Source organism: Portunus trituberculatus, chromosome 41 (assembly GCF_017591435.1).
Source record: "Portunus trituberculatus isolate SZX2019 chromosome 41, ASM1759143v1, whole genome shotgun sequence".
Taxonomy (NCBI): Eukaryota; Metazoa; Arthropoda; class Malacostraca; order Decapoda; family Portunidae; genus Portunus; species Portunus trituberculatus.
Window position 1 is genome coordinate 21,346,285 of NC_059295.1, and position 139,079 is coordinate 21,485,363.

A 139,079-nucleotide genomic window follows, 5' to 3' on the forward strand; every position below is an offset into this window, starting at 1 on the left:
GTGGGGAATATAACACTCCACAGAGTCCCCACTACTATAAATCACAGCAGCCGTAACACTCAGGTTCTTTCAAGGTCGCCAACAGTGTATAACTTCCCCCACTGTAAGGGAATCTCCTTAGCAACTCCTTCTCCTCCTGTACCCAACCAAGTAGAATTTATAAATGGTAGATGTTATGTGTAACAGGGCGAGGCCTTAATACCCCCTAGAGAAACCGCCCACAAGGACAATTCCACCCACTTCTCTATGAAGTATTAATGCCTCTCCACACGCCTTGCCCACAGACTGGGACAACACGCGCAGTATATTACTATACTATCCTACTACAAGTGCTTCCTAACACCTGTCAGACTGACTCGCTCCCCTACCCTACGACTACTACAACATATGATGTGTACAGCACATCCGGTGGTGTACACACAAGCCCAGACACCACCTACGGGTGACAACCAGCCATACAAGGAGTCCAGATACTCGTCACAGACAAGTCTGACGGACGAGAACTACGCACTGGCCGATAGCACGAAGCTTCTCAGCTTTCACTAGCGTGCGTGGCTATAACCACTACAATACAGTATAATACTGGGGCTATACAAAAGATGATGGGGCACACAGCCGCCCACCAAACCCCACTGGTGACCATGGCCACCACAACGACAAACAGGACGAGACAATGCGTCCTCCGCGCGTTGCCGCCACAAGACAAGACGGACGCAAAACAAGTGCAGCCAAACCAACTACACTTCTAGAACAACAAGCCCGTTGCTCTAACAGTCACGGTCTACCCAGTAGCAAGCCCGCTACTCAAAGGAGGGCACAACTCCCAGACCGATGACTACTGAGTACCTCTTAACACACAGTCCAGCACACGCGTCTCTTCCTGTGCCCAGAGCGCACGTGTTACCTCAGCTGAAGACTGCCGAGGAGCCCGCGCTGGGTGGCGTCACACATACGCATATAATATAATTAAATAAAGGGGAAATAATGCGGTGCCCCTCACAATATATATATACACTTATCCCTCGGCTATCGCGCCCAATTGGGGCCGAAATAGCCGCGCTATAGCCGAAAACGCGATAGCCGAATTGAACAACTAATGGTGAAAATTGTTATTGGTACCGCAACCACAAATTTTACTCCTAATATCCCTCATTTTTACTTCTTTTTAAATTACTGTATAATCCATTGGTACCAATTAAAACATGTCAAGGTTATAACATAAAAAAAATTACATCAGCTCATTGTATTTACTAGAGATGTACCGATGCATCGGTATCGGTATCGGAATCGGCGGTATCGGCCCATTTTTTGGGTATCGGTATCGGCTTATTTTATGCCGATACTTACGATACCTAAAAGGAATTTACTACTTAGTGATATATTCGATATAAGATATTGATTACTGAGTAATTTACCTTTGCAAATGGCTTCAAAAAGCTTCTAGAATTGCTCCTATTTCACAAACGTTCTCAGAAGGACTTACAGCATCCCCCAAAACAAAGCCTCCCATCTGATAACGATCGCCGTCCACCAACTCATCCTGGTGTCCAGTGCAGTAATCACTATAAGTAGTAGTATCGGTATCGGTGGTATCGGTATCGATAGTAGTATCGGTATCTGCCCAATTAGGTGGTATCGGTATCGGAATCGGCCAAAATTCTGGTATCGGTTTTGGCCAATGAGCGCTCAGATACCCCATGACGTCATGGCTGGGCGCGCGATAGCAGGCATCTGAGGTCGCGATAATGAAATTTTAGCAGCTTTTCATGGGTGCGTGATAGCAATAAAACGCGATAGCTGAAGTCGCGATAGCCGAGGGTTGACTGTATATATATATATATATATATATATATATATATATATATATATATATATATATATATATATATATATATATAAATCTTCAATTTATCATATAACTAAAACATAAATATCAGATTTTACAGAGGTTTTATAATACATATAACTACACACACACACACACACACACACACACACACACACACACACACACACACACACACACACACACTAGGTAAAACTACAACTAGGTAAATACACACACACATAGTGTAGTGGTTAGCACACTCAATTCACATTCGAGAGGCCCACGTTCGAATCCCAGAAAGCGGCGAGGCAAATGGGAAAGCCTCTTAATGTGTGGCCCCTGTTCACCTAGCAGTATATAGGTACAGTATGTAACTCGAGGGGTTGTGGCCTCGCTTTCTGGGTGTGTGTTGTGTGTGATGTGGTCTCAGTCCTACCCGAAGATCGGTCTATGAGCTCTGAGCTCGCTCCATAATGGGGAAGACTGGCTGGGTGACCAGCAGGCAACCGAGGTGAATTACACACACACACACACACACACACACACACACACACACACACACACACACACACACACACACACACACGATGGAAGGACAAGAGAATATGAAAAGATCAGGATAAGGTAGTGTGTGAAGGATATTGGAAAATACAATTTTCCACACAGAATAGTGGAAAAATGGAATACATTGGATAATGGAATTGTTACAGCAGTGTGCATAACTTTAAAGAAATAATAGATAAATGGAGATATGGAGACAGGACACTATGAGGCCCGCTCAAACCCTGTACAATACAACTAGGTAAATACACACTGAAAGGGAATTTTCTTGTTTTAAAGAGGAAAAATCCAATATGGGAAAGACAATATCAGTGGAAAAAGAAATTAGGAGTCTGAGGGAGATGTTTCCTGGGATACTCGAGAAGCAAGATCAGCTGTTCATGGAAAATCAAGAACTGAAAGAGAGATGTGGGAAATTAGAGAATACTATAGAGATGAACAATGACAGGAAGAAAAAGAAATAAAAAAGGGAAAGAGTGTCATTAAGGACAAGTGTAAGGACTATGAAGTGGCACTGGAGGGGTTAAAGAAAAAAGGGAACACTAAAGTGGGGGCAAGAAAAGGAGCGATTAGTGAAACAAAGCTGGAAGAGTGGAGGAAGGCATGCAAAAAAGAACAGGAGGATGAAAAAGTGAACCTTGCAGATGTGTACAAGCAAAAAAATGAGAAAAAATCAAGGATACATTGATACTAATGATTAATGAAAAGAAAGAGTTAGTGAGGTACACAGTGGACAAAAAGAAATGTATGGTTATTATATGGATCACAAGAGAAGAAAACCCAGTGAAATTTGTGAGGGAATAGGAAAAGAAAGAAATTACTAAGAAAATTATTTCAGTGGTTCAGAATGAAGAATAGGGTATAGAAAAACAAAATGAAGAAATATATATAGTTGAAAAAACATAGTGAGGGAAATGAAACGCCATTAAAAGTTAAAATGAAATTTCAAGAAGTGGGTAGAAGAAAAATAAGGGAGGAGCAGAAAACTGGCAAGAAATGTAGAATATAATAGCAGCTGTGATATGGTCACCAAGCTCTAAAAAAGATACAAGAATATTAGAATGGATTCAGAAGATAGCTACAAAGATGGTGCCAGAACTAAAGGACCTAACATATGAAGAAAGGCTGAAGGAAATGGGACTGCCAACCTTACAAGATAGAGGACATGTAAATATTAGGATGAGGCAGTGTGTGAAGGATATTGGAAAATACAGTTTTCCACATACAGCAGAACGGTGGAAAAGTGGAATGCATTGAGTGATGAAGTTGTTACAGTATGTACTGTGCATAATTTTCAAGAAAATTGGATAAATGGAGACATGGAGACAAGACACTCTGAGCCCTGCTCGAGCCCTATACAATACAACTAGGTAAATACACATACGTACTTTACCAGAGGCAATACTCACACTGCTGCTGCTGCTGCTGCTGTCTATTACCTCCACTATCTTGCACCAACAGTGGGATGGAAGTCTGCTTCATCTTGGTGCTAGATGAAAAAAGTTTATAAGTGAATCTCTCTCTCTCTCTCTCTCTCTCTCTCTCTCTCTCCTGTGCAACAGCAAAGCTTTCACAGTTAAAAATTGCAGGCTTTCAATCATTATATAAACAATTAGTACTTAGAAATTGTGCTATAGATTATACCTACTGCACCCCATCTTATCACATCACATCACAATGTGCTTGCATATCACTGGTAGTGTTGATAACCTTTTAGGGAAATGGTTACGTAAACAAGTATACTTGAGGATGAAGGGTATGGAAGTGTGGACACTGACAATGAGTCACCAGCTAATTAATTAATGGTAGTCAGGTTCTGTGTGTGTGTGTGTGTGTGTGTGTGTGTGTGTGTGTGTGTGTGTGTGTGTGTGTGTGTGTAGTAACAACAACAACAACAACAACAACAACAACAACAACAACAACAACAATAATAATATAGTTAATTTACTAGAATTGCAGTAACACATACTGAAAAATACAATGGGGGAGGAGCGGGGTGCTTGAAACTAGACAACTATCCTATTAGTTAGTCGCTCACACCATGGTAGGAATCACACGGAGGCGGTATCGGTCCAAGTATGTGTGTTTACCTTGGTTGTATTTACCTAGTTGTGAGATACAAGAAAAAGAGTTCATGCTGTCCTGCCTCCTGATCCGTTTCTATCAAAATTTTGCTTAAATTTATGTATGGTCTTTGCACGCACCATTTCATCATGAATTTGTTCCACACTGCTATACTTATGTGAGGAAAACTATATTTCTTTATGTCTCTTCTGCAATCACTCACTTTCAGTTTTCTTCTATGTCCTCTAGTGCTCCTCATATCAAGATCCAATAGATCATCTTTGTCCAGCTTTTCTATCCTTTTCATTATCCTATATACTGCTATCATATTACCTCTTTCCTTCCTTTCCTTCAGTGTAGTTAGTTAGTTGGTGTGTGTGTGTGTGTGTGTGTGTGTGTGTAATTCACTGTTTGATCTGCTGCAGTCTCTGACGAGACAGCCAGACGTTACCCTACGGAACGAGCTCAGAGTTCATTATTTCCGATCTTGGGATAGGTCTGAGACCAGGCACACACCACACACCGGGACAACAAGTCACAACTCCTCGATTTACATCCCGTACCTACTCACTGCTAGGTGAACAGGGGCTACACGTGAAAGGAGACACACCCAAATATCTCCACCCGGCCGGGGAATCGAACCCCGGTCATCTGGCTTGTGAAGCCAGCACTCTAACCACTGAGCTACCGGGCCGTGTGTGTGTGTGTGTGTGTGTGTGTGTCACAAAGGAAATGTAAGTCACCTGTTGGTCTTCCCAAACTATGAGCAGGAAAACCTTCACCTCACTGATATGCCAGCCCTTCCATAATTATAATTAGCAACATAGCTGTGAACCCCTGGAAGCCCAAAGAGTGAGAAGCACAGCTCTACGGAGCGCAGCCCCTGGTCAGGTCTAGGGCGATACCCTGATGGGGTATGTAGAGGGGGCAAAGCCATTGGGGATTTTAAGTTTTCAGTCAGGTGAAGACTTACAAACTGAAGGAAAGAGAACGTTTTATTATCCGGAAAATTCGGTTTTACAATTTCCCTCAGAAAATATGTTAAATAGAATATCTGGGAAATATTTGTAAAAAATGCTTGCGTTTTTAGAGGCGATGGTTGTGAGATAAAAGTTAAGCTAAAATGAGTGAGTATCACGCTTCATGCGTCAGAGTTGATAAGTATGTAACTCTACAACAAGGGTGACAATTTTGGTATTTAAAAACGTTTCCAACGATGACTCGACACATCCTCTCAGGGATACTAATCTAACCTAGCATACCCCAAGATGATATTACCCTAACCTGCATCGTCTCAGATACTAATCTAACCTAACCTATCCCAAAGAGGATATTACCTTAGCCTGGACCCCTACAGAGACACTGGTTTAACCTAACCTTTAAATTAGCTTACACTATTAACGTGGTAGATACTGCCGCTTCATTGTGTCTAACTCGAGGGTTCTTGTTCACCGCCAAGCACCTTCTTCAAGAAAGCTGGACTCTAACGGACACAAGAGACACTTCACAGTACTTTGAAAAAACAAAAACAGCACACGGCAGTCAACCTTCACTTCCAGATAGAAAACCATTTGATTGGCTGATATCTTTTCTCTAACATTTCTTTGGCTGTGAAGAACTTACCGTGCATGCACACTTCCAGTCATGGTTCCACAATCACGCTCGAACGAAACATTTTCTCGAACACCCAAGATTCGAAACAATTCCGAACAACAATGGCGCCTAAGGATTTAGTAATTATTCGTAAAACACAGAAACACAAATATCTCCAAATATACTAACATGTGACGAAAGATCAGTGAGACAGTTTGTCAGAATCCTACAAGGTAAGCAAAAATAATTTCTAACGTTCTAGAGGCTATTAGTTTACGGTATTACTCTAGGATCAGGTCAAGGGAATTTAACGGAAAGTGCCACGTGTCTAAGGATATTTATCTTTAATATTATAAGGTTATAGTCATCAGTAAAACCTGGTACCGTATGCATGACTACACCAAAATGACCTTGTCAACCATTTTTATCCCTCGTTTTACTAGTTAATCAGCGCTTTTTTTCTCTCTGCCACCGGAAAACCCAGCATTCCATAAAATCCCCACACTTGCTGGGGAAGAGCCGAATTTATCTAAATAATAATTTTGCCTTTTCCACGAAAACTCATATATAACTTTTCTTGGAATTCAATAAGTGTGTAAAATTCATATTTTCAATGTTGCAGTGCATGATGGATTAATTGTAAAATAATACCTATGCTGAGAAAAAAATATATATAAGCATAAGTATCCATATTCTTTAATTATGTCACTTTCAACAAGTTTAATTCAGTCACATCCTCCACACCATACAGAAATACTGAGGCACTGGCTTAATAACTGTGAATCACCAGCTATAATAATGATAAAATGAATAAGTATAAACTTACGTGTTCTTAAAAGTAGTAGTGAAGGTGACCACTGAAAGGTTCAAGTTGCTCCTCGACCTCGCAACTAGCTGACAAATCACCAGCTAAGCATTGGTGTCAACAAACAAACACTACATACCGCTCGTGCGCGAGCAAACACCCACCTTCTCCTTGATAAGAAGTCAGACTGCAGAGGCAGGGACACCCTGGCTGGGAGGGGCAATCCCCAGGAAAAGAATGAAAAGCGGAACTGACTACCCTGCAGTACCAGTTGCCAACTACAAGGGAAGGCTGAGCAACGTGACTCCTCATTCCTGCTGTTACACGATTATGTATCTATATACATGTACATCAAATTCAATGTAACGCTTGATGTGCAAGGCAATTTGTGAGGATTATTATAGTTACTTAATGTTATTAATTGTGTCGTCCATTCTGAAAAAAGGTATTCAACAAAATTCTTCCGTAGCAGGAAAGGCAGAGCCGCGGCCTGCCAGACGCACGATGTTTGAAGGTATGATGATCTCGTGCATGTGTTGGTTGTTGCCGTTGTTCACTTCACAATTTGGTAGTTTATTGTGCAGTTTATTGAGTTTATAGTTCATTCTTATTGCAAAGCGGGCAACAGCAAAATAATTCAAAGTAATTATATTATTATGTAATTATAACCCACTTGAATATCAATGCAAATTATGAAATCGGTTTATTGTCAATTATTATTATTATTATTATTATTATCTCTCTCTCTCTCTCTCTCTCTCTCAGTTACAACTTTATTAAGAAAGAAAACAATGATCATAGTGTCTGGCTACGTAAGCTGGACAACATTTTCTAAGTTGTCTAAGTTCAAGCAACCATGATTACAATAATGAAAGGAATGGCAATCTGCTGGTTTGCAGTCGCAGATAGACGCAGGGTTGGGAACATAAAAGATAACTCTATATTCCTTGAATGGGAGGCTGTTCTTCATCCACTGCAGGCTCCAATGATCTCATGGACTCTGTTACAGTTTTAACCATGCACACTAGTTTTGTTGTCAGTGGGAGCATGAACATTAGTTCTACATAGAGTACAAGTAAATGGATATCAGGCACATGGACAATATTTTTTCTAACTAGGAATTCCAGTGTCTGATTAGCAAAGAGCAAAGTGGACAGGTATTGTGAGACAAAAGCTCAGTGGATAAGACTTACTTCTACATTTACTCAGTCTGTTAATTGCAGGTATATCACAGAAATTTTGACAGCCTTCTTAGTATTAACTGATCATCAGCACAAAGTTAATAACAGTTGTAGATAGAATCCAGAAGTTCTATTGAAGGTTTTCCTGAGTATACTATTGTTCTGAAGGTGAATGGAATTGGGAACCTTTGCCTCTTCATTTTTATTTTATGAAACCAGACTCTTTTAAGATGTCAGTCCAGGATATAGACTGACATATCCCAGATTGACGTAACTGACAATAAAAAAAAAAAAAAAAACACGAATCAATAATTGTGTTCTTGCCTTAGGAATTAAACTGCCATTTATCTTTTTTTTTTTTTTTACCTTCATACTAAAGCTGTTTTACTTAGATTCCATTGATCACAATTCTACATTTAATTTCCATACTTGTAAAGAAGATCCAGATGCTACAGTTCTGAGTTAGATTAGTGCCATCACCAACTAATTAAGTAACTTCAAAGTAAGAAATTTTTATCATTTCAAAGTGGTTATCCAGTACATAAAATGTGTAACTTTTTTTTTTTTTTTTTTTTTTTGCTACATCATACATGCATTCAGTGAGCTAGTACTGTCAGTCAACTCTAACTTGATTATATTTTGTAATGTATATGTTGTCATCTTTAATGTCATATTACAGAATCAGTAATCACCGGGAAATTCAACATGCCACAGACTAAGATATACTTTGTTATCATTAACAATTAGATTAACATTTTCAATAACATGCTAAGGATTAATACAATGAACAAAGTTTTATAATGATTATTCAAAATATAAAACAAATTGACAAATCTTTATAAGAGCAAATATGAAACATTTATATTCAGTCAGTGAATAATAATTCATAAATTTTTAATTTGGAATTCAATACTGTACTTACTTTTAAACAACATTTGAGGTTATGCTTGATAGAATCAAGGGAAGCATTATTATTTCTTTTTTCACTAATCACATCCAAAGTTCTTGAATATATAAAGATAACATTTTTGTTTTGTACATGACTTGTACTGTTGACATTTTGACTCCATAGAGGAATTTTTCTGTGCCTCAATTTCACACACACACACACACACACACACACACACATATATATATATATATATATATATATATATATATATATATATATATATATATATATATATATATATATATATATATATATATATATATATATATATATATATATTTATATATATATATTTTTTTTTTTTTTTTTTTTTTTACTGTTACCCAGTTTTGGTAATTATTCTCCAGATCTATTTTGAGTGTAATTTGTGTATGTGCATAATATAAGATTAATAAATCACAAAAAAAAGTTGCTATACATTTACTATGCTGGCAAGGAGGAAAACAAACACTGTAACTGCAAATGTTAAGTAATTAGCCTCACATAATCTTACATAATCCAAACTGCAGTACTTGGATGATTGGCAAAACACCTTATTAAAATGAAGACCAATGACTGGTAGAATAGAAGTAGATCCAGCAGACAGTATTTCTTCATTTTCTTAGGTTCAGCATTCCTGAATTTTTGGGGTTATAGGCAAAACATTGTCACAACTCAGTTATAGAACTTGTGTATTCTTTTTAACTGAAAAAAATTAAGAAAGTTCAGTCAAACCTATGAAGTGATGGGTTTCATATTAAAGTGTGGGTAATAAGAATGGTTAATAAATGTTTCCTACAGAGATGTTGCTTTCTATGGTTTTACACACACAACCTCAGTTGTTAGGTTGAAAGTCTGAATAATGTAAATAAAGATTTTGTGATCATCTTTCATTTGTCCTACTATTCTGTTATCTATTTAGTTACTCTTCTTTCCTTTGTCCTACTATCATGTTATCTATATAGTTACTCTTTTTTTTTTTTTTTTTTTTTTTTTTTTTTGAGGTAGGTTTTCATACAAAAGTCTTGATCCTAAAATCAGATAACAAAGAGTGGAAGTTTGTTTATAGCTTGGCATATCTGCCAGCATATAAGATGCACCTATTTACAAGTTTGCTCCTTAGCCCTTCTTGCAGGAATGTTGATGTACTTCACAGCCATTATTCTTCAATAAAGAAATAGGTACCAAAACAAAGCCACTTATATCAATGAGTTAACAGTTTTCAATACAGTATGTTTAAAATGACGGTTCATATCACAAATTTCATATCCTAAGGCATGAGGAACTATAAATTACAGTATAACAATTATTTACATCTCACTTCTTGAGTGCCACTGAAGATGATAGTTAATATATATATATATATATATATATATATATATATATATATATATATATATATATATATATATATATAATTTTGGTTTTGTTTCGGAAGCAATCTTATAATAGGGCCATGAGGACCCTATTTACAAGGCACATGTGACTATTAAGCCAGCCATCATAACTCCACCCCAAGAGAAAAGGATATCTGCTCCAGGTAATGGCTTTTCAGGGGCAGCCTATGTATCCTCTCTTCATTGATGGATGGACACTGTGGGTATAAGAAGGCACATGGAGTCAAAGTGTGTATTTACTGAACTGTTTTTTTTTTTTTTTTAAGATAAAGGTAACAGTTTTCTGGCTTAATACTTAATTTTCATATATTCTTTCAATTAATATATACTGCTTGCACACACCACTTCCTCTGGTAGTATATTCCACTACTTTATTTCTCAATTTGAAAAATACTATTTCTGTATATATTTCTTGATTCTTACATTAGTAAGCTTCTTGCTGTATTCTTTTAATGTTAGATATTCCTGCTAACAAGGCTTGTATGTTCATATTTTCTTTTTTTATTCTTACACATTGATGAATAACAGGTTTCACTCACGCTCATGAATTTATTTATAACTATAATTTGCTCTTTAGTCAGCTCTTTTGTTGATGCCATTGACACACATAAGAGGCAAAAATAATGTTCATTCATAGAAGAAAATGACAAGGTGCACACACAATTTTGAGAAACTAAAACTATATATATATATATATATATATATATATATATATATATATATATATATATATATATATATATATATATATATATATATATCACTGTGAAGTTCCAAATACAATAAGTAATACAAACATGATGAGTCACTCAAACGTAACCATCTCAGACCACAGCTGCCATGCCAATAAAATCAGTAGATTTTATATAAGTTTCTAGAGTGTTCTGTTTTGTGCCCAAAGTGATGGCATGGCATATTTGGTGTCATAATTTTGTGTGTTGATTGTAGGTTAGAAAATGTGATATGTTCAAGCTAAACTTTGACCCCATTCCTTGTGTCTGTGCATATGCAAACACTTCAAAGTGACATCATGGTGTTTCTTGGCAAAATATATTAGGTGCAGATAAGAGTTTTAGTATTCAAATAAATTTTGTTTGTTTTTAATTACTGTTTGGTTTATGTTGGATTTAGGTAATAATCTTAATATTTTAGTTAATACACACAGCCCGAAAACATTTGTAGATTCAACATCTTAGTCTCCTAAGTGAACAATGTGCAAGTTAACCCCCTTTCATCTTTTACATATCAGTAAAAATACTTACACCAGCCAAAGATAAATTGGTGTGAGGTGCAGGAGTGTTGTCCTGGAAGAGGCCATTCTCCCAGGTGTGTTGGCGTAACCAAGGTGCCAATGGTAACACATGGCCCTCTGTGGTGAACATATAGCGGCCAGAGTTCAGATTGATGGGGTTATCTGCATCAAACAACTGCAGGAGAACACAACTCTTGAGCACAGGTTTGTTCTGACCAATCAAATACAGACCTCACTTGATTTTTTCAATTTTCAGTACTTTGGCAATTTTCCAAAATTCATCCAGTTACACAAGTAAACAAATTCAATAAGAGCAAAATAAAACAATAAATTACAATACAAATCCATCAGGTGCCAGGGAAGGAACAATACATATGTGTATGTGTGTATGTGTGTGTGTGTGTGTGTGTGTGTGTGTGTGTGTGTGTGTGTGTGTGTGTGTGTGTGTGTGTGTGTGTGTGTGTGTGTGTGTGTGTGTGTGTAATTCGCTGTTTGATCTGCTGCAGTCTCTGACGAGACAGCCAGACGTTACCCTACGGAACGAGCTTAGAGCTCATTGTTTCCGATCTTCGGATAGGCCTGAGACCAGGCACACACCACACACCGGGACAACAAGGTCACAACTCCTCGATTTACATCCCGTACCTACTCACTGCTAGGTGAACAGGGGCTACACGTGAAAGGAGACACACCCAAATATCTCCACCCGGCCGGGGAATCGAACCCCGGTCATCTGTGTGTGTGTGTGTGTATTTACCTAATTGTAGTTTTACAGGGCCTGGGCTTTATGCTCGTGTGGCCCCGTCTCCATATCTACACTTATCCAATTTAAAAGTATGCACAGTCGTTGCAGACACTACTTCATTTAAACTCTTCCATGTTACCAGTCTGTAATTTAGAGTTTCTTCCTTCCTTCCGCTCTTATAAATGGGAACCACCTCAGCTCTTTTCCATTCTACTGGTACTGTTCCATTTTATATTTAGCATTTTATGATGTTGTATATAGGACTTGCTAGTTCTTCCCTACATTCTTTCAGTATTCTGCCTGAGACTTCATCCGGTCCCATTGCCTTTTCTTCATCCAGTTCTTTCATTAACTCTTTTATTTCAAGCTTGGTTACTTTAATCTCTTTCATATAATTATATTGTCCCTCTATTATCCTGTGGCCTTTCAAATTTGGATTCCTTAGTAAAGACCTCCTGGAACTTGTTATTTAACAGTTCTGCCATACTTTTTGGGTCTTCCACCATCCCATTTTCTCCTTTTAACCTTTCTATTGTTTCTTTTTGTCTTATTTTTCTGTTGGTGAATCTGTAGAACAATTTTGGTTGCTTCTTGCATTTTTCGACAATGTCCTTTTCATAGATCCTCACACACCAAAACCCAGGACAGTGAGGCCAGTCAAAAAACATTTCGATGTGCAGTATCTTAGAGTTTTTTGCTTGTTTTCTTCCAACGCACTAGAGCTGAACTCAAGGATCACAATCTTAATCTTGCTGTTATAAGTGACTAGGGATTTCTCCTGCATCAGCCACGTATCACAGTTGGCCATACAACAAACTCATCACCATAACAGTTACATCACATTAAGCAACACCATAGCCAACATCACAGGTAGTGACACCACAATGCACACCTCACCCTCAATAATATGACATAAAAGAGGCAAGGGGAGTTGCACAACTGATTATTGAAAGTAGACTCTTTTTTTTTTTTTTTTTTTTTTTTTGGGGGGGGGGGGGCAATATATCAAGACTCTCTTGCATGTGGGAGAGGCAAGTGAAGAAGGTAGTGTGATAGCACCTTTACAGATATCCATTTTCATCTCAAAATATATCAGATGGTGGTCTTATGGATACTAAAATTATTTCTCCCAATAAATGGATCAATAAATAAAATAAGTGAAAATGAAGACCTCTAGCACTGCGATGACAAGAACAGAATACTTCCAGCACCCAGCAAGTCAAATAAATATGTTTTACGTCTAATTTTGCAAATAACTAAATAAAACATATGAAGCAAATAAAAATATTTTGATGATTTACCAAATATAAGTACTTGCAGGTCTCTGAAAGGAAGAATGACTCCATACGATCCTCCAAAGTCATATCCAGGACAGAGTGGACTGTAGCATGGCCACAACGTGCTCGAGTTAAGTTGTTGAGGGAAGTGAGGATGTCCCGTCCAACATGCAAGTAAAATGGATTCTTGGTTGCCTGTTGACCACACCATTATTCAGTAATGTATATCTTGTTAATTGCAATATAATTACAATAATCCAATGTTGTAAATCACAGGAAAGAATTGTAATAGTTTAGATGCTCCATCACTTCTAATGTCTCACCTGATACAGTAGATATGTTGACTCCACAAATTCTGGTCTTAGTGGATAAAACATCACATCTGGAGAGATCCTTTGCCAATTGAATCTCTCTGGTAACACTCCATATTTTTTCCAGATAGTGTAATAAAGAGCATGTGTACAGATAGCCTCTTCCATGTCACCGGCTAAGACCTAAAAGTTCAACAATTATGAGAATTACTGAGGTTTGTGAACTTACTACACAAAAACATGCATTTTTACTTATATGTTTTCATGAATTGTTCTTATTTTATATTTTGTTTTAGATACAACAGTAGAGGAGAAAGGCGTCTAATACTTATATTGCTTCATCCATTTTACTAAGATGCTTATAGAGATGGATGGAGGAATAAGTGCAGGAATGCAGCTTTGGAATGACTGAAACATTAAAGGTGTGGAAAAGCATAAATATAACATTTTGATATACATGTAGGTCCCTTAGAGTGAAAGCAAAAATTAAGGATCTAGACAGGAGGAGGTTGCCCACATCTAGTTCATTACCTTTTTTCCAATATGTAAGAGGGGCACTGGCCAAGGACAACAAAATTACAAGATAAAAGGCCCACTGAGATACTACCAGTCCCAAAACTGAATAAGAAACCACTGTCAAAATTGTGGGATAAGTCGTCTCTCTTGAAAGAGTTCACGTCATATGAAAGGAATTACAGAAACAGGATATATATATATATATATATATATATATATATATATATATATATATATATATATATATATATATATATATCAAAGATGCACATTATTAATGTAAAAAAAATCATAAGGCAAAGTACACGACTTTTAAATGGATTTTAAGTGGAATATATTGTACGTTTCATCATAAATCTTTGTGAAATAATATGGAATGTGTATATCTACCAAATGTATTTTCTAAGCGTCATATTTTTCACATATTTTTGATCTCCCAACCAGATGTCCCCTTTAAGGTAATCTATAAAGTGGCTAAAGAGATACTGGTTAATGGTTTGTTGTTGGAATGAGGAGGTGTCAACACAACAGTCCTGTCCTTGTGTATCATCAAATTTGTTGGGTTCACGGTATCACCAAAAAGAATAGCCAACATGTTTAGAGAAATTTGTCCCATGTGATACTGCCTTAAGATGCTAAGATTTGACGAAATGCTTGTAGGTTGACTGCCAGTGTGTATACACTACTTACCTTAATTGCACCACTTAACAAAGATAGTGACCTGATATATACATATAAAGAGATTTATTCTCAACATTTAAATGATAATAATACACAAGATGCTAGTCAGGAAGGTAAAGATGGATCAAATCTTACTTGTATTCCAGCAAATGCAGCCTGAAGGGAGTCAATCCAAGTAGTGTGTGTACCGCCGTTTTTCATGTCCACATTAACATAGAGTGGATGGTCTCCAACACCAGAATTACAGTCAGGACGTCTGAAAACAAACACAGAGTCTTTTATAGAAGAAACATTTACAGTCAGTGAATACCAATCTTGCTTACTTGATACTTCATCCATGGCTGGAAGAAAGTGACCAACTCTGGCAAAGAGTGATGTCTGTATGCTAATGCGCTAGTGAGCTAGACTCAGTTGTCAGGTATCCAATCAGGGTATGCAATTCCCAGAGTGATACAAAGCTTATCAAATACTTCAGAACTGACATGGGGAAAGAAATATGTTGGAGCCTGGAGGTCAAAGAAATTGCACCAAAAGTTGTGTGACAAATTCATCAATTTAGAGTTTAGATTGTCAGTCACAGAACTCCACTGTACTGCAATCTAACACCACAAAAGCTGACTCAAAATAGTGTGTTATACTGAGTTCTTTCTAAATTCTAAAACAATCATCAAGAACTTACCCCCTTCTCATGTAATGCTTGATGAGGCTGTAGGTTTCATTGAACATATAATAGTCCTCTGGATGACCAAACAATACATAGGCCTTAAGAAGATATTCATAGAAGCTGTCCAGGCCAGCTCCAACACCACTCAGCTCCCCAACCCATTTGCCTGTGTCCACGTCCACCACATTCCCTGATATCAACAAAAAATCCATTTAATAATAAATTTAACAATGAATAGTTATTAACTCCACAGCAAAAAATCTAATATAAAGTTAGTAACGTCTTCAAAACAGAAGTACAATAATCAATGCCAGTGCAAAATACATGACATCTATAAGAAACCCATTGATCTTCTAAAACATTACAGAACATTCAAAATTTATGAAGTGATATGGAAGTATTTTCAAGTAAGGAGACCATTATCATAATACTACCTACCTAATAAACCTGTATTTTCATTCCGAAGTTTCCACAGTACTCTGTTGGCTCTTCTGGCAGACATCTCGTATACAGGGTCTCCAATCAAGCGACTCAGAACCCCAAACTCAACCAGCAGGGAGCCAGCTCCAGCTGTGCAAGTGTCTGTACGACTTCCCTCTGGCACCCCACTGCGCAAATTTACCTGAAATACCCACCACTGCCACTTAAAGATTGTAGCTAAAAGCCACATTTGTCCACATCAAAATATTTTGAATAAGTACATAAATACACAAAGATCAATACATATATATATATATATATTATATATATATATATATATATATATATATATATATATATATATATATATATATATATATATGTGTGTTTAGTTATTTATTTATGTATTTACATATTTATTTATTCATCCTAGGTAGTTTTCCTTATTTGAAGTTTTCATTAACTTCTACAATCTTGAATTGTGAGCCTCCTGACTTGGTAGTTTGGTATAAGAACTACACACACATCCTAGCCCTTCTAAATACATGTGCTTGTCTTAACTCCTTTCCCCTACACTTTCACCTGTAATTCCTACAGAATTTCGTAAACCAAGAAGAGAATATATTTCTGTAATGAATGAGGCCAACTTCAATAAGACTAACAGCAGTAATTTGGTGACCTATCTATGTAATCACTGCCTGCAGTGAAAATAAGTAATGATGACCAGCAGAATAAACTGAGTAACCATGTAAGTACTATGCATAATAAACACCACACAATACTAACAATGCAGTAATCAGGAGAGAATGATTGTAATGATTTGGTCATGTGGAGAGAGTTACATAAAAGAAGGTGCATTGCCAGTTGGTACACCAATAAAGACCTGAGGAAAAGTACAAAAGAAGGACCTGAGAAGTCAAATAACTAGGGCATGTTATGTTTGATTGTGTGGGAAGACAAGTTGCCATCAGGCGACAGGGGATGATTCATGAAAGCTAACCTGGCTGTGAAAACAATGATGACTAAAGGTAGTATGTATGTCCTACCCTTGGATATGGCAGGCCAGTCTTGGAGCTCTCAAATGCTGGCATGAAGCGAGAGGCTAAATCAGATGCCATTTCCAAAAGTTCTCCATTGTACCACTCTGGTTCTAGGTTCCCAAATGGTTGACTCTTGTCCTCTATGAGTAAATGAGCAGACAATAAAGCACCCAATAGTCTGTAAGTGAAAAAAAAATTGCCATCATTGACTTTAACCTGTTTCATTTTTTTTTTTCTTTTTCATATAGAAAATCACATACATTATAATAAATATCTACAGCTTGGTGTTGGACATCAATGGCAACTCTTGAAAACTAAGGTAAAAGTACCTAATATTAGCTTCAAACACCTGCACTGTAGAATTTTTGTCAAAGTTGACATTGTCTATGACAAGTTGCACAGCATGACGAAACTCTTCCACATCACCAAGGATGGCTAGGGTGTCCAGAGTATCAATGAGAGTAAGGGAATAGTCACCAAGGATGTCATTGATGTTGATGTTGGACCTGCACATAAAGAAAATACTGAAGTAATCAAATACCATCATGGAAGATAACTCACCACATGCTCAAATGTACAATGAAGAATGAAAGTGACTGCAAAGTAATGAAGTAAACAAGCACAGTATGTAAAATAAGAAAATAGTCATTGCAACACTGAGTTAAAAATGGAAAATGCAAATACTAGAAGCAAATGCTGAGTTTTGAGGCCTTCAAAAAGGTACTACTGGCTTAAAATACACATGGTATGGAGATGAAGATGGTGAAATTGGAACCATGGAAAGGAGATGCAGCTTCTTTATTTCATCCTAATGACACCACTGCCATCTCATCTAGCATTTCTCATGATGAATTCTTTGTTCTAACGTTAGCTGATGACTCCACCTTGGATGATTCTGAGCTTGTTTCTCCCTCTCCTCGACCCTCTGACTACTTCATGTCATCCATTAAGATCTTTCACATTAATATTTTCCTTAACCTTTGAAGGCTTGTGGATCTGATGGTGTCTCTCATACTGTTCTCTGAAACTATGCCTCTGAATGCACCTTGCCTGGCCAAACTCTTTAAATTCTGTCTATCGACTTTGACTGTTCCTTCTTGCTGGAAATTTACCTATGTTCTGCCTGTTCCTAAAAAAGGGTGATAAGTTTAATCCCTCAAACTACCATCCTATCATTTTAATTTCCTGTTTAGATAAAGTTTTAATCTATCCTTAATAGGAAGATTCTTTAACATCTGTCACTACATAACTTTCTATCTAATTGCCAGTAAGGTTTCCATCAAAGTCACTCACCTGGTGATCTGGCTTTCTTTACTGCCTTGGTCATTCTCTTTTAGAGATATTGGTGAAACTTTTTCTGTTGCCTCTTGATAGTCTTAAAATATGTAGGTATATATACATGTATGTATGTATGTATGTATGTGTGTGTGTGTGTGTGTGTGTGTGTGTGTGTGTGTGTGTGTATGTATATATATATATATATATATATATATATATATATATATATATATATATATATATATATATATATATATATATATATATATATATATATATATATATATATATATATATATATATATATTTTTGAGACCAAATTAGCATTTTTAATGGAAAAAGATGCTTCTAGGCCTGTGTATCAAGAATATGGGCTTAGGCCTAATCACGAATAGCATGCACAGGTCTATTAATGTAAAACTGACAACTATGATGACTAAGTGTTCCCCAGAAAGTGCTTCCCAGGTTGGATCACCCCTCCACCACCCCTTCCCATTGCTTGTGGGGGTCCAAACACACTCCCAGTTGGCAAGTTAGGTTAGGTTACTTTACCCTATGGAAGTTAACCAGACTGGGCTATGTTGATCTCTGGCCTCTCCCCTCCCCCACTTCTGGCCTAGAGACCCCAGGGATGCACTGGGGTAGCATAGGGAGGGCGTCTCCCGGCCAAGACTCACGGGTCATCACGATCTGGTCCTCGGCCGCGGCACAGGATAGGGTTGAGCTCGTCCTCAGGATAGGCATACTTCATGTAGTTATCATAGCCGAAGTAAAACATGTCCCTCGTGTCTTCTTTAAGCCTGAGGCGCTCACTTTCCGGAAGGCTTCCATATTTCCTTTCTATACTACCGAGAGGATATCTGAATATGTTAAAAGCACACTCTGAAGCATGCACCACCAATATAAATATTACGTGTCCCCATAGCCAGTGCCTAAGTTGCGCAACCATCCTCCCACCCTTCTAGCCTGCATCGTGTCACAGGCAACACTAACAGCTGTCAGCACCCGCCACTCAGCACTCAGCAGAGGCTGCTATCTCTCAGCCGACCCAACGGCACCATCACACCACGATGACACTTGTCGCCAAGGTGGCCAAGCACCACCAAGAGTAATAGTAGAGATTCATGGTGTACGTTCCTCGATCGCCATAGACATATTATTACCAACTAAATATATTACCATTATGAGAGGCAGTTTTTAGGGGAGAAAGAGGGGGCAGCGGGGGTGAGGGAAAATGTGATGTAAGCAGTAAGCACCTGACACGCACGCAGCCACGCACCAATCAGCCCATCCAGACACTGCAAACACAAGGACACGATAATACTATGTAAATAAATTACTGAAGGAGTGAGTCAGTGGTAAGACAACACAGCCCTGTGCCATGACGGTAGCGCGTTGTCGTCCCGTTGGTAACAAGAACTGCCACTTGTCAGCTATCAGAGCTAGGTAAAGTCTGCGACCAACAACAACAGTCAAGGAAAGTGGAATATATATATATATATATATATATATATATATATATATATATATATATATATATATATATATATATATATATATATATAATAACCGTGTCCTAGACATTGCAGTCAGTAAGTATAGTTTTGGTTGGAAGATGCAGAAGTGACTGATAAGGGATCAAGACCCTCATATTGGTAAGAAAGCAAACTCAGGATGGGACACAGCTGTTTCAATGCGAACATGCACAGACTAATTCTGACGGAAACCCCTCTCTCCGTGGTGCCACATAGCCAGACACTCCTGAACGCTGAACACCTGCTGGCTGATGTCACATTGCCCCCGCTACCACTCCCACCACACTGCTCTCCCTCCACCCGCTGCCATCAGTCCAAATCTGCAGGCCATCACAAGCAGACCCCTTTGGTGGCTTCCAAGACTGGTCTGGCCTTCAACACATTCAAGCACACCAGAGCCTTCCTCTAGTGGTCTTTACAGTCTTACCATATTCATTTTATTGATTCCAAAGGTTTTTTTGGTATAATTCTAGTTTCTGCCCATACTCCCCCTTCCACCTCCCAACAAGCTTGGGGACAGGTGGGAATGCAGGGTATTGGATGGGGTACATGAAATGCGTCGGAAATGCGTATTTTTAGCGTAAAATGGAAAAATTCCCATTAAAGGTCTACGGAATTTTCATTACAGGTTTAATGACGTTGATGACGCCAACAACAAGCCATGGAGCTCCATCACACTCGGAAATGAGCAGTACACTGACTTGCAATTGCTTATAGCTGGGGTTTGTGGGTAACTGCTGAATAGGATTCTTATTGTGTCTATAGTTCTTTTGTCCAATGACGTGCCACCACCTCTTAACACCACGAGCTGCGCCAATGGGAATTTGCTATGTGTATTTGTAGGCGGGGCACAGCTGGGCAAACAGCCGACAGGTGCACAAAGACATGTGTGCGCAGTTCAGAAATGGCTACCAGTGACAGTTGTAAAGGTTGCGAATTTGATAACTGGGAAATCATCGCTCCTGCGATGCAAGTTAGTGTACAATCAAGAAGAGGACCAGCCAGGACCTTCATCCTTTCGTTAAGCCAAGGTATTGTGAGGAGGGGTATTGGTAGAGGTAGGGCATATTGTGTTAAGGTATAAGAGAACCGGTGGGGGTGGAGGGAAGCTGCCTCAAAGCAGGGATACGTTAGGTTAGGTTAGTGTTGTAGGGGGGGTCCGGGGGGGGGCTGGTTAGGTTACGTTAAGTTAGGTTTGTTAGGGTTAGGTTAGTGTTGTACGGGGTGGGTCCGGGGAGGGGCAGGTTAGGTTAGGTTACGTGAGGTTAGGTTTATGTTAGGGTTAGGTTAGTGTTGTAGGGGGGGTCCAGGGGTCCGCAGCCCCCTGGATAGGTTAGGTTATGTTAGGGTTAAGTTAGTGTTGTAGGGGGGAGGGTTATGTAAAACTACCCAATATTTAGGGATATTTTCGAACATTTGGGAAAATTTCCTTAGATTTTTCAAACTCCATATATCACTCAAATATACCTTCCTCCCTAAAACCCCGAATCTCCACAGGACCCCAAGCTTGCTGGGACTGGGGAGGGATAATTTAATTGAAAATTATTCTTGAATTTTTTTTACCAAAAATTTCCTTGAAAACGGCGGTTTTTGTCCTTAGAGTTTTCCGTTCCCATATTTCGCCTATTTTGGCTTCCCCCTCCAAAAAAAAAAAAAAAACATTCCCCACAGACCCCCAAGGAGGGGTTAGAGGGTTGTGGGTAGAGAATAGGGGGATGGATGTATTGTAAATAATTACCGAAATTAGTAAAATTAGAAAACTTGTAATGAAAATTCCTTAGACTTTTTAATGGGAACTTTTCCATTTTACGCAAAAAATACGCATTTCCGACGCATTTCATGTACCCCACCCAAAACCCCACATTCCCACCTGTCCCGAAGCTTGTTGGGGGGTGGAAGGGGGAGTATGGGCAGAAACTAGAATTTTACCCTTTCTTGCTTATGTTGAATTTCGACCTGTTTTGAATAAATATTCACTTTTTTTTAATGCGTTTTTTTTTTTTTTTTTTTTTTTTTTTTTTTTTTTTTTTTTTTTTATTATTATTATTATTATTATTATCACCCCCATCTCCTGCCTCAGTCTGTTGTGGATATACGAGTTTCCGGTAAAGCGAAGCATTTTTTTTATCTGGTATATTTTTACTGATTTTCAGTGAATATGCACTAACCTAACCTAACCTAACTTAGACCTAAATTTACCTAAACCTTACCTTACCTAACCTTACCTAAACCAAACCTAAACCTAATCTAACCTAAACCTAACCTTACCTAACCTAACCTAACCCAACCTAACTGCAATGGATAAGATATGCATAGGAAGCCATTACCTTATTGGTGGTCCAGTCCTTCCTCGTCGCTGGAGATGTCACTGAGAGAAGGTGGCTGGGTAAATTTTTACAATAACATGAACAGCTCACTTGGGTGAATAGTAAGGAAATAATGCATGCTACACCCAACACATGGTGACATTTTCCCTAAGACTGATTCAAATATTGCAAATTGAACTGCTTCTCTTGCCACATGATGAAATACAACATTTTGATTGGCTGAATTAATTCAATTTTTTTTCTTATTGGCTACTGGTTTCATGTTGAAACAAAAGAACCAATCACCGTCATAATATATCGCGTTTGCACAGATAATGTAACATACCAAACACCAAAACAGTGTTCCTGTCCATGGCACGTGGTGGTGCGTTGCCTCTCGCCATTGACACAGCAGTGAGTTTAATCTTGAAATAGATTGATAAGTAACAATTTGCGACGGGAATGCATGGGTTCAAATTGATCAGAAGAACAAGGTCTTTAAGATGAAAAGGATAATGAAAGCCAACTTGCTGTTCATGCTAAAGTAAAATACTAATACCAAGTTTTCTTCATCTGTAAGGTTTACTCAGTATATAGGGGACCTCAAACTACTTGAGTCCTCTCAGAGGAAATGGATTCTTGCCTTGATGAGGGTCTTCTCCCTCACCTGTCACAGATTCATCTTCCAACCAAAATGTACAAAATGGACCAAGCAGATTTCTGGTCTGGAGGATCTCCCTTACTACCGTCATATTGAAATTTTTTACTTGTATTCAGTTAGAGGAAGACTTCTGCTATCTGACCTCATAAAATACTGGAAAATTTTTCATGACCAATCAGCCATTGAACCACCCAACCCTATGACTCGAGGCCATAGATTTAAAGTGCCATATGAACACACTACTACTGACTGTAGATTTCACTTCTTTAATGATGGGTGTGTCCCTCTTTGGAACTCATTACCAGATGCAGTGCTGGGACTGACTTCCCTTCACCAATTCAAATCCACCTTGGATTCCTGTATACATATGGAGTTATTCAGTTTTACAGATTGAACTGAAATTCACTGCATGTGGCATATTTTTCCACCTAATGTTACTTTTATACCTATTTTCATTGGACTGGCATGCCAGCAGTTGTTAGGCCCACCTAATCCTTTTGCCTAACTGTCATGTCATGTTACAAGCAGGTTGGGCCAACCAGATGAGTACTACCAGAATTACTTGCCTGCTATTAGCATCTTGGCATTAGAGGGTGTGGCATTACAGTCTGCAAGGCCTCAAAATCCCCAATAAAAACATGAAACACAATTATCCTTCCCCAACCAGAGATTAATTACACATGGTAATATCATAGTCCTGTCAGACTTTCACAACACTTCCTGGTTTGCTTTACAAATACAAAACACAAAGGTTCATGGCTGGTTGTGACCTTTCTCTCTTATTACTCACAGCAGACACTCCCGGTCCCCGACTTGACCAAATCTCTCTCAAGTAAAGTTGTAATGTGTAACAATGCAACTTTCATCTATAGCAAATGAGGGGATATGGCAGTAATGTGTGTGTGTCATTAAGGGTAGTTGTAATGTCCAATTCAAGCTATGACTTAATCTTAAAAATAAGAAGTGATTGTAAAGCTTTGCAAAAACTGACCAGCAATCTGTGTTTTTGATATCCTTAATCAGACTTAACTCCTTATTTATTTTTTTGTCATTCCTAACAGCCGTAAGAGAAAGTGTGGTTTTCAGATATGAAATGCAAAAATTAGTGAAATTGGCATTTGAGAAACCTAACTTAACCTAATATGGGTATCTCACACACACACACACACAAAAAAAAAAAAATAAATAGATAAAATAAATAAATAAATAAATAAAAATTTTGTCAGTCTGGACATTTGATTTATCAAAACCTTAATAAAATAAAAAAGCTTAAATGTTGTGCCAAAACAAATGGTAGCTATCACAGTATCACTAACATTAAAGAGCAAAAATTATTCTATCTTAAAGGTTGCAATGATGCAATTCATATAACCCAAAAGTGGCAAAATGTCAATTTTTCTCTCCTATCTTCTCTGCAGATTTGTGAAGTGAAGATATTCCTTAAATGGCCCCAAGTCTTTTGCTGACAAGGATGCCGATGACACCACTAAGAGTAATGGGGATGGTTGTGGGAGTGGCTGTGCTCTGCCTCGTCTTTTCGGCTTTTAGAGTACCTTCCAAGTCTTTGAAATTGGGTGCTTCATTGGATCAACCTCCTGCTGCTGCAGCTGCTGCTGCAGCTGCTGCTCTTCATACAAAGGTTGCTGACCGACTTCCCTCCTGATCATTCTCCGACTTTCATCATGTTTATACTATTGTTATGCTTGCTGTCTTTAGTTTAATATCCTTCTTTCACTTTGATATTCTCAATTTTTCATGTTAACTTGGAGAACCAAATGGGATTATCATACATAGCAGAACTGTTGTCAGCAAACTATAGAACACCATCATCATTAGGTATAGGTAAAAAAAATTTTTAATTATAGTTACTTCTCACACATATGCTCACAACAATATCAGGGGCTGTCACTCCTTGACCTAGAGTGCTTTACTCTGTGTTCATCAACATAAAATTATGATATCTTCAAATAGGATTGTCAAAGCACCTTAGAAGCTCATATTACTTGTATTTTTTTCTATTTTCTTAAAGAAAGGTGCTTTTAGGTTTTCTCTTATTTATTTGAAGACTTTTCCCACCAAATACTATCAGCACTTCCCTCTACATAAGGGATGGCCAAGTCTCAACTGCCTCCCCTGTGTAAGCCACAAGATGTTGTATGACAATAGTGTAGCCAAGGAGACCAAGATAGCACACCAGATGACCTTGGAACAGTATAAACATAATGGGAGAGGGAAGGTGGCAAGTGTTGGTCAAATAACATTTCACTGGTTGATAATAGGAAAAAAGTATGTTTAGAATGATCCTTAAAACTCACTCCCTTAAAGTTTTCTTATTATAATTAGGACAACTTTGTGTGTGTGTGTGTTTATATATATATATATATATATATATATATATATATATATATATATATATATATATATATATATATATATATATATATATATATATATATATATATATATATATATATATATATATATATATATATATATATATATAATAATAGGACAACTTTGTGTGTGTGTGTGTGTTTATATATATATATATATATATATATATATATATATATATATATATATATATATATATATATATATATTTATATATTTATATATATATATATATATATATATATATATATATATATATATATATATATATATATATATATATATATATATATATATATATATATATATATATATATATATATATATATATATATATATATATATATATATATATATATATATATATATATATAAACACACACACACACACACACACACACACACACATACATACCATACTTGAAAATTGCAAGTCATGTGTCTGATAACAGACACTGAGAGCACATCTTGATCAGTGTGAGGCACTGGGACCCTTGTCCACATAATACATAAGGTATTTCATAAAATAAAGATAAAGAAAATTTTGAAAAGAAATCATTGAAAAACTACTCAGATTAAGAGCATGTTATAATATAAGGAAAAGAACAAAGGCTGAAAAATATTTGCAGTATTGATGTATAGAAAAGGGCTCGTAAAAGAATAGTGAAAATTTAAATACAGTATTGTTGGAAAGGGGCATCATATGGAAATTCATTGGTGAGGACATTTGTATCTGCTTACCATCAGATATGACTCCTCTGAAGAAAACAGATGTAAAAGATTATGGACTTGATCTGATGAAGGAAAAAAAATGGTAGTTCAAGTGAGGTCATGTTAAGCCTTTGCCTCCCTTTGATTACCCCAAACAGCGTGATACCAGTGGAAGAACAATGGCAGACCCTAGTTTCTGGCACACATTTGATTTCCAGTCAGAGAGCATCCCTCCTACTGTAGTAGACGCAGCATCAAAAGTAACCGTCATCACCAACAGTATCAATATCATGGTGAGTAGCATATTTTATTTACATTGTACTGAATTGTAGTCTGGTTCTTTGTTGGTCCTCTATTGCTGGAGTCTTGGTTGTTCCTCCTCTGTAGTGATACCAACAAGTCTTCAGCCTATTGTTCAGCTCCCGTGTCCTGTGTTGTTTTCTCCAACAAAACATTTATCCACTCTTTTATGCTTACAACTAGAAATGTACAATAGAAATAAGAATTGTACTCCCTTTTTGCAAATTGCTTTCAGCATTCAATTATTACAGTTTTGTCATCCTCACATAAATCATTTGTAGGCCAGACAGCTTCTTACAGCTCACATTCTTATGTACTGTACTTAGTCCTACCTTTTCATCCCTCACAGGGTGCCAACACGTTCTATCGTGAAGCAAAGCCTCCTGCAGAGATGGACCCCAGTGGAGAGGTAGTGGTATTGCTCCATGGTGCTGCCTTTAAATCTGCCAACTGGGTGGAACTCAACACAATTAATCTTCTGGCAGGAATGGGTCATAGAGTGATTGCAGTTGACCTTCCTGGTGGGTAGCTTGAGTGAGGTGTGATGGTAACTGAGTATGATGTATAAGGAGAAGGGTGTTAAGTGGTTGGCAGCTAGTGATGCAGTGATGAGGTTTTATATGTGTGGAAACAAAGTGACAGTGGTGATAGGGATAAGGCTTTTACATACACTGTTTTGATTTTGGTGATTAAGTATGTGGTCTTTTTTCTCTCACCCCTATTCTATCTATATCTGTAATGCAAAAATTAACAAGTATTTTCAATCATTCATTTGGAACTCCCTGCTTGCTTTTGTATGTACTTTTTCCTGTAACTTGAACTCTTTCAAGAGGGAGGTTTCAAGACACTTACTTATCTTATAATTTCTGACTATAGTTTTTTATTCTGTTCAGGGACTGGCACCTCCATGGTCTATTTTTATTACATTTTTGTTGACCGTGACTAGTGTCCCTTCTAAACAAAACAGGGTTAAAAATCGGTATATCATAATGAGTATGATACAGGAAAAAAAGAGGTCATAGTACTTATTTTTTAGTTTTCCTATTTCTTTTCTGAACCGGAGGAGCTACCTTTATTTTAGTATACCTATCCTGCTATTATAGAAAACAGTTTGAATTTTCTTAAAGATAAGGAATGGAAGGACAAGCAAATAGAATTCCTGTAGCATTGTAGAATTTGTTACTGCTTGCTTTTTTTTTTAAGATGACAAATGGTGACATTTGATTATTTTCCCATTTATTTTTGTTGGTGTTGTTGTTGTTGTTATTATTGTTATTATCATTATTATTATTATTATTATTATTATTATTATTATTATTATTATTATTATTATTATTATTATTATTAGCATTTATTATCATTAATCAGTAAGTACATTTTATAGTTTTTAATGTTTTATCTTTACTTCTGCTTTGATTCACAAAATTGCCTCTACATTGCACTTTACTTAGATGTATGTACAGTTTGGTTTATTGTGGCATTATGTTGTAGAATAGTTAGTTAAAAAGTCACTTATTCATAACCATTGCACAGTAACATCTACAATATTTATATGCTAAAAAACATATACAGTATATATATATATATATATATATATATATATATATATATATATATATATATATATATATATATATATATATATATATATATATATATATATATTATTGTTTGTTTGTAAATCATAGATAGTCTTCAGTTTATCCATACAATTTGGTTTATTTATAGTAGATGTGTATGAGGCATCCTGCATTATAAGGGTCACTTGCATCCAAATAAAAAGTGAGAAAGATATGCTCAATGTTTGTTGAGCTGTGGACAGTTGTAAATTTTTAATTATATGTGTTTACTATAATGATGAACTTGGTCTCAAAATTACTAGTAGGCAATCAGAATTGTTGGAAATCATAATATTTGTTACCTTTTTTTTTTTTTTTTATGATTTCATAAAATTTGGTGATGGAGCACTGTAATGCATACGAACACAACAGAAAAACTGGGAATGTTCTTTCTTTGTCTCAACCAAGACTCTGGAACAAAAGAAACTAAATGGGGGATGAATGCAACAGGCCTCCCATTAGCTGAGTGTGTTGGACCACCAGAGGGGAGGGCTCTGATTGGCTGATGTCCTGCCCACACTAGAGTAAGCTGCCCATCTTGGAATCTGCCTTAGAAAATTTTCCAATTATAATGGCTTCTCATTCTGGATGGGCAGCCTTCTAACACAGAATATTGCTCAACAAGGTGTTACACTTGCATTGGTCATCGACTAGACATCAGAATTATTTTCCCCATGTATAGACTTTCAACCTTACTGATGGGACACTCATCCACTCTTGGAAAAAAATTAAGACCTCAAGAGAGTGCTATATAGTTATGTTGCTTTTATCCAGGATGCCATATGTAGCCCTTGTAATGTGTGATGCCTCATATATTGTCACATCACTAAATTTTATTTTGTTGCTGCTAAGTTCTTGTAAGATGCAGTTTGTTGCATTGCTGTCAGAATGGTTATTTTTAGTAGTACATGGACTAAAAGTACTACTTACATCAGAATTGTGTTCATAGCATTTTTTGATTACCTACCTGCTATGGATAGAAGCAAGTCAAGTATGATAAGCAAATAGCATCAAGCAGAATTTGCCTCTTTTCTTTCTGAGATTAGCATGTGCATCTTTTTTTGTATTTCTGTCTGGCATAAAGGGTATGGAGAGTCAAAACAAGCCACAGTGGAAGACAAGGCTGGGTACCTCCTCTCCTTGCTGACCCATCTGCAGGCCAACAAACCCATCCTGGTCTCCCCCTCCATGAGTGGAGGATTTTCCATCCCCTACATCATCCAGAATCCTGATAGGCTGAGTGGATATGTGCCAGTAGCTCCTGTAGGCACTAAGAAGGACAAAGCCAAGTATCATGAGTTGCAGGTAAGGCCACACCTGAGCATGTTGGAAGATTTATATATATATATATATATATATATATATATATATATATATATATATATATATATATATATATATATATATATATATATATATATTGTTAACACTTAAGGATAATCAAGACCAATCAAAAGGAAGTGGAGGCACATTCACACAAATTTAGAAACACATGATATTTTATCCACCTGTGATTTTTGTATTATCCATGTGAAATAAGTGTATATCGTAGTACTTCATGAAAGGAATTTATAGTAATTGATTTTAAACTTAAATAGTCTCAAATATTTTCATTTACATCACTTACCAAATCTCTTCTATTCATTCTTGTTACATCACATTCTATCATTCTCCCGCATATATAGAGATCTCTCTTTATAGTGTTATAGACCTTCTTTTGTGTATTTGTACACACACACACACACACACACACACACACACACACACACACACACACACACACACACACACACACACACACACACACACTGGTAGCTCAGTGGTTAGAGCGCTGGCTTCACAAGCCAGAGGACCGGGGTTCGATTCCCCGGCCGGGTGGAGATATTTGGGTGTGTCTCCTTTCACGTGTAGCCCCTGTTTACCTAGCAGTGAGTAGGTATGGGATGTAAATCGAGGAGTTGTGACCTTGTTGTCCTGGTGTGTGGTGTGTGCCTGGTCTCAGGCCTATCCGAAGATCGGAAATAATGAGCTCTGAGCTTGCTCCGTAGGGTAACGTCTGGCTGTCTCGTCAGAGACTGCAGCAGATCAAACAGTGAAACACACACACACATGAGAGATGCGGTCGAGGAAGGACGCACTGGCGCCGTTCCGACAATCAGCTGATCCTCACTACATACCAGTTGTACAGTTTTTACAGTGGCTTGGGCAGGTAGTGTGGACTCATTTTTTTTTCATGCAATCAATTATTAAGGAATGATGAGTGAAAAAGAGATTCCATCAAAATGCAGACGTGAGATTAGAGAAGGAATGAAAGCTGATGATGACTATGCTGGTGAGGATGAGCATGTATTCGAAGGCTTCGATACGACGACTACTTCGCTACTAAAGATAGTGTTAAATATTGAATATAAACTAGATAAATTGATAAAGGAGAATATGGAAATGAAAGTGAATGAAGAACAGGATAAAGAGTTTATAAAATTGAGAGAAAGGATAAGAAAAAAGTGGAAGAAAATGAAGCTAGGCTAAGAGCGGAAAATGAAGAAATTTCAGAAAAAAAAAATGTAGTCGTATTTGGAATAAAAAAAAAAAATAAAATATAGACCAAAAAGAGAAAAAGAAGAAATGAAATCAGTCAAAGACCTACTGAAGAATCTAAACGACGAAGATAGGCAGAACTTGGAAGAGGAAGTAGAAGAAATAAACAGAATGGGACCATATCAAGAAGGAAAAACGAGACCAATTAAAATACTACTAAAATCACAAGCAGCAACAGAAGAAATATTATATAGAACAACAAAACTTAGAGAAACAGAAGGCTGCAAGGATATCTATATAAAGAAAAATAGAAATGAGGAAGAAAGGAAGAGATACAATGAACTGGCAGCAGCAGTAAGGAAAAGAATAATGAAAGGTCAGAAGAGGAGAAGAAGGCATTTTTGGAGAATTCTAGGAGACAGGATAAGGAAATGGTATATAAACGAGAAGGAAGAGAAAAAAGTGGAACAAGTTTAACTAAAAATGATAAAGGCAAAAGACTAAAAATGATGTATACGAACATAGACAGGGTTTTATCAAGTAAATTAGAATTAAGAGATTACATAAAGAAAGAAAATCCAGATATTGTATGCCTGGCTGAAACAAAACTAAATGAGGCAATCAAAATAGACTTGGATAATAGGTATAATGTATGGAGAAAAGACAGAGTGGGTAAAGGAGGAGGAGGAGTCATGATATGTTAAGGAAGGAGATAGTGATAAACCAAGTGGAATGTGGGAAGGAAAAGCAGAAGTATTGTATATTAAGATGCATATTAATAAAAAGAGTTAACAATCATTGTAACATATGTGCCACCAAAACAAATTCATGGACCAATCAAGAATATAAAGACATGATAGATGACACAATAAGGAGTCTAATGAGAATCATTAAAGAAAGGAGAAAAGTGATATTAGTAGGAGATTTCAACTGTAAAGAAGTGGACTGGGAAAATTATGAAAGTGGTATGGGGAAGAAGCCTGGGAGAAAGATTCTTGAACCTAATGATAGACAATATGATGGACCAGAGAGTAAAGGAATGCACAAGATTCAGAGGAAACGACGAGCCGGCGAGATTGGACCTAGTTTTTACAAGGGGTATACAAATGAATGATGATATAAGATATAAGTGCCCATTGGGAAAGAGTGACCATGCAATATTAGAAATAGATATAGAAGAGGGAAAGGAAGATAGAGACGATACATACAAAAGAGACCGATTAAATTACAGAAAGGCTGATATTGAGAATCTCAAGAACTATTTTAAAAAAACTCAGAGACAATGCAAGACAAATATAACTTATTTATGGAAATATGCAAAACAGGAGTCAGGGAATATGTCCCGAAATATAGACCTAAAGAAGAAGGAAAGAAAAATTGGTTTAATGCAAGGTGTGCCAAGGCAAAGGAGAAAAGAGATGGAGCATGGAAAAGGTGGAGGAGAAATAGAAATCCAGCAAATAAGGAAAACTTCAAGACAGCGAGAAATGAATATGTTAAGGTGAGGAAGGAAGAGGAAAAGAACTTGGAAAAAGACATTGTCGAAAAATGTAAGAAGCAACCAAAATTGTTCTATAGATTCATAAATGGAAAAATTAGGCAAAAAGAAACAATAGAAAGGTTAAAAGGAGAGAACGGGATGGTGGAAGACCCAAAAGTATGGCAGAACTATTAAATAAAAATTCCAGGAGGTCTTTACTAAGGAATCCAAATTTGAGAGGCCACAGGGTAATAGAGAGACAATCTATATGAAAGAGATTAAAGTAACCAAGCTTGAAATAAAAGAGTTAATGAAGGAACTGGATGAAGAGAAGGCAATGGGACCGGATGAAGTCTCAGGCAGAATACTGAAAGAATGTAGGGAAGAACTAGCAAGTCCTATATACAACATCATAAAATGCTCAATAGAAAATGGAACAGTACCAGTAGAATGGAAAAGAGCTGAGGTGGTTCCCATATATAAGAGCGGAAGGAAGGAAGAACCTTTAAATTACAGACCGGTATCACTAACTAGTGTAATATGCAAGATGTGTGAAAGAATAATAAAGAAACAATGGATCGAGTTCCTTGAAGACAACAAATTAATATCAAATAGCCAATTTGGTTTTAGAAAAGACGGTCTTGTGTAACTAATTTATTGAGTTTCTATTCTAGAATAGTTGATAGAGTACAAGAGAGAGAGGATGGGTTGACTGTATTTATTTGGATTTAAAAAAGGCGTTTGACAAAGTGCCACATGCAAGATTACTGTGGAAGTTAGAGGAGAAGGGTGGCTTAAAAGGAAGCACATTGAGATGGATAGAAAATTATTTGAGGGGGAGAGAAATAAGGACGGTAGTTAAAGATATGAAGTCCAAGTGGAGAGCAGTAGAAAGCGGAGTGCCACAGGGGTCAGTATTGGCACCAATACTTTTCCTCATTTATATTAACGACATGCCAGAAGGAGTGAACAGCTACATAAATCTGTTTGCAGATGATACGAAACTGTGCAGAGTTATAAAGCAAAAGAGGATTGTGAAATACTGCAAGAAGACCTAAATAAGATCTGGGAATGGAGTAAGAAGTGGGAAATGGAATTCAATGTGAACAAAAGCCATGTCATGGAAATGGGAAAGAGTGAAAGACGACCTGTGGGAATCTATAAGATGGGAGATGGAGTAGAACTGGAGAAAGTCAAAAGGAAAAGGACTTAGGAGTGATGATGGAAGAAAACAATCAACCAGTAAGCCATATTGATAGAATTTTAGAGAAACATATAATTTGCTAAGGAATATTGGAGTAGCATTTCACTACATGGACAAAGAAATGATGAAGAAATTGATAAGTACTATAATAAGACCCAGATTGGAATATGCAGGAGTAGTGTGGACCCCTCATAAAAGAAACACATAAGAAATTGGAGAGGCTACAAAAATGGCTACAAGAATGGTTCCAGAATTTGAAGGGATGACATATGAGGAGAGACTAAAGGCTATGGATCTACCAACCCTGGAACAAAGAAGGAGAGAGGAGACCTGATACAAGTTTATAAATTGATCAACGGAATGGACCAAGTGGATAATGAGAAACTGATCCGGAGAGAAGAATATGACATCCGAAGCACAAGATCGCATAGTAAAAAGCTGAGAAAGGAAGATGTCTGAGAGATATTAAAAATATAGTTTCCAGAGATGTATTGAGACGTGGAACAGTTTAAATGAAGAAGTAGTGTCTGCAACGAGTATGCATACTTTTATAAAGTAAGATTGGATAAGTGTAGATATGGAGACGGGGCCACACGAGCATAAAGCCCAGGCCCTGTAAAACTACATCTAGGTAAATACAACTACACACACACACACACACACACACACACACACACACACACACACACACACACACACACACACACACACACATCTGAGCAGTGAGAGAATAACTATAAAAGGAGTTGGAGACTGGCCTAAATGTATGTATAGGGGGGAGGGGGCCATTGGTTCTCCTGTCTCCAAATTAAATAAGTGTTGGATCATATATACGGAAAGAATAACGAGAGAGTGATGGAACAGAGTAGTGCAGCCAGGTGTATGGCAGAATAAAAACATACACCATCGTGTGAAAACCAACAGTACATAGAAACTCCTGTTGGTCTAAGGAAACTAACAGATGAGAAGGCTAATCAACATAGAAAAGGAATTAAGGTATATGAAGGAGGTGATGTCGAGTCTAATGGACAAACAGGACCGACTGATAACGGAAAACGCAAATTGAGATTAGCAGAATGTGAGAAGGTCAGTGCAATAAATAAGGGATTGAAAGAGGAGATACAAGTAATAAAGAAACAAAATGACGTACTAAAAGCCACATACCAAGATTATGAAAGCTCCTTAAGGTGCTTACAGGTTAAAGTGCAGGACGGGATTGTAGACAGGGCAGAAGGTGGATTGGGTGATAACAAGCTGAAGGAACTACGAAATGAATGGAAACAGGAGCAAGAAGAGGAAAAAGTTTAATTTTCAGCGGTTGTAAAGAGACAAATTCAGGAGAATATGAAAGTTGCTGTAATTGAAGTTATTAAGGAGAAAAAAGACTGGTGCAGGATGCAGTAGACAAGAAAAAAAACTTCGTGATTTCTAGGATGAAGGAAAAGAAAACTCCAAATAAATTCACAAGAGAACATGAAGAGAGAGAATTGGCCAAAACTGTTATCAAACAAGTACAAGACAGCACACAAGAATTACACCAGGAGGTGGAGGAAGTGATCAGGCTAGAAAGATACAGTGAAGGGGGTAGGAGACCAATGAAGGTGAGAATGAGATCCCAAGGAAAGGGAAGCTGGCTGATGATGTTGAACACAAGGATATATGGATAAAAAGAGATATGAACTTTGAGGAAAGGGAAAAGGAGAAAGTGCTAAGAAGTAAAGCTAAGGAAAAAAAATGAGAAAAGGACAGAGATAGAGAAGAAGAATTTTTATTGTAGGGTTCTGGATATGAGACTTAAAGAAGTGGTATCTAAGGAAGAAAGAGGTCATGGAGGAGGCAAGAAATTAAGAGTGACTTATACTAATATAGATAGGTTGTTATCAAGCATATTGGAAGTTGGGGATTATTTGAAAGAGAAAAAGCTGTATGTAATGTGCATCGTTGAAATAAATCTGAGAGGAGAGATCCATGTCAACTTTAAAGAGGAGGGATATAATGCCTGGAGGAGAGACAGGAAGGATAAAGGGGGAGGAGCAGTGCTAATAATGGTTCGTGATAATATATGTGTGGATGATATGCAATATGGTTAGGACAAAGTGGAAGTAGTGGGAATAACAATCAAAACAGAAGATTTGAAGAAGAGAAAAATTATAGTTACATATGTTCCACCAAATGTTCCACCAAAGACTAATACATGGGGAACAGAAGAACATAAAGATATGTAAAGAGAGGTGATAAAGTGTCTAGATGACATCATAAGAAGAGATAGAAGAATATTTTTAGTTGGAGACAGACTTTAACTGTAAAAAAGTAAACTGGAGAGAGATGGAAGTTATGGACAATGCTGGGCAGTGGAGCAAGAAAGTGTTACAGTTGACTATGGTTAATGCAATGGACCAATGGGTGGAGGAGTCAACAAGTTACAGGGGTGAAGAAGAACCATCATTACTTGACCTAGTTTTCACAAAGAAACCAGAGCCCCCTCCAATCATACAATACTTTAATCCAATGGGGAGAAGTGATCACATGACATTAGAGATGCAAATTCAGGTGGAAGATGAGATAAGTTACAGAGAGGACTATAACGGAGAGAGATTGAATTATGCAAGAGTGGATTTTGAAAAATTAAGGATCTATTTTGCTGATACTGAGTGGAGTAATATTATGTACAGAAAGACAGTACAAAGGAAATATGACATATTCTTACAGAAATATAATGAAGGAGTAAAAAAGTTTGTACTTGTTTAGAGTTCAGAAAAAAAAATACATGCTTGGTACAATGCTAGATGCATACAAGCAAAAAAGGCAAAAGATAAAGTGTGGAAGAAACTCATAAAGCAAGGAAATGACTATAACAGACGGCAGTACAAAGATGCCAGAAATGAATATATTAAAGTAAGGAGAGAGGAAGAAAGAAACTTTGAGAAAGATGCAGTGAATAAAACCAAAGATGAACCCAAACTTTTCTACAAGTTTATAAACGGCAAAACAAAGAATAAGGAAAGGAACAATTGCAAAAATAATTAAAGAAGGGAAGACATACCAAACAGAGAAAGAAATGTGTAAAACAATGAATGAGAGCTTCAAAACTGTATTCACTGCAGATGATTTCATAGAACCTAATAGGATATGGGATTGCCAAGGATTACTGGAGATCACAGTGCACAAAGAGGATATTGGAAGATTATTGGATAAGTTGGAAGTCAGAAAAGCATTGGGGCCAGATGGTGTATCAGGCTGGGTGTTAAAAGAATGTAAAGAGCAACTACTGAATCCAATTTGGGAAATAATTACAAGTTCAATAAATGAAGGGAAAGATCCACTAGAATGGAAGAGAGCCAACATAACACCGATATTTAAAGGAAGAAAGGCAACTGAACCACTAAACTACAGACCAGTGTCACTTACAAGTGTGTTGGGGATAAATGAAGGGAAAGTTCCACTAGAATGGAAGAGAGCCAATATAATACCGATATTTAAAGGAAGAAAGGCAACTGAACCACCAAACTACAGACCAGTGTCACTTACAACTGTGTTGGGGAAGTTATGTGAAATAATTATCAAAGAAAAATGGGTTAAATTTCTAGAAGAGGAGCAAGTCATATCGAACAGACAATTTGGGTTCAGGACAGGGAGTTCATGTGTATCAAACTTATTAAGCTTCTACTCAAGAGTTATTGCAGGACTTGAAAACAGAGATGGATGGGTAGACACAGTATACCTGGATATTAAAAAGGCTTTTGATAAAGTCCCTCATGGAAGACTACTTTGGAAACTAGAGAACATAAGAGGACTGAGTAACTTTGCTCGAATGGACAAGAAATTACTTGAAGGATAGGGAAATGAGAACTGTGATCAGAGATACATACTGATCTTGGGGTACAGTAACTAATGGAGTGCCACAAGGGTCAGTGTTAGCCCCCATTATGTTTCAGATTTATGTAAATGACATTTACATTGGGATAAACAGTTATATAAATTTATTTGCTGATGATGCAAAGCTGCTAAGAGTTATCAAAACCAGAGAGGACTGTCTTCTGTTGCAGGAAGATATAAACAAGATCTATGAGTGCAGCAGGAAGTGGAAATTGGAGTTTAATGCCAAGAAATGTCACATAATGGAACTAGGAAAGAGTAAGGGAAGACCGGTATGGAACTATTTGATGGGAGAGGAACAAATAATGAAGACTAAAAAAGGAAAAAGATCTTAGAGTGATCATACAGGAAAATCTGAGCCCTGACAAACACATAAGCAAGATATGTGGACTATCATATAAAATGTTGATTAATATAAGAGTAGCATTTCATACTTGTGATGAAAAAAATCATCACAATTATGATATGCCCAAGGCTGGAATGTGCAGCAGTGATATGGTCTCCGAGCTCTGAAAAGGATATAAGAAAATTGGAAAGGATACAGAAGATTGCTACAAAGATGGTGTTGGAACTAAAGGACCTCACAGATGAAGAACGACTGAAGGAAATGGGACTGCCAACCTTACAAGATAAAAGAGAACATGAGGACCTGATAATAGTGTATAAGATAATAAATGATATTGAAAAGATAGACAAAGAAGACCTGGTGCTATTGACAGAAGATGGAAGTACAAGAGGATATGAAAAGATCAGGATGAGGCAGTGTGTGAAGGATATTGGAAAACACAGTTTTTCACACAGAACGGTGGATAAATGGAATGCATTGGATAATGGAGTTGTTACAGCACATAATGTGCATAACTTTAAGGAAAAATTAGATAAATGGAGATATGGAGACAGGACACTATGAGCCCTCGAATGTACAATACAACTAGGTAAATACACACACACACACACACACACACACACACACACACACACACATAGATAATAGGTATAACGTATGGAGGAAAGACAGAGGGGGTAAAGGAGGAGGAGGAGTCATGATAATGTTAAAGAAAGAGATGGTAGTAAACCAAGTGCAATATGGGGAAGGAAAAGCAGAAGTACTGTATATTAAGATGCATATTAATAAAAAAGAGTTAACAATCATTGGAACATATGTGCCACCAAAAACAAATTCATGGACCAATCAAGAATATAAAGACATGATAGATGACACAATAAGGAGTCTAACAAGAGTCATTAAAGAAAGGAGAAAAGTGATATTAGTAGGAGACTTCAACTGTAAAGAAGTGAACTGGGAAAATTATGAAAGTGGTATGGGGACTTCCCTGGGGAGAAAGATTCCTGAACCTAATGATAGATAATATGATGGATCAAAGAGTAAAGGAAAACACAAGATTCAGAGGAAACGACGAGCCGGCAAGATTGGACCTGGTTTTTACAAGGAGTATACAAATTAATGATGATATAAGATATAAGTGCCTATTGGGAAAGTGACCATGTAATATTATAATTGGATATAGAAGAGGGAAAAGATGATAGAGACGAATCATACAAAGGAGACAGATTAAATTACAGAAAGGCTGATATTGTGAATCTCAAGAACTATTTCAAAAACATATGTTAACTGGGAGAAGATGGAAAACTCAGAGAGGGTGCAAGAGAAATATAACTTATTTTTGGAAATATACAAAACAGGAGTCAGGGAATATGTCTCGAAATATAGACCTAAAGAAGAAGGAAAGAAAGATAAGTTTAACGCAAGGTGTGCCAGGGCAAAGGAGAAAAGAGATGGAGGATGGAAAAGGTGGAGGAGAAATAGAAATCCAGTAAATGAGGAAAACTTCAAGACAGCGAGAAATGAATATGTTAAAGTGAGGAAGGAAGAGGAGAGGAACTATGAAAAGGACATTGTCAAAAAGAAACAATAGAAAGGTTAAAAGGAGAGAATGGGATGGTGGAAGACCCAAAAAGTATGGCAGAACTGTTAAATAGTAAATTTCAGGAGGTCTTTACTAAGGAATCCAAATTTGAAAAGCCACAGGGTAATAGAGAGACCGTCTATATGAACGAGATTAAAGTAACCAAGCATGAAATAAAAGAATTGATGAAGGAATTGGATGAAGAGAAGGCAATGGGACCGGATGAAGTCTCAGGCAGAATACTGAAAGAATGTAGGGAAGAACTAGCAAGTCTTGTATACAACATCATAAAATGCTCAATAGAAAATGGAACAGTACCAGTAGAATGGAAAAGAACTGAGATGGTTCCTGTATATAAGAGCAGAAGGAAAGAAGAATCTTTAAATTTCAGACCGGTATCACTAACTAGTGTAATATGTAGGATGTGTGAAAGAGTAATAAAGAAACAATGGATCGAGTTCCTCGAAGACAATAAATTATTATCAAATAGCCAATTTGGTTTTAGAAAAGGGCGGTCGTGTGTAATAAATTTATTGAGTTTCTACTCTAGAATAGTTGATAGAATACAAGAGACAGAGGGATGGGTTGATTGTATTTATTTGGATTTAAAAAAGGCATTTCATAGTGTGCCACATGCAAGGTTACTGTGGAAGTTAAAGGAGAAGGGTGGCTTAAAAGGAAGCACATTGAGATGGACGGAAAATTATTTGAGGGGGAGAAAAATAAGGATGCTAGTTAAAGATATGAAGTCCAAATGGAGAGCAGTAGAAAGCGGAGTGCCGCAGGGGTCAGTATTGGTGCCAATACTTTTTCTTATATATATAAATGACATGCCAGAAGGAGTGAACAGCTACATAAATCTGTTTGCGGATGATGCGAAACTGTGCAGAGTTATAAAGCAAAAAGAGGATTGTGAAATACTGCAGGAAGACTTAAACAAGATCTGGAAATGGAGTAAAAAATGGGAGATGGAATTCAATGTGGACAAAAGCCATGTCATGGATATGGGAAAGAGTGAAAGACAACTAGTGGGAATCCATAAGATGGGAGATGGAGTAGAACTGGAGAAAGTAAAAAAGGAAAAGGATTTGGGAGTGACGATGGAAGAAAATAATCATTCGTAAGCCATATTGATAGAATTTTTTGAGAGACATAATTTGCTCAAGAATATTGGAATAGCATTTCACTGCATGGACAAAGAAATGATGAAGAAATTGATAAGTACTATAATATGACCCAGATTGGAATATACAGGAGTTATGTGGATCCCCCATAAAAAGAAATGCATAAGGAAGTTAGACTACAAAAAATGGCTACAAGAATGGTTCCAGAATTTGAAGGGATGACATATGAGGAGAGACTAAAGGCTATGGATCTACCAACCCTGGAACAGAGAAGGGAGAGAGGGGATCTGATACAAGTTTATAAATTGATTAACGGAATGGATCAAGTGGATAATGAAAAGCTGATCCTGAGAGAAGAATATGACATTAGAAGCTTAAGATCCCATAGTAAAAAACTGAGGAAGGGAAGATGTCTGAGAGATGTTTAAAAATGTAGTTTCCCGCAAAGATGTGTTGAGACTTGGAACAGTCTGAATGAGGAAGTGGTGTCAGCAAAGAGTGCATAGCTTTAAAGAAAAATTGGATAAGTGTAGATATGGAGACGGGGCCACACAAGCATAAAGCCCAGGCCCTGTAAAACTACAACTAGATAAATACACACACACACACACACACACACACACACACACACACACACACCGGTTGCTCAGTGGTTAGAGCGCTGGCTTCACAAGCCAGAGGACCGGGGTTCGATTCCCCGGCCGGGTGGAGATATTTGGGTGTGTCTCCTTTCACGTAGCCCTGTTCACCTAGCAGTGAGTAGGTATGGGATGTAAATCGAGGAGTTGTGACCTTGTTGTCCCGGTGTGTGGTGTGTGCCTGGTCTCAGGCCTATCCGAAGATCGGAAACAATGAGCTCTGAGCTCGTTCCGTAGGATAATGTCTGGCTGTCTCGTCAGAGACTGCAGCAGATCAAACAGTGAATTACACACACACACACACACACACACGCAGGACTTAAAAACAAAAAGAAACACATAAGGAAGCTGGAGAGACTACAAAAAATAGCTACAAGAATGCTCCCAGAACTTGAAGGGATGACATATGAGGAGAGACTAAAGGCTATGAATCTTCCAACATTGGAGCACAGAAGGGAGAGAGGGGATCTCATACAAGTTTATAAATTGATAAACGAAATGGACCAAGTGGACAATGAGTATCTGATCCTGAGAGAAGAATATGCCAGTCGAAGCACAAAATCGCATAGTAAGAAGCTGAGAAAGGGAAGATGTGTAAGAGATATTAAAAAGTATAGTTTCCCGCAAAGATGTATTGAGACGTGGAACAGTTTGAATGAAGAAGTAGTGTCTGCAATGAGTGTGCATACTTTTAAAGTAAGATTGGATAAGTGTAGATATGGAGACAGGGCCACACGAGCATAAAGCCCAGGCCCTGTAAAACTACAACTAGGTAAACTAGGTAAATACACACACGTTCTACCCGAAGATCGATCTATGAGCTATGAGCTCGCTCCGTAATGGGGAAGGTTGGCTGGGTGACCAGCAGACGATCGTGGTGAACACACACACACACACACACACACACACACACACACACACACACACACACACACACACACACACACACACACACTGGATGGCCTCTATAAGGTAGGTAAAAAGTACATTCTGCCAGGTAAGTACCATGAAATTCTGTCATTCAACTGTGTTACGAAAACTAAATTTTTTCTTAAGTGGTTTGTTGTTTTACATTTCCTGCATGACCATGATTTTGTTGTTGGTGTATTTTTTATTTATCCCGTGTTTTGTAGACTTGATTTGCTTGTCAACTTCTTTATATTCTACATATCCAGCTTGATGTAAAATTAATAGTAAAAGTAAATTCTTTGTTTGACATTCATTTTGATGTCTGTCAAAATTAAAGCAATTACTTTCATGTAGACTAATAATCGAACTTCAGAACTATATAAAACAACACACGATATTCAGTTACCCATGAGCAGGATAGGTTTATTTATTTATTTATTTATTTATTTATTTATTTATTTTTATTTATTTTATTTTTTTTTTTCCCTCAGAATTAGATTTATTTATTGCAACCTTTTTAATAGACAACGAAATGTTGTAATCATGAACAGATATTGAGTCAATAGTGTTTGATTTGGTAACCTCCATTGTTTTAGCAATTTATGAACATAATGATCAACTTGCTTTCATATTGGTGTTGTAGGTATTTAACTTAGGAATATCTTCAGAACTGAATCACCACCACCACCAATTAGGAAATTATTTCAGTGTTTTGTAAACTCTTAATTCTTAACAGGACCAATATGATATGGACATTTAAATATGTAGATAATTTTGTTCATCATTAAGGGAAATTGCCATGATGCTAGGAAATGGTTTGCTATAAAGAATAACTTGCAGTTTATGAATTTTACTGTTATTTTATTTTTTTTTATTTATTTATTTATTTGTTTATTTATTTATTTATTTATTTTTTTTTTTTTTTTTGTAGTTGCCATAAGATTCATGACAGTTCTTTAGTAATATTTTTATCCAATTTGATCCTGTTTCCTTAACATTAAATCCTTAATTCTGATGTTCATTCATGAATGTGTCATTTATTGATCACATTAATATTGATGTGGTGATGATCCTGAAGCATTTTCTCTGAATGTGAATAGTCAACAAGAAATTTCCAATAGGCCAAATTCATACATCCGGCAGCATTTACTAACTTTCATGCCTTTGTGTTTGATGCTATCAAGGATGACTTGCCTTAGTGATCACACTTCCAAATTTTTCTAAGTAGAATTTTTTTTTATTTATAAAGAAGAATGTAAATGAAATTAGAGGTTAAGCAGCATATATTCTCTAAAGTAGTAGATGAATTTGAATGGTGTTTGGTAAAAGCTGTCCCTATTTTGTAAATTATTTTTGTGGCTTTGAGGAGACGGTTCAGGCTGTCACCAAGAACATTGGTACCCTGAGTAACCAACCTAAATTGAAGATGGAAGCTGGTGATGTTCCAGAGCTGCTGGCATCTCATGGAGAGGAGGTATCTGATAAGGACCTCATTTAACTGAAGAGACAGACGATTGAAAAGCAGCAAGGTATACCAAACCCAGAACCCAAGAAATTCACAAGCAAAGGCTTGGCAAGTTTTGCCTTGATTGAGGGAGGGTTGACAAAGTTTGAAAATGAGTACCCCGATCTTGACGTGTATGCTAAGATCACTAGAGTCAAAGATACCATGCATTGTTACAGAGAAATTTGGAAAGGGAAAAGGGCATCCTTTCAAACTTGTCTTCAGCACCTGTCTCGCCAGACATTTCTGACACCGCTTGCTTAAAACTCATAAGTCAAAAGGATCAATAGGCCCTTTTTTTGCAGTCTGTATTTGCAATGAAAATTAGGATCAAGCCAGCATTTGTGCTGTTGCTTTATGGAAACTTTCTGTCCATGCTGAGCTCACTTTAGGACACCTGGGCTGGCATTTGACAGATATCATAGCTTGTACCATCTTAGTCAAACTTCCCATCTGATAATGTTTTCAGAGGAGATTGTGGCCTCTCTCCTCACCTGCAGGTTCTTCCTCTCAAGATTTATTTGTCCCAATATCTCTGGCATCTGCAGGTGCTGTCTCTTCAGCTTTGCCTTCCAAATATTAAACCTCTCTTGCCCTATGACAACCTTTCTAGTGTGCAAGCCAGTCATAGGGTACGCTCCCCTTCTTTCATATGAGGCCACTGCAGTGGCAGGCAATTTTTTATTGTTTTCATTTTCCATAGGTATGCCCTCCTTGTTTTTTTTATCAAGTACAGAAGTTATCTTTATATTCTAGATTATGACTTTACAGTACTATAGCATTAGTTTAGATGAGTGACATACTTTAGGTGCTTATTTCGGTTGGTTCTGACATGCACTGAAAATTGGTTTATGATGTTGCATAGGAATGGAACTGTCATAACACAAGAGCCCCCTGTATGTAATACATGATTATAAGCAAAATAAAAATATTTGGTGCTGTTACTAAATTTGAACAGCAATGAAACACACAGAGTTGGCAGTTGTTAGCAAATAGCACCCACAGGCTTTGGAAATAGTGGGCGTCAGGAACTTGGGGCCGAACTGAGGCGAACTTGGCTGCAGTCCTTCCTCATCGCACTGAACCTGCCACCCTGTGTAGTGGTCTCTCCTTCCTTCTCTGGAGTGTTCTCCCTCCCTATGCTGGTTCTGCAGCCACATGAGTTTGATGGCTTTGTACCCATCGCAGTGGATGCAACAGACGAGATACCTGTCCACCGTCTCCAGGCCATTCGGGTGAGGAGTAGCATGTTAGGGAAGGCAGTGTCAGGTGTTGGAAAGGAGTAGTGTCAGCTGTAGTTCAGTAATATGAGACAAAATAAGCAGAAAGGAACAGGAAGTCAATAGAATATCAACATTCTATCATATGAATTGTACTATATTGTCTAATAGTAAATACGTATTCTGATTTTGCGCCACAATGATAGTTTCCAGAGAGATTCAGACACTTGGTTTTGTCTACTTTTTACTTTGATGGTGTTTCAGTGTCTTCAAAAATTGCAGTTTTACTGACAAATGGCATTGCCCAGCTTTAATTTTGTTTAGTATTCCTTCACTGTCTTTAAAATGTGCAGTTTTATTGACAAAATGTATATATTTTTGTTATCCAATCAACTACACTTCTGAAATACTTAATTACACACTATCAGGTTACAGAAAATAAAATGCTGTTGCTTGATGTCAGAATGTTAAAACTTGTCCAGATATCCTTCTACAACTACATAAGCAGAGGCATCAGTAAGAATCAAGTGTTTTACAATATTTGTTAGATCTTATTTTATTTATGAATATATATATATATATATATATATATATATATATATATATATATATATATATATATATATATATATATATATATATATATATAATGATGTAGGCCATTTTGGGTTCCTTGCAATACATGTGTACACATTCAACATTTACATGGAGATGAGCAGGATTGCTAACCTTTCTCACCTCCCAGGTTCACAATGCCACTGTTTAAATTCTGTACTTAATCTTAATTACTACAGTAAATGGGTTGTGGTGCAAAAGTTAATCAACTGTAATTTATCTCTTCCTAGCATGAGATTTGAACTTAGGATCTCTTTGGTGTGAGCCATTTGCACTAACTGCTCACCCCTTCGGTTAAGGTGGCAATGTTAAATACTTTAGAAATATATTAACTTGCAATTGTAAGTTAAGTTCTTTTCATGTACAAATCAATGAAAGGAAAACTCCAAAATATGTTATAGCAGTCCCTTTTCTTCTAGGTCCCTACTCTCATCATCTATGGAGAGAAAGACACAGGACTTGGTCATCTCTCCAGAGATGACTTGTCCAACATTCCCACTTCCCAGGCTGTGGAATTACCTGGAGCAAGACACCCAGCCTACCTTGACCAGCCTGACATGTTTCATACTCTCCTCTACAACTTTATCAAGCAGGTTCATGCACACCGTGCTGTTGTGTAGTCCTTTGAAGACTATTTTTCCAATGGTAGATCTTATTCTTGTATGTATTTATTCCATTTGTGTAATTCATCACTAGATTTTAGCCTTTGATAAAAACTGTGGGTTCATTATATATATACTACCATGATTGATTTTAGGTTTGCACCAGCTCCAGTCAGATACAATTGTTCTCACATAATGCTCGAGTCTTGATGTTAATAGAAAGTTAATAGAAATGGCCCCTGCATTAAACATTTTTCTCTATGGGGTTTATACAAGTACATGAAAATAGAGATATTCCAGATATGTTTTGCATTAAAACAAAAACAAGAGCTTTTACTTCTTTCAAGAAGACCCACTCTGTCCTCAGCTGATACCAGAAATTAGTGTTCTATCCATATATATTTACTACAGTGGGCCCATGTCATGCATAAAAGTTAATGGATGCACCTGCATAGTATATGTATTATGCATGATCATTAAAGCAAATGTAACCATTAAAAGCAGATGATAGGTAGACTATTAATGTGAGTAGGCAAAAAATACATTTTACCATAGCCAGAGTTGTTAGCTACCACAAAGACAGTGATGCAAGTTAAAAGGAAGAAAATGTATGGGGTAGCATAGTACCTTTGTAGGTTTTACTTGTAACTAATTTATACTGATAAATATGCAAGTAAACAACATTAAATAAGAAATGTATCTGATCCTAAGAATTTGTGGTCTATAATATCTGAAGTCAGTTACCAAAAAACTTACCTCTAGAGGATGACCTTGACAAAGTTCTGTGTATGACCTTGACAAAGTTCTGTGTACTAGTAACTAACTATCTCACAAGAGAACTAATGGAGAAAAGAAATCTTGTGACATCTATGAACTCTGTAATTCCAAGCAGAGGCAATTTATGCCTTGATTACAATGGTAACACCTGAGGCTCAATGCCTGGTAGATAATATGCCACCTAAAGGTCCCAAAACCAGTACCAGGAATTTTCAGTCACCTCACCATGGTCACCCATATAACTTTATAACTCATTTAGTATTGCAGTCACTTTCTAACCTCATCAAATCACCTGTTGTTATTCTAAGTACAACAAATGAAGATACTATAATTGTGATGAATGAATAAAACAATTTTAATCCTTTAATAAAAAAAGTAACACCCTATTAAACTTAAGTTACTTCTTTCATGGTATTAAGAAAAAAATCAAACTGGCACCATGGTTCTGAAGGGATACAAATAATGATTATTTGTGGAACCACAAAGTTAACAAATATGGTAGTTTTAGTTGGAAAACATCATTTCATGGAGAAATTATTTTTTATACATAGTTCCTATATCTGCAGAAAATGGTTATGATGTAGTTGTAAGAGAAAATAAATGTTTTCATTTTTGTACATCAAGATTTTTCTCATCCTGGAAATAAAATGTAGGCAAAGTTTCAGGATGAGATTCTTGCAATCCCAAACAAGATGTTAACTAAGAAATTACATAACCAAACAGTTGCAATAAACTTTCTTCAATGACCACAAGGTTTGCATAAAAAATGTCATAATTTAGTAATTTGTTGCTTAAGAAAATCTTTGTCAGGGATTTGTAATTGGAGCTCAATAGTACCAATCAACAGGATGTAAAGCATGTAAAAGGTGAGTAAATTTAAACAAATTTAATATATATATATATATATATATATATATATATATATATATATATATATATATATATATATATATATATATATATATATATATATATATATATATATATATATATATATATATATATATATATATATATATATATATATATATATATATATATATATATATATATATATATATATATATATATATATATATATATATATATATATATATATATATATATATATATATATATATATATATATATATATATATATAATATTATATATATATATATATATATATATAATATATATATATATATATATATATATATATATATATATATATATATATATATATATATATATATATATATATATATATATATATATATATATATATATATATATATATATATATATATATATATATATATATATATATATATATATATATATATATATATATATATATATATATTTTTTTTTTTTTTTTTCAAAGGCAAGTTTGTGGAAAACTGGCCCATAGTTGCTTGATTGCAATCTCAAGTTTTGCCAGTGATGATGTGTCCATACCATGCAGCTGTCTCTTCATGTGCGCCCATAAGCTTTCTATAGGACTGATATTTGACCTGTTGCCATGCCAATCACCAATGAAGGGAACCTCACAGTCAGTTAGCCACAGCTTAATAGATTTAGCAACATGTGCAGGAGCAGAAGACATCAAGCAAAAGCTCTAAATAGTTGTGTTGGTTCACTTTAACATTACCAGGAAGAATAACTAAATTACCAACACCATAATATGTAAAGCAGCCCCAAACAATAAAGGATGCTGGGTGCTTCACAAACTTGGAGCTGTACTTAGGATGCAAAGGATCACTGCCTGGCTTGCAGTAGACTCATGATGACGGTGTCCCAATAACAGGCATTTCTTGTAAATTTTTACTCTTCTACTTTTGCAGTGCAATTAACAGGGGATTTCTTGCAAGCATGGTAGCATTTATAGCCCAAATGCTACCATGTCCTGCACACTCCTCACAGACATATGTTCCAGTATTCTATTTACTTTTTTTTCCATGCAGTCAGCTCTGGTTCTTTAACAACCTGCCTGGAGATACGTGCAAGGGTTTTTAAAAGTGGTCTTACGAGGCCTACCAAAATTGGGAAGTGGGGCAAATGCAACAGCTTCCCCCACTTCCCTGAAACGTTTTACCAAGCTGCTTGGAAATAATGGTAAATCATGATCAGCCTTGTATTAAATGAACACCTCCTTTCGTTTGTCCCTATTTGTAGTCAATTTGGGCAAGTTGAAAGGGTGGGAGGAAGTAAAATAATAGTGCAAACAGCCTACGCCTGGCACATCAGACGTGCAGTTCACCTTCTCTCTTAGGCAGCTGAACAGCTACCGAGGCGACTCAGACATTGGCAATTATGTCTCAGGAGGAATAGAAAGTCGCCAGTTAGTAGTGCAAAAGCATTAGAACATGTTGCAGTCCGGGGAAGGTAAGCCTCCTCCACTTACTGCGTAAAGAAATGACGTCAGCCCTGTGATGTCAGAACTCTCTGCGCATACTATACATACACATAATGCCCTCTGCAAAAATGAAACATTACTATAAATGAAGAAAGAAACTCTGAATGTATCCCAGTTTCTCATATGTGTATCTGTACCTGCCGACTTTCCATTCCACTTCTAGAAGACCTGCATCTTTGTGAGGCATTATTGTCATCCACATCAGCATCACCCAATCTGAGGCAAAGCTGGCAACACCATCATTAGAAACTTGATCCCTTAAAAACAAAAGGCAAATAATAAATTTTACATGAATCAGAATAAATTTCTTTAATCAATAATGGTCCTTCACTGTTTTTTTTTTTTTTTTTTTTTTACATGGACAAGTTCAAAGTTAATCTTTCTATATTATATTTTTGTATATAGATTTGTCTATCACTTATAAAGTAACACATCTATTATGTCCAGAGTGTGCTGGCAAATATTGTAACACTAATAGTAACCTCGGGTTGCCTACATTTCTTTAATTCAAAACACACATATTCTCTTATGGTAATTCTTTTCACACATAACTATTCTAAAATTACATTAAGTATACAAATACCTACACACACACACACACACACACACACACACACACACACACACACACAACACACACACACACATATATACACACACACACACACACACACACACACACACACACACACACACACACACACACACACACACACACATATATATATATATATATATATATATATATATATATATATACAGTGGAGACTAAATACTCAAACGTCTAAATACTCAAACTTTTCAATACTCAAATGCAAAAGTTCAATTTAATACTCAATAAAATATCTGATAGTCGAACATCCACATACGTGGTTGTAAACAAAGGCTCCCTGGCGTCCTCCTTACCCATCCACCAGTTGTGACTTGTGCTGCCACGGTCATGAGAATAACATTCTCCTGCATTCTATTTGTAGTTTTTCATTTATAAACTTACATTAACACCAAAAGCTTATTAGTGGTGAAAATATCTGGTAATCAAACGGCTGCACATTCGGTAGTATACAAAGCTCTGTCATCTCCCTTCTCACATCCGCCACTGTACCGTTCTGATACCGCATTACTGGTAATACCAGTATACCGTAATACCAATATACCAGATGCCGGTGCTCATCCCTAGTACTGCTATGTCTTTGGAAAAACAACATTCTCCTGCGTTCTGTCAGTAGTTTTTCATTTAGAAACTTATGATGCCACCAAAGAGGCTTATTAGTTATGAAAATAAGGAATTTAGTGAGAGTGCAAGTGTAAGTGAGCCACAGCCCTCCATTAGTGGATATATATATATATATATATATATATATATATATATATATATATATATATATATATATATATATATATATATAGGGTATAAATGGGCAGGAGATTTTCTCTCAAACATATTTCATTAAAAGTGATGGCAAGCTCTGCATTTATTATTTTCTTCAAGGTATTTTCTCTATACCTTAGCAAGGTTTTATATTCTTTTTCAAGACTGCTTATGGTTTGGCCATAGCTAACCATGGATGCTAAATCCCTGTGGGCAGAGCTGCTGATTGGCTGTTTTGTCTCGTTGCTTGGTGAGCTCACCAAGCAACGAGACAAAACATTCAATCAGCACCTCTGCCCACTGGGAGCAGCTCATTTTGATCCTGTATTGGCTGCTTATAAAGCGCACGGAGAGCAGAAAACCTCATTCTCGCCAACAACACCCGAGAGATAACTACCACAGACTTCCAGCTACTGAAGAAGGGTCAAGGAACCCAAAATCCGGATTTAGCATCCATGGTTAGCTACGGCCAAACCATAAGCAGTCTTGAAAAAGAATATAAAACCTTGCTAAGGTAGAGAAAGAAGAAAATAATAAATGCAGAGCTTGAACTTTTAATGAAATATGTTTGAGAGAAAATAATATGCAGATATATATCACTTTATAATATAAATATATATATTATATATATATATATATATATATATATATATATATATATATATATATATATATATATATATATATATATATATATATATATATATATATATATATATATATATATATATATATATATATATATATATATATATATATATATATATATATATATATATATATATATATATATATATATATATATATATATATATATATATATATATATATATATATATATATATATATATATATATATATATATATATATATATATATATATATATATATATATATATATATATATATATATATATATATATATATATATATATATATATATATATATATATATATATATATATATATATATATATATATATATATATATATATATATATATATATATATAGCTTCCAAAGCTAAGATATAGGAAATTTGCCCTTTGTCTCAATTTATGAATACATAATTCATATCTAAACAAAAAAATGTAAATATTCAAAATGAACAATATGAAAAGTATAGTACACACACACACAAACAGTTCATCACCATTTACTAGTTTGATTTCATATACATATATATATATATATATATATATATATATATATATATATATATATATATATATATATATATATATATTATATTTTTTTTTTTTTTTTTTTTTTTCCCAAGAAAATAACTAATTTGTAAATAATGACATCTGTCTACTATATGTGTGTGTGTGTGTGTGTGTGTGTGTGTGTGTGTGTGTGTGTGTGTGTGTGTGTGTGTGTGTGTGTACGTATTTAGTCATGGCCAACAAGATTCTTTATATAACGGTGCATCATACCATAGTCCATTGTCACTGATCTTTGACCAGATTGGTTTTGTTGATGATGGCTTTGGGACGGCAGAGACGATGTTATGTCATCTGATTCCTTAGCCTGATCCTTTTCTTTATTTTCAGTACTCTTCTTTGCCTCTTCTTTCTTCTCAGGCTAATAAAGATAAAAAGATTTATTCTGAATATGAATGCAATTTTTGAAAATCTTATTTCTAGATGAACTACCAGTTAAACTTTGTTGCATAGCTCATGCAAATGAAAAGCTTGAGTGCAATGATAAAGAAATGGCACAATGAGGGATGCAAGAATATGCCTCGCCACAAACACAGTGGTGGACTAGACTGGCCCAAAATGTTTAACACCTTATATGATATCATCATGAGACAGTTGAAAATATGTATATTCTCAACTCAACAAAACAATGAAAATGTATGCCATATTTCACAGCTTACAAAACACTGCATCTTGGAAGATGCACCCTAATATTGGAGAAATAAAAAAAAATAAATAAATAAAAATAAAAATCATATTTCACGGCATAAGAATAAGCAAACCTTATGCTTCGAGCATAGGAGACAACACATCAACACACCAGATCCAAATGCAGCTGATCCAAAGGCTTGTGGGTCTTTGGAAATAAGTCATTGTAACATCAAGATCAAGAATGGAATGGCTCCCACCACCATCAGCCACACAATATTCAACAGGGGTTTGGTTACATTTGGACTTGTGGCTTGGCTCCAGGAAGGTTTGTGGTATTGGAAATACTTGCAGTAAGTAAGTACTGAGGTTATATCATATAAAAGACTAAATTAAATAATTACTTAAGTTAACTTCACAATGTACTGACAACATACAAATCCACATCCCTATCAGTTGAGCCAACACAGTAATCGGTCAAGCTCACTTCAGCCTGCATGTTGCTGACACAATACAACATTCACCTTAAAAGACGCACAAGTATTTTTCATGGTATTTTTTAAGGAAAATGTGTGCCTTGTAAGCCGAAAAATATGGTATAAGTATTTTTGGGCATAGTTGTAGTGAAGCACATTCTCACATTCCTCAACATGTCATTTCTTCACCAACACACTCACACTACTCTAGCTGATCACACTGAGATGCTTCAATGGAATCACATCCAACAGTAACCAGTCTTGACAGGTTCCACTGTCAAGACAAGGCACACATGCTTAATCTTTCAGATTCATATTCATTGCTAGACCAGTGTAAGACCATCAATATGTGGCCCCTTCCTAGGAGATCACAGGGCCACATAATTCTTTATCCACTAACAACTGCTAACCATTCAATAATATAATAGTATGATATATTGAGATAATACTCCAGCTTTAAGGAAAAGGATATTACAATCTTGAGTCAATCTTATAAAAAGATACATAAAGAAATAAGTTTACACATAGACACTTACTTCACTAGGGAGAAAACGCTGAAGATTGGCGGGAATGGAGGATAGGGTATGTGATGGAACATTTTGAGCAAGAAGGCTGACCAGTTGCTTGAGATTTCCACGTTCCAACTCAAGCCACCTGACTCGTACCTCCAAATGATGCTGACTCTGTTGCAGACTCTTTAAAAAAAATAAGTGAATAAATAAATAAATAAAATTGTATATTTTGATAGGAGTACTGCATATAAATACTGCAGACATAAACACAGGGCGTAACATGATTTTCTGCGGATATTGCTGGAGGCAACAGTACAGGTTATTCTAAGTAGAAAATGTTTTCTACAAATATGCATTTTGAGGTCTTGTTTTGCCATGAGGTTATCAATTCCACTGAAATTTTCAGACACAAAAGGGATGTAAGATTAAAACTAATACCTGATTAGAGGCTTCCAATGCGTGTTGCTGAGAATTAGAATGATGAAGTTGTTCCAAAAGGTCCAAGTTTTGCCGCTTAAGGTTTTTATTGGCTTCTTTTAACTTGTTGAATTCTGCACTGTTTAATGGAGACAGTGCTGCTTCTTCTTGTAAAACATGGTACTCAACCTCATATGCCTGTAACTCTCTGCTCAATGAACAATCACAGGCCTGTAAAGGATATAAGCAGAAATCTAATTATTTCTTAATAGTGTACAGAAAATAATATAAGATGACTGTGAACTGTGCTTGTCATAGAAATTTAGAAGTGCAACAAATTTTGCAACAAAGATGCATGACATTCAACTTACCTGAGAGATGATGTTTCCTATTTGATTAGGATGGAGTGCAGACATTGAAGTCTTCATATACTCCATGATTTGTTCAAAGGAGTCACATGCCAAGAGAGCTTCCTCATGGGTCTTCAGCAGCACTAAGGCCACACAAAACACTGCTTCCATTCCATCCATAAACAAAAGGTCTACAAGACACAAAAATGCACAAAACATATTTGACCATCATACAAATCTCTGGTGCCAGAAAAATACCTCAATTAATAAATCAATAGTCTATGACAAAAATCAAAGACTAATACTATATATATATATATATATATATATATATATATATATATAGAGAGAGAGAGAGAGAGAGAGAGAGAGAGAGAGAGAGAGAGAGAGAGAGAGAGAGAGAGAGAATTGAGATTTTTTTTTCTAATACCTTTTTATATCTATTATCTAAAAAATAAGATTAAGTACAAAAAAGTTACATGAGGTCAATTAGCAAAACTGCTTACTGAGTATACCACATACTGCATCAGACTCACCAAATACTCTGCTCACAAAGGTCAATGAGAACTGTGATGCAAACAGTGTTAAGAACCAAGGAGCTGCAAACAGTTGTGGTGTAACTTCATTATCTTCAAAATGATCATGTAATCTCTTCAGTTTATCTCGTAGCAGCCGAGACAACTGATACATTTGTACCTGGACATTAGGAAATATATAATTACATATGAATATTAAATACTATTATAATTCATTTCATAAATTTCAACATCATAGAATATTATAATGTCATGTCATAATGTCAAATTCATGCTGTCTTGTCGAAAGTAAAATCTAACCTCCCTGTTCATGACAGCTTTCTTAATAAGAGGACCACAGCAGATGTCTCCATTTATTCCTGTCCAAGCATCTCATAGTACATTTGAACATTACTGTTGTGATGCTTCTCTAGTTCTCAAATATTATAACAATCATATCCTTCCCTTTACAAGGAATGGTTATTTTTTACATCCATAAAATGCAATCCATTCTTGTATACACTTATCATCTTGCCATCATCCACTCTTCAGGTGCCTAAATGATGTCATGGTGTGTCTCTCATCGTTACTTGTTCCTTCTTATATATATCAAACCTTCAATAAAACACTTACATTAATCTCATCAACGACTCACTCTGCACACCTCACAGACACTTTTCAAATAATTTACTGACATTGCTTGGATCTTTGACCTTGTCTATCACAATTTTGAGGAAGCAGAGGTTAAAATTATTCGGATTTGAAAAATAAATAAATTAATTAATAAACAACCATTGAAAGTTAATTTAGCATAGTTGAAGATACAGTGTTATAAAATATAAATGTTACCATAGTTCAAGATAACACTACAAGTAGGAAAATCATAATATCTCTATAGGCAATTGTTTTCATGATAGACTTCCAAAGACTTCTCAACATAGAAGTGCTTATTTACTCACCTGAAGACCAATCAAATCTGATCTATATTGTTGCCGACACCCCATAATAAACATCAAATGTTTCAATAAGTTATATGCGACCTCTTCTTCAACCTGAAAAGTATTACAAAAGGTAAATGACAACTTTAATAATCACTGTATCCCTCTTACATATACATATAATGATCTTAATTCTGTAAAGCTTCTAAAGATGGTATACTATGATTTTTTCATAATGGCATGTATTTGCTATTTCAAACACCTACTTTCAGGATTGATAGATATCAAAACTTTATAACTGTATGTCTTTCTTTCACTGTCCTTATTACATTTTTCTTTTCCTTTTCTTTTCTATACATGGATCTTTCTTGCTAATAAAAATGTAAGAATTCACCATTTGCATTATTCTCTTTCTTCTGTAAGATTTTGATATTTACCTATTAAAAATCCATGAGTTAACAAGTGGCTTTAGCTAAAAACAAGGGTAGGATGACTACTCCAACAAGTAGGAATCATTTGTACAGAGTATACATAAAAATGTAAAAGTAATCAAGCCTGACATGTTAATTTCCTGTACAGAACAAGTTAACACAGGCTTTGTCCAGCCCAACCAACCTGTATCAACATCCAAGTCCAATATGTTATCAATCAGACCATAAATAATTGCCCAAGGCCTTCACTGCCCTTTCAATACACTTATTCCTCCTGAAGTGAACAAATATTCTGGAGAATATGTATTCCTAATTTGGAGAAAAGACAACAGGATCTTATGTCCTAATCTAGCAGGCTTTCATCAGGTAAATTATACTGATCCAAGAAAACTTGATAACTATATTTCAAGACTAAGAAGATGGCACTTATTGCAATCATGATCAGCCACATCATCAAACAAGAATGTTTGAACTTATAGTCCGACTCAAATATAAAGGCCGCTGAGGGGGGAGACCTAACGGGGATTCCCCGGCTACGGCATCGCCAAGCATCGTAGCACATGTTTCGATCTCATTATTAACTTTTCAAGGTTGGACATGGGTGAGGTCAACCTCCCTGACCGCTGATAAACCCCAGGTCAAATCGAGTCACTCCTCCCCTCCCTGTCGCTCAGGATGGAAGGTGAATATCTCGTCCGCGCTACTCGCCATCGCAACCTTCATAGTCAAGAGAAATTAATCATTTACAGCGTCAAGAAGTTCTGCTTAGAGGATTCTTTTATTATCAATGTGGAGGACACTTCTGACAAAGAACTGTCTGATTAAATAGCTGAGAGAGGATTATGCCTACAGGGTAAAACCTCTATAAAAAAAAAAAAAAAAATGCACCTTAACTCTTACCTCATGGGTGGTGTGGAAAAAGAGTCAAATAAAACAACAAAAAAGTAAGTGTGTGTGTGTGTGTGTGTGTGTGTGTGTGTGTGTGTGTGTGTGTGTGTGTGTGTGTGTGTGTGTGTGTGTGTGTGTGTGTGTGGCGCGTCACAGGAGAACCAATACGTAAACTGTTGAAAGACTCGCGCAAGCAGGATTACACACACACCCACACACACACACACGTGCATGAGGGAACTATATAGTAATAAGAAACAGGAGGAAGTAGTAACAAGCCACAGAGAGAGAGAGAGAGAGAGAGAGAGAGAGAGAGAGAGAGAGAGAGAGAGAGAGAGAGAGAGAGAGAGAGAGAGAGAGAGAGAGAGAGAGAGAGAGAGAGAGAGAGAGAGAGAGAGAGAGAGAGAGAGACGGGCGTTTCTCCACACTTCAGTGTTAATCCTATAATTGGGGCTGCGACGTTTGGCAACGCCGCAATCAGGGAATCCCCGATAGGTCCCCGTCAGAGGCCATCATATTTGTGTCGGACTATAGTTTGAAATTCCACTTTTGCATAAAATCATATAATCGTCCTACTGCTAATACTGTTTGTAAGAAAAATTGAAGATTATTATTAAGTAAGGAGCTGTCGTGGTACAGTGGAACCATTTGGGGTCAAAAGGATCTCCAAGTGCACGTTCAAATCCTGTCCACGGTCCAAGTGTAGGTAGGGCTTCCTTACTCCCGGTAACAGTTCCCTAAAGGGTGGGCTTTTAGATAGAAGGTACCCAAAAAGTACCTCCTTTAGCCCATAAATTCCCATGAAGTAGCCCATAAATTCCCATGAAGAAGCCCACATGGTATATACAGTAATACTCCGCTTAACGAACGTTCGTCTAACAAATTTCCAGTTTAACGTACTATATAAAGTTAGACCAAAAAGTCCACATAACGTACAACCACATCCGTTTTAGCGAATTTTCTGGGTTTGAATTTGCCAGGTGAGGGACAGAACGCAGCAGCTTCGCTGTGATTGGCTGGCTCCCCGCCTCTGTCTCTAGCGCTCCTGGAGCTGGATCCAAGATTCTTTAACAACATCAGAACAACCTCCTGCCGCGAAATGGCTTCCATAAACACTTGGAGGGACAGTGACAAGGTTGCTATTAAGTTGCTCTGAGGTTGCTGGGAACACCACCTCTGGAGGTGGTGTTACTGTCTTATATATGCATTTATGTTCACAAAACAACATTTCTATTAGCTTTTTACAAACCTTGCCCCCAAGAAAAGATTGTTTTGTAATGCATAAAGTGAAATCTTACATGGAATACCAAAAAATAAAGCAGAGATGAGATGGCCACAGACTGCGGAGACTCATGGCGACTCGGCCACTTCTTCTTCTTCTTCTTCTTCTTGTGACCCTTTTAGCCTGCGTGTTGTCTTTCACCACTATATTAAATTTGTTTCCACTCCTCTATTGCCTGTTATAATGGATATCATATCATAGTATTCATATATGCTCATGCCATGAGGATAACCTTGACTCTGTGGCACTGAGTGATAGTGAATTACTAATGAAATACCACGGTATTTCATTAGTAATATCGTGGTGAAAGACAACACGCAGGCTAAAAGGGTCACAAGAAGAAGAAGAAGCGGCCGAGTCGCCATGAGTCTCCGCTTCGTCTGTGGCCGATCTCATCTCCGCTTTATTTCTTAGTATTCCATGTAAGATTTCACTTTATGCATTACAAAACAATCCTTTTTTGGGGGACAAGGTTTGTAAAAAGCTAATAGAAAAATATATAATTTTTTTTTAACCCATGTGGTATGTTGGGGACCAGCACAGAACGCATCCCCCCTATTTCCATTATTTCCTATGGGAAAATTACGTCCGCTTTACGAATTTCCGCTCTACGAACAGCTTTGACATCCCCTATCCTGTTCGTTAAGCGGAGTATTCCTGTATACAAAAAATAAATAAATGAAATAAAGTTTAAAACAAACACTATATAATAGAGTAACTCACATGAAGAAGTAAGACTCCACCAACAAAGCTCAAGCCTTGGCAGTATCCAACATCCTTGTCCAGAAGCGAATATGCTTTCAGCACATTGAATAAAGCCAACTGTCCTGGACCAAGTGTTTGCATGTAATACGGGTGTGTAGGAAAAGTACGACCTGAAAGGATACATAAATCATGAAAATTATATGTGTTTTTACCTAGTTGTATTTACCTAGTTGTAGTTTTACAGGGCCTGGGCTTTACGCTCGTGTGGTCTTGTCTCCATATCTACACTTATCTAAATTTCTTTAAAACTATCGACACTCATTGCTGACACCACTTCTTCAGTCAAACTGTTCCATGTCTCAACATATCTTTGTGGGAAACTATATTTTTAACATCTCTCAGACATCTTCCCTTCCTCAGTCTTTTACTATGAGATCTTGTGCTTTGAATGTCATATTCCTCTCTCAGGATCAGTTTCTCTTTATCCACTTGATCCATTCCATTCATCAATTTATAAACTTGTATCAGATCCCCTCTCTCCCTTCTGTGTGTATTTCCCTAATTTACCTAGTTGTATTATACAGAGTTCGAGCGGGGCTCATAGTATCCTGTCTCCATATCTCCATTTATCTAGTTTTTCTTTAAAGTTATGCATACTATGTGCAGTGTGTGTGTGTGTGTGTGTGTGTGTGTGTGTGTGTGTGTGTGTGTGTGTGTGTGTGTGTGTGTGTGTGTGTGTGTGTGTGTGTGTGTGTGTGTGTGTTGGAAGTGTGTGTTGGAAACTCATTTTCAAAATATTCAATATGAGATCTCATACTAGTAAATACATGTAAGAGATGTACATAATTATCAACAAACATAAAATGATTTGTTGATTACTGTATGGATTGCATATAGATCATAACAATCTGCTACTTACCCAAGTCAATAAGAATAGCATGATGTTGTGATGTGAGCTCCTTGATCATATTCTCATAAGGTGTGTTGTATCCGGGGAACTCAGGTTCCTTCTTGGCATTTCTGGATAAATACTGATACATGAGCAATTGCCATACATCTCCTCGCAATGATTTGGGCACACCTGGAATTGAGAAATTATTTTCAAATTAATAAATAGAAAATTTTGAAACTATCTTCCTACAGAAACAATTCAATTCCAAGGATTATGCAATATCTTTATTTAATCAAACATCCCAGGTGTTTCTGAGATCCCAGCTGAACACAAAGGCAAATCAAAGGACAAAATCAGGGAGGTGAATGGAAACAGGTTAACATGGCCCCCCACAGCACAAACAATGGAGGCATGACAACGAATTCAATTTAAAAATGTATGTTGGTACTATCGTTTTTTAAGTGCTGAGGCCACTACTCACATATGGGACAAAGCCTAAGCTATGTGTGATTCATGCTACAATTGAAACAAATATTTTTACAGTTTTGATAAAACTGTGTATCTCTTAACAAAATCTGTCATGTGAAGGTTACACAAAGTCAACTGTCAAAAGAATGTTTTAGAATGTTATATTAACATTCTTACAAAGAGAACTAAAATGGACAGGAAGACTGATGTGGCTTTAGTAACTGTACAAGTTTTAATGATGGAGGTTAACAATAACACTTGCCTTGTTTGATACCACTGTGAAGGATATTGGAATCTATCCTAGCTGAGGGTCTGGTTAACATAAGCTGCCAAGCTTGTACTGCTTCTATATGAATCTCATCTTCTTCATAATTTAATCGCACACGCTGCATTGCCACTTGTTGCTGGTGAGCTGCAGAGAGACATAAGAAAACAACATAATACTAATTTTGAGTGATTCATACATAGATGTCATGAATAAGAAAAATATCTTGATTTTCTGTTTTATGGTGGGAGGTGCAAAGTCAATTTGCGTTGGTTGTACATATATAAGCATTTCTATGAACACACACATATACACTAACCATGAATATATATATATATATATATATATATATATATATATATATATATATATATATATATATATATATATATATATATATATATATATATATATATATATATATATATATATATATATATATATATATATATATATATATATATATATATATATATATATATATATATATATATATATATATATATATATATATATATATATATATATATATATATATATATATATATATATATATATATATATATATATATATATATATATATATATATATATATATATATATATATATATATATATATATATATATATATATATATATATATATATATATATATATATATATATATATATATATATATATATATATATATATATATATATATATATATATATATATATATATATATATATATATATATATATATATATATATATATATATATATATATATATATATATATATATATATATATATATATATATATATATATATATATATATATATATATATATATATATATATATATATATATATATATATATATATATATATATATATATATATATATATATATATATATATATATATATATATATATATATATATATATATATATATATATATATATATATATATATATATATATATATATATATATATATATATATATATATATATATATATATATATATATATATATATATATATATATATATATATATATATATATATATATATATATATATATATATATATATATATATATATATATACACTTGATGAAATGCAAGATACATGAACATACATTAAAAGAGAGAGAGAGAGAGAGAGAGAGAGAGAGAGAGAGAGAGAGAGAGAGAGAGAGAGAGAGAGAGAGAGAGAGAGAGAGAGAGAGAGAGAGAGAGAGAGAGAGAGAGAGAGAGAGAGAACTCTGAATTAAAGTAGTTTTCCTTTTACCTCTTAGACGCTGATTCTCCCTCTCAAAACGATTGAGAAGGATCTGCTGAAATACAGCCTTCTTCCATATAATCTTCAGTTGCTGCTTTGATTTCTTACTTGGGTAGGAAGATGATTCAATGGTCCGGCTTCCTAACGGGTCTAAGGAATCTTAAAAACGTTTTACAATCATATGTTAACAAAAGAGCATAAAAACGTTTTACAATCATATGTTAACAAAAGAGCATTTTGTTACACTTACCAGATGATTTACAATCAAATTATAAAAACATCAAGCTATCATTTATTCCATGACAGTTTAGAATACAAAAAAGAATCATAGATTTTACCAATTCTCTTAGGAGGAGACACTACTTTTTGAAGGATGGCATGTCTGAAAGACATTGACTTAGGCACCGATTTGCCATCTCCTGAGTTTTCTTCCTCCTGGGTGTTTCGTGGAGTTGGAGAGCCAACCTTGAGGAAACTGAAGAGAAGTAATATATATATATATTATATATATATACAGGCAAGCCCCACTTAACGAAGGGGTTACGTTCCTAAAAAACACTTCGTTAAGCGAAACTTCGTTAAGCGAACCGATTATAACAAGTTTGACCCCTGACTTGAACTTCCATTGAGAGTAAGCAAAGCGAGAGTGCATCATAGTACAGTGAAAGGTTTAATGAAAGTAAAAATTATGAAGTTAAACATTAAGGTAGTTTAATTTATTATAATGTACACTAATGTATGTATGTACGTAACTTTATAATGTAGATGATCTTAACTTTATGAAGGGAGGGAGAGTGAAACGGGAAAGACACTAACCGGCAACCTGTGGAATGTAAACAAAGTGCGCATCATGGTACCGCATACAAAACTTATGTACCACATTTCCACAAGGCTTTCCATTTTATCCATTGTAGAGTCACGAGTTCAGGTGGTTCTTTTAGCTTTCAAGGAAGATACGGTCTCACCAGCCTTCTTAATAGAGTCTGCTGACTTGAAAATAGTAGACAGTAGATGGAGTCAAGATGGTGGCGAGCAATGTTATTAGTTTTCTGGCCTCTCTCTGTCTGTGAATAATACCCAGCTTCACTTGAGAGTAAGACACTTCCTGGTCTTCTTAGGAACGTTAGGCCACATTGCAGGGCGTTTTGGTGGTAAGTTGAACTAGGGAAGATGAGCTGCTGGTGACACTGTTATGTTTTGACTGGGGAGTGAGTGGTGCGCGTGATCTTGATCTTGATCTTGATGCTACAGGTGACGCAGAATTTCTTCTGAGTCAGGCCTTTGTATCGGCAGTGCCTGTGTTGTCCATGAGAGGCTTGATCTTGATCTTTATTCTACAGGTGTCTCAGGATTTCTCCTGAGGCAGGCCTTAGTACCAGCAGCTCCTGGTGTATTCAAAAGCCTGTCAGCTTGCATGATACGGTGGGGCTTTCAAATTTGGAAAAAATTACCTGGATAAAACTTCGTTAAAGCGAGTTTGGTGTTCGTTAAACGAGCAGATGGTAGTAAAATGAAACCTTCATTGTAGCGAAATTTCGTTGTGTGAACCTTCGTTAAACGAGGGTTGCCTGTATATATATATATATATATATATATATATATATATATATATATATATATATATATATATATATATATATATATATATATATATATATATATATATATATATATATATATATATATATATATATATATATATATATATATACACTCACACACACACACACACACACACACACAGAGTTATTGCAAGACTAGAAAACAGAGACAGATGGGTGGACACAGTATACCTGGATTTAAAAAAGGCTTTTGATAAAGTCCCTCATGGAAGACTACTTTGGTAACTAGAGAACATTGGACTGCGAGGAACTTTGCTAAAATGGGCAAGAGATTATTTGAAGGATAGGGAGATGAGAACTGTGATCAGATATACATACTCATCTTGGATTAAAGTAGCAAGCAGAGTGCCACAAGGGTCAGTGTTTGCACCCATTATGTTTCAGATTTATGTAAACGACATTCAAATTGAGGTAAACAGTTATACTAATTTATTTGCTGATGATGCAAAGCTGCTAAGAGTTATCAAAACCAGGGAGGACTGTCTGCTGTTACAGGAAGATATAAACAAGATCTATGAATGGAGTAGGAAGTGGAAATTGGAGTTTAATGCCAAGAAATGTCACATAATGGAACTAGGAAAGATAAAAAAAAAGACCGGTATGGAACTATTTGATGGGAGAGGAACAAATAATGAAGACTAAAGAGGAAAAAGATCTGGGAGTGATTATACAGGAAAATCTGAGCCCCGAAAAACACATAAGCAAGATATGTGGATTATCATATAAAATGTCTAATATAAGAGTGGCATTTCAATACATGGACAAAGATATGATACATCCAAAGGTGGAATATGCAGCAGTGGTGTGCTCTCCGAGCTCTAACAAGGATATAAGATTAGAAAGGATACGGAAGATTGCTACAAAGATGGTGCCAGAACTAAAGGACCTAACATATGAAGAATGACTGAAGGAAATGGGACTAACAACCTTACAAGATAGAAGAGAACGAGGGGACCTCGTAACAATGTACAAGATAGTCATGGCATTGAAAAGATAGACAAGGAAGACCTGGTGCTAGTGACAGAAGAAGATCAGAAGGACAAGAGGACATGTAAAGAAGATCAGGATGAGGCAGTGTGTGTGAAGGATATTTGAAAAAACAGTTTTCCACACAGAACAGTGGAGAAGTGGAATGCATTCAATAATGAAGTTGTTACAGCAAGTAATGTGCAAACTTTAAGGAAAAATTAGATAAATGGAGACATGGAGACAGAACACTATGAGCCCCACTCGAACCCTGTACAATACAACTAGGTAAATACATACACAAACACACTGAATGAGACACCTCTCACTTTCATAATCCTTTATAAAGGTGTTAGACTTCACTAATTTCTTAACTAATCATAAAAGGGTTAGACAAGAATTTAAAAATTGTTTAAAACTCTTTTTAAACAGTCTGAAAATTGGCAAACAGGTATACTTCTAAGAATACACACATGTTTCTTTTGGGTGACACTTGAGAGCCACTTGTTGATTCAGTTTTGTCTAACAGAGTAGACTCAATTTTGCTTGACACAACCTTTTGCTTGGCTGCTGCACGCCTGGCCATGAACTCCCGCCTCATGCTGTCACCACCTGCTGAGCTCACTGTAGAGGAGCGTGGCCGGTGACCAAGTGGAGAATCACTCAAGCCTTCCATTTTCACTCTAGGTGATGATGCAGGGATGGGATGTGTTTTTTCTACTGGATTCGTATTAAATCCAGAATTCTGTTCCTGTGGATAAAAATTAGTCAGCCTTTCTAATGATAAAGATATTTTCATATATCATGCATTAGATGTGAGATAACTGTCACATGGACATGTATCATCATGATTATAGTTTTCAATTTAACTGCTGCATCTCATTACTGTAAGTAATGTCTGAAGTAATAAAAACCAAGGACAATTTCAACATCATTCTTTATAGTAACATGTCAAATAGGATCAAATAACAATGTTTGAAACTTCATAAGAAGCTAGAAAAGAAATACATGGTTAAGCCAATAGCCATGACATTAATCACAATAGAGTACTTCTTTCTTTGAAAATATACCATATCAGTAGCTTAAATGAAGTCAGACTTACAATAATGAAACTCAGTCAGAAAGTATTAAGTGGTACCCAAACTCTTGAATCTGAAAATTTAATTCAATTTTAGCACATTTTTGGCAATGTATATGAAACTAGTCTATGACCTTAATTGGAGTGTTTTCTACTAACAGGGCATGTTATTCATCTCAGGATTTTAATCCACCATGCAAGTGATTTAGAAAGCAGGTAATATGTTATAATAAGCAAATATGAATGCATAATGAGTATAAACATTTAGAACATCATGCAACTAACAACTGAATAACTTATCTATTCAAGCTATATGGAATTATTTCATAAAGATAGTAGGATACACTAAAAACAAAATAAGACTGTTCAAACCTAAAATGTTACAATCACAAACAAGATACAAAATAAAATTCTAGTTTGCAGAAAAGTTACTTTTAAACCCATAGGACACATCTTTGGATAGCAGCAGATATCTCCACCTTTAGCTATAATTAAATACCTGCAGTTCCACACAATAATTTACCCACTGTTTTCAAGCAGAACACATGATACATATGAGTTAATACTATTTAGACTAGTTTGTATAAAAGAAGCTTTGCTCATACGGAGATTGACATCTATAGGCCAGACAGCCTCTTGCAGTTTCCCTCATTTTCTTATATTCTTAAATAACAAAAAAAATAATAATAATAATGCTCCCAAGCATGCCAGCAGTTACTCAGTATGATTTACCTCTTCAGCAGTGGTTTCCCTTTCAGAGCTTTCACTTTCTCTGCCATCTCTTTTCAGTAACTGATTAAATGAAGTTGTTAAACTTTTCTTAGCTCGACGTAGGGATGACTCCAGGTTACCACCCACCTGGTTGTCAGGTCTGGAGATAAGGAAGAGCTAAGTTCTTGAACCAAAACTGTAAAACAGTTCCTTAAGGTAACTTATATTGCTCTTAGTGACAATTATGGTACACTTGGTGAACTATGTATTTACAGTCATTATCACTAGTCTACGAGACTCCATTACAAGATAAACAAGCCACATTCCATAAAACAAAAGAGAAACTAACTTGACCCCCCCACCAGGCAGAGCAAGGTGGGTATGTGAAGCCTGTTTAGTTTCAAAGTGGGTTCTCAATAACATCATCAAAATATTATTCTGAATCTGTGCATCAGAGGCCTCTGCTCCCTCATATTTGGCAATCAAAATGCTCTTCTCTTCTTCAGGAAGACTTGAAATTCGTTTCATGATTGTAGTGTGTGCCTTTGCAGCAGCCATTCCTGAAAGTGAATAATTCAAACGCTTTGCTAAATACACATCAGACATTTATTTTGTTTCCCATTCAAATTATTGCATATATTGGAAGCAGTTTGGCTTTGAAATTAATTCATGTACAGATAAGTACACATACAGTGGATCCTGCATAACAAGACATGAATGCAATTTTCATGTTTGACTATGATTTCTTTTGTTGCCTCTATCAAGATTCTAACTGTTTCTCCTTTCACTTTCCTCTCAATAATTTTCTTCAGGTAGCTACACTATTTAAATTTCCCAATATTTAAAAGAGAAACAATTATTCAAGGTCCCTAGGTTGTATCACTAGCATCTCTAGAACATTCTCTTCTCAATACTTCTACTTCACACATTTCATATACTGTATTTTATTTTCTTTAATTCATGATGTCCTCTTGTCCCTTCATCATCTTTTAGCAGGAAGTCTACAATGTTCACATACTCTTGCTATTGTTAAGATTACAAAAAGTTCAATATCACAGTGGCAGTACCTTCACCAGTGATGCTTATCAGTGTGAGCCTGACACTGCCACAAGCACAGCTGAATGAAGTCAGAAAGATTATATATGAAAGCAGATTTTGATATAATAGTGACAACTTCACAAACTAATGGCACTCCCTTAAAATAAGTCATGTATACCTAGATTTATACACTAGTGAACAAGGTTTAACTAGAAGAGAAAAACTAAAGTAAAAGACATTTTAGAGTGACTAACAAACACATAAAAAGACTTGAGAGAGGAAAAACAAACTGTAACAGGCAACAAACAAAAAAATTTGATTGAAGTTGTGAGGAAATAGGAATTAAATTTAAAAGATGCACAAATTAGTATGTGGTAAGAGACTCACCCTCAACCTCTGCACAAAGCATGCTGAACCATCGCATGGGGCACTGATCACACAGCAAATTCTCTTGTTTTTCTCGTACCTGAGCCTCGTGCACAGCAGTGAAAGCCTTACTTAAAGCTACAGGAAGAATATGTAGCGGTTAGATTTCAGTGTTTTTACAAAATATCCAAATACCAAAAAATAAAAGATTCAATAGATTAACTTACATCAACAACTTAAATAATCTTATAACAGTTCTAACAACAACAAAAGACAAAAACGTTAGCTTTACCTTGCATTATTTCATCTGTCACGGTACTTATTTGGCACATGAAGACATATCCCACATAGCAAGGTATATCTCCATTTAGTTCCCGACAGATAAAGCCAAAGTGATCATTGTGTTTGATACCCTGCAGAAAAAATTAAAGTTTTATGTGTTGCGTTGTAATGATATTATCACAAAACCCAAATAAAAAATTTTATACAACAGTTGAATGTAAATAATTTTCACATGTCATTATTTTTTTCAATTTCAACACTTTCTCAAGATAACTTTATTTTAACAGTACAAGTTTAACACTTTATTGTAAGTGCTCTCTCTCTCTCTCTCTCTCTCTCTCTCTCTCTCTCTCTCTCTCATAATCATCTATATAGTTCAGTGGTTCCCATGGCAGCTTTGTCCATATGTCTCCACAAAATACCTCAAGTACATTTGTAAAGTAAAGGGCACAACACTAATCACTAATATGCAATCACATCTGCATTAATTTTTCTTGGTCCACATCATTAATTCTATGTATATTCATGAACAATTATATGGAATTCTATCAACCCTGGTAATCATAATTCATCTACCTTATACTTTTGCAACCCTATTTTACAATCCAATCCCATAGTAATCTCATTCTTCTAAATCTTCAGTTTTTCTTTTACCATTCCTTTCCAGACAATTGCTCTACTAAAACATAAGTATTACCTGTATTAACAACTTGCGACCTAACAAAGACTATTGTTTCTGAACAAAGATGATCACTATACCTTCTCAGTAACCCATTAATCTCTTTGCTATCGGCAGAAATGCAAGCAACTTATAAGTGACAGAAGATACTTGTGTAAATCAGCCAGTATAGTTAGCAACTAACATGTGAAATGCACAACTAGAATGGTTTCCTTTAACTTTTCACATTATTCTTTTCCAATCATTGAAAGTGACACTGCTAAGAAATTTAAATTTTCATATGGAAAAAGAGACTAAAAGATCAATAAAAACAGTAAACAAGATATAAAATCATATTGATACACTTACTTGGCAGCAATGAGCAATATCTTTGAAGTTTTTATTTAGCTGAACAGACTTCATTTCTGGATTAATAAGTTGGATTTCACTGCGGCCAATATGGAACAGCATTGTTCGATTGAAGTCATGGCTTAGCATCTGTAAATAAATATGTAATATTGTAACTTATTTTGCTTTTCTTTATTGATTTGTGGGATCTTTAATACCCTTTATCTGAGAACCTTAGCATAGTAACTTTTTTTACTGAAATGCATCCCATCTAGCATATAAGGTGGGTACTATCTAACAAATAACAAGTAGCATACTTGTGTGGTTAAGTAAAGCTTAGAAGGATACAGAATGTAAAGTACACAAGAGAAGGAAATGTAATGTAAATTTGATGAAAAATAACAAGAAAGGAAAAGTTATGTCTCCAGACATATTTTTGGTACATATGTTGATATATTGATCATAAAGTACCCAAAAAAAGATTGGTAAATGACAACAGTAGCAATTTTCTTACTTAGAATAAGTACATTTTTTCGAGGTTTAGAAAGAACAGTATACATGATAATGGTGATGAAAATCAAGCAAGTTATCAAATTAAGCTAAATGTCCATCTTCAACTGTCATAAATAAAAACAAAACAAAAAGGCAACATATCACAAGTCTGTCAATTGCACTTGTACCTTTCTTACCACAATATATTGTTCTGATCTCTATAACAGGCATACAAGTGCATGTACATCATGAGTTACAGGCGGTTCATGCTTTTGTTTCTTGTTTCCACAAAAGAGATCACTTAACCAAGTGATCACAAATGTAGGAGCTCTTGTGCAATTTTTACTACGGTCAAAATCATGTATACAATAAAACATTACAAACCAAATGAAATGTTTCATTTCATTATCCAGTTCACACGTAGAGCCCTATACAAAACATAAATAAACGAACCTTGAGCTCACACTCGCTAGTGCGGTGCAAACGGCTTCGACTGGTCATGCTGCCAATAGAACCCGCACGTGCCCTCATGCCTTGCTCCTGAACACAAGATGGCCTGAATCATGGAAGAAAACTAAATAAACCATAAAAGTCAATCCAATAGGTAATTTTTAATAAAAACAGTCATCATCACTTTCAACAGGTTGACTGTAAGTGTGCATGAATTAGCCTCGGTTCCTGAATCCAATATTTCACAAAAAAGGCAGCAAATGAGTTTGATACAAGAAAAATACTGGAGAAGTTAGCCAGGACACACAAAGCTCATTGAACAGACACAGGAACGAGGAGAAAGAGCTTAGGAAATGAGATTATGATTCTAGTAAAAGTTGGTAAAGTAAACTAGATAAAATGCACATATTCTATGACAAAAACAGGAGTTAGAGAGATAGGCTACAAAATGCATGCAGTTCAACAGGATGGTAATGGAAAAATGTGTAAGGAACATGTGATATACAAGAAAACAGACTTGACATTTTAAGCAGCAAATAAAACCTATTGTAACCAATATACTGAAACAATTTTGCTAAATCTTGGTACATGTCCATGACTGAGCTATTTAGATCCAAGGAAGATTTTCAAAATAAAGTTTTAGGGGAAATAAAAGCTTCAGTACCTAAAAGGAGACCAGAATTAATCAAATTATGCATGTCACAGGCACGTGAAACCAAGGGCACAAATAAGACCCTTGAAACGGAAAAAAAAAATTTGCTGAGAAAGAATAAATCAGAGTGAAGAGGGTTTTCAAAATACAGTATTTTTAATCCAAAATTGTGGCAGACAATGACAATTTTACCTTCTGAAAATCTGACTAGAGTCTCCACTGACTGTGCGAAGGCGCTGACGAAAAGGTTCCATCACAGGCAACTCAGTTTTACTGCTTCCTTCACTTTCTGAACCATCCTTTTTGACTTCAGAATCTAAAATACAAAATATTATAAATATTTCTACTCTATCTGTAGGCCTATCTGCTCTTTTCCATATACATATGACACAAAAGAAAGAATTAGAAATCACAATAGTGCAAAATTTGTCCTTTGAGCCAACACTGACTTACAGATGAGAGTCCTTGATGTAGAAAAGGCCACAACAATCAAAAGTGTGGGAACAATGAAATAGAATGCAAAAGAGTGAAAATTTTGGAGTGGTGGGATGGATGAGAAAGTATACACTGAAGCATTACCTATGCTGAAAGCGTGAAAAGTGATGTTTGAAAAAAAAAATGTAAATGTTAATAGGATAGATAGAAAAATAAGATAAAGGAGCACACATGTGAAAGATCTGTTAACAGAGATCAAGCACAGAAACAGGAGATGGAAGCTTTTCTACTGTAGCAACCACCTTGGGGAACACACGAAAATAGAAGGCATAAGAGAGATAGAGAGACTAGAATCTATTCACCAGTCTCAGGCCATTATTAAAAGAGGGTATCCACCAAGAAAAGAACCAATCCCTTTTATCATTTTAGAGAGAAGAAAATCATTAAGATCCATGTCCCCATAAATCCATTCAATTAATGATTTTTCAAAAAGTGCACCAAATACAATGGTAGTATTCTTCCTACCTGCCTACAGTGTGGAACAATAAAGAACAAAATTAATGAAATATTCACATCATACATAGATATTCATACTCAAAATGTATACATGAATTAAGAATTCCTAACCTTCCATTCCTGTTGAAAATACAAAATCTAAATTTCTCTCTTGTAGCTGTTCACTGATGGATGAATTGCTCTGCCCAGCCAAGGATTCAAACCTGAGACCTCTCACCCATAAGTTCAGATTATGGGGTTATCTCTATCAAGAGCATTCCTTACTGAAGATAGATCTCTTACAGACTGGATGCCACTGTATGTGATATGTAAAAGTAAAAAATAAAGATATAAGAAATTATAAAGTTTACCTTCCAATTTCTTGGATTGTTCTTCAGGAACACTGCAAGACCTGAGGTAGGTGATCATTTCAGATGATGATAAACTGGAACTAGGTAAAAGAAATGAAGTTTGCTCAGTTGAGGAAGAGTTGCTAGGTGCATCAGATGACTGATTAGAAGCTTTCAGAGATGATAAGGATCCTTGGTTCTCTTCAGTACTGGACCAAAGAGTGAATCGAACTTTAGGATGCTTTTGTGATTCCTTATCTTGTTCTGGATTTGCTTGATTATCAATAGTCTCCTTTTCAACTTCCTGTAACAGTATTAAAAAAAGATTTTGCTAGAGTATATCAAACAAGTCAGAAAGAATTACAACAGAACATCTACTCGAGTGGAACCAAAAGGCAGAAAACAACACAAATTAGTTGCTGTATTCACAAGCCTCACTGCACAAGGTTTTCTTCTCTCTCTTATCTTTATTCTATCCAATTCCATAATGCAAGAGATAACCAACATTCTCAATCTCCATCCTTTCATTTGTAAACTCTAGAACTCCCTTATTTCATCTTCCCTATGACTTTCAAGACATTTCTCAGAGCAGTACTTGACCTTCCTTTAAGACTGTCATCTTCAGGGAGTGATACTTTCATTCTACTTTTATTTTGTTGTCCTAATCCAGAGCATCTCCTTCATGAAAAAATAAATAATAAAAACACAACATATGTTACTGGTGATATAATAGGAAACTACAGACCATACAAGTGGTATTTTGATACATGTCCACTTTGGAATAAGTCCATCTTGGAAAATACACCCTGTTCAGACGTGAAAAAATTTTAGATAGAACTTGCATGCTAAAGCTTGTATGGGTCATAATGAGGCATCAAACCCTTGTTTAGCTCTCTTGAGACAAAGTCACAACTGCCTATGACTCTCAACTTTTCTCAGCAAGGTAAAGAGAGGGTATATTTTTGTTTATTTCATTTAATTGTTTTTGTATTTATCATACTTGTTTTAAAAAAATACCAGTACATAAATCTATTAACTTCCTGTTTTACTTTTTTTCAAGACAATCTAATCCAAACATCATATCAACTAACTTTATCCCAAGTTTTGCTTCATTTAAACAATAAGCTACACCTGAATAAGACCATTTTCTCATGCTGAACATTCCATTTTTTTTTTCTGAACAAAGTGAATTCAGTACATTATGTCAGGGAGCACTATGCAGCAACTTGTATGAAATATTACCTTAGATATTTTGCGACTCCCAACACTACTGCCTGGTTCAGCCAATAGACTGGAGAAGGTAATGTTGGGAACAGACATGCCACTTCCTTCTTGTTGGAAGGTTATTGTTGCAGTGTTGGGTTGAGACCGAAAACCCTGTGAATAAAGTAAAAGATTCAAACCATTATGACAGTCAGCTTACTGCAACAAAACTAAATTGAAACTACTATATCAAATGAAACCTACAAGTTATCATTACAGTCAACTCAAGATTTACACGAGCTTGAATAACGAGATTTTTATTTAACGTGACCTAATATTTCAGGAGATATGATTAAATAACATGTTTTATTCAATTTAACGCGGGTTAACTCGACTCAAATCACTTCTTGTACACCCATGATGCTTCTAGTGAGAACTACACTGAAATTATCTCAACTGGATTTTTAAACAATGCCTTCTACCTTCATCAGTTGAAGGATACCGTCCAACAGAAATCGATCGATATTCTTAAGAGCAAATGCTTCCTTCCTGCGGGTCAGGAAGGCAATGATCAGGCAGGATTTGCCTTCATCATGAAGGTGAACCAAAACTCTTCGCATAAATTCTGCCAAAATACCTGTTATTATTAGTTATTTTTTGTGAACTAATTGATTTTTACAAAAATATATCATTCAAATACCTTACTCTACAAAATTTGAGATTAGAATGAAACCCAGGAACAAAAACACTGCCACTGCCAGCTTCAATCACCGCATTTCCATCTCACAATTTTCTATCAGAATTCTATTACTTTACGATCAGTTGTATGTCTATATTGCTTCATAAGTACCCATTTATGTAGATAGCTGCTGGATTGTCTTATTCCCATAGCCTGCACAGTTGAAGGAGGTGACGATTCTCTCCTGTGTTAATGCCACCTTATACAGCCATCTGTGCTTTTATCTAAAACTACTTTTTCCTGGCTCATCATCTATTAAAAAATCACACTTCAGCAGTAAAAGGGCAGGCTCTCTTCGTAAAATATCCCATGTTGCCAGTGGTGGAACGCTGAGGCAGCGTGGTCTGAACTACATGGCTCAATCAGCTGAGGTGATGGTAAAAAAACACTGCTACCAACTACCATCAAATTATACTCATGGTTTATTTTGTTAAACACATCAATAAATGTATGAATATGGGATAATATTCCTGGCATATAAAATTATATAACAAACCACATTGAATTAATAATTTTTCAATTTACTGGACACATGTTCCTTCTCACAGTCCTCATTCCTCAGTCTGGAGCTAACCCACATTGTGAGTGGATCGCTTCTCAGCGTTTGCACCTGGTATCATATACTATAGTATCCAAGCATCCCTTAACCTCGTCACAGCATGACCAGTGAAAAATCAACAAAGTGATGGTGAATGTGAGAACATGATTTTGTTGTTAGTGACTCATAACTGTAACATACAAAAATGAGAACATGTGTTATTATTGTTTCCATGACCTAGTGATGCACTAATAGTTTTTGTTAAAGGTTTGAGTAACAATATCACCAAAATAGGAAGACTTTTTCAGTGGCCAGGAATCTAACCCTCCCTATTACCATTGTTTTCTATGGGACAATTACCTATGTCTGAATAATATGATGTCCAGGAACGTAATCCTTGTGTTAATCGAGAGTTGACTTACTTTTAATACCACATGATCTTAACATTATTCCCAAAATTATTACCATATTCATTACCATATCATGTTACTCACATCCCCTCCAGATGTATTTCGCTGCCGTGTTCTCTCACGAAGTTTAAAAGCTGATAAAGCTTCATCAATAAAACTGGGTGGCACCTTTGAGTGGGAAACCTTCACTCTCCCAACGAATAACACCTGAAATTTTCATCAAATATATGCAGAACTTTAATCAATGTTACCAAAAATGTAATTATAAAGTGATACATAGGAAGTGGTAAGGGAATTCAGAGTTTAGATCTAGGAAACCTTCAGGAACATTTACATAAACAGCTGCAGTAACTTGAAATATCAAGAATTTTTTAAATTATAGCTGCTTGATTACTGCAGACAAATAAATTCCAGATAACCAGCTGGATTTTTATAGCCAATATTAATAAATAAATAAAAGTAGTATATTGGAAGGAAATGAAATGCATAAAAACATTTACTACTTTCTTACACTTATGTTTTGCTTCAAAATGCCTCAATAATGAAGACGAAGACGAAGAGGAAGAAGAAGAAGAAGAAGAAGAAGAAGAAACACAATTAATTATTAAATTAGTCAAATACTAGTAATTTCTTCAAAATGAAGAAGTATTATTGACAAGAATGAACTAAACATATATGCCTGGTGAGTATTTTCACAACCTACGCAGAAACAGCACACATAATAATACATTCCTTACCTGCACACCTTTTCAATGATCAAGCTAGACAACAGAGAAAATAGCTATAACTTAGCAATTTTTTGAGATACCAAATGTAAAGTCCAACACATAACATAACATATCACTTTTCATTTATGAGTAAAAGCATGAAAGCAACAAAAAAGATTATTATTACAATAAGCTCATAAAAAATCATCAAAACTTACCTCAAAAAACTGAGATTCATTATGAACAAAAAGGTCTGGGAGTGAATTGAAGGAGCTGGAGACACATGGTTCAGGACATGGCTGGATTTCACGAGGTTGCTGACGTAAACACGCAAAGAAATTACGGACCTGAAAATGACATTATAAATACTTTTACTAAACTGAAGACATGCCAACATATTTGTTTCAGTTTTAGCAATGATTAGCTCATTTGTAAAGAATCAGTAGTCTTACAGACTGAACTTAGGACTTACGTGTTGTTCATCAGATGCTTGCATCAGATGGCACTGGTAATTTTGATCAAAAACATTTGCCGGTACAAGTTGATTGGGATCACTAGCACACACATACCCAGGAGCACCAGGCACAGGAGCCTGCTCTTTGTCAACAGGTTTGAGTGTATAGAGAAAACAAGTGTGATCAGCCTGTTCCATAACACACTTATGAATCTGCCGCACCGTATGGCTTAAAGTCACTATCCCTGATGCCATATTTCGCACTACAACATTGCCCCGAGTGATGTCAACCAACACCTGAAATCCACATTATAATCATTATTGTACACACAGTATATACAGAATGTAGCTTTCTTAGCTTCATCCATCCCAACTCCTCTCTGCATGACCACTCATTCTTCACCCATTTTCCCACCCAAGCTGGATATTATTGCTTTCTCTTTCATCCTTTCATTTATTAAGCAGTCATATTCTTAATACACACCTAACATTTCCCTCTACCAGGGAAAGTGACACACTACTCTGCTGAAAGGCTGTCTAATAAAACTAATTCTGGATAAATAGCATCCACATACATCGATAAAAAAAAAAAAAAAAAAAAATTAAAAATAAATAAAAAAACTATTTCAAACAACAAAACAATGCTAATAATCACAACTTCCCTGTTCTGCCTCCCTTCTCCACACTCAGTTCTGTTCAATGGTTAATTTAGCTATATACTGTATCTAAAAATATGCTCACTTCAGAAATAAAAATTGATTTGTATTAATCATGATATTTGTGAGAGAGGGATACATTATTATTCTATACAAAGAGGGATATAAAATTATTCAATTTTATAGAAATATGATTCTGGATAAATAATTGACTAATTTTTTGTATTATACCCAAGTAGACACTGTTATTCTTATAATCAATCTCATTATAATTTTCTTTACTATTCATTCTTACATCTTCTGATTTTTGTTGATTCTTGATCTCAGAGATGATCCAGGGCAACATGGGCTTGGAGTAATGGCGATCCACTTCAGTACTACCTCGGTACTTGAAGCAGAATTCCTGCCCTCCATCCCCACCTCCTTCTAGATTCTCCATCATGGTTCGTGGAAGCTTCAGGCACCTCACCAGAATATATAATTTTGTTGGTTTTCACGCTCTTCTCTCTTGTTTAAACCCATCTTTGTCCTGAAATAAAAAAATATGAATAACACCTCTGGACAATGATAATTTCATACTATGATAACATGCACTCATGATGGTTGGTTTCTTTGAATGATAGAAAAAAAATCAATTCAGCCAATCACAGCACTCTGAATTTTAATCAGTCTGAGGAAGATGTATGTGTGCACTGGATGCACTTCTTATCACATTCAATAATAGCCTGATATTCACAAGAATACTCTAGATTCCCTATTCTTTTTAACATGAACAGTGTTCAGCTGTGAATATAAAGTGCCATGGCAAATACATCTTGCGAGAAGGACAGAAAGGGAAGGTGAGGATGAAATATTCTGTTAGGACAGTAAGATTTTACTTTATAAACTATTCATGGCTAGGTTCAGTTTAGATAAGTTACATTTAGTTGCGTTAATTTAGGTTTAGGTTTACTTAAATTTAGTGGTAATGGTCCAGTATAACTATGCATCCTTATTTTAAGATTATTTCCTTCCTGATCTTCACACACATTGTGGTATTATTCTACTCTTACACCAACAACAACATGGCTTTTGTTACCCTTCTCATCTTTCAGTGCTTTTCATTCTGAGTAATTTGAACCCATACATACCCATCCTAATTGTTTATAATGTTGATAAAAATGTTTAAAAATTTATCAATCTTTGGGGAAAGCAAGTGAAACCCACCCCATGTGATGGACTGACAGGCACTGAGGAACACCATTACACATGTCCCTTCGTATGTGCGTATTGTCACATTATTTGTGCACACATGAAATGAATAGCGATGATTGGATCTTTTGCTTGGGCATGCAGCCACAGACCAATAAGAATAATACATAATGAATCTGGTCAATCAGAGCAGTTTGTGGAGAGAAGCAGCATATTTTAATTCAGTATATGGAAGATAACCGAACTGGCAGAGTGTTGCCTTGATCATATCCATTGCATCGCCAGATTTTATAAAAAGAAATATAATGCTGAGAAATATCAATTTCTCAGCACTGCCAGTCAGGTTAGGCTAGTTTGCTTTGGTTACATTTGTTTAATTGTGTTAGATAAAGTTAATTTTGTTCTGAGAAAGATATATCAGTGGTGCATTTTGCCTCAACTAGGTTAGGTTAGGTTAAGGTTAGTTAAACCAGATTCATTTAAAACAGGTCAAAACATAGCAGAAAAAAAAAAAAAATAGTTTTACTGCAAAATCATGTTTCCGTAAGAGACGGGGAAGTAAACTAAAAAAAAAAAATAAATAAAAAAAATAAACAAATAAAAATATATAAATAAATTAATAAATAAATATATATATATATATATATATATATATATATATATATATATATATATATATATATATATATATATATATACGGAACTGCGACAGAAATGAAGGGCAAATTCATTCAAAACAGGTCGAAGTCTAGCAGAAAAAAAATTATTTCATCCAGTAGTGACCTGTTGGTGCAACTGTAGAAATCTATCCACATTGTATACATATCACACTATAGAAGTTAGGTTGCAAAAATATATAAAAATAAACAAATAATTTAGCATAAAGTTAAATTCCTGTAAACTTTCCAATGCCAATATTTCGATGATTTCTCGTCGTTCTCGTCCTCCTACCCAAAAAACACCCGCTTACCCACATGCCCCACAAGTTTGTTTGATGGAAGGAGGAAGGGATGGGTTGGCGGGACGCGGACGTAGTATAAATAATTACCGCCATAAAATGTTTGCAATGACAATACCTAAAAGTATGGAGTTTGTAAACATGGCCTATGATCATAAATTTTTTTTTTTTTTTCCAACATGATCATGCAATAGTTACAGCTTCTAATTCTTTATGCCTGACTGTTACATGTACTAAACTGTTCAGCAAGTGAGCAGCAAGGTAATACCAATTCGCTTAGCAACCTGTGTACTGCGCGGGGCATATGCTGGTTGGTCACTATTGCCAAGGGAATACGCTATTTGTAGTTACCAACCTTGCTTGCTCTAGCAGTTACTCATATCTTCTCTCTAGTCTGTCGTCTTGACCCTTTTCAGACAGAAGATGCATCTGAAAGTAATAATTAGGTAGCAAATAGCGATGGCAGCCCGAGGCTGCCCGTTCCTCTGTCCACCACCACGGACTCTACTATATAGGTGTCTGTCTCACGCTGTGGTGATAACCTTGAAGCAAATTGTGTATTTTTCTAAATCGTAATTAACATAATTTATACCACATTACTTTTTTCAGATATATATACAGCTAGTCAAATTTAACCAGGACATTGTAAAATGTTTATGTTTAGTCATACGTAGTAAAGCTTACCGAGCACACGAGTTATGTAGGCTACCCACAATCGTAGGTTGCCATGCGCATCACATTGTCAGTTTAGGTAAATAAATATAGATCAATATTATGAATTATATATGACTTTAACAAATAAATTCTACTGTTAAGCGTCTGTGTATATAAAACATTTTTTATTCTCGTAACGTTTGTGTGTAATTCACCACGGTCACCCAGCCAGTCTTTCCCATATACGGAGCAAGCTCAGAACTCATAGACCGATCTTCGGGCAGGACTGAGACCACAACACACTCCACACACCGGGAAAGCGAGGCCACAACCCTTCGAGTTACATCCCGTAACTATTTACTGCTAGGTGAACAGAGGCTACACTTTAAGAGGCTTGCCCATGTGCCTCGCCGCTTCCCGGGATTCGAACCCAGGCCCTCTCGATTGTGAGCCGAGCGTGTTAACCACTACACTACGCGGTGTGTGTGTGTGTTGTAGTTTCACAGGGCCTGGGCTTTATGCTCGTGTGGCCCCGTCTCCATATCTACACTTATCCAATTTCTCTTTAAAACTATGCACACTCGTTGCTGACACCACTCCCTCACTCAAACATATCTTTGTGGGAAACTATATTTTTTAACATCTCTCAGACATCTTCCCTTCCTCAGTTTCTTACTATGGGATCTTGTGCTTCTAATGTCATATTCTTCTCTCAGGAATAGTTTCTCATTATCCACTTGATCCATTCCGTTAATCAATTTCTAAACTTGTATCAGATCCCCTCTCTCTCTTCTCTGTTCCGGGGTTGGTAGATCCAGAGCTTTTAGTCTCTCCTCATAATATGTCATCCCTGGAACCATTCTTGTAGCCATTTTTGTAGTCTCTCCAATTTCCTTATGTGTTTCTTTTTATGGGGGGTCCACACAACTCCTGAATATTCCAATCTAGGTCTTATTTTAGTACTTATCAATTTCTTCATCATTTCTTTGTCCATATAGTGAAATGCTAATCCAATATTCCTTAGCAAATTATATGTCTCTCTGAAAATTCTATCAATATCGCTTACCGGTTGATTGTTTTCTTCCATTGTCACTCCCAAGTCCTTTTCCTTTTTTATTTTTTCTAGTTCTACTCCATCTCCCATCTTATAGATTCCCACTGGTCGTCTTTCACTCTTTCCCATTTCCATGACATGGCTTTTGTCCACATTGTAATTCACCTCGGTCGCCTGCTGGTCACCCACCAAGTCTTCCCCATTACGGAGCGAGCTCAGAGCTCATAGACCGATCTTCGGGTAGGACTGAGACTACATCACACACTCCACACACCGGGAAAGCGAGGCCACAACCCCTCGAGTTACATCCCGTACCTATTTACTGCTAGGTGAACAGGTGCCACACATTAAGAGGCTTGCCCATTTGCCTCGCCGCCCCGGGATTCGAACCCGGCCCTCTCGATTGTGAGTCGAGCGTGCTAACCACTACACTACGTGGTGTGTGTGTGTGTGTGTAATTCACATCGGTCATCTGCTGGTCACCCAGCCAGTCTTCCCCATTACAGAGCGAGCTCCGAGCTCATAGACCGATCTTTGGGTAGGACTGAGACCACATCAACACACAACACACACCAGGAAAGTGTGGCCAGAACCCCTCGAGTTATATCCCTTACCTATTTACTGCTAGGTGAACAAGGGCCAGACATTAAGAGGCTTGCCCATTTGCCTCGCCGCTTACTGGGACTCGAACCCAGTCCTCTCAATTGTGAGCCAAGCGTGCTAACCACTACACTACATGGTGTGTGTGTGTGTGTAGCTAGTTGTATTAAGGGAGGCGGTGGCATAGTGGATAAGGTGGTGAGCGTGGGATCGGGCAGACGTCCACGCGTAGGTTCGAATCCCACCACGTACAGCCTTAAAACACTTTGCCATTTGTCGAGTGGTTTAAAGTTACCTACATATCACCATGATACCCAGGTTCTAGGTGGTTACACTCAAGATGAGCTTGGGCGGTGATATGGGCCCTAATATGGGTACCACTATAAATAAAATTGCCTGCGTCACTAATGGGCGGAAGCTGAACAGCACTTCCCATACACTCTTCAAGTGTGCCTACAGGCGCTATAGGCCTTATCGTAAAAAAAAAAAAAAAAAAAAAAAAAAAAAAAAAATGGGAAAAGGGGTACATTGGTCATCCCCATCTGGAAGGACAAAGGGGACCGTCAGGACTGCAACAACTACAGTGGTATAACACTGTTCAGCGTACCAGGCAAGGTGCTTGCCCATTTGCTGTTGATGCATATCCACAGTCACCTACCGAAACACCAAGGCCTGAACAGTCTGGGTTCACGCTGGTAAGTCAATAACTGACTGAATCCTAGCACTTCATGTACTGGTGGAGCGCCGATGTGAGTTTCAATAAGGGATGCTTGTACCCTATGTTGATCTCAAGAAGGCATTTGATTTAGTCCATCGAGAGACACTTTGAAATCTTCTGCGTCTCCGTGGGATTCCTGCAAGGATTATTGGTCTAATAAATGGCCTCTACTCCGGGACTGAGTGCTGTGAAGTGTGGAGGGGGCATGTCCAGCTTCTTTCCTGTGAATATGGGAGTGATCGAGGCAGGGATGCGTGCTTGCTCAATCACTTTTCAACACTTGCATGGACTGTGTACTAGGCAGAGTTGTAGACCAAAATCATTGTGGAATATCTGTCGCCAATACTGAGATTACAGATCTTGTTCTTGCCGAGTCTTTGCTGTGTCACTGCAGGTTCTGGAAATGGCTCGAGAGGCACTGCACGAGGAGGCAAAGCCCTTGGGACTCCAGGTTTCCTGGCCCAAAACCAAGGTTTAAGTGTTTGGAGGCTTAATACTGAATGGAACAGTACAGTCAGATAATTTCACATACCTTGGTAGTGTAATGCGAAACGACGGTAGGTCGCGCCAAATTGTACAGCAGATTGGCCTGGTCCACAGCATTATGAACTCGCTCAACACAAGTATTTGGTGTTGTCGGTACCTGTGCAGACGGATGAAGATTATGCACATTATGTGCTGTAAGAACATCATCATTCAATGCATTCCATCCACCGTTCTATGTGGAAGACTGTATTTTCCAATATCCTTTACACACTGCCTCTTCCTAATCTTCTTTGCATGTCCTCTTGCCCCTCTAACTTCTGTCACCAGCAGGTTTTGTTTGTCTATCTTTTCAATGCCATTACCTATTTTATACATTGTTATTAGGTCTCCTCTTTCTCTTCTATCTTCTAAGGTTGGCAGTCCCATTTCCTTCAGCCTCTCTTCATATGTTAATTAGGCCCTTTAGTTCTGGCACCATCTTTGTAGCTATCTTCTGGATCCATTCTAATCGTATATCCTTTTTCAAGCTCGGCGACCACACCACTGCTGTATATTTCAATGGATGTATCATGCTCGTAATAATTCTTTTCATCATATTGTTACGTAAGTGGCGTTTGAGTTACCCCCCCTCCCCGGTGATAGAGCCTGTAAGGAGAATGGGGGTTTGGAGGGAGCACATTTGTTTCCCTTGCAACCAGAATTATTTACTGATGTTTATGTCAGTTTCCGTGATTCTTTGGATGGTGTAAAATTTAATGCCAATTAATAAATTTATGCTTGGGTGCCATTAGTGAAATGAATGTTCAGAGAATGAGAAGGTGCAGGTTGGCACTATAGCATGTTCGGGAGGAGTTGCGGGTGTTTAATCCCGCCAACAATGAACTGATTTGTGTTCTCAATAAACAGACTTTGGAAAAGGTTGGTTTTCTCTTATTCTCACTGCCTCTGGGATATACTAAAGGGACTAGATACTGCTCAGGACTTGAGTTTGGAAAATGAACTATGCAGAGAGGATAACTAAGGAAGCTTAATTTTGTCACCAGAATGAAAAAGACATAAACACCTCAGGAAAGCTTCATACAGCTGGAGTTTTGTACTTAGATCCAAACTGTCTACTAGCTTAGGGTGTCGCCAGAGACAAGGCTGCACACTGCCTGTCCCACCTGCCTTGAGGTTATAGTAAGGTGAGGAGGCACGGTATGCCATCCAGGAGATACCACGGGAGAGTTTCCTCGCTGGCAACCTACAGGAAGACCAGTTTGGGATACACCTATATGCTGTCTTGCCAAGAAGAGGCGATATGGCAGACGACATATTGAGCAGCGCAGAGGAGAATGTGGTAGCAGCCAGTGTGAGCCAGGCTGCTTCGCCCATCTCAGAAGGATGCGGTGTCACCAAGTATCAGCGGGGTAGCCTCCTCCATCCCAGACAAGCTCGACCTGTTCATGCAGTGGATGTCACAGTAGATGGAGGAGCAGTCATAGGAGCTGAGATGGGAGGTAAGGAAACAGTTTCAGCAGTTGGAACAACTGTCATGGAAAATGGTACAGCTGTTGCATCCGAAAAAGTAGATGGAACAGCAGTGTTACCAAGTGGCAAGTGGCATTCAGACAGTGCAAGACGAGAGTAAGCAGTATACTGAAATGAAATGTGACAGTGTTAAGGAAGAAATGAAAGAGTATTGTGCTCATGCTCTGCAGGAACTGTGGGGGATTGTTCAGAAGGGGTCTGCCCGTGCAGAGGAGAAACACCGGGAGGCTCCAGTCAGTGTAATCCATTTCAAGGAGGAAGCAGTGTAAGATCAAGAGGAAGCAGGGCACCAGTGAGGGCTGTGTGCTCAGTCCTGGTGCTTTCTACACCCTCTTTCGCCTCCCAGCAGTGAGGAGAGGGACTGTAGGTGCAGTCTGTATTCGCCACTTCCTTCCCCAAGGGACAGTCATAAGTGGAGGAAGCCAATGGACTTCAATGGCAATGTACTGTACTTCAGGAGGCTTACCAGGTCCAATTCAAGTTGTTGGCAGATGTCCATGGGTGAAGCGACGGGGAGTGGGCACTGCACTTAGTCATCTGTCTATGAGGTCAGCTGGTAGAGATCCTAAGCCACTTGATGCCTGCTCAGAGTGCATCTTACAGGTATGTGGTAGAGGCCCTGCAGTGTTGTTTTGGACATCTCCAACAAGCAGAGGTGCACAGGTCACACCTGAAGGTGTGGGTGAGGGGCTGAGGTGAGCCTCTGATGCAGCTGGCATAGGAGATGGAATCCTTGGTCTGCTGAGCAAACCCGACGGTGTAGGAGGACATGGTGAGCCTCCTAGCAAGGGACTGCTTTGTAAACGCCCTTCAGGATTCGCATCTGCAGATCTATGACTCGTATCACAAAAATAAAAAGTGATCAAATTGTAGCTTGTATCTCAAAAAACTCGTATCTCAGGCAGTTCATATCTCAAGGTACCACTGTACATATACATATATCATAATAAATGAATACATAAAAAAAACTCAATCTGGAAAGAAATAGCTTGTAAACTTTATTTCTAGATTCTTTAAAAATTATTACAATTTTTTTTATCATACAATGGAACTGTTTGTAATAAAGAACTTACATGACAGACATGGCAATATTTTAAAATCCATCTCCTTTCCTAAAATATGGACAGTTTCAGTTATTTTCTAAGCAACTGCTTACAAAAGGAATAGAAAACTAACATTATAATACATAAAAGTTAATATACATACATAAGCTGTTCAGGTTATATGTATATAATAATCAAATATCTATACATGCCAGGCTGAAATTTCTGTGAAGGCACATAGCTGATACATGGCAGCTACACACACACACACACACACACACACACACACACACACACACACACACACACACACACACACACACAGACACACTATTAAAATCAATAAAAAAATTTATCTTTGCCTCATAACTAAGACATGAGGACATTAAAAGACTTTCATTATCAGTGTTTTAGAGCCACTGCAGAATACCTAAAGTTATTGTTGATACTCCCGGCCATAAGAAACCTTGAGGCAAACGAGTCCAAACAATAGTGAAGGTGCACTTAGTTCTTCCTATCTTCAAAGAATAATCAGTATAAAAGAAATATAAATAAATAAAATAAAATAATAATAATAATAATGAAAATAATAATAATAATAATAAAATTAAAAAAAAAAAAAAAAAAAAAAAAAAAAAAAAAACATTTTACACACTTATGAAATACAATGTTAATGCATTTACTATTACACAGCAATTTTCACAACTTTGGTATTATCTTAATATATGAATGCTTAAGACTACTATATCACATTGTAACTTTAACAGTAGAATTGTATAAGATCCCATGCACAGCATGAAAAGATGGATTACATGGAGAGAGAGAGAGAGAGAGAGAGAGAGAGAGAGAGAGAGAGAGAGAGAGAGAGAGAGAGAGAGAGAGAGAGAGAGAGAGAGAATGAAATAATACATACTCTTCTCATAAGCAGCATAAACATACAATTCAACCAAGTATCAGTGATAACATGGAACTGCACAAAAGCAGCTGAAATAAACTATTCAAATAACACATGTATAGAGGGAACAGGGACCAAAATTATGAATAAGATTTGTAAGTAATCAAACCATTTGAAGTTTGAAACCAAAACTCATGTGTGGTCTTCTTTAGTGAAAAGTTGATAAAAGTACTTTAATAAATTACTATTGCTAAAGTTGAAGTGTTATAAGAAAAGGCTACTTGTTAGGTAAGGACTGTGTGCCTGGAGAGAAATAATTTATGAATAATGTTTTAACCACCATTGAATTTCTTTCAAATAGAGTGGAAAGTTGATAACTGGATGCCTTCTTTTCTACCAAATCAATTTTTAACAAAATTTTTTAACTCAACCTTTTTTAGTTGCTGTTCCATAATTCAGCTCTCGAACAGTTACCTGTTGGTAACTGTTAAAGGTTATTTTCCTGAAATGCAATCACAGAGTGAACAATGGGCTACCAAACTCAAGATGAATACAAATAATAGGTGTTCCAAGATTCTACATGTGCCCCACTAAAACCCATTAAAAAACATGAAATGTCAATTGTCTAAAGCAATAAATAAAACACAAGTTAACAAACAAAACAAACACCAGCATACAACAATAACAGAATAAACAAAAATAGTAGTGTCATATCTCTGTCTCCCCTGAGGCTGAAGGATCCCTTTGTAGCTAAAGGGGATTAACTGTGAAGGTGTATGATTTAATTCTCTTTTCCCTTTATCATTATCATTATTATTATTGTTACTACAGTAAGTCCCTGCACTTGGCGAATCTCAGCTTGGCAAGATTCACTTTTGGCAGTAGGGTAGCCTTGGACCACCGAGTGCACGCTTGGTGATTTGAATTCAAACTTGGCAGTCCCCTGGTGGCCACACAGCAAACCACACGGTTCCCCGGTGACGTCAGGCTTCTCTCTAAACCTATCAGAACGCAATGTGAGAGTTCCCTTCAGCCATTTTGTTTGTGCTACCCTCGTTCTGCTAGTGTGGGAACGAATTCTGGCAATTTATCACCAACATGGCCTCTACCAGTGCAACAGGTGGTACCGGTGGGATTAAGGACAATGGTGGTGGTGGCAATGACGAAAGTGGACGAGGGAAATGGGTGGAAAAACGGGAGTACAGACAAGGAAAGCATCACAAATTGTACGGTATGAGTGAAAAGAAGAAAATTATCAAGATCACTCTATTTAAGGTTAGTTACAGCCTTTATATCATGTCTTATTAGCTTTATTTATTGTTTATTGGTCTATTTTGTACATGTGAAGGCAAAAGATTTTATTTTGGTTCGAAAGATGCTATTTTACGGGTCAAAGGAGGGACTTTGGCAATGACCAAAGACTGATTGAGGCATTTTTTAGGCAACTGATATGGTATAAAGAACTCGTGCTTGGCAAAATTCGCAATTGGCGGTAGTTTCGCCAGACTAATTAATTCGCCAAGTGCGGGGGCTTACTGTACTTATTATTGTTATCACTATCATTAATACTATCTTAACTATCATTATTTATGCATTTGACACATCTTGTCTTTGCATCCATGATCACTGGTGACCCACTTGGTTCAGTTCAAGGTTTAGTCAGTCACATGCCAGACAGTCACTGTGACTCTCTGGCTTCTGTCATGTCACTAGGATACAATAACTTGGTAATGGGGCCACACATTTTTCCTCAATATAAATCTAAGCAATTGTATTTTTTTACAATCCCTGGAATGCACACTCACTCACTCCACAGGCAGACAAGTATAGCTGCATTTATTTGGGCATGTCAGTACATATCCATTTATATATTGTGTGTTACTTGCCTGCAGAGCAAGTGAGTGTGCACTTTAGCGATGGTAAAAATAAAGCACAGCCAATTGTTTAATGGATAAGAGGTAGCAAAGAAGAAAAAAATGAAATATTGTCTAATGGTGAATTGTATAGTAGGCAGTACTTGTATAGTGAAGGGAAAGCTGAGTGCTGAAATACTTGTACTAGTCATATATGTTGACATCCAATGGTAACTGGTAGTTTGAACTGCAAATATTTAACACTATATTGAAAGATAACTTCCATGTTTTTTTTACAGGTAAATTAATGATGCAATGTACACAAATGAAAACTTATTCAAATGATCTCTATCAGTTTAATAACTTTTCACAAGCCAATACTGTTTCAATCCAAATGTTAAAACTCAATTGTACCAAAAGAATCCAATAACATTACAATTGTAGCAAAAGTTTCTTAATCTATTCATTTAATTTCTGGATGTTTTTTGTTCAAGTGATCTTTGAGGTAGAAGTTCCTGATACATTGATAGGGACAATAGGAGCAGCGAAAACGGTATATACCTGTGTGTCTACTCAAATGATCCTCAACACTTCGTAACCTATTAGACACATACAAGCACAGAGGACAGTGGTAACCATCTTTGCTTTTAATTATCCCTTTACAACCTCTGTCTGCATGTTCCTTAAGACTCGTCTCATCTCTAAATCTCTTCAGGCAACTGGAACAGTCATGGAAATCTGAGTTTTGTGATGTTCTTTTAAGAATTTTAGATTTTTGTTTTCTTTCCTTTGTAAGTTGCACTTTAGGAAGCATCAAATCTGACTTTTTTTTTGAAGCTCTATGATTCACAAGAATATGTTTATTAAGACCATACTGGCTGTGAGTCACATATTCACACATGTTACAAGAGTGCACTGTTGGTGCTTTATGAAGTTTCATATGTGTAGCGAACTCTTTCTTATTTGAGAACTGTATTTGGCAGGTGAAGCAATAATGATGTATCTCACCATGATGAGTACGAAGATGTGTTGCAATGTCTTTGCGAATCTTGAAAGACTTCCTGCAATGTTTACACTTCAGACTTCTCTTGTTCACAGCTTCATCATTGTTTTCCTGTGAATACCAATAATTTTCTTAACATCAAAGTGTAGTACAAAGTTTGCAATAAAATCCTTATAATCAACATAGTTCTTAATATACTTAGTAAATCCCATCATTGAAAAAAAGATGACATTTACTGCAAGGCAAGAAATAACCCCTCTAAAACAAAATAAATTAATTAGTTCAGTAATTAATTAAATAAAATCAATAAAAAATTCAATTAAATAAGTTAGAAATGTTAACCAAAAGATACTAGTGTGCTAGACATCAGTGGCCAAATAGCACTTATGTAAATATACTGGATCAGGAGTTACAGAGAAAGAAGTGAGATGTTGCAGGAAAGGGACTGGACAGTTATGTTGAGGGAAGGATATCAAGTGTGTATATATATATATATATATATATATATATATATATATATATATATATATATATATATATATATATATATATATATATATATATATATATATATATATATATATATATATATATATATATATATATATATATATAAAAAACAAGTAAGGACACATAAAAAACATCCACGATGGAGGACCAGAGTTTATTTTTCAACAACGTTTCACCGAGTCTTTTGGCATCATCAGGTTAGCAAAAAAAATAAAATTGAGTTAAATGACAAGATATATGTCTAAAATATGAATATAGTAAAAAATTAATTAGTCTAACATTTATGAAAAAAAAAAACACAAACTTTTATCTAACAGTGGGTCATTACCTTTACGTAGTGGAGCTGTGATGTGAGTGAGAGGAAAAGGAAAGGAAGGTCTCGACAAAAACTTTTATGAAACCAAAAATTAGATGTGAATGAAGCTAGAGAATAGTTAAAGAGTGGGAAGCAGTTTGGTTATTTATATTTAGTTCAGGTTTTAGTTTATGAATAAATAAAGATTCAAGAATTTTGATGTCGCTTAGGTAATTAGCTTTCATTAATATTTTAAAGTTGTCATCTGTTAATTTATGCCGTAAATCTAGACAATGTGAGCGAATAGGGGAAAAAAATTGGGGTTATCTTAGATCCTGTACTGGGAGATATACCCTTGTGTTCAGCGATACACGGAGTGAGGTTTCTGGACGTTTCGCCTATGTATTGGTGCTTACATACCGAACAAGTATACTGATATACTACATTGGGTATTAGGTTAGTGGGGATTTTGTCTTTATAAGGAAAGAAAGATTTAATGGTATAGGAGTTGATAAAAATAAACCGAAAATAATTATTAGGGTAATGAAAATGAAACTATTGAAATAATTAGTAATGAACTATTTAAGGATTCACCCACATTAATGAACTACACTCAGAAACAATTTAAAGACGTTTTAGAGTTAAGCATAAAAGAGTCCCCATTTATCTTCAACAAAAAAGTGTATGTTCAAACTGATGGCGTAGCCATGGGTTCTTGCCTGGGACCCTCATTAGCAAATACTTTCTTATGCTTTCATGAGAAAAGATGGTTATCTGAATGTCCTGAAGCCTTCAGACCAGCGTTCTATAAACGATATGTTGATGACTGCTTCCTCTTGTTTCACAATATTGACCATGTTACTCCTTTCTTAAATCACCTAAATTCATAACATCAAAATATCACTTTCACTTGCGAATTAGAAAAGGATGCCTCTATCTCTTTTCTAGATGTTAAAGTTTCCCGTAGTAACGATAAAGTTACGACATCAGTATACCGTAAACCTACTTTTACTGGACTGGGTATGAATTTCAACTCCTTTATTCCCAGGTTATTTAAAATTAATGCAATTAAGATGCTTGTTTATAGATGCTACCATTTCTCTTCAAATTGGACTGCTTTCCATGATGAAATAAATTTCCTGATAAATTTCTTTCAAAATAATAGTTACCCACTAAATCTAATAGAAAATTGTATATCTAATTTCCTGAATAATATATTTACTGCCAAATCAGAAAACGATGATAAGTCAAGTAAGAATTACTATATTAAACTACCGTATTGACACCTAAGCTACGTAGTGCGAAGGAAACTGAATCAGTTACTTAAAATTCATTACCCTAATAATTATTTTCGGTTTATTTTTATCAACCCCTATACCATATATATATTATTTATATATATATATATATATATATATATATATATATATATATATATATATATATATATATATATATATCCCAGTAATTCTCTCTGACACTTTCTTCACTATAGCATGGGTATCTTACAGTGTGCTCTGGGAGTGGGAAAAATCTTAGTTTTTTTTAATCATATTCTAACTTTATGAACATATGTTTTTGGCTTTCAGAATGTATCAGGTACCTCATGAAAGAGCTTGAATTGCTCTATCTGATGCATGCAACAACCCAGGTGTCACTTAACCTCACTATAGCAAGGGGCACCACAATTAAACAGAAACTTAATAGAAGACAACAAACAGATATCACCCAATACATACTTAAATAATCAATGAACTCATGGAGGTTATGAAAAATATGAATGGAAATGAATGATAAGAGATAATGAAGAGATAAATAACCTGGAATCTGGTAACTTGAAAGAAATTAGAAAAAAAGCTAGTTTACTTTGATGATAATTTACAATACTTACTTTGCTACTTTCTGTAAATTTCCCTGGGGTACTTGAGGAATCTACACCATTTGTTTCAGCTATTTCACGTGATTCTTCAAATATCTCTTTTATATTCAATTTAAAGTCAGTTTCACCTTCTGTCCATCCATGGAAGGAACTGCTGCTAGTATCATCTTTCAACTCAAGAGAAGAGTTGTCTTTTAGCTCCTCAGAATTTGGATCTGTTAGAAAATCATCAAATTTTTCAACAGTAATAATGTCTTGAGATTCTTCTTGGTTTGTTTCTGGTTCTGAGAAATCTTGCACTAATTCTGAGCTTTGGTTATTAGCAGCTTCAGTTTCTTGCATTTTGTTGATTATTTGTTTATAAAAATTTACTGCATCTTCTATGTTCTCTTGTAATAGGTTGGTACCAATTAATGAAGAAAATAACTGTCTCAAAGGTTCTGGGAAAGGAGCAGAATCAAATGCTTCCCCTAAACTTGAAGCTTCATTAACCTTGTGCTTGTCAAGAGCTGAATCCAAACCTTTCACTCCCAGCCACTTGGCAGCTTCCAGCAGTTTTGATAATTCCTCTCTTGAAATTGTGACCTGTAAAAAAGGAAAAATAAGAAAAATATATTGAGTTTTAATGTAACCTATAATTATTTATGTTAATGACATTTTGAAACTAAAATGGGCAGTCATTCTTTGCAATCTGTATGTATGTATGTATTTACCTAGTTGTATTGTACAGAGTTTGAGCAGGGATCATAGTGTGCATGTATTGTGAGGGGCACTGCATTATTTCCCCTTTATTTTACTATTTGCGTATTGTATGGCGGCCCCAGCACAGCCTCTTGCTGTTCCGTAGTGCGGCCACCCTCCCCCTCTCTGTTCCTGCCATCTCGCTGGGCCTGGCAGGCATCTCTTCAGTACCGAGCCAGTCTTTAGCCGAGGTAGACACGTTCGCTCTTGGGTTCTGGCACAGGGTTGAGACACGTGTTGCTAGGCTGTTCTGTGTGCTCAACAGTCTCGGTCTGGGAGTTGTGCCCTCCCTTTTGAGTAGCTGGTTTGCTGCTGGTTAGGCTGTGACGGTGTGGAGCAACAGGTTTGTTGTTCCAGGGGAAAGTGCAGCTGGTTTGGCTGCATTTCCCGAGTTTTTGCGTTCGTCCCCTCTTGGTGAGTGGCGACACGGAGGGACGCAGTATTGTCTCGTCCCGATTGTTGTTTTTTTAGGTGGCCGTGGTCACCAGTGTGGTTTGGTGGGCGGCTGTGTGCTACCACCATCTTTTTGTGTAGTTTCTGTAGTATAATGAGTATAGTGGCCTTAGCCACACACAATGGTTGTCTGGTAGGAAGCTTCATGCTGTTTCCCAGTCAGCGTGCAGTAATCGTCTGTACGACCTGTTAGCTACGTGTATCTTGACTCCCTGTGTGGCTGGTTGTCACCCGGAGTTGATAGCTGGGCTTGTGTATACCACCGGATGTGGAATACGTATTGTGTCGTGTAGTAAGCTATAGGCACGTGGAGTCAGTCTTGACAGGTGCTGGCAAGCATCTGTTGCATTAAGTAATATAATAATATACACCACGTGTCTTGTCCCAGTCTGTGGGCACTTACAGCCTGGGTACAAGGCGTGTGGAGAGGCATTAATACTCCTGTAGAGAAGTGGGTGGAATTGTCTTTGTGGGCGGTTTTCTCTACGGAGTATTAAGGCTTCGCCCTTAACACATAACTTATATACTATCTATAAATTCTACTTGGTTTGGTGTAGGAGGAGAAGGAGTTGCTAAGGAGATTCCCTAGCAGTGGGGGAAGTTATACACTGCTGGCGATCTCTATTTCTGTAGTATTATTTGTCTACTACTCAGGGCTGGGTGTGCAAGGCTCAGGGAAGGGATTGGTACATGCTGGTGTCATTACCAAATCCTTAGTAAGCAAGAGTGAGAGCGGAGTATCTCGTCGCCTCTCAGGGCAGCTGTGACACCGTGAGGGAACAGCAGTCTATTAGAGTTTGCACATTTTCAGCAGAAAGAACCTGAGTGTTGTGGCTGCTGTGAAATATAGTGTTGGGGACCCTGTGGAGCGTCATACTCCCCGGTGAGCAGCAGTTAACCATAACAGTATGTATACAATAAACTCTCAATTAACCCTTTCAGTGCTCCGGACCACGATCGTGGCTTTGAAGGAAATGCCTCCTGTCCACGATCATGGTCCCATATTTGACGAGTCACAGAATTAAACCGCGCGCCTCCTGGCTGCTGCTAATTGCCAGATGACATTCTCCCATCCTCCCTCGACTCATGGAACGCGCCATCACTTGCGTGGTAAGAAAAATATAGTCACAATGGCATCCACACAGTAGAGTATCAGATGCCCCTTTTTCACAATTATTATTATTTTACGACGTCGCTAGTGGTTATTTGTGCATTTATTTACAGAAATAACAAGAGTAATGATCAAATCTTGTTGTTAGAGAGCAGATATGCCAAATATTATTCATTTATTGGTAGTATATTGCGTATTTCATATATTACCATATATGGGCATGCGTATCCTCACTCATGATAGTATGTACATCAAGAAAACACTCTGAAAACCTATTTTATATTATTTGTGTGGGCATAATGTATGCACAGGTGTGAAAAATAATTACCCTATCACATTCTGGAGCAGTTCCGAGCAACTGCAGTTCAAATCAGGCAGAAAATTCTGTGTAATTTAGTGAGAATACCTGCACAAGTTGCGGCGGAAAATAACCACCCGCTACGATGGCAGTACTCAATAGCGCACAACATACCATCAGAAAGCCAACTTCCCATCGTTACTGCACCACTTTCCAGGGTGAGTAGAGACCTAAATTTTTTACAGTAGATGCATAACACTATTATGCATGAGAATATTGATTTTTTTCATTTTTGCAAACCTCAATTTTTTGGCTGAATTAGCATCTCACAGACATGACCCAAAAACCTATTTGTGTCCTGAAAGGGTTAACACAAGTTTGAATAATGCGATTTTGATTTAATGGTACTTCATATTTAAGAAGACATAATTAAATACAGTGGAGACTCAATACTCGAACTTTTCAATACTCAAATGCAAAAGTTCGATTTAATACTCGAAAACATATCTGATAGTTGAACATCCACACATGTGGTTGTAAACAAAGGCTTCCTGGTGTCCCCATTCACCCTCTGCCAATTATGACTATAGTCCGACACAAATATGAAAGCCGCTGAGGGGGGAGACCTATCGGGGATTCCCCGGTTGTGGCGTCACCAAATGTCGCAGCCCCAATTATAGGATTAACACTGAAGTGTGGAGAAACGCCCATCTCTCCCGCTCGCTCGCTCTCTCTCTCTCTCTCTCTCTCTCTCTCTCTCTCTCTGTGGCTTGTTACTACTTCCTCCTGTTTCTTATTACTATATAGTTCTCTCATGCACGTGTGTGTGTGTGTGTGTGTGTATAATCCTGCTTGCGCGAGTCTTTCAACAGTTTACGTATTGGTTCTTCTGTGACGCGGCACACACACACACACACACACACACACACACACACACACACACACACACACACACACACACACACACACACACACACTCTCTCTCTCTCTCTCTCTCTCTCTCTCTCTCTCTCTCTAAAATAGACAAGTAGACATACATTTTTTTTGTTGTTTTATTTTACTCTTTTTCCACACCACCCATAAGGTAAGAGTTAAGGTGCGTTTTTTTTTTATAGAGGTTTTACCCTGTAGGCATAATCCTCTCTCATCTATTTAATCAGACAGTTCTTCGTCAGAAGTGTCCTCCACATTGATAATAAAAGAATCCTCTAAGCAGAACTTGTTGATGCTGTAAATAATTAATTTCTCTTGACTATGAAGGTTGCGATGGCGAGTAGCGCAGACGAGATATTCACCTTACATCCTGAGCGACAGGGAGAGGAGGAGTGACTCAATTTGACCTGGGGATTATCAGCAGTCAGGGAGGTTGACCTCACCCATGTCCAACCTTGAAAAGTAGCAATGCTGGAGAGCAGTGGTGCTACAGTTTGTGGTACCTATACAAAATTGTCTTCATTACACTAAAACAATATTCAAAGCTCTCTTTACATCCTTATTAGAAATTTAGAGGAATACACTTTTATGACGGTTCATTAAGATGTAAGTTAATAATGAGATTGAAACATGTGCTACGATGCTTGGCGATGCCGCAGCCGGGGAATCCCCGTTAGGTCTCCCCCCCTCAGCGGCCTTCATATTTAAGTCGGACTATAGTGCTGCCGCGGTCATCAGGATAACATTCTCTTGCATTCTATCTGTAGTTTTTCACTTATAAACATTAACACCAAAGGCTTATTAGTGGTGAAAATATCTGGTAATCTAATGGCCACACATTCAGTCATGTACAAAGCTCCGTCATCTCCCTTCTTGCAGCTGCCACTGTACCGTTCTGATACTGTATTACTGGTAATACCAGTATTACCATAATACAGTAATACTCCACTTAACGAACAGGATAGGGGATGTCAAAGCTGTTCGTAGAGCGGAAATTCGTTAAGCGGACATAATTTTTCCATAGGAAATAATGGAAGTAGGGGGATGCGTTCTGGACTGATCCCCAACATACCACATAGGTTAAAAAAAAAATTATATATATTTCTATTAGCTTTTTACAAACCTTCCCCCAAGAAAGTATTGTTTTGTAATGCTTAAAGTGAAATCTTATATGGAATACCAAAAAATAAAGCAGACATGAGATGGCCACTGTTACGGCCCGCCCGTAACATACTCCACTACCCTCACCTCCTCTGTTTGCTACCTTGTTCACCACCTCTCCACCTCCCCTTCCACATCACCGTCTCATGAACCTTCCACATCACAATCTCATGAACCTTCCACATCACCGTCTCATGAAGCCCCACTACTGTCCCGAAGTTGGATTCATGCGACCCCATTCGACTCAAGCGGAAGTGTTAAGCGAGCTCCCTGATTTCTGGAAGTCAGTCGAGGTCAAGGCCTCAACCAGTGAACACAACGCCTCTTGGATTACCGTGGGATCCACATCACCCAGTACTTCACCACTGCGACACCTAATAAGTATCACTTCCCCTCGTCCTGTTTTTTCCACGTTGCCTCCACATAGGATTAGTATTATTGTTAGATATTAAGTTGGGTTCTTTATTGTTGTATTTATTTCTGTGTTATATATACAGGCAACCCCCGTTTAATGAAGGTTCACACAACAAAATTTCGCTACAACGAAGGTTTCGTTTTACTACCATCTGCTCGTTTAACGAACACCAAACTCGCTTTAACAAAGTTTTATCCAGGTAATTTTTTCCAAATTTGAAAGTCCCACCATATCATGCAAGCTGACAGGCTTTTGAATACACCAGGAGCTGCTGGTACTAAGGCATGCCTCAGGAGAAATCCTGAGACACCTGTAGAATAAAGATCAAGATCAAGCCTCTCGTGGACAACACAGGCACTGCCAATACAAAGGCCTGACTCAGAAGAAATTCTGCGTCACCTGTAGCATCAAGATCAAGATCACGTGCACCACTCACTCCCCAGTTTAAACATAACAGCATCACCAGCACCTCATCTTCCCTAGTTCAACTTACCACCAAAACGCCCTGCAATGTGCCCTAACGTTCCTAAGAAGACCAGGAAGTGTCTTACTCTCAAAGTGAAGCTGGGTTTTATTCACAGACAAGAGAGAGGCCAGAAAACTAATAACATTGCTTGCCACCATCTTGACTCCATCTACTATCTACTATTTTCAAGTCAGCAGACTCTATTAAGAAGGCTGGTGAGACCGCATCTTCCTTGAAAGCTTAAAGAACCACCTGAACTCGTGACTCTACAATGGATAAAGTGGAAAGCCTTGTGGAAATGTGGTACATAAGTTTTGTATGCGGTACCATGATGCGCACTTTGTTTACATTCCACAGATTGCCAGTTAGTGTATTTCCCGTTTCACTCTCCCTCCCTTCATAAAGTTAAGATCATCAACATTATAAAGTTACATACATACATACATTAGTATACATTATAATGACTTAAATTAAACTACCTAAATGTTTAACTTCATAATTTTTACTTTCATTAAACCTTTTACTGTACTATGATGCACTCTCGCTTTGCTTACGGAAGTTCAAGTCAGGGGTTAAACTTGTTATAATCGGTTCGCTTAACGAAGTTTCGCTTAACGAAGTGTTTTTTAGGAACGTAACCCCTTCGTTAAACGGGGTTGCCTGTATATGTGTATGTCAGTTTCGTGTGTTTCATGTTATATCTATATGTGTATGTCAGTTTCATTGTTATTGGGTTATCAAATAGCTTCTTAAGTGCCCCCTTTGCATATCCTCACCAGTTGAATCTGCAGTTTTTTTTTTTTTTATTGTTATTGTTCACCGGCTCCCCGATGCCAATCTTACCCATTTAACCGGTGAACGTAACAATTGGTGACCGTGACAGGACACTTATAACCCTTGTTCTGTGTTCCATTTTTCCAGTGACATTTTTTTCTGTGATAACATTATTTTTTTGTGTTTCTGTGGTGTTGTGACTTTGATGTGTTTTTTTTCTGTAACTTACTCTGCATATGGTTTAAATTTACCTTTGTGCGATCAAGTGGCTCCCTTTGGGTTAAAAGTGCTTAGTGACTTTCATTGGTATCACATAGCAGTGGAAGAGCAGGAAACCAGGTAGAAAGGCGTGTTCACCGATAGCACTTATCTCTATTTTTTGCACATAGGCAGGTGTGTAATAAGTGTTATCCAAGTGTTGGGATCATCATATGTTCATGCGATCATCATATGTTCGTGTGAACCCTCAATCCCCTCACTTCGCGGATCATTTTTCTCGCTAGTTATAATTGGCCATTTTAACTAGTCCCTCAGACTAATCTGCCTCCTTATCAATAACAAGTCCCAGTACAATTCACTCCTCATCCTCTCAAGTCTCGTAACTAGAGTAATCCGGATCCCTCTTAATGCCGTAATTAGTTTACCCCCCATTAGTGATTGTACTCATAAGTGTTTACTTAAGTATAATCTAGGTAATTTCCAAGGTTGCCTTTATTATCCCTCTGCCAAGTTCCTCACTTAAGTAATTCACTTATCATTTTTTTTTGTTTAACATCTATTTAATATGGCTTCCGCTCAGTTTAACGTTAAAGATTTTTGTGCTGACACTTCTCTGGAACAACTTAAAGATGCTAACATAAAAAAAGACCAATGGAAAGCCATCGCTAAACATTTTGATGTTCCCATCACGTCTCAGATGACTAAAGAGGTCATTAAGAATGTAGTTGTTGAACATCTAGTGCAAGAAGGTCAGTTGCTAGGAAATGCCATAGAAGAGTTAACTCCCATGTCAGCAGCCTCTATGAGGACTATAATACACAGTCCCCAGGAAGAACAGGATAAGAGTAGGATAAGTCAGTGGGAAATTGAGAAGCTTAGACTAGAATACCGGCTGCAAGAGAAACAAATGCAATTACAGGCAGAAAAAGAAGAGAGAATTACAGGAAAAAAAAAAGAAGAGAGAGAATTTCAGTTACAACTTAAAAGGCAGGAGAAAGAGTTAGAACTTCAGGAGTTAACCCTACAAAATGACGCTAAGTTTAGAGGGAAAGAAATAGATTTAAAGAAAAAGTTAGCAAGCTTTAATCCTGCTACAGCTGCTCCGCTAGTCCCCCATTTTGATGAATCTGATGCTTTCAGGTCATTTCGTGCCTTTGAGAGCATTGTTAATAGGCCCAAGGATCAGTGGGTGTCTCTCCTTGTCCCCAAGCTAGTAGGAAAAGCTTACAGGGTATACAACGGGCTTAGTGATGAGGTAGAGTATGAAGAGATCAAAGGTAACATTCTAGACGCCTACTCTATCACTTCTGACGGATACAGACAATATGTATGTGAAACCAGACTCTCAGTCTCACACCTATGTTGAATTTGCTTGTGAGAAACTAAGACAATTTAAGAAATGGTTAGCCGCCCTTAACATTACCATCTTTTCGGAGTTGCTCAATCTAATGGTCCTGGAAGAATGGAAGAACAAGTTACCCTTTAATATTCTGAAGCATGTGGAAGAACGGGGAGAGAGTGAGCTTATGTCTGCCGCTAAAGTGGCTGATCCCTTTGCTTAGTTGATGGGATCCCTGGGTAGTAGAGGTCGTGGTTCACCATCTAATGTTAGGTCCTCCTTTGGGGAAGGTTTTGGGGGCGCAGGTGGTAAGCCGACCGGATTCTCGCCAAATGCATATAATTCCCACTGGTGTACATACTGTAAGAAACCAGGTCACACGATCCAAAAATGTAGACACCCAAATTGCAAGGTCTCTCAACATCAACCTTCTTTTGTGGCTAAACCTAACATTCTTTGGCCCCTAAACCTAACAACCCTGAGAACAAGAAACCAGTGGCCCTAGCTAACCCTGTCAACTCTCCTCTAGAACTTTATGACTCATACACGTATCAAGGTAAAGTGTCCCTGACTGATGGTAAAGACAAGGCAATAAATGTCAAGGTTCTGCAGATACAGGTGCTGCCCAATCCATCTTAAGGGAAGATGTCATCCCTAACATCAAACAGGCTTTCACTAGGGAGAAGGTGATCCTTACAGGTCTCGAATCACAGCTCTCCTATCCCTTGGCTAACATTAGCTTACAGTGCCCTTCATTTCAGGAGAGGTTGAGGTAGCCATTAAACCTGGTGAACTGCCAGTACCGAGGGTACATCTTGTACTGGGTAACGATCTTGCGGGTAACTTGGCTGTTCCAAACTTAATTGTTCTTGATTCCCCCTTAACAGAAAGTCCCACTAAGACCCTGGACGAAACATCCCCTCACTTCTTCCCAGTGTGTGCAGTCACCAGGTCTCAGTCCAAGTCCCCTGCCCCTTCACCACCTCCTCCACCAATGACTGCCTCTACTGACAACTTGTACAATAACATCATTTCAAAGGAGAATTTGATTAATGCTCAGGAACAGGATCTCACTTTGGCTAAGATCAGACATGTTGCCAGTGAGACAAAGGATATGTCTAAATTGCCTTGTTTTTATTATCAGGAAGGAGTCCTGATGCGTGCCTACAGACCTCCTGAACTGAAACAACTAGACACCTGGTCAGAAACACATCAAGTTGTCATCCCTTGTCTGTAAGACCAGCCATTATAGAACTAGCTCATGATGGATTGTCAGGTCATCTAGGCATCCAAAAAACCTACAAGAAGGCTCTTCAACATTTGGCCAGGAATGAAAAAGGATGTGTCACACTATGTAAAAACATGTCATATATGTCAAATTGTGGGTAAGCCTAACGAACGCCTTGTGCCAGCTCCTCTGACGCCTATTCCAGTTCAGACGGAGCCCTTCGAAAAGATCGTTCTGGACTGCGTAGGGCCCTTACCCAAAACCAAACGAGGGAATCAGTATTTGTTAACCCTCATGGATCCCACTACCAGGTACCCTGAAGCATTCCCTCTTAAGAACATCACATCAAAGACCATTGTAAAACATCTAATACATTTTTTCACCTCGGTAGGAATTCCAAAACAAATTCAGTCTGACAAGGGTAGCAATTTCACTAGCAATTTTTTCCAACAGATAGTGAATGAGCTAAACATCGACCATGTAACCTCCTCGGCTTACCACCCCAATCCCAAGGCTGTCTGGAGCGGTTTCACCAAACATTAAAATCCATGATGAAGTATTGCTTGGAGCATCAAGGAGACTGGGATGAAAGTATCTCTTTCTTCTCTTCGCTTTAAGAGAATCTCCTCAAGATTCTTTAGGTTACTCCCCTTTTGAATTACTCTATGGTAGACAGATCAGGGGGCCTCTCAAAATATTAAAGGATCAATGGTTTACTCAAAATACTCCTTCAAGCCCCAGTGTGTCTGACTACATCAGTAACCTTAAGAATAAAATCAGTGAAGTCAGATCTTTTGCTAAATCAAACTTCCTCAAATCTCAAACTAAAATGCAACAAAATTCTCTTCCCAAATCTGTCATGAGAAGTTTCAAACCAGGAGACAAGGTTTTACTTTTTCTCCCCACTCCAGGCAATGCTCTTCACAGTAAGTTCATGGGACCTTATGTTGTGGCTCAAAAACTAAGTCCATTAAACTATGTGGTCCACACTCCTGACCGTCGTAAGGATTCCCAACTAGTTCATATTAATCTAATGAAACCTTACCACTCCAGAGAACCAGAGGACGACTTGTCTCGCACTGTACCTGTATGTCTGGTAGGGAAGGAGTCTGGTCCTGTGTCCCCTGAGGAAGAGTCCGACATCGAATTCCTCTTCTCATCACCTAAAGGACGCCCCTCAAACAGCCAAATCATGTCCAACCTTGATGAGGTTTTTCTTTCCTTAACACCTTCACAACAGTCTGATCTTAAAAAGTTATTGCTAGACTTTTCAGAAATCACAGGTGACCTTCCAGGGCTTTGTACTACTATCCAACATGATATAACATTAATATCTAATGACATCAAGCCTATAAGACAACCAGCCTATCACATTTCACCCATTAAGAGACTTGATGAAAAAAGAGGTAGACTATCTGCTCCGTCATCACCTTGCAGAACCTAGCATATCTCCTTGGGCTTCTCCCTGCCTGTTAACATCTAAGCCAGATGGTAGTCGATTTTGCACCGACTACAGGAAATTAAATAAAGTGACAGTACCAGACTCCTATCCATTGCCCTTGATAGAGGACTTTATAGACAACATAGGAGTAGCCAAATTTGTAACCACCATAGATTTACTTAAAGGTTACTACCAGATTCCCCTCTCGGACGAGGCCCCAATAATATCCGCCTTCATCATCCCCTTCGGGCTATACCAGTACAGAGTGATGCCCTTCAGCTTGTCTAATGCTCCCGCCACCTTCAAGAGGGCTATAAATTACATCAACCAAGACTTGGAGGGAACATCTGCCTATCTGGACGACCTGGTGGTGACTTCGGACAGCTGGGTGACACATCTGACCCGTCTCCGGAGGCTGATGGGTCGGTTGCAGGAAGCCAGTCTTATAATCAACCTGGCCAAGTCCACCTTCAGGAAGTCTACAGTGGTCTACCTGGGACATGTGGTGGGGAACAGCAAGGTTCGCCCCAAGAAAGCCAACGTGGAGGCCATCCTTGGCTTCCTTGTCCCTACCACCAAGAAAGCTCTGTTTCTACAGACGATTCTGTAGGAACTTCTCCACCCTGGCCGCGCCCCTGACAGACCTTATCAGCACTTACGTCCCCTTCCACTGGATGTCGACCTGCGACCAAGCCTTCCAACGTTGATCTTAAGGCGTTCCTCTCCTCAGAGCCAGTGGTCTGGACGCCAGATCACTCTCGCCCCTTCCATCTACAAATGGATGTGAGTGGAGTTGGAGTGGGTGCTGTCCTTCTACAAGCGGCATCCTCCATCCCATCGCCTATCACTCCGCCAAACTGAAGAAACACCAACTCAACTACTCTACCATTGAGAAGGAGGCTCTGGCACTCGTCCTGGCGCTCCAACGTTTTGAGTGCTACCTTCATCCTGGCCCTCAAACTACGAAGCTCTTCACTGATCACAATCCTTTGGCCTTCCTTCACGCTATGAAGAACTGAAACCAACGCATACTTAGGTGGGCCTTGTTAACTCAACCCTTCAACTTGGAAGTCCACCATATCAAGGGGGTGGACAACATCATTGCCGATGCCTTATCAAGATCTCCCATCTCACCTCCTTCATGAGCCCATTATGGAGGTCTTAGGGGGGAGGAAATGTTACGGCCCGCCCATAACACACTCCTCACCTCCTCCGCTTGCTACCTCGTTCGCCACCTCTCCACCTCCCCTTCCACGTCACCGTCTCATGAATCTTCCACATCACCGTCTCATGAACCCTCCACGTCACCGTCTCATGAAGCCCCACTACTGTCCCGAAGTTGGATTCACGCGGCCCCATTCGACTCAAGCGAGCTCCCTGATTTCTGGAAGTCAGTCGAGGTCAAGGCCTCAACCAGTGAACACAACGCCTCTTGGATTACCGTGGGATCCACATCACCCAGTACTTCACCACTGCAACAACTCATAAGTATCACTTCCCCTCGTCCCGTTTTTTCCACATTGCCTCCATATAGGATTAGTATTATTGTTAGGTATTAAGTTGGGTTCTTTATTGTTGTATTTATTTCTGTGTTATATATATATATATATATATATATATATATATATATATATATATATATATATATATATATATATATATATATATATATGTGTGTGTGTGTGTGTGTGTGTGTGTGTGTGTGTATGTCAGTTTCATGTGTTTCATGTTATATCTATATGTGTATGTCAGTTTCATTGTTATTGAGTTATTAAATAGCTTCTTAAGTGCCCCCTTTGCATATCCTCACCAGTTGAACCTGCAGTTTTTTTTTTTTTATTGTTATTGTTCACCGGCTCCCCGATGCCAATCTTATCCATTTAACCAGTGAACGTAACAGCCACAGACAGCGGAGACTCACGGCGACTCGGCCGCTTCTTTTTCTTGTGACCCTTTTAGCTTGCGCTTTGTCTTTTACCACGATATTTTATGTTTCCACTCCTCTATTGCCTGCTATAATGGATATCATATTTTAGTATTCATATACGCTCATGCCATGAGGATAACCTTGACTCCATGGCACTGAGTGATAGTGAATTACTAATGAAATACCGCGGTATTTCATTAGTAATTCACTATCACTCACTGCCACGGAGTCGAGATTATCCTCATGGCATGAGCATATATGAATACATAAAATATCGTGGTGAATAACAACGCGCAAGCTAAAAGGGTCACAAGAAGAAGAAGAAGCGGCCGAGTCACCGTCAGTCTCCGTCGTCTGTGGCCATCTCATCTGTTTTATTTTTTGGTATTCCCTGTAAGATTTCACTTTATGCATTACAAAACAATCCTTTCTTGGGGGCAAGGTTTGTAAAAAGCTAATAGAAATGTTGTTTTGTGAACATAAATGCAAATATAAGACAGTAACACCACCTCCAGAGGTGGTGTTCCCAGCAACCTCAGAGCAACCTGATAGCAAACTTGTCACCGTCCCTCCAAGCGTTCATGGAAGCCATTTTGTGGCAGAAGGTTGCTTTGATGTTAAAGAATCTTGGATCCAGCTCCAGGAGTGCTAGAGAGAGGTGGGGAGCCTTTCCTTGGTTTTTTGACCTTCAATTCACCAGCACTAAGTGTTGCAGGCCATTTGAAAGACATCACACTTGTATCACTCATAATACCCAACAATGAATGTGAATTTTTAGCAAAACACATGCACTAGTGGCTGAACATAAGCAAGAGACTGATCTTGATCTTATCTTGATGCTGCAGGTGACTCGAGATTGCTTTCCAGCTTCCAGACAAAATGTTACTAAAAACAACAGTGCATAATCATCTACAGCCAAAGAAAGAAAAGAAAACATTTAGATGAAAGAACTAATTGCAGTGAATGAAGGAGGAAACAACAATTATATCCAGTGTCAATGCAAAGGCTATGCTAGAATCTTGAACCTTTGATCACCAGCTCCTGTAGAAAACAAACAAAAGACAAGCAGAAAAAAATTAGCAGTATTCTCTTTGCTAGTTATCTCTACTTATAGAGATAATGAGCTTTGATGGGTGGCAGCTCCAGCATGGCTGGTGATGCAATCATGGTGGGTTTGGTTTCTTTGCATTCTGGTGATCAGTTAAAAATCGGATAAATGAGCCCGGACAACAGGAAATAAGCAAATGGATATAAGGCATAACGAACATAAAATTGAAATACCAAATAATGAGGCACTGAATAGCGAGGGAAACCCGTATAACAGTACCTTCATGAAGCATAATGCATACCTGTCCATCATACATAAACATCAGCAGTTGCTCCAGGGTTGATTGATCTATTCCATGTAGAAGGATTGTTGGAGCCTTGCAGCCAGATACTTCAAGTGTCTTTGCAAAGAAAGTGCTGCAGGAAGACAGGACCAGACGATGGGCTGGGTAAAACTGGTCTCCACAGGACAGTGTTACATCTGTGTACACTTGCTGCAATGAAAATGTAGGGTAGAATATACCCATCTACAGCTACACCCATACCCATACACAAACATATGGAACAAATGGATACAATACAGCAAAGAAGAGGACCATTATGAGGTAAAACTTAATCTATAGAAACACAAAAATCTTGAATAACATAAATGAGAGAGAGAGAGAGAGAGAGAGAGAGAGAGAGAGAGAGAGAGAGAGAGAGAGAGAGAGAGAGAGAGAGAGAGAGAGAGAGAGAGAGAGAGAGAGAGAGAGAGAGAGAGTGCATGAGTGTGTACATGTGGGTGCGTGAATATCAGCAAGTATCCAAGTATGTCTCACCTTGTCTCGTAAGCTGCTCAGAGTGTCAATGAATGCCAGCTGGTGAGTATTCCACTTGAGTTGCACAAATTCTTCTTGATGCATAGCCATTACAACTCAATCTGATTTTCCATTAATCAAGGCTTTCCTGGTAAATGAAACTATAATCAAAGATGGATTAATGCATACATTATCATTAAATCACAAGAATAAAAACAATAGTTTCCATACCAAGCTTACATGGATTAGGTTTCCTAATTACGACATTCTAAACTAAGAAAAATTAGCTAACATTTTTGGATGAAACTGCAACTTTCTGGTAGCTTTTTATGTACTTTGAGTAAATCTTGTTATTGTTTCGGGTGCAATTCAACGTCTTATTTTCTAACGTCTCCCACTCACATAAACTAATGATAGAAATAGCTAGAAATAAGTAAATCTATCCACAAAAACACCAAAATCTACCAGAACGATATATATCAAATTTCATCAAAATTAATGTCTTATGAACAAGGAATTTACAGATATACACCAACTTCATTCATTCAATTATGATCATCTGAGGGCTACCTAGGCAGCACAGAAAAAACTCAAGAGCTCATACTGACCAATCTTTGGATAGGATTGATATCATTCACACACCACACACTGGTAGAGTAAGGCCACAGTCCCTCAGGTTATATCCCTACCTACAGTGTCAGCAGTTTAAGTTGCGACCCACACCTATACCGACCCAAATATTCACAACACACATGAAAAATATGATGGATAATCAATAGAAAATTTACTACAGTTATTCCTTTATCAACATCTAATATTTGGTATGGTTACCATGGACATCAATGACAGATGAATGAACGATTTTGGCTGGGGAACACCATCCTCACTCAGGCAGCTCATTCATATACTGATAGCCAGGACGCAGAGAACAGTTGCCATGTGGCGACCAATATGAGTAAAAATCTTGTTGATCTTTACTCCTGGTTGCTTTAATGTGATGATATGGGTACTCTCTGTCTTGCTAATGATGGTTCCGGCCATGTTTGTCCCTCAGAGGAAAATTGAGATGTCTATTGTCTACACACTGCGATAAACGTGAGGGCAGGAAATTAGAAGGAAACTGGACACCTAGCAACTAGACGTGAGCTTGAGTTATTGAAGTGGTATTGCTACCACATGATCAAACATTTATCCCAGGGATGCAGGCATTCACAATTTTGAGATAAGCGAGAGCATGTTGAATATATAACATTTAGAGTTTAGATGTGTTCACCATGCACTTTAACAAAAGGTTGTAACTTCAACCACTGACACTGTACTTACTGCTAGGTAAACAGGGCCTACACATTAAGAGGCTTGCCTATTTGCCTCATCATGCCCAAGACTCAAACCCACGTCTTCTCAATTGTGAACTGCTCGTGCTAACCACTACACTGTGCAGTGTTACATGACTCATGTCCCTGACTAAGAAAGATTTTTTTTTTTTCCAACTATGTGACTGAAGGTGCTGTAACAACCAAGGTCATATTGGTGTCACTGCCAAGTATTAATTCACTAAACTAAAATGCAGCATACAAACAAAATACACAGGGAAAATTAAAGAGGTTAAAAACACAAATAAAACTGCTATAAAGAAGAAAAAAAAAAAACATGACAGCAAACTGCACAAGGAATTGCAATATAAAGGTCATTACAATAGAGAGAGAAGGCCAGCCACCTCCAGCACAACTAAACCTGGAGAAAGACATACAGGGACAGGCATCCAAGTTAAGATTAAAAACCACGTCTGCACCATAACAACAGTAAAGGAAATCCTCTCCAAGGTTGACCACACTCAGGCATTCGACCAGCAAGTACCACACGGTACAAGGAACCAGACAGTTGTCACAGTATGATCAGTAATCACCACAAATAAAGTAACTGTGGGTGAGTCGAATATGAGCTAGCCACAGATGAGGTAGGGTTGTCTATAAGCGTCAGTCTTGGACATGAGCATAAAACCAGGGATGTGACAGTCCTGGTAAATTCTCCTCTTTTCAAATGAAACAAGTAAACTTACACGATAACTAATATAAATTGAAGATATTGGACCTGTTCTTGAGTAGCCTGCCCAACAAACCATTGGCATGGCGCTACACCATTCTAAAAAGGTCAGGCTCAAATTCAATACAGAACAAGATCAACCTAATGAAGTGGGACACTGGACCAAACACTGAGATGTAGGCCCTGCAGAGGGCTATAATTACACGAGGTGTATTGACTTAAATCACAATAAAACTACTTAACTTTATAAATTGCTGTCATTATAAATAAACAATTTGGAGAGTATATACAAGGTTCAAACTACACAAAATCAACAGGTCTATCTGATGAGAAAGGCAAGAAAAGCCGTGTTGACTCTGGTGAAAGAATAAGAAAAAAATACCTAAGGGAGGCCCGCGACGCACATGACATCAGCTCAACACCCGCTATCACTGCACCACTGAATTTCTTCACCTGAAACATCCACGACTTACCTTGTTGATGTGTTAATACAGATTTGTGAATGCCTTCTGAGGTCCTAAGTGTTTCGCATATCACGTAGCGTGGAGAGAGGTGGTTCTAGTCACACAACAGCCTGGGGATAGCAAAATCCACCAACACAAGCCAGGAATAAGAAGAACAGCAAGGTGTGGAGCAGTTCAGTGGAATCTTTTGGGCGGGCAGGCGGCAGCACGCAGCGCAAATGTTCCCGCGACTACCAGCCTAAACAATAACACTTATGGATCACCAATTCTCAATGTATTAAGAAACAAAATTTTAAGAAGCAAGAAAATTATATTTTCTTTCTTCAGACTTTATTTGTACATTATAATTCTACATATATTTATTTCACGTTCATATTCTATTTACGTAGGTCGATTTGTGCCATGATTTGAAAATGTTATAAAAATAAGTACTTCCTTATTGTTTAAAGTTAGCGTTAACATAGCCAACACGACAAGAAAGATGAAATTGTCTTAAATTAAGGGAAACATACCTAGTTTATAAGTTGTGATTGATGTTTCTAATTATTACAGAATTATGGGTTGCTAGGATTGGCTGTAGTAAGAAGTATTTGCAACAAATTACTAAGTGTATCTAATTTCATGATAACATTCATTTGTTGATGAGGGATTGGCTATAGACTGGGAGATAGTGGTGGCTGGTGGAAACAATACCTCGTATATTCAAGGAACCGCCTCGGGCAGTCGGCCTTACATACTGTCCCCCTAATGGGAAATGGTGTGGTGGGGTGAGGTGATGAAGCAAAGACTGGATCTGGTGATGTTGGATGATGAGGGATAGGCTGGGAGACATGGTGATATCAGGAGACGAATGATCGGGGGAAAATGGGGGACAGACGTACAGTAATGTCAAGGATAGAGGAAAGCCAGGCAACATACACACTATGAACTAACAGTTTTCTTTGCTCGTATTAAAAATTTCATGGGCAGGTACATATGTGAGTGTTAAATTTACATGAAATGCAGGTAGATTCTAGAGAGTAGGTTAGAGGGCGGAGGGAGAGCGGCTTGCCTTTTACTAAACCAAAAAATAATCAATTGTAATTTAAAAACAAATGTATAGACGATACTGATGAATTGAAAACTTAGAAAAAAAATATCGGATAACAGAAAACCTGATTTCGACAACACCCACATATTGTAGCACATGTATGGAGATAAGAGACCAGCAAATCTGAAACATTGAACTAGAAAAAAATTATAATTCTGTATTCTTGTTAAGGTATTAAAGAAGTTTGGTACAGGACTTGCCGTAAGTTACAAGCAGACTTGAAGCTGGCAGAGTTTGAAGGGGAATAAACTTGTTCACTTAGGTGGTTCTGTATTTTGCAAGCTCATAAGGTCAACAATTTTCCATGATCATTGAAGCACAACCTTGCATCCCTCACTCCGTTTTCTTCTACATCCATCCAGTCTTTCCACCACTAATACGTTTCCTTTATTCTATTGTTCCACCAATCTAAAGAATTCATTATATTATCAGTATTTTTCAGGCATAGCACCACTTTCGTAGAACACAAGATACATAAAGCTGATAGGATAAAGCAATATGCAGCAGTAGTAATTTGAAATGTGTTGAAAAATATGTATGCAAGCACTAAGTACATGAGCTGGTGCACTGTTCACACAATATTACATATAACCATCATAAATCAGCTTTCATCATTATGAAATGCAAGAAAAAAAATTGTAACAATTTTTCAATATTCTGCATTCAAAGCACTTCACAAGAATTGTGGGAATACCTAGAATGCATGAAAAGCATCCACAATACAGTAACTCCGCATCACACCTTAATCCCCAACACCATTCTATCCGAGTAGATGATGTCATTGCATATAATTCATAAATCTCTAGGTAAAAAAAAAAACCAGCTCTAGATAGGGCAAAACTAATATTTTAATGTAAATTTACAATGTGTAAAAATCAAAGGAATCTAAAGATTTTTGGTTTTGTTATATTTATTGGTCGGTGCGACAAACGTGCTACAGCCGCAGGCAATGGCAGCAGATATGTGAAAAAACTTCTGAACTCCATGGCTACTAATATGGAATGATAAACTGTCTATGTCCTTTTAGTGACTTTATGCAATACAGGGACTTCTTGTGAAGAACAGGATCAATATCCAACTAGACAGGCTTAAAAAATCCTATGTAGGATTGGTTTTGAAGGACTTGTTAGATAAAACCCTTGTCATGCGCACACACACACACACACACACACACAAAAAAAAAAAATAAATAAATAAATAAATAAAAAAATAAAAAATAAAATAAAAAAAAGCTTACCAGGAAATTAAAACTTGGAAATCATCTAAAAATTATCTATCATAAAGGTTTAAAAAAGTTATATGAAGTGTTGACTAATATATTACGAATAACATTTAAGTGATATAGCTGAAGAAGCAGTTAAACTTGGACTATTAAGATTATGTAGCAAACTCATACAACACTAAGGCATCATTTCAGTTTTTTGGCATTTTCCTTTTTTTTTTTTTTTTGTTGAAGTCTTTTCTGAATTACTTTCATCGACAGATATGACATGTATTCAGAACACTTTGGTGTTAGCCAAGACTCTAAGATCAGCCTTCAGAGGCTTAAGCTCAGTATTTTCCACAGTTTTTGCTTCAATTCCATCTTCATGTGACCTAATCGATAGTACCCTCTTACCACAGCACTGCTTATAGCCTTGTTCCCAGGAGTTCTGGCTGTCTCTGCCTCCAAAGGTATGCATATAACAGCAACAGTATAGAATACAAGACTAAATACCCAAGAAGCTTTAGAAACAGGACAGTCTCCTTAGAGCAAAGACTTAAAATCATTTAAGTTCATTTCTTTTGCTGTTATAACTCTTATCGTGGCGCAACAGACATAAGTCCTTTCCTCCCTTGGCTGCACAATCATTTACATTCACCAAAACATAGTTCATCTATCTGGAATACTTCTTGGCATTATCATTGAGCATCCTCCTCCTCTTCATCATCCTCTTCAGTCTCTTGCAGCCAAGTAAGCCACTGATTAACCTGCAGATTAAAGAAAATTAAATAATGTTTGTTGCCAAAACTATAGAAGACATTTGTAACATTACCTATAGAGAAGCACCAAATGCCATCCACAACACACTGATGAGACGACATCCATATTAATGATGGCAACACACATTTCTTAAGCATGTGCAAACTATTATTACCTCCACTAGACCTCAATCATTATCTTAAAAAATTTCAATGTCTACCTTGAATGTCTAACTGATGCTCTGTTATGAGTGCCATGATAATTCAAAGTAAACAGAACAGTACATTTGTGAGCACAGAAGCAAAATGCATGTCTCCAGAGACTTTACAGAAATTAAATGAGGCAATCTTAGTTGTGGCAATGCATTACAATTTTCCTAGATGAGAGTTGAAAGAAAAAGATGCTTGAATCTGTGCTTCTATTAAAATACTGGGACTCATCAATTCACAAGTGTCATTGTATATATAAACAAAATGTGGAACAAGGCATGTTTAAATGCTTTTTACCTGGAAGAGTGCCTTTCCTTTGCCGGGATAGTCCTGGCTCAGGTCTTCCTTCCAAGTCAAGAATGCATCTTCTTCTATGATCTCTAAATCATACAGATTCACAAACCACCTCAGTAACATCCCTGGAAAAAAAAAGTATCAAGATTAATAAAAATAACCACATATCACAAATCAACAAGACACAAAAGTCTGTCTAATAAAAAATTTGTGATCAGTTTTCATGGCTTACCTTTGGGGAAGTTGTGAGTGTATGTGAACACTTGTAGAGCATATACAGCTGTAACCTGAAGCTGCAAATGATCATGAAGGAAAGCCTGAAGAACAGGTTTGAACTTTGCTAAAAGTTCTTGTTCTTGTTCAGTAACAAGTTTCTCTGGAATCACAGTTGGATCACATCCAGAGGCCAAAGTGGTTTCCTGGAAAAAAAAAAAAATAAATACAATAATAATAATAAAAAAAAGTTCATTCTGAATCCATTTCACACAAAATGAAATTGTCAGCTAGAAAATAGCACTTCAAACTGCAATTTAGCAGAAGGGATCCTGATCTGCCTTTATCATCTTTGATAGCACTAGTCTCCATTATTATTCAAAATTTAGTTTTCTATTTATGGTAATTATTCAGAACTTGGTTTCATCCTACTAGAATAAATAATTGAAACTTTTGTTTTACTTTAACAACTTTGTATTGTTCAACATTCTAGCCCAGACCAAACAAATATGGAATATCTGGACAAAGGGGCATCTTTTGGCTGTGACGATCTCCTTCCAAGAATGCTCCCAGATGGAGTGTGGCATCTGACAAACATTTCTGACATTTTCTATAAATGTCCTCTGGGTCAGTCATCTTGTTATGTTGCATACCTGTGTTATATATTTCACCAATACTGTCATCAAAGCATTAATAAACCCTGGAGCAGTATGGTGTTCCACATCCAGCGTGTCCTTGATGTACTTATAGAGTGTGTGGGGTGTTGGGTCAGAAACGAGGGCTCGCCACAAATCAGACTGGATCCTCAAGAGTGGGAAAAGGAATGATAAGTCACGGTCCTCAAGGAGATCTGCCAGCTTTTCCTTTGTCCGATCAGATTCCGGCAGAAGATTGAGAAGATTCACCTATAGAATAAAAAATAAATAAATAAAAGAAAATAAAGCATGGAAAATCTATATTAAATGCATACAAAATAAGAGCTTTAACCCAAAAAGAAAATCAAGCATTGAAACTACAATGAATTACATAATGCTCATCGGAATAATACTTCAATTATCCACTTCGTAAGAAATCAAAAGTGCAAAAAATTCCTATCAACAAAAAAAGATTCAACAATAACCTGTCAAACAACCTTGGCAGGCAAACAGAGAGAGAGAGAGAGAGAGAGAGAGAGAGAGAGAGAGAGAGAGAGAGAGAGAGAGAGAGAGAGAGAGAGAGAGAGAGAGAGAGAGAGAGGGGGGAATTATTATTTGAAAGAAACTCATCTGGGTAATCTTATCTAAATTTACCTTGCTATCATTAAAGATCTGAGTCAATTTCATTTTTCCATGAAGTTTGTGCAAGGTCTGAAGAGTGAGCAAGAAAAGAGGGAAGTGTTGTCCCCCTTCCAGTGGTTCAGCTATATCGGCCAAGGCTAGAGTGCCTGATCCGACCAAGTAACCCAAGATTCCAGCCATGTGAGATTTGACTCGAGGAACATCAGTCACCAGGTCATCCAGCCTACCAAGAACCTGCAAGAGTAATCTGTTAATGACAGATCAAAATCTGATGCACTTAAAGAAGGGTACAGAACAAACCTGGAACCGACAGATGGAATTCACTAACCAGCAACTTGAAATTCAATGCACTATAAAGCAACAACTGTACTTCAAAAACCTGAAAAACTTGAATTTCACTCACCAGTTTCACACCATCAAAGAGACGATCCACGTTAACGAGACCCTCTGAACGAAGCTTCTCAATCAACTGAGCCCCAAGTTCTCGGTTGCCCTCTGCAATAAGTGGAATAATTTGTATCCAATGAAAACAATAAATCCAAACAAGTCTAATCATCAATCAATTAACTAATATAAAACATTCATTTACATGCCTGTTGACTAATGACTAACTAGTCCAGTTTAGAACAAAGAAAAATTGAACATATTTAATGAATAACCAATTAAATACAGTATTTATGTATAAACATTAAAAAATTAAAAAATAAATTTTATGAATATCCAGTACTTAAAATTTAATGAATATCCAGTACTTAGAGTATTTATGTGTAAACAAAAAAGAATGACATTATTTGCACTTACCCTCCAAAGTCAATAAATAATTGATGGTGGCATGGACAGTTTCAGCAGTGAAGCGTTCAGGCACCTTCAAACATCGATAATTTTCTACAGCCTCATCTAAATTTTGTTCCTTCAGAAACTCTTCATAGACATTCTTCACTCTACGAAGCCACTCTTCACGACTTGGGCCCTGTTCAAGACATGACACATTACGACAAGAGAGAGAGAGAGAGAGAGAGAGAGAGAGAGAGAGAGAGAGAGAGAGAGAGAGATTACATCCTAAGTTACTCCATACTGCTATCCATGTGGTTACAACTTGTGATAATAAAATATTGAAACTTGCAAGTGTCAAGGGAAAAACTGTATAGTTGATGGGCAGTAGATAAGGAAATGAAGAGATCAGTGAAATGGACATGGTAGTGTGTGTTGACACCTATTCATTAAAGAGTTCATGTCACACGCTGGATATCTTGGCATTTTCCTACAAGGTAAAGGTGACTTAAGTTTTCTTAAATTCTGCCCGAATCAATAGTGGTGTTCAGGTCATACACCATACATTATTACATCAATAAAAGTTGTACTAACCCTATCCTTCTTCTTGTCGCGAGCTTTGTCAGTTGATGCTTGCTTGATGAGTATTGGTGGATCTTTGTGGAGGTGAGGTGGGTTGGGCTTCTGGTTTGGTGCCTGGGCTTGAGGAGCCAGAGGCAAGTTTGAATGATGGTGGTCATTACTCTGCTGGGTGCCCAAGGCACTCTGGGGAAGGATCCCAGGTGTCTTGGGTTTGAGCATCATGCTGGAGGGGGCAGGGCGAAGGGACACCTCCCCATCTGAACTGCCTGAACCACTGGTATTGGATACACTTAAAATCTTCTTGAATCGAGGAGGCAGATCTTTTGTAGCTACTGAAAAAAAAAATAAAAAAATAAAATACACAAGAAGAAAGTATTCAAACAAGTGTGAATATAAACATGGCTATATACAAGTTTGTCCATATAGTAAATAAATATACCTGCACACATTATGCAAATACTACCAAAACACTTAACACTTACTGTTGCTATAATTCTGTTGCTGGTTATACTGATTGTTCTGTTGTTGTCTACTGAAGTTCTGGTTGTTGAAGTGTTTATTCTGAGGAAAGTACTATAAATTAAGGAATCAGAAATTAAGGACTCATGTTGAATTTTCACAAGATTGGTTAATGTCAACCAGTGTTAGCCAGTTTCATAAACTGGAAAATTACACAAATATGATTTCATTGGGAATAGTAAATCAGCAGTGTGTGTGTGTGTGTGTGTGTGTGTGTGTGTGTGTGTGTGTGTGTGTGTGTGTGTGTGTGTGTGTGTGTGTGTGTACTTGTGAGCAATGCAGAGAAAAAATACTTACTCCTTGTTGCTGTCGTGGCCTGTATCCACCTCCTCCACTCACATTTGAGCCATATCCATTCGAGTCATATCCATACTTGTCAGGCTGTGAAGAAATGACTCCTGGACCTGTTCCTAATGTCACTGCTCCCATAAACACATCCTCCATGCCTGTGCGATTCCCTCCCGGCTAGAATCAATTTGAATGCATAAGATTGGATGCTCAAGATCATATTTAAGACAATTCCAATTCTCATTTATTTAAGATGACTGATTTTCAAGTGTGAAAACCAAAGTATGATTAAGAAGGGAGAATAAAAAACTGAGCAGGTAATACTATTGTGTGTAGTGCAAGTACCACATAGTGAGTTTAGAACCATTAGACAATTATCAACCATAACAGGTATGTGAATTTAGCTTGCCATTCTAAACAAAAATGCCAAACCTTACAATATAAATCAAGCCAAATTTTTTCCCTTCTTCAGGTACCTCAACCAGTCTTCCTTGGTCTAACCATCTTTTCCTGCTACACACTCAAACCCTTACCGGTGGGAAAAAGGATGAAACACCAGCTAAAGGAGACATGGGACCAGAGGACCTCGGAGGTCCATGTGATGAGGGTGGTGGGATGTAAACACCAAGATCGTGCGCTGCTTCCTCCCGCACCTGCAAGATAAATAGTTTAACGATACCTTGCAGATAATGTACTTTATGTTATTAGAAGCCTGTTCAGAAGGCTCACAACCGTGATGTGTAAGGCTTGTAACACAGAAAAACACCCTCAAGTCTCAACTATCACTGTAACTCAAGGGAAAGTAAACTATGAAAGATCTTAGAAATAATACAACAAATATTAAAAATTAGCTATGTCAAGAAGCAATGAGGCAACTTGTTGCATACCTGACGAATGGTACGAGGACCATCCACCTGGGCTACCTTGCGTGGCACCCAGTTAGCAGCACGCAAATCCAGCACATCCTGCAGCATGAAGCGGATCCTTGCCAGGAGTTCCACACTGCTGCTCAGCTGGTACATGCGTTCAAAGTACTGGTCCATTAAGGGCTGAGGAACAAGAAATTATCGTGGTTTTTCATCAAAAATCAATGAGAGAGAGAGAGAGAGAGAGAGAGAGAGAGAGAGAGAGAGAGAGAGAGAGAGAGAGAGAGAGAGTATAGTTTTGAAATTCTATTAGTCTATTCCAAGAAGTATCCATCACTTGCTCTGATAACCATACATGTTCAAATCTATGTCAGCCATAACTCTTCTGTGAGAGGTGGTCTGGAGCAAAGAACATAAGAACATCTGTAGAATTTTGAAATGACTAAAAATAATTGCAACTTTCAAGTTACTTAATTAATAATCAAACGAACCTTTTTACTCTTCTCTGAAAAGTATGCAGTGCAAGTATCAGCTTTGTATATATAGTTACCTTAGCCTTGGGCTTGTCCAGCACCTTCCCACATGTCTTCATTATCTGGCACAAACACTCCAAATCCTCAGCCAAGTCAACCACTGGTCTACGCCTGCGTTTCTCCAACAGCTGCAGAGACAATATTAAGTTGCATTGTTTGGATAAATCTGAAGGTTCTAGTATTTAACAAACAAAGGGGGTAGATGTGTCAAAGCACTGTTAGAATTAAATCATTTGAATGAGAAGAAAAAGTTTGGATCCAAAGCAGTAAAGGCTCAAAATCCCAAGGTTCCTAATCTTAACATGAGGAATAATTCAAACAGTAAAACTTCTGTACCGTCTGTAAGCAACTGGAAGACGAGGAATCAATTACCTGTTGGATGCAACGATGAAGAATGGACTCATGAATGATCTCCAGCTTGCCCAATTCACCAATGAAACGAAGGTTGCCGACCATCTTGCGTTTTGCTGCTGATCGTTCTTCATATTGTTCAGGTGTAAGTGTTGCCCCATCTGCCCCATCCCATGCCTCAGAGGCACGGCGTCGGCGCTCAAATTCATCCTGTTAGTGAAACAAATGAGCAAGGGAGGTAAGGGAAGATCCATAAATAATACATATGAGGAGTCTAGTGCTGAAGTAGCATAACCGCCACCCTGACGTTTTTTGAGTTAGTACCGGTTCCCGGTAGATGGCAGTCTCGTACGCCACGTGACAACAAAGAAACACCTGATAGCCACCTCTATGACCCCAAGAGAGAGGGTTTGGAGTCAGGTACCAACACGCAATAAATGTGTGGAGGAGGTCTGAAATTTCAGAGTTGACGTAGCTTATGAGCCACCGCAAGCTAGCCAATGGGAGTGCGGGATGCAGGAAAGCCACCGCTCAGCCAATCATAGCCACGTTACCATCCCGCTTCTTCAGTCAGGTGGCTCCATTCTTACATGTGTTGCATCTCCTGTTTTCAGCCACTTTTCTTGTGGATTTACCTGCCAAAATGAGTGACCAGAGTGGAGGGGAGGTGTCAGTGCTTAGGACGAGTAAGTGTAGACGGCCGGAGACGTGGAAAAAAACTGAGGAAGGCGAAGAGAAACCGAGGTGAGGAGTATGTGAGTCAGAGAGGGAAGGTTGTGGCGGCACGAAAGGTTGGCCCAGATTGTAAGTGCAAAAATAAGTATTTTGCCAAGGTTGGTGCTGATAATATTAAAGTGATATTTGATGTCTTTTGGGCCATGGACAGTCATGATTATTAATAATCAGATTTTTTCAAGATTTGGTAATTTTTCATAACCTAACATGTAATTTCTAGCATTATCCACAAATTTTTCATTAAAAAGTACATAATAGAAGTTTCTAATAATTCCTCCCTGGTTTGACACCATTTCTATTGATGGTTGATGTTTCGAGATACTTTTTTTTATTGTGAAAATGGCATTTTTTTCATCCCAATACCCATTTCATGTGAAAGCTGGTTTTAAAAGCTTTCCATTGGTGTATAATACATTAAGTTTTCATCCATTTTTGACCGCGTTATCATTGTCTAACTTTACGGGCGTTTTTCTCAAAACTATGTTAGTGGCGGTTACACTCCTACAGCACGAGACGCCTCATATACATCTGTTATTCAATCTTAAACTTACAAATCCCTTTCTCAATGGTCAAGTTCCTTGGTAAGCCCATCAGAAAAATCTATTTACTGGTATAAAATGAAACTAAACACAATGAGGCTTAAAAAGTCCTCATTTATTTCTATCCTGATGAAATAATTTAATCTTGGCAAACCTCTGGTATGTATACCATAACCTCATAATTAATAATTTCACTCATTGTTATATACTTACTTGACACTTGCTCAACAGTAAGCGGTTATAAGTACAAGGTCCGTCGGGTGGATCAAAGTTTGGAGCCTCTTCTGACAGCCGTTTGCACAGCTGTGCATACATAGAACAATATTTCGGTTCATCAAGGGCCTTCTCAAAGATCTGAAGAAAATAAAAACAAGCAAATGTAAGAAAATACCATCTTAAATGAATTAATAAGTACGTAATGTTATAAAACAGACATTTAAAAACATTTTGGTAATTTTAATGATTTAAAAAAGATGAAATTGATTGAAAAATCAAACATTTTTCCTTTTACACTTTTTTCATATATATATCAAAGAACAATAGTGTTGTATCTACACTCGTCACTGATTTATGAGACTTACCAACAAAATGACACCTTTGAGAACTGTGGTGGAATCAAGGCCTATATTTAGGATGTCATTGCTTAGCTTATTGAACTTCTCAGGAGTGAGTTTGTTGAGAACTCCTCGAACCTGCAAGAGAGAGAAAAAAAACAAAATGGATACTGAGCAATACACCACATCTCACACACACACACACACACACAGCGTAGTGTAGTGGTTAGCACGCTCGACTCACAATCGAGAGGGCCGGGTTTGAATCCCAGTAAGCAGCGAGACAAATGGGCAAGTCTCTTAATGTGTGGCCCCTGTTCACCTAGCAGTAAATAGGTACGGGATGTAACTCGAGGGGTTGTGGCCTCGCTTTCCTGGTGTGTGGAGTGCGTTATGTGGTCTCAGTCCTACCCGAAAATCGGTCTACGAGCTCTGAGCTCGCACCGTAATGGGGAAGACTGGCTGGGTGACCAGCAGACGACCAAGGTGAATCACACACACACACACACACACACACACACACACACACACACACACACACACTTTAATCTATAGGAAAGAAAATGATCTAATCTTTAATGAAAGACCACTCTTTCTTTCTTGAAAGTTCCCTACCTCATAATTATACAGTAGCTGATTAATGAAAATAATTCCTTAAAAGTCTATTACAAAGTCTGATATTAGTTCTTGTTTGTAATTCAAACAATATGAATTTCTCAATCAGAAAGTGAATTTGTGAAGGTCTTACCTTTCGGAAAGTGAGGTCATATTTGTTGTCTGGGGTAAGTGCATCTCGTCTCAAGCTAGAAGGAGGGATCCATCGCCTTTTGCTGCTGGATAGGGAACGCAAGTCGTCCCTGTACATAACAATGCATACACATGTACAAATACCCGTCACTTAAGCTAAATAACTTCATACTGCAAGTGATAATCTGCACAGATACATTTACAACTCCTATCATAATATATTCAAGCAAATGCCCTTATCAATACACTACCAAATTTCAACTTATGTCATCTTTAAATAAAAAAAAATAAAATAAAAAAAAATCACTAGGGTTACCTTCCTCCCACGGAGCGAGAAGCACCCCCCTGGCTCCTCTGCCCGTCCGTTGTTGCTTGTTGGTAACCCACCCTGATAAAAAATGGTGCTCTTCAGGTAAAATGTGAGCCCCTGAAAAAGAAAAAGTAATCAATGTTGATATAATTAATGAGGGCTGAGGGAGAAACCTATCAGAATAGATATAGACGAGTGGATGCAACTTTAAAAATAGGAAAGAAAACAAAGGACTAATTAAATTAATGATGAATGTATATGGTGTGGTAAGCTAATGGTTCACTTCTTGTGTAATCTGAGTGGAAGCTGGAACAAAAAGTCTTGTCTTGCACAAAGAAACAAAGGAAGGGAGAGGCCATGTTGGTTCAAGACAAAAGTAGGCCACATAACAGATAAACATGTACATAATATTTATAAGGATGTAAAAGAAATACCCCTATAATCCCTAATTACACCAACAATGAGCTATCCTCTGCCCCTCTCCACCATTCCCTGACACTTCATGGCCAAACAAAGATCAGCCATCACAGCTACTCTTGGAGAGGTAATATTAACCTTCACCGAGTAACCTAAACCTAAATCACGGCAAAAAAAAAAAAAAAAAAAAAAAAAAATACGAAATTGTTTGAAGTTATGACGTCATTCTTGTTTTTGTGGCCTTGGTCATAAACACCACACACTTCTTATCCTCGCACTGGGATTTCGGTTTCCGTCCGTCTCCACCCGAATATCTAGGATTCCGGCAGATATTCCAATGAGATGAGAAGAGGCCAGCACGGTAAATTACACAAACTAACAGAGTCCACTAAGAAGCGTCTAGGACTACATTAAAATTCCGATGATTGCTAAATGTCAAGAAAAACGGTAACAAATTACACAAAATTCACTCGGTACCTCACGAATAACCACATAAAATACAAACCAGAGGAGAGAAATTTTCCTTGATGTTTAATGTTCGAGGAATGTCTTACATATACAGTAAGCTTTGAGTTCATCATGCCACTGTCTCACCAATACACCATCATCCCGCCCTCACAACACACAGTGCCATCTAAATAAACCCACTACAACTACAGGGGTCGACTTTAAACACTGGTGGCTTTGTCTAGTGGGGAAAATTGGTGCATAAAAATGGCTGCCATCTTATTTAGGCACCTGTTACTTATAATCACTAAAAACCAACCACATGACTGAAATTAATGCCGCACAAACTTGGAAAAGACACGCGACCCAATTATTCCACCAACAAAGCACCCGAGTTAAAACCAGTCATGACGCACACATCCCACCACCGCCCTAAGCCTTCACCACCACCACCACCATCACCTCCACGGCGCCCTGGGAAGCCACTGACCTCCACCCTCGCACGCTACTCATGCAGGCACTTGAAATCCCGACATGGCAGAAGTGAGGGGAATGAATTAGCGGGAGCAGAAAACCAAGATAATTAATTCCCTGCCGAACACCTGCCAGCTCGAGGCGGGGACGACGCACCTTCAACAAAGATCAATAGCACTAATAATTACCGTCTGTAGGCCACACTAAGGTACTTGCTGGTTCCTACCCCTAACACGGCACTCACCCGGCTCTTCAGTACGCTGCCTAAGTGTTAAATGTGGCCAGGGCAGCGGGAAATGTGAGATTGACGGCACACTCACCGAAAGTAGGGTAAGGCTGGAACACGCTCGGCTCAAGACCATCACCCGCACATCCTCTTCTGAAATACCCGCCCTGTGCCTGGTTCTCCTCCATACAAGCTCTCCTCAGGCCATTGTAGCCTATTAAAATGATAGATTTATTTTTTCATCTACATCGCACGTGTCATTTTTAGTGTCCTTTATCGTATTTATGTGGATTCTTCCGTGCTTCGTGTATTATTGGAACTTCCTGAAGGGTGACGTCATGGTGAGGATCTGTCATGGCCGTTTCTCGGTAACTCTCTACACTCCGAGGAAATTAATCGATGAATAAACGTGAAAACCACTCTCCTTTATTTCTTATCTTGAAGTTTATTTCTGAATATTGCTTATACCACTGATCTGATATTTTCCATCTTCAAAATTAATGAATTAGCCAGTCCTTAAATCAGACGGCATTTTTTTTTTCCTATCTCATGACAAGCAGTTTAGCGAATTCTCGAATATCTATAAGATGACATTATGAACTTTAAATTTTCCATATAAACTAATCTAGCCTATTAAAGCACAAATAACGGACTTTCATGTAATGAAAGTTTTAGAAATGGTCCCCACAAGTCATTTCCTGTACGGTGGAAGGAGGCGGGTGGGGAACAGGGAGGGGGCCTGGCCGAGGTCGCCCCGTATCCAAGACTTCCGGTATGTTACCACGCACGGAACACCTTCGCTTAGGGCACCATGGCTTGCTGCTTTATTTTCCTGTTAGATTTTAAGTTGCACGCAATTGTATAACACATTACTTTAATGTTAAGCACACATGAATTCTGTCACTGACAGCCACACGTAACAATGTAAATAACTATTACCAGCAATTCATCTCTCTACATTAGCGGGTTTATTACATGAATATAATGAGAGAGAGAGAGAGAGAGAGAGAGAGAGAGAGAGAGAGAGAGCGCATACACTATAGTGTTGCTTATTAAGATAAAAAAAAAATAATAATACAGATTCTCCTAGTAGGTATCTCCCATGATGAACACAAAAAAGAACATACCTACATGCAAAGTTAACATTTCACACCAATACAGTCTGAGAGATTGTTACAAATGGGAGCGGATGATAAACGAAATATCAGAAGGGTAATCAACAGACGTCAGAGAGATAAGTTGCATGAGCTCATCTCTTTTAAGACATCATTAGAAAGGAAGGATTTGATGTTCAAGGTGAAAACAGATCCTATTGTCTGTAATGTCGTAGCCAAGACGTGAGCACAGAGGAAGGTCATGTGGGATGTGCGGGGTCACATAGGAGGGAGAAGAAATAATATTCTGAAGCAAGGAGCAAAGCACACGATTAATTGCAATATGGGAGAATATGAAGGCTGGGACAGTGTCACATTATGGGAAAAACTCCTGAATGTGACCACGTACTACAGTAGGCCCACAGACAGGCTCCCAGCTGACGCTATGGGCACACTCCGAGTGGTGTGTATGAAGGGATCCGAGGATGCAGGACTTGGAATACCTTACTATTTCAATCACGACAACCCCCAGAAAAAATGGTCGTATGATACAGTCTGCAGCACTAAAGAATACAAAAGAGCTACTAATGTCTGTGGTTACTGGTTGTCTGATTAATAGTCTTGTGCTGAGTTAACTACTGTATGTCCATGGATCAAGAGTTGCCCATTGCTTTCCGTAAACTGTTAATGATATAGATTGATGAATAAACAGCGACATTAGTACCTACATTTACCTAGAGTAAAGTACTAATAGGTATAGAGCGTTTACAGAGGGACTTAATACGAAACATGAGGGGTGAGAAATGGAGCATGGAATTCATCACCACTAAACGTAACATTCCCACGTTTATAGGAAAAACGATAATATTCTGAATGCTGTTAGAGAGTTTTGTTGAGTTTAGATTCACATTTTTCATAAATTTTTGGTTTGAGAATCACTTCGAGTTAATCACCTGCCGCCATTTGACTGACACCAGATGATCTTATGATATCTCTAGTATTGTCTGTATTACTAAGTGGATTAAGAAATTACTTATTTCAAGTCCTCTCTGCGTGCTTTGGCAGTGACAGTGCACATCGTTATCGCCAAGCTTTTTAGCTGTTGATTTAACCTTTGCTGTTTTTTTTTTTTTTTCAAAGTTTAGAAACCTCGTCTTGTAGTTTGTCTTCATATTTGATACTGTTTAAGCAGTTTTTCTCTTTCTTACCACGGGATTCAATACTTAAAGACAGCTTTTTATTAATGTTCGGAGTATGAATGGGATTAAATATATGAAAAAAGGAATCTACTCTAAAATATATTTTTTACACATTGTATTGTCAAGGTGAGTCTGTAGGGAGTTTTGTTAGTGCAAACACGCGAAAATAGTTCGGACTTTTCTCAGGTACTGTAAGTAAATTCTGTATGAATTCTAAAACCAGCTCGTGTATGAAAATGATAAGCACGATTAACAATAAGAGTCTTGTCTGGTAATTAAAGACAAACACTGGATTTGCACGTATTTTTATTTACCCATTTCCATCAACCTGAAAAGAAGATATTCTTTGTTAACACTTTATTACTCTATCACGGAATCCCAGTCTCCGCACACTGCCTTCACTCATTGTACAGTACGGGTCCAATGAAAGCTGAATGCATGTTCAATATAAGTAAATAGACGTATATTACCATTCCAATGAAAAAAAAAAAAGTTGCTTTGTTAGGAAAGGAGGAAGATAAACATAAAGCGAATAAAGCATTGAGGTGACCCACCTTTTGTTATGGCAACCACCTCACGCGTGGTGCTAGTAAGAACGAAGGCTTGTTCGCACATCAAGGTGATCACAGAGACCATGAAGCCTGCAAACAAGAAGTAGAAAACTCCCTGCAGATGACCAATTCCCAGCACCACTTCGCCACTCCCCAACTGTGAAAAAAGAGAAGATAGATATTTGTTATATTATTATTTATTGATATACATAACTCTTTATTTTGTCTAGAAAGTCATGTTTTCTGTGGTTACTACAACGTACACTGGGTAGTAATGCTTGTGTGATAGACGCGTCCTGGCCTTCCCGAGAGTTCCTGGGAGTTTCTCTGACGCGCTGCTTGATGACATCACTCAGCCAGTAGGCAAGGAGTCCCGACTCCAGCAGGCGCTGCTTCAGCCTCTTGATGGCATCCAGAAAGGGAGCGCCTTGCCTGTTGGTGTGAATGTTATAGTGTTACCACCACTACCATTACTCTAGTGACAAACGAGAGAGAGAGAGAGAGAGAGAGAGAGAGAGAGAGAGAGAGAGAGAGAGAGAGAGAGATCCACATCAACAAGGTCAAGGCGCCAACTATATGTTTCTGCGAGAGCGCTTAGCTTTTCTTATCCTGACCTCCTTCACACACACACACACACACAAAAAAAAAAAAAAAAAAAAAAAATCCAACCTCCGAGCTGTGACCTAAGCATTGAACTGTACTAACTAAATATATGATAATGATACTACTACTACTACTACTACTACTACTACTACTACTATCAGTACGTAATCACAGAGACAACAGCCTTCACATCACTGACGCATCTTTCTCAGCACTGTTATTGTCAAACGACTTATGTTTTTTGTTTACTTTTTTTTTCCTGAAGCTCTAATACTTGCCTGAAGCCCCACGAGTATCCGCCAAATATCGGGTAACGCCTGTTGGAGATGTAGAGTGGTGTGATGCCCCTCGCGTCGCTATAACGAGAGGCGATTCTTACGTCAATGTAATTCTTCCAGGTAATGAACGAGTGTCGACCCTTCAATACTTTCTGCAGGGACTCCTCCAGGCTGTAGAACTGACACAGTGAAACATAAGCAACGATAAACAGGAATTACATGAATGAACACACACACACACACACACACACACACACACACACACACACACACACTTAATTAAACAAGCTGATAATAGCTTCATACGAGTATAGAACAAAAATGCCTGGAATACAATACACGAAATAAGAGAGATCAGCTCTGATAATAATGATGATGATAATGATAATAAGCATACTGTTGATGATAATGATACTACTACTACTACTACTACTACTATAATTATCCTCATTAACTTCCTAAACTAAATTTGATAAAATTAGGTATAGGCAAGTAAACAAGGCCGTTTCATATCACACACCCACCCACCCACACCCACACCCACCCACACACACACACACACACACACACACACACACTTTCTCTTGATCCAGATAGTTTTACTAGTCGCCCGTACACTTAAGAGAATGAGACACACACCAACAAAACCCACACACCCACCCACCCATCCCCACCCACACACCCACTCACCCATCCACACACATACACACACACACCTGCATTAGACGGTACACCTCCCTCACCACGGGGCTCGGGCTGCCTAGGAAGAAGTCCCTGTCTGCCATGTTAAGTATGCCTGTCTCGGCGCTCCAGGACCACCCCTCGAGCGCCAGCAGGTCATCGAAGGTGTTAATGGGGCGCGTGATGCCAGGCACGGTAAGGTGAGAGATGAGTGAGGAGCGATACGCCGTGGTGATGATGATGCACAACACCCACCACCATCCCACCATAACCTGCGTCACAGAATTAATCCCTTCAGTACTGGGATGCGTTTCTACCATTCGTTTTGGGTATAGTTGGACGATTTTATTTACAGGATCTATGGATGTCAGGAGACTATGGGCCGGAGTCTTTACGATTTTAATCCCCACATAAGTTTCTGAAGCTGTATAAAATCGCCAAATAATAAGTAGAATAAATATGAAAACGTGCTATACCAAGGAAGAGGTTGACACTACTTTGGTTGTTATTCAGATGATACGCTTTGTTCTCTCACCATGACTGTTTTCAAAGGCCACACATAAGATTAACTGGCTTGTTAATAGTGTATTTTTCGTGTTAATAATGCAGGAGTCTTGTTAGTCTGTCACTAGAATCGTATAAAAGAAGCACTTCAGAACCCGTGTAACTGCAATTTGAGATTCTTGTAAGTAGTTGTAAGTTTTAGTAAGTGTTTTCAGAAAATGGTTCCTTGTTGTTTGTGGTTTTACATATTAAAAGTTTACATATGATTTCAGAATTTTTTTTTTCCGGAAGACTTAAAACAGACACACACACACACACACACACACACACACACCTGAGCAGAGAGGTTGGTCGGTGGGCGGTGGGGCGGATCCTCCATCAGGGCACCAAACCCGTACAAGATGGCTGAGATCGGACTGTTCCATCTCACCACCTTGTCCCTCCTTATCCACGCCCACGCCTTGAGCATCGCCCACAACAACACGCCCCACACCACCACCACGCCTAATACTGTCAGCCACAGTTCATCTGCACCACAACAACATGACAATACTTAAGATTTCATTCTCAAGGGTATCGGCGCCTCATCTCAGCTACTTTTGACAGACTACACTATATGGTATATTAGAATTGGTGTTTTCAGGGTTTTCATTAATATTTTGGACCATCAACGCGAAAAATCCCCATGAACACCTGCAAAGGAAGCACATACAAAGCGTTTCAGAAGACAGGTTACCTACAAGGGAGTAAGTTTAAAGGTCAGCAGCTACATTGAAACCAAACACCGTGAAACACTGGCAAACCAATATGCAGCCAACTGTGAGAAGTTAATACTTCTACAGGAGGACAGCCTCAAATTCAAACCCTTGACCTAATAAACATCAGGAAAGACCCAATGAGCCATGATTAATCACTGCCAGACCTCTCTCTCTCTCTCTCTCTCTCTCTCTCTCTGGCTATTCTTTCAGTTTTGTTCTCAGTCAATAGTTACCTCTGAATGATTTGACAAAGGCCCAGTGCTGCGTGGCTGGTCGAGGCTTGAGCGAGATTATTACAAAGGCTCCTTCGCCGTAGATTCTAGAATGGTCCATAACTTCGAGACGATCTGGAGTTGGGGTCAAGACCATGGACAGGTCACCCTCCTCTCGCTCCAGACTCCCTACAATACCGGTGAAATGGCCGGATTCGTCGTCTCTCACGCCCCACTGTCCGTCCGGAGGCTCTCGCACCTCATACCTGGGGCCATTAAGGTCAAAGAAATTTTGTTTTTCCATCTAAAATGCAAATCAAAACAAATCAATTCTGATAATTATCGTAGATTTCTTCTTTCCCGTAAATCTATTAATTCAGTGGACATAGAACAAATATGAGTGAAAGGACAATGCTAGGCCAACACAGGCCGGGAGGCACATTACGAGAAGTTAAGACGATTGGCGATGGCGTCCACCATGCGGAAATCGAGGCAGTCTTTGGGCAGCACCTTGCCCCCAGGCTGATGGTTCGGGCTTCGATGGTAGTCCACGTGAGGAAAATAATCCATCGTTACCACCGTTAGAAGAGATCCCCAGAGGTTGGCCAGGCGCCCTGAAGCATGCCAGCATGGCCGTAAGGGGAACCACTATAATACTTACACAAGTGAGGTGCTTCAAGCAACGTATACTCGTACATAGTGAACCACGTGGCTGAAGCTAACAGAGCGATTCTGATATATTTACACATGGGAAGCTTGGCACCCAAACATACCAAGGAGTAGACGCCGATTCAGGTGCATCTGCAGTGTTGCCTCCTCGCGCACCAGTAACTCAGTTCTTCGCTTCCTCATTGGACAAAACAAACAGCGGCGGTACAATTCCGCCATTCGGCTTTACCTGTACCTCAATAATAAACAAAATTGACTGGCGACTGACGAGGCTATACAGACTCGGAGTTGCAACATTCCACATAAACAAGTGTATTACCAAGACTCTCTCTCTCTCTCTCTCTCTCTCTCTCTCTCTCTCTCTCTCTCTCTCCTTCCACAGCTGAACTATAGTTAACATTCTGGAGATGATGGCATATACCTTTAGCTCAAGGCGGGAACAGCCTATGGCAATATTTTCAGTTTCCAGGAATTCTTAAGCATGTACAGTACTTACAAAATACTTAATGGGTTCAAGACATAAATAAGACTTTCACTTTAGAAAAACAACGAGAGAGAATACTTTACATTTGATTCAAGTATATAATTTTTCATAAAACAAATGCAATACTTTATAAGCAAAATATCTGATGTGGTGCTTCCTAGGCGCGCTCATGAGAGCGGTCATATCCGCTCACAAGATTGCTACTCCTACCTGAAGATAACAGTAGCAGCAGGAAGAGGTGCCTTGTGTTGCGGAGGCTTGGATGCCGCAGCAGAGATCCGGCAGTGTCCCAGCCCACCACTAGCACACGAGTCTCAGGTAACATCCACAAACCCGACTTTTCCAAGAATCTTGAAATAGAATGGACAGCCGATGCAAGGGTGAACCAGCGTATATACTAATCTTTCATGGCATATCCTGACAAACTCTGGTATTCCCTGCCTGCTTCTGTATATCCTCATTTCTATGTCTGGAACTTTTTAAGAGGAAGGTTTTCAAACACTTCAAATGTTGGCCTTTTTCCTCTACATATATAGGGACTGGCGCCTCAGGGAGACTTTTTTCTTTTCTTTTTTGTTGTCCTTGTCTAGTAACCCTCTTATATATAGATAATAGTAAAGCAAATAATTATGGGATGAGCAGACGTGTGTATGTCCATCACAAAGTATAATGAGGCCAGTGAATCTCCCACACGCCTATACTGTACATGGATGCTTCCATCACAAAGGTCACTGTGTATATACTATAAGTCTGTAGCTTTTGTAACAATGTCACATTCATCTCGACAGTATTTAATTTATCCTTATTGTTCTGTTTGTGACGTTATGGTTATGTGGGTGAAGGAATCTAGAAGTGATGTCCCGTTTTCCAAAATTACACACACACACACACACACACACACACACATGTAAATCTAGCAGACTAGCAGATCATTACCACACTGACCTTTCTATGCCTTGGTTGCTGTTCTTGAATGTGGCGTAAATATCTTTCCTTCCTCCCTCATTACGACCGTCACTGTCAGTAGTGTTATTGCTGCCTTCTCGTTCATCGTTCAGGGTGTCATCAGCATCAGACACCTCGGCCAGGAGAAGCACCAAGGTCCAGCAGGACGCACCGCCATCACGGACCAACTTCGGCACAATCAAAGAGGTGGAGAGGGACGACGTGTCCTCCATCACGACCACCCCGCCCTCCTCGTCGTCTCCGTCGCCACGCAGCCCTCTGAAGTCACAGTACAATGCATGTCAACCAATATATGTCCGCAGCACATTTAGTAGAATTTTACATTATCTCACAACACCAACATGAAAAAAAAAAAAAATGAATAAATGAAAAATAAATAAATGAATAATACAAGTGACTAAAATTCCGAAGGATTTTCTTGGTATATCATGACTGATCTGTAATAATGTACTGACAGAAAAACAAACAGTATTCTTGAGTAAAAATTAGTTTTCTAAAACCTTCGCGACAATAGATTCAGCTAACAAAACAATGAAATGATAAAATGTGAGATTAAAATTAAACATTTTATCCGTTTTTATTCTTATATGTCAAACTACAGAGTGGCAGCGGCTGTTGCGCTTGTAAGCTTCTTTATAACACTTCCATCGACTTGTTTGGAACTGTTTCATACTTACAGTGCAATTGTTCTTAGCACTACCTTGACCAACAGACATACTGTAAATAATTGCTGTATTTACTGCCTGACAAAGAATTATTTCCTTCCTATTTCCTATTTTCCTATATTTTGAGATTCTTGGATCATGTGTGCTACTGTTAGTGTCGCGAACCATCTGTGGCAGAGCATGCAGGTAGCTATGAAAATTATAATACGATAACAGTGAATTCTAATCTGCTTGTGTTTCATGGATTCTTGTAGCGGTATTGGCAGATGTGGCACGCGGCTGCCCGTCCTTTCTGATCCCTGTCCTCCACCTTTAAGTTAACATGCTCACGGGACCTTCAGCCGACTAACATATATATGCTTACATACATACAGAGAGAGAGAGAGAGAGAGAGAGAGAGAGAGAGAGAGAGAGAGAGTTTGGGCTGTAAGTTAAATTATTCGATATAAATATTCATAACTGAGAACACGTTTAATCGCGTCTGGCGCGTATCGAGTGGTTTGGTGGTAAACAGAAACAACAGTAAAGCAGTCAGATGGTTGACTCTTGGGGTGAGAGCATGCGATTTGTTGCGGGCGGTGGCTGCCGTGATGGATGTGTCGGCACTGCGTCGTCAAGTGCTGATATTTACCCCTGACAAACAAACCAAACTGTTCACGGTGTAAGTTCATCCATTTCGTGAATTACATATGTAGTCTTGATTTATATCTATGACTTCTTATGATGCACATTCGTACAACTTGTATAACTATGAATAGTGATCAGCTACTGAAAAGTTAATGATGAAGTGCAGATGGAAAGACAGACTGAAAGAAAGAGAGAAACAATATAGACAGGCAGAACGAAAGAAAAGATTCCGCACACATGACTTGCAGCTGGCGAGTAAGCTATGTACGTACGTACTTACAAAGCTACAATCCTCGATTGCACGGCAAGTCAATGACTTATTTAAATAAAACGTGATTACCTGGATAGACACGATGCTTTTTGACTGCAGAAAGAGAATCACAGAACATATCTTGACGTGAAAAGGGTATACAAGACTTCAAAGGCGTGGCCGCGTGCGTCATTCATCACATCGTCAGTTGTGTACATGAGGGAAAAGAGCAGAGGGTGCGTATCTTTCATCAAAGGGTGACGTACTCCTACGTCACATTAAAGAAGAAGAAATACAAAGAAAAATAACAGAGAGAGAGAGAGAGAGAGAGAGAGAGAGAGAGAGAGAGAGAGAGAGAGAAAACCGAACTGAAAAGCGCAGCATATTCTTCTGTATATATATATATATATATATATATATATATATATATATATATATATATATATATATATATATATATATATATATATATATATATATATATATATATATATATATATATATATATATATATATATATATATATATATATATATATATATATATATATATATATATATATATATATATATATATATATATATATATATATATATATATATATATATATATATATATATATATATATATATATATATATATATATATATATATATATATATATATATATATATATATATATATATATATATATATATATATATATATATATATATATATATATATATATATATATATATATATATATATATATATATATATATATATATATATATATATATATATATATATATATATATATATATATATATATATATATATATATATATATATATATATATATATATATATATATATATATATATATATATATATATGCAGGCAGGCAATGAGAGCGTGATTTGAGCATCACATCCATCTTCCTGCATGAGAAGCGTTACGATGCCTTCCAAATTTATTGCAACAGTGGTGACCACAGGTGGGCGGTAAGATTCGGAAGTCCGATTATCCGATTAATCGGACTTGCATCTTCGAATCTGATAATCGCCATCGGACTGCCGAAAATTCAAAGCGATTTACGATGAATTCAGGTCGACGTTGTCTTCGTTTTTTTCGCAACAGCAGTTTCTTAATAAATTTTTCTATGTTTTCTTAAGCAAATATTTTTCGTTTTATTCTATTCTATTCACACTTTCGTATTTTCTTTATAATATAATGCGTAAAATATTATAATCAAATACTAAATCATATAATAAAAAGGTTATATTTCACAAGTTTAAAGTAGGTATAACGCGTGTTTATTTTATTTTTTTTTATTTATTTATCTATTTTATTTATTTATTTTTTTTTTTCATTCGTGTGACCGTGTTTGTCTCATATCGGGTAGCACCAGTTTAGAGACAGTCGTTGTGAGAGTAGGATGCTGTTGCGCTGCTCCTTCCCTAGGAGCAGCGCTACAATGGAGACAGCTCCAGCCTCAACCAGAACAGTTGGAGGTACATCGACCTGTTCTTCAAGGCCGTGGATAACTTTGTTATATTATATTTTAATTGAAATAAAATGTTGATTAGTTTTTTTTTTCTTAAAAGTTTGCTTTCTCTTTATGTTAGTTAGAAATGGCTTACTTAAGGAAAAAAATATAATTTCATTTGGAAACATTGAAGATCGCTTTAAAAATATTGAATTGGTTTAAAAAAAATATCGAATCGCTCTAAAGAATAAAGAAAAAAAAATGAATCGGATAATCGCTAATCGGACTTAGATTTTTGGCATTCGAATTGGATAATCGAATAGGATTTGACGAGCTGGCGAATCGGTAATCGCTAATGGGACGTCAATTTTTTTCGAATCGCGCCTACCTCTGGTAGTCACCTTAGGACAGGGGTTCTCAACCTTTTTAATCTTATGTACCCCTCAGCGTCAGGAAGGGTAACAATAAATGCATGGTTTATTGACTTAGTTTATTAAGTTCAAATTGTGTTATATATGGGGGGCAGACAAAATTTTTAATTAATATTAGTATGTTTCTATGAGGTAGTGTCGATAGGAACTGGTACCTCACAGGGAGATACTATATGTGACTAACATACAATACATTTACCAAAAATTGAACTATATCAGACAATTTTCGATCATTATGGCAGTGAACTAGTGTTGCTTGCAGCTAGTTGCAACTTGTAACTAGTAACAGTGATAAATAAGTCACTGTGTGTGAATAACGTATAAAATAATAAATCAGAACAAATATTATAAGTTTGCAAGGTTGTGTGGCAACTGTAATCCAAGAGAGCTTTCTCTCAAGTGATACAACTCCAAGAGTTTCCTTGTTAACGTTGTTAACGTGTCCTGGTTCTAGTGAAGGACACATCCAGCCTAGCACATGTAGGCCACATTGTATACTACAAACAAATTTGCAGCTACTCAAAACTGAAACATTTTGAGAAACCTGCCACGTACCCCAAAAATTCCTCTCACGTACCCATGGGGGTACGCGTACCCCAGGTTGAGAACCCCTGTAGGCTTAGGACAAATGTATACTCTATGTGCGAGAACATAATTCATATGATAATGTTGAGATACCGCATGCATTTTGTTATTCGATTTCTTATTAAACAGAGGTTACATAATAAACAACTATTGGGCAAAGACATGAAAACATTATTTTGGTACACCTACTAGATATTTCTTTATGATATTGCGCACATACTGTACTGTACCTATATGCATAGTTTATCTTTACACACACACACACACACACACGCCCGGTAGCTCAGTGGTTAGAGCGCTGGCTTCACAAGCCAGAGGACCGGAGTTCGATTCCCCGGCCGGGTGGAGATATTTGGGTGTGTCTCCTTTCACGTGTAGCCCCTGTTCACCTAGCAGTGAGTAGGTACGGGATGTAAATCTAGGAGTTGTGACCTTGTTGTCCCGGTGTGTGGTGTGTGCCTGGTCTCAGGCCTATCCGAAGATCGGAAATAATGAGCTCTGAGCTCGTTCCGTAGGGTAATGTCTGGCTGTCTCGTCAGAGACTGCAGCAGATCAAACAGTGAAACACACAACACGGCCCGGTAGCTCAGTGGTTAGAGCGCCGGCTTCACAAGCTAGAGGACCGGGGTTCGATTCCCCGGCCGGGTGGAGATATTTGGGTGTGTCTCCTTTCACGTGTAGCCCCTGTTCACCTAGCAGTGAGTAGGTACGGGATGTAAATCGAGGAGTTGTGACCTTGTTGTCCCGGTGTGTAGTGTGTGCCTGGTCTCAGGCCTATCCGAAGATCGGAAATAATGAGCTCTGAGCTCGTTCCGTAGGGTAATATTAGTCTGGCTGTCTCGTCAGAGACTGCAGCAGATCAAACAGTGAATTACACGTGTAACACACACACACACACCGCGTAGTGTAGTGGTTAGCACCCTCAACTTACAATCGAGAGAGTTGGGTTCAAATCCCGGTAAGCGGCGAGGCAAATGGGCAAGCCTATTAATGTGTAGCCCCTATTCACTTAGCAGTAAATAGGTACGGGATATAACTCGAGGGGTTGTGGCCTCGCTTTCCCGGTGTGTGGAGTGTGTGTTGTGGTCTCAGTCCTACCCGAAGATCGGTCAATGAGCTTTGAGCTCGCTCCGTAATGGGGAAGACTGGCTGGGTGACCAGCAGACGACCAAGGTGAATCATATATATATATATATATATATATATATATATATATATATATATATATATATATATATAACTACCCTGTGTTGATTAAATCCCCAATCTTTGAGCTACGAGTCGACGAGCGTGACTGTTATGAATAGTTATGAGGTGCCTTGGAGTAACGGTGTGCCAAAGTAACAGTCATTCCATCTCTGAGCCAATATTGTTACGTGCATTACGCTACAGATAGGCTACATGCTTCTTAGATACCGATCTTGAGTGAGTGAGACCAAGTAAAATTCACGTTCACATAGGCTATAGGTAACACGTTATTTTTTTCCTGTTGAAAGTTGTTCATATTATGAAAAATGACCACTAATGGACACTTATGAAAAACCCTGGTGAACGGAGTGGCCTGTGGTGAGACAGGCAACATGAATTTTTCTCATACAGTAGAATTTAATATTGACCTCTGAACGTAACTAGCTTATTAGCTAACAAATATACTGTAGATGAGTGTCTTCTCCAATCAAATATTCACGTTATGAATCCGTCTATCAGAAGTACGTAATGTGTGTATACGCATCATTGATGCTCATCATTAATTGCGCTCGTCCGATCAAAACAAAGGAATGAGGCAGAACCGGTGAAAGAGGCAGTGGTGATACCAGTTACGGGGAGGAGTGTGGGTAGACAGAGAATAACATGGAAAGACGTGCTGAAGCGTGACATGAATAAACTTGCACTACAAGAAGAGGACACAATAAATAGAAATAGATGGAAAAAAATTAACTCTAGCGGCTGACCCTACTTGTGGGGAATAAGATCGTATGAAAAAGAAAAAGATCAAACAAAGCATGTGATAAAGAATCGGCATTATAAGTGAAATGGACCAAATAACTGCATAGCGTCACCAAGAGATGCTGTAATAATTAGACGCGTGTCCTAAAAGAAATTACGCAGACCATGTTTATATTATACTATTGTGCTATGAAGTATAACGGTGGTTAGTAGACTCAGCGCCTGTGCATGAGAATAGTTATGGTGCATTATTTGTAACGGGCGAGTGACAGGTCTGCATGCATGACTTACCTCGGAACAAGACAACACTGTGCACGGTAATGCTGACAGTCACGTCATTATAGGAGCGCTTTGGCAATGCCTTGTTCTCTACTGAAACTCTGCACTAGTAAATTATATCGGAATTTCAGTGTATCATATCTGATGACAGTAGTGGTGCATTACAAAGAAAGTAGTGAAGTAATGAACACTAGTGGTAGATAGTCAGGAAACTGACGGTCTCTCCATCAAAATAGTTCGATGGGAATAAAATGCTACGAAAGCATGGGGAGTATTTTCCCTCACGCTGCACAGTGAGCCACTCTGCGCCACGTTAGCGTCAAATTTAATACTACTCCGTGAGACTTTGTCTCCTTCCCGTACCTTCTTTACATGATACTTTAGTATCATGTAAAGAAGAAAAGAGAGAAAGAAAGAAAGAAAGAAATCAGCCAAAGTGATGTATTTAATTCAAAGATAAGCACAGCATCTGTGAATCAATGCACATGTGCGTGACCACCGCAGACTTATTGCCTTAAGGGTCTCTACCAGTGCTAAAGTGGATACGTTACTGAGGTTGTTGAGGAGTGTCGTTGATGAGGTGAGGAGAAGTGCTACATTCATAATTGAGAGTGTTTGTGCACTTCGTAAAAGCTGCCCAGTGAGGTGTCTGGGGTGTTGGGTCGCTGCTGGTGTATGGACATGCCTTTCACGTTTCTACGTTCCAGTGCCTTACCGTATAAATTACAAGATACATTGGTAGTACTCACCCAAGGACATGGGCTAGCATGTCAGTGACTGGCGTGGCTGTGACCACCAACAGGCGACATTGGCCCAGCCCTTGCGTCACCATGGACACCACACCGCCCATCACTGCCTCCATGTTGTCTTGTTGTAGTACTCTTGGTGCAGGTAGCGGTGACATCCCTCCTGAAGCAACGGTGAGGATCGAGAGGCCAACCGTCACCTCAATGAAAATGTTCCAAATCTGTTGACGAAAAAGCAAGATTTGATATTTTTACTCATTCCTACAAAATTTCGATAACCAAATGATGACCAAATCATTTTGAAACAGTTTTGCTGTTATGGTTAAAGATGATGCACATGTCTATATTCTAGTTAGTGGAAGCTTGAGGTAATTCATTTGACATAGTACTTTGCAGAGCATGAAGAACCGTGTACGTGTCTCCTCCACTGTCCTTCACTAAGGACTGATCATGGGGCTAGCTCACCACCATGGTAGGTTTGTACGAGTAGACTACGCGCCTCCCTCTTCTTATCGAACTACTTAATACCTAATGTGTGTTGGCTGAGCACTGCTAAGTGCCAGCGTGACTTTCTCAATTTGAAGACGAATATATGTATCACAAAGAATTAGATATCAAACACTTACTGTACTTTAATTTTTTTCAAAGTTATCGGTAGTGGGGAGTGAGCCTTCTGCCTCCCTATGAACTATAAATGTGTGTTTGGGAGAGTGTTGTCGCAATGCATGTATACATTTTTGTCTATACAAGAGAGGTGGATAATTGTGACGTAGTCACATAGTACGTTATGAATGGTAGCAAATTAAGAAACAGGCAAATAATTTCTTAGTTTCCCCTCGCTTTAAAGATTTGTCTTAAAATCAGATAGTTAAAGAAAACTATGCATTATATTCCAACACTAACTATGGTACGTTTGCTTTGTGCCTTTCATTTAGTTTTATTTACAACAGATCTTTGTAATTACATGCATACGCAGGTAATCAGTTTATACTTCATTTTTGTTATGGAATGGGCACGAACATGTATATACATATTGATTGCAGCTTACAATTAATACAGTTAAGAAAACTACCTATACTACAGCACTTGCATTCCGTCGGCTGGGACGAGCTGTCTTCATGTTTGATGAATTTGCTGTCACCTGCAATATGCAAAATTTGTGACATGCAACATAAAGCTCAATCTTTATTTTCATTGTTTTATTATTATTATTATTATTATTATTATTATTATTATTATTATTATTATTATTATTTATTATTATTATTATTAGTTATTATTATTATCTATTTCATTTATCAATTTATCAGAGAGAAGCAAATTGCTCTTATCTGATTTGCATTATACAGTAGACGATCGATTGAACCCCCAGTGATGCCTGATGTGACTTGCTCTTGAATCGTGTGGACTACTTCATACCAAGGAGCAAATGGCATGAACCCCTCGAACATTACCACACTGTGAAATGAGGCGGCGCCGTCTGGTCTACGCAAGGTGCCCTGCGGACCTGTCCAGAGGCTGTGATTTCGTGCCGGTGGAGCAACTATTATTGTTGTGTCTGTAACTCAGGGAAATGACTCTCGCCACATGACAAACATTGCTGTTATCAAGTAAAGATTGTCGTCGTTGTCGTCGTCTCTGCGGGTGCTTTAGTTTACCAGGGGACGTGGTGCCACAGCCTCCACCATGAGTCACGGCACCTTGCCAAAACAATGACGCGATTTGCCTGCATACTTTTCCCTTTCATCTCTTCCTGGCTCTTCTCAAACGACTGAATTTATATATAGGTAGGTAAAAAGTTTCACATGTACAAACAAACATCTTGCTCTTCAAACACGTTAGACAAGAACATCACCATACGTAAAAGTTTTCCACCCCACACTGATATATACATTTCTATAGACAACCTTTTAAAAAAATGTTTTGATCCAAGTGATTACAACAAGGAGTGCGTCACTGAACACTCTCGCAAGCATGTGACAAGCAAGAAATCCTTGTTTTACCTGGGAATCTTTTTTTTTTTTTATGTAAGAGGAGGACTGGCCAAGGGCAATATAAATCTAGAGAAAAAAAGGCCCATTCAGTCGGCAGTCTCCTTATAGAGCCGGTAAAATTAGCCAAAGGATAAGGACAAATGTCTTAAAACCTCCCTCTTGAATAAGTCAAGTCATAGAAAGTTGGAAATACAGACACAGGCAGGGAATTTCAGAGTTTATCAGAGAAAGTTATGAAAAATTCAGAGTACTGGTTAACTCTTGCTTTAGAGAGAATAGGGGTGAGAAAAAGAAGAAAGCTTTGTACAGTGAGGCCGCAGGAGGAGGGGAGGTATGCTGTTAGCAAGATCAAAAGAGCAGTTAGCATGAAAATATCGGTAAAAGATGCAACATTCCGGCAGTGAGAAAGGCTGAAGACAGTCAGTCAGAAGAGGGGAGTTGATGAGATGAAAAACTTTTGATTTCACTCTAACAAAACTGTGTGAGTGGAACCCCCACAAAACATGCGAAGAGTACTCCATGGACAGTTCAAGAAACCACAGGGGTGGATACTACTAAGTAACCCACTCTGGTATTTGTAAGTTATTCTATAAGGCAGTAAATATGCAGGTCTTCTCTGAACTGACGGTTTGTTGCAAGTTTTTGGAATCTAGAGGCTAGGTAGATCAGCTAGTTGCAAGTGTTATCGTGAGCCTGGGATGGATGAACAGCACAAGTCCGCTGGCTAATATATTTAATCGATATCATGATCTAATAATAGTACAACATTGAACTTTGTTGGCAAAATTCAAGTTAAACTGCTGCCATACCACAGTAATATTGGGAATGTAGAGGCAATATACGTACCAATTCAAAGATGCCACTCGTCCCCTGCAATGTTTACATTTCCACAAAGATGGCCGGGCGCCAGTGTCTCAGCGGCCACACGCACGAAACCACTCTTATCCATTTAAGGTAATAAGTGTATGAACAACAACAACAACGACAACAATG

At 37.6% G+C, this 139,079-nt stretch overlaps 8 protein-coding genes across 27 annotated transcripts in view; 2 read left to right on the forward strand and 6 right to left on the reverse strand.

Annotated features, from left to right (window-relative positions):
- The window catches only part of LOC123516755 (transient receptor potential cation channel subfamily A member 1 homolog), a 30,755-nt gene extending 23,645 nt beyond the window's left edge, over window positions 1-7,110 (reverse strand). Inside the window, exons 1-2 of one of the 2 annotated variants that reach the window (XM_045276382.1) lie at window positions 7,016-7,110; window positions 3,799-3,878 (exon numbers count right to left, since the gene is read on the reverse strand). In XM_045276382.1, coding sequence (XP_045132317.1) covers window positions 3,799-3,871 — 73 coding nt within the window. In that variant the 5' untranslated portion in view covers window positions 3,872-3,878; window positions 7,016-7,110. Of the gene's footprint in view, window positions 1-3,798; window positions 3,879-6,872 lie in introns of both variants that reach the window. The other variant, XM_045276381.1, reaches the window with a different exon arrangement.
- Window positions 7,111-9,979: 2,869 nt separating this feature from the next.
- On the reverse strand, window positions 9,980-19,582 carry LOC123516759 (ER degradation-enhancing alpha-mannosidase-like protein 1). 5 transcript variants are annotated; one of them, XM_045276390.1, is made up of 11 exons: window positions 19,222-19,434; window positions 18,560-18,641; window positions 17,596-17,772; window positions 17,273-17,444; window positions 16,245-16,428; window positions 15,822-15,996; window positions 15,278-15,398; window positions 13,958-14,128; window positions 13,659-13,829; window positions 11,623-11,787; window positions 9,980-10,557 (listed from the first exon to the last, which is right to left on the reverse strand). In XM_045276390.1, the coding sequence occupies exons 1-11, from the start codon at window positions 19,286-19,288 to the stop codon at window positions 10,465-10,467; spliced, it is 1,578 nt and encodes a 525-aa protein (XP_045132325.1). In that variant the 5' UTR covers window positions 19,289-19,434; the 3' UTR covers window positions 9,980-10,464. The 5 variants fall into 5 exon arrangements, with proteins under 5 accessions (XP_045132325.1, XP_045132323.1, XP_045132328.1 ...); XM_045276388.1 differs by lacking the exon at window positions 18,560-18,641 and having other exon boundaries at window positions 19,222-19,582; XM_045276389.1 differs by lacking the exon at window positions 18,560-18,641 and having other exon boundaries at window positions 10,365-10,557; window positions 11,623-11,729; window positions 19,222-19,582.
- A 223-nt stretch (window positions 19,583-19,805) lies between these two features.
- LOC123516760 (protein ABHD14B-like) lies at window positions 19,806-47,102 on the forward strand. 8 transcript variants are annotated; one of them, XM_045276399.1, is made up of 6 exons: window positions 19,806-19,990; window positions 24,465-24,685; window positions 26,310-26,444; window positions 26,801-26,972; window positions 29,155-29,375; window positions 45,526-47,102. In XM_045276399.1, exons 2-6 carry the CDS (start codon window positions 24,491-24,493, stop codon window positions 45,724-45,726), a joined length of 924 nt encoding a protein of 307 aa, XP_045132334.1. In that variant the 5' UTR covers window positions 19,806-19,990; window positions 24,465-24,490; the 3' UTR covers window positions 45,727-47,102. The 8 variants fall into 8 exon arrangements, with proteins under 8 accessions (XP_045132334.1, XP_045132329.1, XP_045132335.1 ...); XM_045276394.1 differs by having other exon boundaries at window positions 19,884-20,021; XM_045276400.1 differs by lacking the exon at window positions 45,526-47,102 and adding an exon at window positions 44,277-44,506 and having other exon boundaries at window positions 19,884-20,021.
- A 4,467-nt stretch (window positions 47,103-51,569) lies between these two features.
- Window positions 51,570-78,855, reverse strand: LOC123516763 (TBC1 domain family member 1-like). The gene is made up of 26 exons (XM_045276402.1): window positions 78,666-78,855; window positions 76,457-76,690; window positions 75,524-75,802; window positions 75,270-75,398; window positions 74,429-74,551; window positions 72,697-72,831; window positions 71,476-71,758; window positions 70,367-70,490; window positions 69,526-69,628; window positions 68,602-68,730; window positions 67,585-67,705; window positions 67,314-67,430; window positions 66,238-66,448; window positions 65,910-66,048; window positions 64,573-64,850; window positions 61,850-61,986; window positions 61,521-61,670; window positions 60,239-60,388; window positions 59,536-59,697; window positions 58,635-58,786; window positions 55,332-55,424; window positions 54,394-54,553; window positions 53,879-54,048; window positions 53,529-53,738; window positions 53,115-53,273; window positions 51,570-51,836 (listed from the first exon to the last, which is right to left on the reverse strand). Exons 2-26 carry the CDS (start codon window positions 76,601-76,603, stop codon window positions 51,645-51,647), a joined length of 4,053 nt encoding a protein of 1,350 aa, XP_045132337.1. The 5' UTR covers window positions 76,604-76,690; window positions 78,666-78,855; the 3' UTR covers window positions 51,570-51,644.
- A 5,472-nt stretch (window positions 78,856-84,327) lies between these two features.
- Window positions 84,328-107,908, reverse strand: LOC123516461 (zinc finger and BTB domain-containing protein 14-like). 2 transcript variants are annotated; one of them, XM_045275769.1, is made up of 5 exons: window positions 107,697-107,908; window positions 105,202-105,328; window positions 104,686-104,877; window positions 90,843-91,415; window positions 84,328-88,257 (listed from the first exon to the last, which is right to left on the reverse strand). In XM_045275769.1, the coding sequence occupies exons 2-5, from the start codon at window positions 105,289-105,291 to the stop codon at window positions 87,607-87,609; spliced, it is 1,506 nt and encodes a 501-aa protein (XP_045131704.1). In that variant the 5' UTR covers window positions 105,292-105,328; window positions 107,697-107,908; the 3' UTR covers window positions 84,328-87,606. The 2 variants fall into 2 exon arrangements, with proteins under 2 accessions (XP_045131704.1, XP_045131705.1); XM_045275770.1 differs by having other exon boundaries at window positions 105,202-105,341.
- A 1,761-nt stretch (window positions 107,909-109,669) lies between these two features.
- LOC123516459 (eukaryotic translation initiation factor 4 gamma 2-like) lies at window positions 109,670-121,306 on the reverse strand. 7 transcript variants are annotated; one of them, XM_045275767.1, is made up of 19 exons: window positions 121,187-121,306; window positions 119,535-119,645; window positions 119,220-119,301; window positions 118,499-118,609; window positions 118,131-118,271; window positions 116,665-116,853; window positions 116,310-116,420; window positions 115,781-115,942; window positions 115,427-115,546; window positions 114,903-115,070; window positions 114,569-114,659; window positions 114,099-114,418; window positions 113,535-113,703; window positions 113,137-113,228; window positions 112,746-112,967; window positions 112,110-112,361; window positions 111,476-111,662; window positions 111,247-111,368; window positions 109,670-110,748 (listed from the first exon to the last, which is right to left on the reverse strand). In XM_045275767.1, exons 5-19 carry the CDS (start codon window positions 118,230-118,232, stop codon window positions 110,680-110,682), a joined length of 2,376 nt encoding a protein of 791 aa, XP_045131702.1. In that variant the 5' UTR covers window positions 118,233-118,271; window positions 118,499-118,609; window positions 119,220-119,301; window positions 119,535-119,645; window positions 121,187-121,306; the 3' UTR covers window positions 109,670-110,679. The 7 variants fall into 7 exon arrangements, with proteins under 7 accessions (XP_045131702.1, XP_045131701.1, XP_045131697.1 ...); XM_045275766.1 differs by having other exon boundaries at window positions 119,220-119,304; XM_045275762.1 differs by having other exon boundaries at window positions 119,220-119,328.
- A 2,377-nt stretch (window positions 121,307-123,683) lies between these two features.
- Window positions 123,684-127,884, reverse strand: LOC123516840 (glutamate receptor ionotropic, kainate 2-like). Its single transcript, XM_045276539.1, has 9 exons — window positions 127,746-127,884; window positions 127,418-127,586; window positions 126,994-127,238; window positions 126,337-126,530; window positions 125,534-125,770; window positions 124,818-124,996; window positions 124,200-124,368; window positions 123,940-124,093; window positions 123,684-123,713 (listed from the first exon to the last, which is right to left on the reverse strand). Exons 1-9 carry the CDS (start codon window positions 127,858-127,860, stop codon window positions 123,709-123,711), a joined length of 1,467 nt encoding a protein of 488 aa, XP_045132474.1. The 5' UTR covers window positions 127,861-127,884; the 3' UTR covers window positions 123,684-123,708.
- Window positions 127,885-128,119: 235 nt separating this feature from the next.
- LOC123516841 lies at window positions 128,120-129,576 on the forward strand. Its single transcript, XM_045276540.1, has 2 exons — window positions 128,120-128,443; window positions 129,184-129,576. Exons 1-2 carry the CDS (start codon window positions 128,243-128,245, stop codon window positions 129,400-129,402), a joined length of 420 nt encoding a protein of 139 aa, XP_045132475.1. The 5' UTR covers window positions 128,120-128,242; the 3' UTR covers window positions 129,403-129,576.
- Window positions 129,577-139,079: the final 9,503 nt, after the last annotated feature.

Coding starts and splice junctions, on each gene's coding strand:
- LOC123516840 (XM_045276539.1), bottom strand. CDS start 127,860: ATGGCGGAATTGTACCGCCGCTGTTTGTTTTGTCCAATGAGGAAGCGA. Junction 127,239..127,417: donor GCCAATCGTCTTAACTTCTC/GTAATGTGCCTC, acceptor TAATGGCCCCAG/GTATGAGGTGCGAGAGCCTC. Junction 126,531..126,993: donor CTTTGTCAAATCATTCAGAG/GTAACTATTGAC, acceptor GTTGTGGTGCAG/ATGAACTGTGGCTGACAGTA.
- LOC123516461 (XM_045275769.1), bottom strand. CDS start 105,291: ATGGCTATGCATCAAGAAGAATTTGTGCAACTCAAGTGGAATACTCAC. Junction 104,878..105,201: donor TGAGCAGCTTACGAGACAAG/GTGAGACATACT, acceptor TTTTCATTGCAG/CAAGTGTACACAGATGTAAC. Junction 91,416..104,685: donor TGTTTATGTATGATGGACAG/GTATGCATTATG, acceptor CCTTTTTTACAG/GTCACAATTTCAAGAGAGGA.
- LOC123516459 (XM_045275767.1), bottom strand. CDS start 118,232: ATGTATGCACAGCTGTGCAAACGGCTGTCAGAAGAGGCTCCAAACTTT. Junction 111,663..112,109: donor TGGTGAAATATATAACACAG/GTATGCAACATA, acceptor TTTTTTTTCCAG/GAAACCACTTTGGCCTCTGG. Junction 111,369..111,475: donor CACTCACAACTTCCCCAAAG/GTAAGCCATGAA, acceptor TTTTTTTTCCAG/GGATGTTACTGAGGTGGTTT.
- LOC123516760 (XM_045276399.1), top strand. CDS start 24,491: ATGGCCCCAAGTCTTTTGCTGACAAGGATGCCGATGACACCACTAAGA. Junction 26,445..26,800: donor CCAACAGTATCAATATCATG/GTGAGTAGCATA, acceptor CATCCCTCACAG/GGTGCCAACACGTTCTATCG. Junction 29,376..45,525: donor CCAAGTATCATGAGTTGCAG/GTAAGGCCACAC, acceptor CTTTTCTTCTAG/GTCCCTACTCTCATCATCTA.
- LOC123516841 (XM_045276540.1), top strand. CDS start 128,243: ATGCAATACTTTATAAGCAAAATATCTGATGTGGTGCTTCCTAGGCGC. Junction 128,444..129,183: donor CACTAGCACACGAGTCTCAG/GTAACATCCACA, acceptor TTCATCGTTCAG/GGTGTCATCAGCATCAGACA.
- LOC123516763 (XM_045276402.1), bottom strand. CDS start 76,603: ATGATGGAGAATCTAGAAGGAGGTGGGGATGGAGGGCAGGAATTCTGC. Junction 71,759..72,696: donor GGAGTCGCAAAATATCTAAG/GTAATATTTCAT, acceptor ATACTGTTACAG/GAAGTTGAAAAGGAGACTAT. Junction 60,389..61,520: donor GGAGAATCAGCGTCTAAGAG/GTAAAAGGAAAA, acceptor GTCTCTCTGCAG/CTCACCAGCAACAAGTGGCA.
- LOC123516759 (XM_045276388.1), bottom strand. CDS start 19,493: ATGGTTGCGCAACTTAGGCACTGGCTATGGGGACACGTAATATTTATA. Junction 14,129..15,277: donor CTGCATTTGCTGGAATACAA/GTAAGATTTGAT, acceptor TTGAACTTTTAG/GTCTTAGCCGGTGACATGGA. Junction 11,788..13,658: donor CCTGCAAGTACTTATATTTG/GTAAATCATCAA, acceptor GTTCTCCTGCAG/TTGTTTGATGCAGATAACCC.